Source organism: Castanea sativa, chromosome 12, assembly GCF_040712315.1.
Source record: "Castanea sativa cultivar Marrone di Chiusa Pesio chromosome 12, ASM4071231v1".
NCBI classification, from domain to species: Eukaryota; Viridiplantae; Streptophyta; class Magnoliopsida; order Fagales; family Fagaceae; genus Castanea; species Castanea sativa.
Window position 1 is genome coordinate 40,769,948 of NC_134024.1, and position 140,121 is coordinate 40,910,068.

Here is a 140,121-nt window from a genome sequence, read left to right on the forward strand (position 1 = left end):
CACTCTTTGTTAAGTTTAGATTAAACAAAAATAATTTTTTTTAAATGATAATGATGAGTTTGAGTTTAAGATGGACTTGTTAGAGAGATAGAGTTTTACTCCTTGTTAAGTTTGGACTAAACAAAAATAATTTTATTTAAAAAATTGATAATGATGAGTTTGAGTTTAAGATGGACTTGTTAGAGAGATAGAGTTTTAATCCTTGTTAAATTTATATTAAAAATATAATTTTGTTTGAAAAATAATTTTATTTAAATATTGTGCTGAGGTGAAAAATTGTGAGAGCTTTAGAGGCTTCGGTAGAGTTTTACTCCTTATTAAATTTAGATTAAACAAAAATAATTTTGTTTTAAAAAAATGATAATGAAGAGTTTGAGTTTAAGAAAAACTTGTTAGAGAGATAGAGTTTTACTCTTTGTTAAATTTGGACTAAACAAAAATAATTTTATTTAAAAATTGATAGTGACAAGTTTGAGTTTAAGATCGACTTGTTCAAGAGATAGAGTTTTACTCATTGTTAAGTTTGGACTAAAAAAAATAATTTTATTTAAATATTGTGCTAATGTGAAAAATTGTGGGAGTTTCAAAGGCTTCGATTTTATATATATATATATATATATATATATATATATATATATATATATAAATTAGTTAGCAACATCATAGTTAGAAATAAGTCAAATAACCATTGGACATCATTGAAACCATAACAATTCTAAACCAATCAATTAAATAGCTATACAAATTCATTAGGGAAAAAAACCATATACAAATTGTGAGCAGAAAAAGAAAAGATGAATCAAAGAGCACTAACAAAGCATTAATTAAGATACTTCTCAAATTCCATCCCTAACTCTTTGTTTAATAATTAACAGCGGCTAAATTTCAGAAAACTAAAAATCAGAACCTAGAGTAGAATCACTCACTCACCAAAATCAAAAGCAAAATTCATTACTCAATCTGTGTGGAGTATGATCAGCGTACGGGTACATGATTCAAGGATGAATTACACAAAGTTTTTGCAGATTTTACTGATAAGCATTTATGTGTGACACATTACGAGGACATCTCTATTTTGAATAGACATAAAGAAAGCAAATGGAATAAAACTTTATAATTTGTCAAAAAACAATATAAACATGAGTTATAGCTGACTACCAAGAAGTTCATCTTTATTTTCTTTTCCTCAATGCAGAATGCGTTAAGTGTGTAATTGTTATCAAACTTCCACTAAAGTACTTATCCACAAAGTAATAAAAAGTTTTTTAAAGAGGAACTTAGAGCAACCACAGTCCGTTAAAAATTTCGTCTATTTTACACTAAAAACTTATGCTTTCTTCCCTTTCCATTTCTTGCGTAAGTTCATCTCATGTGCCACTTTGGTGGGCCTATTCGGTGTTGACCCAGTGACACATATCCAGCCCACCTGCTATGATCTGAGGAAAATGTTAGAAACTTTACATGGGTTTGACGTTTTGTGGTTATGCGTGACAGATCATGATGACTTGTTTCTATTATTTTTTTTTTTTTTTTTTTTTTTTTTTTTGAGAAATTGACTTGCCTCTATTCTGAAAAAACATAAAGAAAGCAATATGAATACAACTTTTAAGTCGGTCAAAAAGCAATATAAACGGAACTTTATTGCAGGCCACCAACAGGAAGTAATCTTTCTTTCTCTTTTCCTGATGAACGCAGAATGTGTAAAGTGTTATTTGATTTCCATCTAATTTCCACCAAAGTACTATTCCAGTACCCCCCCCCCCCCCCCCCCAAAAAAAATAAAAAAGTTTTCAAAAAAGCAAAATGAAGTGTATACAAAAAAAAAAAAAAAAACTTTATACCGGTTACTAGGAACTTTCTCTTTTTTCCTTTAGTAAATTACTTGGGTATTACACTAATTAAGTTAGATAATACTTTATATGTATTGTAAAAGTTGGGCAAAAATTAGGATTCAAGTCTCTAAAATGAAGTTTTATACACATATACACTTAGATTATGTTATAGTAGAATTTCTATCTTATATAAAAAAAAAAAAATTTACCTAACAAACTTATTTATATTCTAAAACTGCAACTTCCCTCAATATTTTTTTATTGGATGTAAATTTTAATAAAAAAAACTTTATACCAGTTACCAGGAACTTTCTCTTTTTTCTTTTTCTTTTATATTTTAGTAAATTACTTGGCTATAAGGCGTTACCATTTAAAAATAATTGTTGTCGTTGTTTTGCTTTTGCTAGGACAATTCCTGGAAGAAAAGGGAGACTTGCACACCTACTTTTGTTTAAAGGAAAATAAAAAGGGGTTCTATTGTTAGTGGAAAAATAAATAGTTAGTCTAGTAAGAGAAAAATAACAGATTAAAATGCACCGTTGTTTCAAGTTGCTTTTGAGTAATTATGTACTGCTTGTACCCTTTCTTTTGCTAATTTGCACACTGCCTAAACAAAATTAATTAAAGGATGAATTACTCATAAAGTTTGCATATTCCACTAATAAGAATTTATGCATGACACATCTGACATCTTTATTTTGAATAGACAAAAAAGAAAGCAATATAAAGTTGTATTTTTTAGCCTGTCAAAAAGCAATATAAACATGCATTAAAAAAAAAAAAAGCAATATAAACAGGACCTGTAGCTGGTCACCAAAAAGTTAATCTTTATTTTCTTTTCCTCAACGCTGAATGTGTAAAGTATAATTGTCATCAAACTTTAACTAAAGTACTTATTCTCAAAGAAATAAAAAGTTTTTTAAAAAGGAAAATTACTCTTTCTTCTCTTTTATTTTCTTAATGAGGAGTAAATTACTTGCGTACGTTCATCCCATGTGCCACGTTAAAGAACCTAAAACAGCAAAGTAAGAGGAAAGGCATTCAAAAATAACTAGTCTAGCTAGGTCCTCTCAGCCAAGGGTTTATAACTAAGTATTTGGTATTTTATGGTGTTTTCAATGAAAATTTCAATGATTTCAATATTGATCAATTACAGTACCCAACACACATTACCCTTTACATTTAATTATTTATGATTGTTTTCTTGATATCAATTTTGTATAGACCGGATTTTTGATTTGTTATGTTGGCCTTTTGGTTTGTTTAAAGCCCCAAGAATTAGAGAATCCTTTAGACAAACCAAAACAATAAACAAACAAAAATCACAAATCCAGAAAGCAAAAGGGATATCATAATTTTGTTTTGGTGTTTCTCAGGTCAATTTATAAATTTTTTGGAGAGGAGGGGTCCAGAATAAAATTTTCTGCTCAATTGCAAAACTTTTGTGTTTGTATTTATATATAGTAGTGATTTTTTTTTTTTTATAAAAATTGGGAGTGAGGAGGAATGGGGACAAGGTTCACCCTAGTCTACACACGTCTCTGGTTAGGGTCGAATTATGTATTAAAATACCCTTACCTCAACGCATCACAAACAAGACCCACTAACATAAATTGCCACCCTACTTTGACTTCAAAGGACAAAGAATGGGTATTAAAAAAAAAAAAGGTTTTGTTGGTGTTTTAAAAAGCAGAAGAAATCATCTGCCTGAAAGCAAGTAAACTATTCAAAATTTCATAATTTTCCTTTAGATGTCCTTCCCATATAATTTGGTATGGTTTAATTTAAAGCATGCAAAGGGGTTTCATTTGTTAGGAACTATTAAATGACTTCTTTGTTTTTTCATTGGCTACAAGTTATTTCTTTTACATTGCGCATCTACCAAAGTTCTTCCATGATTAAAGATCCGAATCCAATTTATACAATCCTATCCGTTAAAAATCTAGAAGCTTAGCTCTAAAGATTGGGAAATCAACAAACGATAACAGGTGAAGAATCGGAACCCATAAACTTATTAATTCTTGAGAAGGCAAGACAACAACTAAGTTGGAATTACAAAGAGTCAATTTGCTGGGCACACTTAATTAAGTTGACATATTCAAATGTTTAAAAAACAAAAGTGGGTTTGGAAACTGATCCCCTCTCATGCTTCATCTGATACCTACAGTTAAAAGAGAGGAATGGCCGCTTGCATACCCTATTTTGCCAAAAGAAAAGAAGTCTTCGTGGGTCTTTTTTTATTTATTTATTTTTAATCAATTTGAGAACTTCCAGTCATCCTTTTGACTGGAAGATGCCTAGAGGAAAGAGAGAGCATCTTGACAAAGGAAAAAGAAAAAGAAAGATTAAAAATAATTGTTGTCGTTGTTGTTTTGCAAGGACAATTCCTGGAAAGAAAGCGTCACTTGCACAACTACTCTGTTTAAAGCTACTTTTGAGCATAAGTAAAGATAAAAGAAAAGGTTGGAATTATTTTTTTGAGAGCATTGCCTAAGAACAAAAACAAATTCTAGTATAAAGCAAAAAGTTGTTCTATAAATTCGAATTGTATCCAGAAGCGTTGTTTCAAGAGGTTATTATAGAACTTCACAACAACCAATTTCTGCAATTCTCCAAATTTGTAAGTTATTACTTTTCTTGCACACATCCATGTCTTCTACTTCCCTCCTAGAAAAAAAAATTATTCACAACGAAGGTTTTTTTTTTTTTTTTTTTGCTCTTTTAATTTATTTTACTTCAATTTGAAATTGCAATGGAACTACTTAGTGGTTCAAGATTTATCAACATATGCTACGATTTATTCCTTTCAAACAGATGGTAGCCACTAGGGTCATTAGGATATTGAACTTCTTGCATTCTTGTACTAAGAGTAAGGGAGTAGCAACACTAATTAAGAGTCTATTTGCTGAACACACTTAAGTTCTTCACATATTAAAGTTCAAAAAACAAAAGGGGTTTTGAGACTGATCCCCTCATGCTTGATCTGGTAACTCCTACAGTTAAAAGAGACATGGTAGATAGTTTGAATTGGCAAAAACATTTTATTAATTGATGTCAAAGCTTCTTTTTATAAATGTTCTTTTCTCTCAACTCTCATTTTTAGGGAAGCAAATGCTTTTGCTAAATTTGCTGCCTCTCTCAGATCCTTTAATTTGTTTGTTGAAATAAGAACTCCCTACCTGATTCTATTCAGGATGTGTGGAGGAAGGATGTAGTCTTATCATTTCAGTTAAAAATAATTGAGTTTATCCTGTGTGTATATATTTATATTACAAATAATCATTACATTTAAAAATATTTTTTGGTCATTGTTTTGCCAGGAAGATTTCTCGAAGAAAGACCAAGGTAAATAAGAAGGGGTTCAAACTTGTTAGTGGGAAATAAATACTTGCTTTCAAGAATAATCAATTTAGTTAGTAAGAGAAAAAGAAAAGGTTAGAGAAGGCCGCTTTATTTCAAGCTAGCTTTTGAGCTTTATAACCACTGCTGCAACTCCTTAAATTTGTAAATTTTCACTTTTCAGACGCATCTATCTCTTTTATTTTTCTTTTCTCAAAAAATTCACGTTAAATCATATTCTTCTTTCCTAGCTAGTTATTTTACTTTCCACACACGTCCTTCAAATTATTTTTTTACTAATTTATTTTTTATCCTTATTGTGGTTCAAGATTTACCAACATATTTCCATTGGATTCAATGAGTACTCAAGGAGCCTCACTGTTGTCATCATCATCTTCTTCTTCAAGACGGTGGATATATGACGTTTTCCTTAGTTTCAGAGGCGACACACGCAATAGTTTTACTGATCATCTATATGTTGCTTTGCAACGTTCGGGTATTTCTACCTTTAGAGACAATGAAAAACTAGAGAGAGGAAAATCTATTGCACCAGAACTATTGAAAGCAATAAAAGAATCGAGATTTGCTATTGTTATTCTCTCAAGAAACTATGCATCTTCGACATGGTGCTTGGATGAACTTGTAGAGATCATTCGATGCATGAAAGAAATGGAAATGACCGTTTTACCTATATTTTATAAAGTGAACCCATCTGATGTACGAAATTTGAAGGGTACTTTTGCACAAGCTTTTGCTAAGCATGTAGAATGTTTGAAGAACATAGAGAAGGTGAAAACTTGGCGAGATGCTTTAAGTGAAGTGGCCAATCTCGCCGGGTGGCATTCACAAGATAGGTAAAGTAATTTGACTTTTTAAAAATGTTTCAAGTAGCTCTTCTTTTATATATATATATATACCATGAATTACATCATACAATACGATATTTAGACTATAATATATGTTATGTTTAATCCGCCCACATTATACATGATAGGTAATTTATATTACTTTAAACAGAGTAAGATTTGATGATTTTTTTTTTTTGAGGAAATAAGATTTGATGATTTGATCCTTTAATTTATCAAGAAATATCTCATTAAATAGTTATAAATAAAATGAAAGAATTTAAAGTATATAATATGATAAGGTTAAAATTGTTAAATAAGAATATTCAGAATAAATCTCAACCTTTGGAAAGTGGGAGAAAAAAATAAGAATGATAAAATAGTTTTTTTTTTTTTTTTTAAATTATAGAATAATACCAAACATATTTACTAAATAATATGATTTTAGAATCCAATAGCGCAAACAATGGATTAACATGTTGACCGTGATCAAATTTCATATAAGTTTCGAGTTAAAAAATTGATATATTGTAAAGCCGGTTGTGGAGGGCAAGAGTGTATTATTTTTGATATGTCAAAACTTACTTTTTCTTTTCTTTTCTTTTCTTTTTTGCAAAGATGCAAAACGTAAAAATACTTATTTGATGTAAATATTTTTATTAATGTAAGAGAATATCATATATTAAATCAAAATTACAAACATTTCATGTATAAGCAATAAATAAATATGCGTGTACATTATTTTTTGGATATATATATATATATATATATATATATATAGCTTAACCCCCCCCCCCCCTCCCCACTAAAAAAAATTTCTGACTCTGCCATGGTGTACAACCACTACAAGTATCACCAAAATCTAAAAGCAATGAAAATGGTAAAAATCACACAGATTTGATGATGAAGTAAAAAATTAAATTAAATTAAAAAAAAAAAAAGCCAACTCACCTTCCATTGTCGTTGCCACAAAACTCTAGAATTCCTCTAAAAAATCTCCCCAATGAACGAACTTGTTTTCAATTATCAGAACTTTGATGCTCTAAAGAACCTTTTGGATGGAAAAACTAATGAACACACTAGTATGCTTAACAACTTTTGTGGTTTTGTCAAATTAGGCTAAAGGTTGTAAAATCATGGGGAAGGATTTTTTGTATAGGCTTAGTGAAAGAAGGCTCCCTTTAAATAGTTTTCTAGGTCAAGGAGTAACATTATATTGAAAAATTAGGTTAAGTTGTTAGACTAGAAAAGATAGTTAACTTCTTCCTAAAATCACAATTGAGAAAACTTGTTTAAGTTTGGGTCAATAGAATGTCAAGCTGAGGGTTTGTAAACTTTGTATGAAGTTTACTCGAACGAGTCTTCTCATGCTTGATTTCTTCAATGTTACTCCTTCACTTGATACTAAGCAAACTATTTAAATACAACTCTCTCTAACACTTATTTAACTTAACACGGGAATTAGCCAACACAAATGTAAAACCTAACCATTACAAATAAAGTAGCAATAGAATTAAACACCATTATTATAATTAGTCAAAATAAAATTCTATTTAAAAAAGAGCTTTAAATTTGAATTGATTAAAATTATAAACATAGTTGTGAGGGCCTTAATTTAGCCAAATAAATTTTTTTTAATAAAATAGCCACATTATGAATAATAAAATAGCCACAGATTTTTTTTTTTAATTTTAAAGTTGTGTTAATTATTATACGCATTGTATATGTTCCTTGTGGCTCACTACATAAGAGCCTAATATGTCGCACAAAGTGCTTATGTTATATGACTTTCTATAATAAGTATATTAAAGTTATTCATAAATATTGGTTTAAAATAAACTTTATTATCAAATCTTCAACACGTTTAAATACTATTTTAAATTATACTATTAAAAGTTCAAAGAATTTCAAGTTACTTTAATCATCTATATATCATAGTTTTTAAGTTTACGTCGTAAACTTTCTCTCAAAAAAAAAGTTTGTGTCGTTAAGGCCTCGTTTGGGAGGAGAGAATAAAATGGAAAAGAATGAAAAGAATAATTTTAGAATATTCTTTCATTCCCTTATTTGGGAGTTTTAATTTAATAGAGGGAATGAACTTCCATTCCCTTGTTTGGGAGTTTAAGTAGGAGGGAATACAATAAGTAGGAGGGAACACTCATTCTTCTCTAGTTCCTTAAAACCTCAAATTTTCATTCCCCTCGAAATTGGGAGGAATGTGAGGGAATATAATTAGATTTAATAAATTTTTTACTAAAACTCCCAAAATACCCCTATATATTCAACCCTTTATTTTAAAATTGGAGGTCTAATAGTAATATTGTCATAAAATGATTCCATTCCATTCCCTCCATATTACTCCCAAACAAGATTACTTACATTCTATTCATTTTCATTCTTTTCCATTTCTTTATTTTAAAACATCCAATCAAGGTTATTTAATTCCATTCTATTCCATTCCTTTCTCTTACTTAAATACATTCAATTTTCATAATGTAATTTAAATTTCTTTTATCTTATTTTTGTTACCTATGTATTATTCAATTTAATGATAAAAGTGAAATGTTTATGTTTTCATAGTTCAAAAGTTATTGTGGTAGAGAGGAGATTTGAACCCTAAATATTTTTATTGGAAACATCAACAGTTGTTGATTGAGCTACAAAACTCTTTTAACATATAAGTGAAATATTTTCCTCCATAACATTTATAACTTTTAATGAACTTCTGCTAGTGCGCACCAATAGTATATGTAAAACTGAACATATTTTATTTATCAATAATTTGAGATGCACTTGGACTTGTGGAGCCCTGAAAAGATGAACCATGAAAAGATTAACCAAAATGCTTGCTTCATGTACAATTTTTTATTGCATGAATAATTTGAAATGTACAGTTGCTCAAGCAATTACAAATTCTTGTGGCTACTCTACTTAATATCATATTCTCAGAGAGAGAGAGAGAGAGAGAGAGAGAGAGAGAGAGAGAGAGAGAGAGAGAGAGAGAGAGAGAGAGAGAGAGAGAGAGAGAGAATTGTCAAACTTATATGTGGAAACAGAGCTGTCAAAAAAAAATCTGGGTAAACTCATTATAAGTTACTTGTTGTAATAGTAGAAGTTCTACTTCGAATAATAATTTGTTGTGAAAAACATGTAAATAAAAAGGTAAGCAATACTAGACACAAATGTTAACATAATTTGATAAAATCTATGCCTACATTCAAGGGCAATACTAACCAAAAGAAAATGAAATGTTACATTCACAACAACAATTTCACAATATATCCTAGGCAACAAGTTGCAACTAGTTGCCTTTATTTTAGTGGTGGGCTTAGATTAGAACGAGTAATAACTTCCCACCTAAAATTTGTTATGAAATATTGTGAACATAGCATTATTCACAAAAAATTCCACTAACAATTATGAGAAAAAAATAACTACACTCCCAAGTCCCAATTGTCATAAAGATAAAGAAATACAAGTTATTATTTCAGCCAAAGTTGTTCTTCACCTTTTCAACATTTTATAAGACATTTATTATTTCCATATGGGCAATATTTAACTCAATTAAATGCAATGGAACACAAAGAGACCTTTGTTTTTATTTGTTTATTTATTTCTATATATTTTTAATATATGACATTTGCTCCTAATGATTTTTTTTTATCATCATACTAAGACACTATTTGGTTTTGGGGGTAAACAGTGACCGAACCCAAGATATCTTATTCAATGATAATAAACTTTACCAATTAAACTAAGTAGAACCCTATGTAACTTTTGTTTTAAGAGAACACATTGTGTTATAAAAGCAAATCTTACATTCAAAATATCTTTCTTTCTTCTTTTTTTTCTTTTTTTTTTTTTTTTCTTGACAAAGGGGAAAAATTCCTGGTGTTGCTTATACTATCCTAGGTCAAAAACTTATTAGATTCAAAACCCATCCGAACATGGAAACATAAGTAGCATGAAATAAGGTTTTTTTTTTTTTTAAAATCCAGCTAATATTCATATTTATAATATAGAGTATATAGTGCATATGTCTCAAATTAAACCTAGGTTTCTTAAGGAATGAAAGTAAACTAAAATGATACATTCAGATTTTACATTATAAGTTGTATATACATGTACTTGTTGGAATTTCAGTTTTAATCAACTATACTAAATGCTATATATTTGCAAAATTTTCTAATTTGGATCCTGTCATGGGAGGTTCAAACTCACTGTTTATTATTCCCTCCTTATTGCAGGCCCGAAGCAGAAGTTATTGACAATATTGTGAAAGTGATAATAGATAAACCGAGTTATACATTCTTTGTAGCTACCGAGGGACTAGTAGGAACAAGTTCCAAAGTTGAGAAATTGATGTCACATTTAGCTCTAGAGTCAAATGGTGTTCGCATTATAGGAATTAGGGGAACAGGAGGAATGGGTAAAACAACTCTAGCAAGAGTTGTTTACAGTATGATTTCTAATCAATTTGAAGCATGTAGCTTTGTTACTGATGTCAGGGAAGTTTGCGAAAAATATGGCATACTTCAGTTACAACAAAAACTTTTAAATGATCTTTTGATTCTAAGAGACGTGAATGTAAAAGATGTTGATAATGGAGTTTACATGATCAAGAATAGGTTACGTCACAAAAAGATTCTTCTCATTATTGATGATGTAAATGAATTAGACCAGTTGAACAAATTAGGTGCGAAGCATGATTGGTTAGGTCCAGGTAGTAGAGTTATCATAACAACAAGAGATGTGAAGTTGCTAAAGACACAAAACGTAGATGGTATATATGAGGCTGAAGTATTGAGTAATGATGAAGCTTTTCATCTTTTTAATTTAAAAGCTTTTGACAAAGAGCATCCTACTAAAGATTATCTAGAGCTGTCTCAAGCCTTTGTACATTATGCTAGTGGCCTTCCTTTAGCCATTGAGGTTTTGGGTTCCCTTATGAACGGAAGAAGTACTTTTGAATGGAAAAGTGAATTAGATAGGCTTAGAGAATTTCCTGAAAGAAAAATTCTCAATGTACTTCAAATAAGTTATGATGGACTACATGAAACAGAGAAGAAAAATTTCTTGAATATTGCATGCTTCTTTAATCATAAAAATCAAGAAACTGTTATTTCAATATTAGAATGTCTTGAGCTTCACCCTAAAATTGGATTAAGTTCTCTTATTGAAAAATCCTTCATCAAGTTGCGAGGCAATCGATTGTGGATGCATGATTTACTCCAACAAATGGGTCGAGATATAGTCTGTAAAGAGTGTCCGGAAGACCAACCTGAGAAGCGTAGTAGATTGTGGTTGTTTGAAGATATTGACAATGTGTTCACAAATAATACGGTAAGAGCTTATTGAAAGAACCCAAGAATATACCTAACTAATTCAACATAGTTTAACATAAAGTAGTTATGGTAATTATACATTTTACAATTCACTAATCCACTTTGTTCATGATTATTAGGGAACGGAAGCAATTCAAGGCATCGTCTTAACGTTTCTAGGAACAAAAGGGGCACATTGGAATCGTGAATCATTTTCAAAGATGAATCATTTGAAACTCCTCATAATTAAAGATTCTCACCTCATGTATGATCCCAAATATCTTCCTAATGACTTAAGATTTCTTAAGTGGCGTGGATACCCTTCAAAGAATTTGCCAACAAGTTTCCTACCAAATAAGTTGATTGAACTTCACCTGTGTTTTAGCAACATTGAACGACTTTGGACAGACACAAAGGTAATAATTACCCTTCTACAATTTTTCTTTCAATAGTTTCATTAAACTATAAGGTTTTTGAAGCTAAAAATTATTTTGTTTATGGCTTTTTACAGTCTTGGGAGATGTTGAAAAAGCTTACTGTTCTTAATCTAAAAGGTTGTAAAAATCTCAAAACTCTTCCAAGAAAATTTGAGATGGAATCTCTAAAGATTCTTATTCTTTCTGATTGCTCAAAGATAAAAACAATATCAGAATTTGGGGAGAACATGGGATGTGTAACAAAGCTTTACGTGGATGGCACATCTATTACAAAACTACCCACATCAATTGCAAATTTGAGAGGCCTTGCTTCATTGAACGCAAAGGATTGCAAAAATCTTATGTCTCTTCCCAGCACATTTTTTAATATGACGTGGCTTAAAGATCTCAATCTTTGTGGATGCTCAAAACTACTAAAGAACTTGGGGATTGCTGTGAACGGACAGGTGGCTTCTTCTAATGCTATTTTTGAAACTTTTAAAAAAATAGCTTTTGGTGGATTTCAGCTTCTCCCTTTTTATCCAATGTCGAGAGGTTCTGATTTCAAGGGCTTGCTATCGTCTTCTCTATTTGGTTTGTCTTCTTTGACCAAATTGAATTTAAGTAATTGCAATCTCAAGGAAATCCCCAATGATATTGGATGCTTATTCTCTTTAAAACATTTATCTCTAAGTGAAAATAGTTTTGGTTGCCCTCCGGATAGCATGGCTGAACTATCTAATCTAAAACATTTGAACGTGGATAATTGCACAAGTCTTCAATCCTTTCCAAAGCTTCCTTTAAATATAGGTTTTATTAAGGGATGTGGTTGCTCCTCATTGGAAAGGTTACCGGATCAATTGAAACTAAATTCTTCATTTGTGCCAATCCTCGCACTTCCAGATTGCAGCAAACTAAGTGACAATCAAGGCTTCTTTGACTTGTCTTTTGCAGTGATAAAAAAGTCCGCTCAGGTCTCTCTCTCTCTCTCTCTGTGTGTGTGTGCGCGCGCGCGCGCGTGTTCTAATCAGCATGCTTTGTATGTTTCAGGGACTTTTTCCTAAGAATCAATGTCTGAAGGAATTTTCATATGCAATGGCTTTTCCTGGAAGTGAAATTCCAGAGTGGTTTAGCCATCAATGTATGGGGGATGAAGTGAATATAATGGAACCTTTTTCTCCTTTGTGTAATGACTGGATTGGGATTGCTGGTTGCGTTGTTTGTTCTCTTCCACGTCACCAAACTCAGAGACACTATCACGCTTACTGCACATTGACGGTCAATGGAAAAGATTTTGAATTAGGCGTTCACAATCTTGCTTTATCAAATCATAGTGCCCTATTTTATTTGCTTCCTCAACTCTGCGAGGAGGAGGACAGAAAATCACTATGGGAATGTAATGCAAATGGATTCCATGAGATTGGAATTATAATTGATGGAGACTCAAGCTTGGTGAAGAAATGCGGGTTGTGTGTGGTATATAGGAAAGACATTGAAGATCTCAATCGTACTGTGGTTCAGTGTAGCAACAACAGCATCATTCCTTACGAGGGCTTGAAAGAGTTTATGGTAAATATTGTGAGGAGTCAAGTCAGTACAAGGAATGTGGTGAAAAAAAGCTAAGCAATTGGCAAGAATTTACATGTGAGTCACTGTCATTTTCTTTCTTCTTAATTCAAGTTCCGTTGGTAGTTGCATTATCTTTGTCTATTCAGTGTACATTTATAAAAGGATTGCCCACCATATGTTTGATTAGAGTTGTCAATGAGACTCCTAGTAGTTTGACTAGAATGAACAAAGAATGGCAAGAAATAACTTTTTGTTGGATTTCCAATTTTATTAAGATGTTCATAAACATCTAAGTATATGCATGTGGTTCCAATTTTGTTGGATTTCCCCAAAGGGGTGTTCAATGAAATTGCTTGGGTTCTTTGAAAGTTGTGGCCGCTATCCTAGTTAAAGATACTTTTGGAGCGAATTTTGAATTCTTTTCAAAACTCTATGGCCAAAATAATGCTCAGAGAATTTTCCTAATTCTTGTTTATGTTGCTCACAAGCTCATAATGCCTCATTCCAAATCTAGGTCTTATTTTGTTGAAAAAGGAAAATGGCTAGTGCATACCAGGAATTGTAGAAACCAAGCTGGTAGGTCTTTTATTGATCTTACTGGCACAACCTTAAGTGAGGACCCTGGGCATTGCACCCAGTTATGTATATTACAGTTACCTTCTAAAATGATTATAGATATCTAATTTATTTATTTATTTTTTTGAGTTTTCTTCATGTGAGGGTTGAATTGAGAAGACAACTGGGGACATATGTCCTTTGTGTCCAAGATACTGAAAGCTTAGACCATATTTTCCCCCCTTGTCATGTAGAGAAATTTGGCTTGTTTGATTTGTCCATTAAAATGGATTTCATTCAGCCTTACTTGATTGGCTTATAGGAACAAGGGAGCAGTGAATAAAAAACCTTTATCTGCCACTAATGTGGTCAAAGTATTGTAAAAGTTTGATTTCAATGTGCAGGGTAACTAACAGTGCAAAAACATAGAAAAGCCTAGACAGCAATAGGATAAGCAAGTCCACTCCATTTGGATGACAGCTGCAAGGGTAAGAGAAGGAAAGGGGATCCATTTTCATTTTTTGTAAAAATAGAGGTCCTTGTCCGTGGCTGGTTGTTTCAATTGGGCTGTTGAAGATTCTATGACAGCAGCTTTATTGGCTTTTTTATGAAGGTTTGTTGAAGATTCTAGCTTTGGGATTTCTCTCTGTCATTTAGCAATTTACAAAAGTTTGGGATTGACAGATGGACGAACGTTTTGGCAGAGCCTTGATCTCTAACAACTATTGCCCTAAGTCTTTATGAACATTAGCTTGGATAACAGACAGAGAACTCCTAATATTCTAATCTTTTCTTCTTGTGTTGTGTAGGTTCCTTTGTTTCAATGTACCAAAAAATGAATGGCAAGAAAAGGTTTTTATTGGTAGTTTAAAGGCAGTAGAAATCATGTGTTGGAAAGCAAGTAAAGATCAAAACTGGAAAGCTTTTACTATTAATTTATTGTTTTATCCCATGTTTCCATTCAAAATTATGCATATGGGTTGTCCTGAGTTTAGAAGTCCATAAGCACAAGCTGATCGGTAAGAATAGGCATGACAAATCAAAATGAATAAACTAGAATTCTAATTCTTATATTTTTCTTTGTTTTCCCTTACGTATAGTTTGGTTTGCTTTAATTTAAAGTATGAAAATGGGTTTTAGTTGTTTGGAACTATTAAAAGGCTTTCTTGTTTCTGCTTGTCATATAGATATCTGGTTTAATTAGATCTATCCGTTAGAACTGATTTCTTTTAGCCTTACTCAATTCAGGCATGGATCAAGAGCTGGCTGAAGGGCATCAGCGGCAATTTAAAAAATTTAAAGTACTTCTAAGTGTAGTGTGTCTCTATTTTTTGGTTTATTTGGACTAATAGTAGGAACATGGCAACTTTGAAGGGAGATCCTTTCCCTGCCACTAATGTGGTCATCAATGGTAAAACATTGATTTTCTATGTGCAGGGTAACTGACAGTTCAGAATAAAGGAAAGCCTCCACAGCCGAAAAATAAGTCCAAACCTGTATAGAATACTTAGAAGTAACAAGAGATAATAGAGCTGATGAAGGACATTCAGCAATTAGATTAGTGGACTCCTAATCTTGTACTCTTTTATTCTAGTGCTTTTTTCTTTTTCTTTTTTTTTTTGTTCCTTTCTATCGATCTACCAATAAAAATAATATAAAAATTCATATGAATTGAGTGCTTTTGATGGAGAAAGAATCCGACCAAAAAATGTTTATTTGTTAACTATGTAAAACAGTACGTTTTTGTTAACGTCAGAAAACAAATGAGTTTTTTTTTTCTCAATAATTTCTTTCACATAAATTATATTACACAAAAAAAATTAGTTGTCATGTTCAAATTGGTATAAATTTTATTTTATTTTATTTTTTAAATCAAGCAGTTTGGAGAGAGCTAGTCCCATGTAGCAACTAGCAGTTAGTCCCATGTATCTTTTAAAACTTTGCTCCCAGCTGTCATTTTAGTCTCTTAAGATTGTCTTCCTCTCTTTTTTTTTCTTTTTTTTTTAAAAAATTTAAAATTACTATGTAGTTGAATAATTTCCGGTCGTTGTTTACACATTTGCACCTCTACTTTGTTTAAATAATTGAGTTGTTGACTTTACTGGAAACACTAGTAATATGAACAACTGAATACTTGGCTCTAACATGATCATGATTACAGGGAACAATGAAACGAAATGATCCATGAAAATCCTTAGAAATACTAGATTATCTTTTGTTTACCATTAAGGGTTCTTCTTGATAAATCACTCATAGAGGTTAGTGACAATAGTTTGTGGATGCATAATTTACTACGAGAAATGGGCAAGAACATAGTCTATCAATAGTGTGCTAAAGAGTGTGGAAAGCATAAAAGATTGTTCTTATTTGAGGACATTAACAATATTCTTACAAAAAAACCTATTTTGAAAACATGAGCAGATACCCTTTTATATTATTCGATAGAGAATGGTTTTAGTAATCTTACATTTTGCAACCCACTAATCCTTTATGTTCAAGATTATGAACAAAAGCAATTCAAGGCACATACTTAAATTTGCTTGAACCAAAACTTATGAGTGGAACTACTACAAGACCGATGCCTTCTTCCAATGCCCTCTTCAAAACTCTTAAAAAACTATCCTTCGGTGGATTCAAGCTGAGAATTGCCAATTCCATGGGCTTGTTATCAACTTCTCTATCAAATTTGTGTTCTTTGACCAAATTGGATCTAAGTTGTTGCAATCTTAATGCACCCTCGATCATATTGTTTACTAATTCTCTTTAGAGCTACATCTTCCAAACATGTTTGTTGCTACATTTCCCAACTCATTAGTCATTACGTGGAAATTACAAGATGGGATTTATAGACTTATGCCTTTAGGGTATACATTAGTAAACCATTTTAAGAAATTTTTTATGGTAAAATGAAAAAGTAACTCACTTTTTTTTTACCGATATTTCAATTTTTCATAAAAAAAGTTTCCTAAAACAAATAATTAATGTATATGCCCTTAGGGCATTCATTAACCAAACCCTTATGAGATTATCCATATGTATCATTAAAAGTTTTAAACAAGTCATATAAATCATTAAAAAAATTATGTGACTAAAACTATATATATGCGGTCTCTACTCTTTGCAATTTTCACACAGTAGGTAAACATAATGTTATGAGTCAAACCTTTTTCCATTTATAATTGTATTGCTTCAAATTGTGTAGCTAATCAATTATCTTTGATTTTTAAGACCCACAAAGGAGTCTCGTTTTGGTTGGAGGATATCCCTTCGCACAAATGTATTGGTTGTAATTTGTAAACTCATGATATTATCATAATAAAATTTCTAACTTTTCACTATAAAAAAAAAAAATCTAATGACTAAAATTATTTAGTCTCACTCACCTCTCCAAGTCTTCAACAAATATTATCCCTAACCATCCCAAACGAAAACAAAACCAAACACCCCCTAAACTGTTGCCATTTGAGAGAGAGTATCACATCCTCCCAGTCACGTGCTTGAACCAAAATTTCCAAACACTCTCATCCATTCTCTCACTCTCTTTAGGGCTTTTTTATCTATACTATTATTTAAGGGGCTTCCCTTTAGATTCCATATTTTTTAGTTCAAAAATGTCCATACACCCTTATGTTTAAGTAGAGATAAAAACTAAAGGACAATTAAGTAAAAGTGCAACTCTAACTCCCACTAAAACATTACCTAAAAATTAGGACCACTCTCTTATTAAATTTTAAATTGATTTATTCACTTTTAAATTAGATTTTCAAAATAAAAATTATATATATATATATAAAAAATAAAAAAATACAGTTTTTTTTTTCTGAAAAATAGGACCACTTAAAAAATAAAAAAAAACCCTCATCGCACGCGCGAAGCACATGTGATGAGGCTAGTTTAAAGTACCCTTATCATATCCACTTACAAGTTTTCAACTAACGAGAATAAATATGTAAATTAAAACTCCTACACTTAAAACTCACAAACTCACATACGCTTTGCAGTTTCTATCTCACTTTCTATCTTTCGTTCTTTTTTAGATTGAAGACATTTAGTTTAGCTCTACATCCTCCTTTCTTTCTTTTTTTCAGATTAAAGACATTTATTGTCAAAGGTTCCAACAAATTTTCAGGTTTTATTTTTTGCAAGTTTTTCTTTGTTTTATTTTTTTTGGTTTATAATTGATTGTCTTTGAGCTCTACTTTTTCTTTTTCTTTTTTATATGTATCACGTTAACTCTCTTTTTTCTTTTTTCTTTTAAATTTAATTTTGAAATGAATAGTTCCTTCATATACTCTACCACAATACTTCTTAATGAATTGTCATTTCATGTTGTAGGTATTATGATCCAAAGACAGGATTGTCTTATGCCACAAAAGAAGCATTCAACCAACAAATTTTCAGGTTCTATCTTTTACAAGTTCCTCTTTATTTTCTTTTCTTTAGTTTATGAATGACTTTCTTTGAGTTCTACTTTTTCTTTTTCTTTTTTATGTATCACGTCAACTCTTTTTTTTTTCTTTTTTTTTAAATGTAATTTTGAAAATTTGAATTGAAATAAAAATAGTTACTACAATACTCCCTGATTAAGATCAATTACTATTTCCTTCTAATTCCTCACTTCTTCTTCTTTTTTTCCTTCTTCCTATTTTTTTTCTTTTTAAGAATTTTTTTTTTAACCATTATTGTACATGTTTTTGGAGTTAAAGTTTTTCAGTTTTTTTTTTTTTTTTTTACCATCATTATATATGTTTTTGGCGTTAAAGTTTTTTTTTTTTATTTAGTTATTTATTTAAATAGTTAATGATGTGGTGATTAAATTTTAAAAAGTCCATGATAGAGTTAAATTCTAAAAAATCTTTATCTTCTATTTTCTCACTTTTTTTTTATTTTCCTTCTTTGAATTTTTTTTCTTTTTAAATTTTTTTTTTTTTTTACCATCATTTAATATGTTTTTGGCGTCAAAAAGGCCTGGGACCATCTCTTCAGAATTGTGGATTGAGTAACTGGACAACCTGCGCCCACAAAAATACACAGTTAATTAAGTTTACTTTAGTTTTGTCACATCAAAATTGTTACAACTTTTTTTTTTCTTTTTAGCATTGCTGATACACGTCTCAGTCAAAAAACAGGGAGAGAGTGATAAATAAATTTCTTGTATGTGAATTAGATCACTATTCACTAACCACTAAAGCTTTGATCAAGAAACATTTATCATTTCATGGAAAAGAAAAAATCACAGTATTTCCTGTACCTCGTAAAATTAAATTTCCCAATAATCAAGCTGAAAACTGGGCTCGCTCTTTTATTAATTTGAAACAGGTAACAATCAAATGAATGAGATGTGGATGCCATACCACAACAACGGCACCGTGGAGTTCGGAGCTCCGATTTCTGCATTCCAAATCCAACATCCCAACCAACAAAAGGTTTTTCTCCTAATTTTTTTTTTTTTTCTATTTGTTTCAACAAATTACCTTTCATTTATAATCCTTTTGGTTCAAACTTGTTCCATAAAGGAAAAAAATAATAATACTTATAATAATGGCAAATCAGTTAACAGGTTCTAAGTTTCAAATGGCACCGTGCCTCTTTTTTTTTATTTCTTTTTTTTTTGTTTAGGAAAAACTTTTGCCACGTTTAATCTTTGGAATCGGAAAATGGATTTTTTTTTTTCTTTTTTGGGATTTTATTGCATGTATGAATTTTATGGATGTGTTATAGTCTTCCCTTGTACAATTTATTTGTTTGAAAGAAGTATTTTACTCTTATTAAAAAAAAAAAGTAATAAATAAAATCGTAGTGGTAATTATTAGGCAAATGTTCAGAAATGCATCTCAACTGCAATTTGGGTTTATTCGTAATTTTTTTTTTCTCCTTGTCTTAAAAGGCTGGTATGAATTTCTTTTTTTAAAGATAAGTTCTTCGGATATGAATTGCACTGGTCTGGACATGATTATTTATGTGCTTTCTCTGTACTATGCAAAATTCCCCAACAGTGTCGAATTTAGCTGTAAGGACTTCGGTTTCTCATTGCTTGCTGAAAACGTTACACCTAATAACTTTAGCTCACTCCTCTCACCTCTTGGTGGCGCATCAATGAACACAGGTGTGTGCTGTGAAGTGGAATTTTTTTTTCTTTTACATGGTATGCTTCTGATTAATCTTTTCTTGGTTATTCTATCAATAAAAAGGGAAGAGAATCTTGACAACAAATTATTGCGCCTAATTTAGTAATAATGTCACGGTAATCTGGCTTGTAGATAAATGGAATGTTCACTCTAATTTGAATATGCAATCCTTTTTGTGATTTTAATGTAACCTTATAAGTTATTGTGTGAAATAACTCCTCATCTGATGTCCAGAATGCACTGACCAGTCAATTTTAATTTCTTTGAAAGTGTCAGATATAAATGCAATTATACTGAATTATTAGACCTTTTTTTTTTATTAAAAAAAGTGATATTGTAGACCACCTTTAAAGATATCCCTTGGTATTCTGAATCCCTAGCAAAAATTCTTCCAATGCTTTGCAAGAGGTGAACTATGCTTCCTTAATTGCTGACAACTTGTTTCTTGGTAATTGAATCCTGGTGCTGCCATGCACTATGACACGTTTGGGGGGCTATTTGACAACATGGATAGAATTAGAAAGCCATCTAGGAATGGTTTTTTAGGTGGCTAGGATTAGACTAAATTGAATTTTTTTTTTTTTGGTCAATCATAGAAATTGCATAAAACTAGGAATTAACTAGTTTGTTACATCGCAAGTTAGCTTTATTAGAAGCTATAATGTTTTCCACCATAGGCGGTGGGTTCAAAAATACAACAAAATATGATAAACTACTTGCACCTAATTTAGCCAACGCATCAGCGCATTGATTAGCCTCCCTGTAGACATGAGTTATCTGCTTGTTGGGAATCTCTCTCACCAGGTTCCTGCAATCAGTCAACAAAGGTTCCATTAACAGATTGGTGGTATCATTGTTCATGAGCAGAACTACACTTAATGCATCCAATTCAATGATAAGATTATTCAGCCCCATTTCCTTGGCCAATAGCAGACCATCTCTGAGTGCCCACGTCTCTGCCATGCAGCTGTTGGTGAACCTAATAGGCCTAGCATACCCTTTCAGCCACTGACCTTCATGGTTCCTGATCACACCACCCCCTCCTGCACTACCCGGATTTCCAAGGGTGACCCGTCTGAATTAAGCTTAGCCCAACCCGCTGGAGGCTTCTCCCAACCCACAGCAACTATTGTTTTGGCTTTAGGCAGCTTAGAATTCATGCCTATGGAGAAGAACTCAATACTTTCTTTGATGCATCTCTTGAAACTTGACCGATCCACCTTGCCAGTTCTAAAAACAAAATTATTCCTGTGCAGCCATAGTTGCCACACTCCCATGGGAAATAAAACCTTCCAGGGAATGCCCATAAATTTGGATTTGATGTCTGTCTTACAATTGGCTTCAAGCCATTCTCCAAGGGGTAAATTGAAGATCTCTCTCATGCAAACCGGGTACTGAAGTTGTTGCCAAAACCCATGAGCAAACACATAGCCCCTTAATAGGTGGTCAATAGATTCATTGTTTTGGTGGCATAAGCTACACATGGGGTCAAGATTTAAACCCCTTGAACCCAAAACTTCCCCGGTAGGCACACTATTATGCAGACAAAGCCATAGAAAAAATTGAATCTTAGGATAAGTTTCAGCTCTCCACACCCATGCTACCGACACAGCAACAAGGTTCAAAGGGTTTAAACCCCTCGCCAATAAATTAGCTGATTTGAGGGATAAAAAACCATTCTTGGAAAAAGCCCATTGAAGAGAGTCCACTGCTTCACAGTTACAAGACAGTGGAGTAGCTTTAATGGCATTGAGAATATGCTCAGGCAAATCAAATGATAGACATTGCGCTTTCCAAACATGGATTAGATCAAAGCATTGCTTAACTGACATGAGCTCTTCTTCTCGGTACAAAGGTCCTTCAATTAAACTTCTTAAAGTGCCCATAGGTAACCAAAAATCATTCCATACCTTAATTGACTCACCATTCCTCACGGACCATTTCAGTCCTTTTACATAAATAGGTCCTTCCTTCTTGCAAGCAGACCAAATGCTAGAGCAGGGCATCTTTTTTCCTTCTTCAGACACTCTATTGGGGGATAGGTACTTAGCCACTAGCATTTTTGCCCAAGGAGCCTCCTGTTCACTAGCTAGCCCCCAACAGAGCTTAGCTAGCAAAGGACTAAATTGAATTTAAGCATTCCAAAAGGTGAGAGAGAGTTATTTGGTTTCAATATTCTTAAGTAGAATATTCACCACCACTTTATTTATGGGGTTCTGTTCATAATTTAATGTTAGATGATTCATACTATATTTAATTACAATATGTCACTATCCACATTAATGTTCTCATCTTGTAAATTATGATGCTGAATTAGAACTGCTAATGAAATTTCTCAGTTTGCTATATATCCCCTGGAATTGGAATTGGAATCCAGAACTTGATTTGATTCTTGCAAGTAACCCATTTTGACTTTTAGCTTTTGGTTGGGAGAGATAACTCCACTACAAGCTTGTACAACCTCAGCAGGTATATGCAGCATACATGAAAATATTGAGAAATATAGCAATGTGTTAAATCCTGGGGTTATGTATACTTCATTTGGTAGCGAAAATCATGGAAGGAAAGGAGGAAAAGAATATAGATTTTTACAAGTTATTAAGCATTTTCAAAATCTATTCTCTCCCTAGCAACCTCATGGATTAATTTTGCTTGTTTAAGTTAGATTATAACAATCTTTTACTACTTCCAAACCTCACAACTATAGATGCTGGTGGAATGCTTTGCAGAATAGTCTTAAGTGCTTGCAAGTATGCCTTTATGTTTAGGGGCCCAGAGCAGTCATGGAGACAATTTTTTTTAAAATAGAGACTGAAATTACGCGAATGGGTTGTGGAGACCTAGTATCCACATATTGAAGAACTCTGTTCAAAGGGGTTAGACACATGACCATTAAAAAGTTCTCTCTATTTTTTTTTAGCCTCGTTTCATGGACTTGTAGAAATCATTTTTTTCTAAAAAGAGACAGAAATTATGTGAATGCATTGTGGAGACCTCGTATCCTCATATTGAAGAACTCTGTTCAAAGGGGTTAGACACATGACCATTAATAAGTTCTCTCTTTTTTCTTTTAGCCTCATATCGACTAGTAGAAATTTTCTCAGGTTTGACTATGTTCGTTTGCTTCTCAGTCGCCTGTTCCCTGAGAGCAACAAAAACAGTGTATGCTCCTTTTGCTTTCCATATGGATGTGAATTATTCTGTTGGTGTTGGTGATTAAGATGAAATTACATCTCCGGCTGGTTTTAACTTTTAAGGGAAGTAGATATTGAGACCAAATCCCAGTTTCTTGCTTCTTTAGAGTTGCATAGTCAGCTCATAATATTAAGTTACAATGTCATATGCCTGCAAGGAACTATATGGAACTTGACTATGGTTCACACGTGGATGATCCTTCATCTTGTTGGTTGAATAGATCGCCAGAGGTGGATCTCTCAAATTTTTTAAGTCCCCCAAATAATGCTAGTATAGCATGTCTTAAGTATGAAATGAGGGAACCCAGATTTGAAGTAGGAGGAAGAAGTCCTATTTTATGTACTCAGTGTGATTCCACTTATGGCTTTCAATCTAAAAGATATGGATCCCTTGCATATAATCATCTCAAAGAACTGGATGACTGACATTATCCAAAAATAAATAAATTTGATTGAAAGTGAGTCACATCCTCTTCTTCTGGTTGGGACTTTGACAGGAATACAGAGGAAAGAACCTTGTCTGTCAAAATACAGAGCTGAGTGTGTATTCACTTTCATGAAGTTCCTGGGAAGCACACTCTAGATGATAGGATAGGTACAAAAGACTTGAGTGAATCATCCTTCCTGTCCACATATTCTCCAAATGTTATGTCACTACCATGGTCCCTATCACCCAGCTATATAATGGCCTTGATTTTGGAAGACAAGTTGACGTCAACGTCAAGGAAGATACAAACGCTGATTTTAACCATTTTCCTTTAGCTCTAACACTTGCACCAGACTACTTACTCTGGCTGAAGATTGCAGAAATGATACTAAATGCAAAGATAGCAGCATGTTCCTTTCTCATAATCTCCATATAATGAGCAAGGTTTTTTGTGAGAGATATCATCATCCTGGTTTAGAAGGTTTCCTCCTTCGCTCTGGACTTGATATTGATTTAGAATGGGATTGTCCATCATTAAGTGGTCCCTCAAGGAAGCATCATTCACCTTTCAATTATGCTCTTCAATCTCCTGGAGATGAAGGAACATCTTCATGCTTTCTACTTAAAGACAAGAATGAAAGTTGCCTGGATGGTTCAAGTCATACAGGAAACTTAGCCTTGCCAGTGATATTGTTAACATCGAAGACTTGTCATCATTTTCTTCCCAAGTTCCTCTATACAAAGGCAAGTCCTGCCCTTTGTTGCTTGATAAATCAAGCTGGGTTGGAATTTGAAGAAAATGTATCATGATGATAGTGAAGATGCTTCCAAGCACTTTGGACATGCTCTTCATGATTTCATTATGCTTATCTGTGGCTGCACATTATTGTTAATGTGGCTACTTTGTTTGCTGGAATTTTCCAATGTTTTAAAAGTTTTAGGTATAAGGAATACTTGGATGTATGGCGGTAAGTTAGATGGTGTATACGGTCAATCAATAGATCGCTTTTGAAATTGACTGTTTATACTCATGGGACAATATGTTATTTCTTACCGTTTAAAGGGGGAAAAAGTAAAAACTAAGGAAAACTCAAATTTTGACTCTGCTACCGCCACTGCATTGAAGCAAGGGCAAGGTTAAAGAATTTAGTAAACAAAAAATTATTAGTAACATACTAACATGCAAATTGAAAAAGGGTCTTGTTTTATCTATTTTTAGACGATGTACTGCTACTTGACATTGTTTGCAATTCAACGCATCCACTAAAAAGACATTGGAGACAACTGAACTGATAGAAGTGGACCGGAAATCCGAAACCGTTTTCTTTCTTAAGTCAAATAGGATACTCAAATACTTTCTCGTATCTTGAGTTGAAATTAAAAAAATAAAAATAAAAAAGCTTATAATATATTCCACTAAGTAAAAAAAAAGTAATAAAGCAAAAGAAAAGATGATTAAATACGTAGGTCACCAGGATGGATTTATTTTTCGGGTGTGTTTTCTCCTGTTTTGGGCTTTTTGACTCTAGCGTTTTTCTTTTTTTACCACCAAGAAAAGAGAAAAAGTTACAAACCAAGACATTTATAATGGTTTAGAAAAATTCTTGGTGCGTGTTTAGTTCAATTCAAAATCAAACTTGACAGTTAACACCCTATGATCAGCTACCATACAAGAAAAATGAACCCCTCTTCCCTCGTGTAGTCTAGGTCTGCTATTATTAGTGATGAGCAAGTCTATGGGGTTGTTAGAGCATTATTTTTTGTGGTGCTAAAAAGTAATATTGCTATTTTTAGCACTTTCAACTACAAAATCGGGGCTCCATTGGTGGAGCCAAAGCCAAAAATTACGACTTCTCACCTACAGATGGCTGTGCACTCTAGCTCAAAGGTAATGGCTTTGACATGCTTCTTGTTGCTTAGGATTACTGTTCTGTCAAATCCCAGGCTTCTAGCTTGGCGTAAAGCTTCTCTGACAGCAGTCAGTGTGGCATTTATTTGGTAGAGATCTGAGAGTGTAGTGATAGTATAGTACACAATATCATCACTCACAAAGATCAAAAATCAACAAACAATGCCGTTACATACATACTCTGCAGAGAATCACTCAATATTATCCCATCTAGTAACATTTTTACTTGCTTCGTCTATATATAAAAGTTGAAGCGTAGCATTTATTGTTGCTACACTCCGATTAAGCCACATTAGCGGCAACATCATTCACTCATTTCTAACATTCTCTCATTTATTTTGAACTCTTTTTTTCTTATTAATTTCATAAATTAATATTATACTTTCTCCAACTTTTCCCTTTCCTTTTACCTTTTTGTCACCCCACTACTATCTATCTTAATATCACTTTTTCTATATCCCGTTATCTTCCTTTATTTTTGGCTTTTCTAATTCCCCTCCTCTTACTATAAATTTACAATTCTCTATTTCATTCTATATATAGTTTTCCCACACACAAAAAATTATATTTCTCTCTCTCAATCTCTTTTAAAAAGATTTCAATTTTTGACTTTTTTTTTCTTGCATCTCTACTTTAGGTTGATGAGATTTTTTTTAATTATTTGAAACTTTACTTTGGTTTGATGAATCTCTACAAAACTGATTATTCTCTCTCTCTCTCTCTCTCTTCATTTTTTTTATTCTTTCTTGCAACTCTACTTTATATTGATGAATTATTGTGATTTTTGAAACTCTATTTTGGGTACATACGTTTTAGTGTTGTATTTATTAGTTCCTCATTACAAGTAGTATATCTTTCTCTCTTATAGATTTGGTTGGTTTGATTTTGTTTGAATTAATACTTGATTATTTTGGAAGTAAGAATTTGAGTTTATATCAAAACACAATCTTCGCTATGCTAATCACATATTGACATTCAGTCCATTCCATTTTAGTCCACTTCATCGATTTGGTCCGATTCGGTCTACTTCAGTCCACTTCAGTCTACTTCAATTCAATTAGGTCCATTCGTCCTATTGCGGTCCAATTTGGCCCACTCAATCAATTCAATCCACCTTGATCTATTCAGTCCAATTTGATCCATACGGTACACTTAGATCTATTCAGTCCAATTCGGACCATTCAGTCCACTTCGATCTATTTGGTCTATTTCAGATCACTTCAGTCCAATTTGATGGCAAAATACAAGTTTGAGTTGAGAGTACTATTAATTATTTGAGTACTATTAATTGTAATTATATGATAAATTTTGGTTATCATAATATTCTCCTTGAGAGAATGAGAATTTGAACAATAACTTTGAAACTTAAAAATTTTAATTGTACCAAAAGAAATTAGCAAAATAGAATGCATAATAAAAATAGTTAGAAGAATATGACTATTTCATAAAAGAATAATATCAATCAAAAACATCAAAAATGATTAAATTATATATTTGTAAAAATGATGGAAATTATTTTTTGAAATTTTTTAATATTTAGAGAGAACAAATTATCTACAATAAAATTTAAAGTATAAATTATACATATTCAGTATAAGTTTGTTTTGAGTCTTGATTAGCATAATAATCTCTTATAAGAGAATGGAGAATTTGAATAATTTATTTAAATAAAAATTACACACACACACACACACACATCAATTTAAGGTCCAATTAGTCTAAAATGGGCCGAAGGGGACTAAAATTGAATGAGTGGATCAAAGTGGACCTAATTGGACCGAATGAGAACAAAGTAGACTTAATTGGACCGAATAACAATTGTTTAATTTTTAGGGGAGAACAAATTATGTTCAACAAATTATACATTATATTACAATTATAAAATAATTATTTTATTTCCACACATTGCATAAGTCCGCGACTAGTAAAAATGTAAAAGCTTTGCTCTAAAATTGGGAAAATCAACAAACAATTCAATGAGAAGGATTGGAACCAATGAAAACCAAAGTCATTATTATGTATTGCTTCTAGCTAATTCACCCACTGCTTCTACAAAATTAATTAGAGGATGAATTACTCATAAAGTTCGCAGATTCCACTAAGCATTTATACGTGATAAATCATGATGACATATCGATTCTGAATAGACATAAAAATTAAAAAAAAAAATAAAAAGCAATACAAAGACAACTTTATAGTTTTGTCGAAAAGAAATACAAACAGGACTTTATTTTAGAGATGGCCACTAAGAAGTTATAAGACTACATTTAAAGTTGGCCACCAAGAAGTTACCTTGACAAAAGAAAATGAAGAAGAGAATGGAGAATTTGAATAATTTATTTAAATAAAAATAACACACACACACACATCAATTTAAGGTCCAATTAGTCTAAAATGGGCCGAAGGGGATTGAAATCGACTGAGTGGACGAAGTTGGACCAAAGTGGACTGAAGTAGACCAAATGAGAACGAAGTGGACGTAATTGGACCAAAGAACAATTGTTTAATTTTTAGGGGAGAAGAAATGATGTTCAACAAATTATACATTATATTACAATTATAAAATAATTATTTATTTCCACACATTGCATAAGTCTACGACTAGTAAAAGTGTAAAAGCTTTTCTCTAAAAATTGGAAAATCAACCAACAATTCAATGAGAAGGATTGGAACCAATAAAACTAAAGTAATTATTATGTACTGCTTCTAGTTAATTCACGCACTATTTCTACAAAATTATTTAGAAGATGAATTACTCATAAAGTTTGCATATTTCACTAAGCATTTATGCGTGATATATCACGATGACATATCGATTCTAAATAGAATTTGAACCTACCACTGAAATTATTTTTTTACCCAACCAATAATAACCTTTAACAACTTACTACTTAAAATTTATTGTTAAAATATTGTGAAATTATTATAGAAATAGTATTTCTCTCCATTTTTCTCTTCCTGAACGCAGAGTGTGTAAAGAAGTCTTCATGGGTCTTTATTTATTTATTTTATTATTATTAATTTTTTTTTTATCAATTTGATGACCTCCGGTCATCCTTTTGACTGGAAGATGGCTGGAAGAAAAAGATGGTATCTTGACAAAAGAAAATGATAAAGAAAGATTTGTTGACTTGACCCACAACAATTTTGATTCGTGAATCCTTAACCCTTTAATCAATCAATTACATAGGGATGGGTTTATCTTTTTAGTTATAAATAATTTCCTCTATGTATATTAAAATAAAATCGTTACCATTTAAAAATAATTGTTGTCGTTGTTTTGCTTTTGCTAGGACGATTCCTGGAAGAAAAGGGTGACTTGCACACCTACTTCTTTTTAAAGGAAAATAAAAAGGGGTTCTGTTGTTAGTGGGAAAATAAATAGTTAGTCTAGTAAGAGAAACATAACAGATTGGAATGCCGCATTGTTTCAAGCACTTTTGAGTAAATATGTACTGCTTGTACCCTTTCTTCAGCTAATTTACACACTGCTTAAACAAAATTAATTAAAGGATGAATTACTTATAAAGTTTGCATATTCCACTAATAAGCATTTATGCATAACACATTATGGTGACATCTCTATTTTGAATAGACATAAAAGGAAAGCAATACAGATAGAACTTTATAGTTTGTTAAAAAGCAATATAAACAGGACTTATAGTTGGGCACCAAGAAGTTAATCTTTATTTTCTTTTCCTCAAGTCAACGCATAATGTGTAAAGTATAATTGTCAACAAACTTTCACTAAAGTACTTATTCTCAAGAAATAAAAAAAATTTTAAAAAGGAACTTTACTCTTTCTTCTCTTTTCTTTTCTTAATGAGGAGTAAATTAGAGCATCCACATCAGTTCTTTCATTTCACACATCCACTTTTACACTAAAAACCCACTTTTTCTATTTTACACATCCATTTTTACAATACACCAACATCAGTTAATCTATCCTACCCTCTCTTTTAATTAAATAATCAATTTTCTCACTTTTTTTATTATTTCCCTCAACTGCTGCATATAATTCGCGCGTGCTCTCTCTCTCTCCCCATTTCTCATTTCTGATTTCTCTCTCTCTCTCTCTCTCTCTCTCTCTCTCTGTCTACACCCATCTCTCCCTCTCCAATCCACATCTCAAATCCCTCTCCGATCCACATCTCAGTTCAACCCTCCCTCTCCGATCGATCCTCCCTCTCCGATCCACATCTCAGATCGACCCTCCCTCTCTGATCCACCTCTCAGATCGACCCTCCCTCTCCGATCCACATCTCAGATCGACCCTCCCTCTCCGATCCACATCTCAGATCGACCCTCCCTCTCTGATCCACCTCTCAGATCGACCTTCCCTCTCTGATCCACATCTCAGATCGACTCTCCCTCTCCGATCCTCCATCTCAGATCAACTCTCCCTCTCCGATCCACGAGCTCCGAGTTCCGATCCACGATCAGCGGCTCTGATCCACGATCCACAGCTCCGATCAACGATCCGCGAGCTCCGATCACGATCCGCGGCTCTGTGTTTGTGTATCTCTGTTTCTTTTTTTTCTTTTCTTTTTTTGAGCAAGTGTATCTCTGTGTGGGTGTGTTTGTATGTGGGTGAGTTTGTGTTTGTGTGTATCTGAGGAAAAAGAAGAAGATGAGGAGTTGAGTTTTAGCTGGGTTTGTTGAGCACGGAAAGGAGAGAGAAAAAAAAGGAGCGAACAGAAATGATAAAATAATGGGATAAACGAGCTACAGTAACCGTGTTAATATACAAGGTTACTGTAGCTCGGGGATGGATTTACCAAATTTTAGACATTTTTAAACCCACTGATGTGGGTGTTTTTTTGTTCAAAATGTGTAAAATTGGTAGTTATGTTTATTTTAGAAACTTTTACATCCATTGATGTGGATGCTCTTACTTGCGTAAGTTCATCCCATGTGCCACGTTAAAGAACCTAAAACAGCAAAGTCAGAGGAAAGGCATTCAAAAATAACTAGTCTAGGTCCTCTCTTAGCCAAGGGCTTATAGTTCAAGTAGTTGGTATTTTCTGGTATTTTCAATGAAAATATCACTGATTTCAATATTGATCAATTACAGTACCCAACACACATTACCCTTTACATTTAATTATTTATGATTTATGATTGCTTTCTTGGTATCAATTTTCTTTAGACCGGATTTTTTGATTTGTTATGTTAGCATTTTTGTTTGTTTAAAACCCCAAGAATTAAAGAATCCTTTAGACAAACCATAAAATAAACAAACAAAAATCACAAATCCAGAAATCAAAAAGGGATATCATAATTTTGTTTTGGTGTTTCTCGGCTCAATTTATAAATTTTTTGGAGAGGTGGGGTCCAGAATAAAATTTTCTGCTCAATTGCAAAACTGTTCTGTTTGTATTTATATATAGTAGTGATTTTTTTTATAAAAATTGGGAGTGAGGAGGAATGGGGACAAGGTTCACCCTAGTCCACACACGATTCCGTCTCTAGTTAGGGTTGAATTATGTATTAAAATACCCTTACCTCGACACAACACAAACGAAACCCACTAACATAAATTTCCACCCTACTTTGACTTGAAAGGACAAAGAATGGGTATAAAAAAAAAAAAAAAAAAAAAAGTTTTGTTGGTGTTTTAAAAAGCAGAAGAAATAATCTCCTTGAAAGCAAGTAAACTATTCAAAATTTCATATTTTTCCTTTAGATGTCCTTCCCATATAATTTGGTATGGTTTAATTTAAAGCATGCAAAGGGGTTTCATTTGTTTGGAACTATTAAATGACTTCCTTGTTTTTCCATTGGCTACAAGTTATTTCTTTTACCTTGCGCATCTACCAAAGTTCTTCCATGATTAAAGATCCGAAACCAATAAACACAATCCTATCCGTTAAAAATCTAGAAGCTTAGCTCTAAAGATTGGGAAATCAACAAACGATAACAGGTGAAGAATCGGAACCCATAAACTTATTAATTCTTGAGAAGGCAAGACAACAACTAAGTTGGAATTACAAAGAGTCAATTTGCTGGGCACACTTAATTAAGTTGACATATTCAAATGTTTAAAAAACAAAAGTGGGTTTGGAAACTGATCCCCTCTCATGCTTCATCTGATACCTACAGTTAAAAAAGAGGAATGGCCGCTTGCATACCCTATTTTGCCAAAAGAAAAGAAGTCTTCGTGGGTCTTTTTTTATTTATTTATTTTTAATCAATTTGAGAACTTCCAGTCATCCTTTTGACTGGAAGATGCCTAGAGGAAAGAGAGAGCATCTTGACAAAGGAAAAAGAAAAAGAAATATTAAAAATAATTGTTGTCGTTGTTGGAAAGAAAGGGCCACTTGCACACATACTTTGTTTAAAGCTGCTTTTGAGCATAAGTTAAGATAAAAGAAAAGGTTGGAATTATTTTTTTGAGAGCATCGCCTAAGAACAAAAACAAATTCTAGTATAAAGCAAAAAGTTGTTCTATAAATTAGAACTGTATCCAGAAGCGTTGTTTCCAGAGGTTATTATAGAACTTCACAACAACCAATTTCTGCAATTCTCCAAATTTGTAAGTTATTACTTTTCTTGCACACATCCATGTCTTCTACTTCCCTCCTAGAAAAAAAAAATTATTCACAACGAAGGTTTTTTTTTTTTTTTGTGCTCTTTTAATTTATTTTACTTCAATTTGAAATTGCAATGGAACTACTTAGTGGTTCAAGATTTATCAACATATGCTACGATTTATTCCTTTCAAACTGATGGTAGCCACTAGGGTCATTAGGATATTGAACTTCCTGCATTCTTGTACTAAGAGTAAGGGAGTAGCAACACTAATTAAGAGTCTATTTGCTGAACACACTTAAGTTCTTCACATATTAAAGTTCAAAAAACAAAAGGGGTTTTGAGACTGATCCCCTCATGCTTGATCTGGTAACTCCTACAGTTAAAAGAGACATGGTAGATAGTTTGAATTGGTAAAAACATTTTATAATTGATGTCAAAGCTTCTTTTTATAAAATGTTCTTTTCTCCCAACTCTCATTTTTATGGAGGCGAATGCTTTAGCTAAATTTGCTGCCTCTCTCAGATCCTTTAATTTGTTTGTTGTAATAAGAACTCCCTACCTGATTCTATTCAGGATGTGTGGAGGAAGGATGTAGTCTTATCATTTCAGTTAAAAATAATTGAGTTTATCCTGTGTGTATATATTTATATTACGAATAATCATTACATTTAAAAATATTTTTTGGTCATTGTTTTGCCAGGAAGATTTCTCGAAGAAAAGACCAAGGTAAAAAAAAAAGGGGTTCAAACTTGTTAGTGGGAAATAAATACTTGCTTTCAAGAATAATCAATTTAGTTAGTAAGAGAAAAAGAAAAGGTTAGAGAAGGCCGCTTTATTTCAAGCTAGCTTTTGAGCTTTATAACCACTGCTGCAACTCCTTAAATTTGTAAATTTTCACTTTTCAGACACATCTATCTCTTTTATTTTTCTTTTCTCAAAAAATCCACGTTAAATCATATTCTTCTTTCCTAGCTAGTTATTTTACTTTCCACTCACATCCTTCAAATTGTTTTTTTACTAATTTATTTTTTATCCTTATTGTGGTTCAAGATTTACCAACATATTTCCATTGGATTCAATGAGTACTCAAGGAGCCTCACTGTTGTCATCATCATCTTCCTCTTCAAGACGGTGGATATATGATGTTTTCCTTAGTTTCAGAGGTGAGGACACGCGCAATAGTTTTACTGACCATCTATATGCTTCTTTGCAACGTTCGGGTATTTCTACCTTTAGAGACAATGAAAAACTAGAGAGAGGAAAATCTATTGCACCAAAACTATTGAAAGCAATAAAAGAATCGAGATTTGCTATTGTTATTCTCTCAAGAAACTATGCATCTTCGACATGGTGCTTGGATGAACTTGTAGAGATCATTCGATGCATGAAAGAGATGAAAATGACCGTTTTACCTATATTTTATAAAGTGAACCCATCTGATGTACGAAATCAGAAGGGAACTTTTGCACAAGCTTTTGCTAAGCATGAAAAACGTTTGAAGGGGAACACAGAGAAGGTGCAAACTTGGCGAGCCGCTTTGAGTGAAGTGGCCAATCTCTCCGGGTGGCATTCACAAGATAGGTAAAGTAGTTTGACTTTTTAAAAAATGTTTCAAATAGCTCTTCCTATATATATATACCATGAATTACATCATACAATATGATGTTTTGACTATAATATATTTTATGTTAAATCCGCCCACATTATACATGATAGGTAATTTATATTACTTTGAACAGAGTAAGATTTGATTTTTTTTTTTTTTAGGAAATAAGATTTGATGATTTGATCCTTTAATTTATCAAGAAATATCTCATTAAATAGTTTTAAATTTAAAGTATAGAATATGATAAGGTTAAAATTGTTAAATAAGAAGATTCAAAATAAATCTCAATCTTTGGAAGGTGGGAGAAAAAAAATAAGAATAATAAAAGAGTTTTTTTTTTTTTAAATTTATATAATAATACTAAACATAATTACTAAACAATATGATTTTAGAAACCAATAGCGTAAACAATGGACAATGGATTAACATGTTGACCGTGATCAAATTTCATATAAGTTCAGAGTTAAAAAATTGATCTGTTGCAAAGATGTAAAAAGTAAAAACACTTGTTTGATGTGAATATTTTTATTAATGTAAGAAAATATCATATGTTAAATCAAAATTACAAACATTTCATGTATAAGCAATAAATAAATAAATATGTGCGTGTATGTTATTATTTGGATTTTTATTATTATTATTATTATTTTATATATATATATATATATATATATATATATATATTTAGCTTAGCCCCCTTGAAAAAATTTTCTGACTCTGCTACTGTGTACAACCGCTACAAGTATCACCAAAATCTAAAAGCAATGAAAATGGTAAAAATCACACAAATTTGATGATGAAGTAAAAATAAAATAAAATAAATAAAAAGCCAATTCACCTCCCATTGTCGTTGCTGCAAAACTCTAGAATTCCTCTAAAAAACTTCTCAACGAATGAACTTGTTTTCAATTATCAGAACTTTGATGCTCTAAAGAAGCATTTGGATGGAAAAACTAATGAACACACTAGTATGCTTAACAACTTTTGTGGTTTTGCAATAAATCAAATTAGGCTAAAGGTTGTAAAAGAATGGGGAAGGATTTTTTGTATAGGCTTTAGTGAAAGAAGGCTCCCTTTAAATAGTTTTCTAGGTCAAGGAGTAACATTATATTGAAAAATTAGGTTAAGTTGTTAGACTAGAAAAGATAGTTAACTTCTTACTAAAATCACAATTGAGAAAACTTGTTTAAGTTTGGGTCAATAGAATGTCAAGCTGAGGGTTTGTAAACTTTTTGTATGAAGTTTACTCGAACGAGTCTTCTCATGCTTGATTTCTTCAATGTTACTCCTTCACTTGATACTAAGCAAACTATTTAAATACAACTCTCTCTAACACTTATTAAACTTAACACGGGAATTAGCCAACACAAATGTAAAACCTAACCATTACAAATAAAGTAGCAATAGAATTAAACACCGTTATTATAATTAGTCAAAATAAAATTCTATTTAAAAAAGAGCTTTAAATTTGAATTGATTAAAATTATAGACATAGTTGTGAGGGCCTTAATTTAGCCAAATAAAATTTCTTTAATAAAATAGCCACATTATGAAAAAATAAAATAGCCACATTTTTTTTTTTTTTTAAGTTGTGTTAATTATTATACGCATTGTATATGTTCCTTGTGGCTCACTACATAAGAGCCTAATATGTCGCACAAAGTGCTTATGTTACATGACTTTCTATAATAAGTATATTAAAGTTATTCATAAATATTGGTTTAAAATAAACTTTATTATCAAATCTTCAACACGTTTAAATACTATTTTAAATTACACTATTAAAAGTTCAAAGAATTTCAAGTTACTTTAATCATCTATATATCATAGTTTTTAAGTTTATGTCGTAAACTTTCTCTCAAAAAAAAAGTTTGTGTCGTTAAGGCCTTGGGAGGAGGGAATAAAATGGAAAGGAATGAAAAAGAATAATTTTAGAATATTCTTTACTTTCCTTATTTGGGAGTTTTAATTTAATAAAGGGAACGAACTTCCATTCCCTTGTTTGAAAGTTTAAGTAGGAGGGAATAGAATAAGTAGAAGAGAACACTCATTCTTCTCTAGTTCCTTAAAACCTCAAATTTTCATTCCCCTCGAAATTGGGAGAATGAGAGGGAATAAAATTAGATTTAATAAATTTTTTACTAAAACTCCCAAAATACCCCTATATATTCAACTCTTTATTTTAAAATTGGAGGTCTAATAGTAATATTGTCATAAAATGATTTCATTCCATTCCCTTCATGTTACCCCTAAACAAGATTACTTACATTCCATTCATTTTCATTCTTTTCCATTTCTTTATTTTAAAACATCCAATTAAGGTTACTTAATTCCATTCCATTCCATTCTTTTCCATTCCTTTCTCTTACTTAAATACATTCAATTTTCACAATGTAATTTAAATTTCTTTTATCTTATTTTTGTTGCCTATTTATTATTCAATTTAATGATAAAAGTGAAATGTTTATGTTTTCATAGTTCAAAAGTTACTGTAGTAGAGAGGAGATTTGAACGCTAAATGTTTTTATTGGAAACATCAAGAGTTGTTGATTGAGCTACAAAACTCTTTTAACATATAAGTGAAATATTTTCCTCCATAACATTTCTAACTTTTAATGAACTTCTGCTAGTGCGCACCAATAGTATATGTAAAACTGAACATATTTTATGCATCAATAATTTGAGATGCACTTGGACTTTGTGGAGCCCTGAAAAGATGAACCATGAAAAGATTAACCAAAATACTTGCTTCATGTACAATTTTTTATTGCATGAATAATTTGAAATGTACAGTTGCTCAAGCAATTACAAATTCTTGTGGCTGCTCTACTTAATATCATATTCTCAGAGAGAGAGAGAGAAAAAAAATTGTCAAACTTATATGTGGAAACAGAGCTGTCAAAAAAAAATCTGGGTAAACTCATTATAAGTTACTTGTTGTAATAGTAGAAGTTCTACTTTGAATACTAATTTGTTGTGAAAAACGTGTAAATAAAAAGGTAAGCAATACTAGACACAAATGTCAACATAATTTGATAAAATCTATGCCTACGTTCAAGGGCAATACTAACCAAAAAAAAATGAAATGTTACATTCACAACAACAATTTCACAATATATCCTAGGCAACAAGTTGCAACTAGTTGCCTTTATTTTAGTGGTGGGCTTAGATTAGAACGAGTAATAACTTCCCACCTAAAATTTGTTATGAAATATTGTGAACATAGCATTACTCACAAAAAATCCCACTAACAATTATGAGAAAAAAATAACTACACTCCCAAGTCCCAATTGTCATAAAGATAAAGAAATACAAGTTATCGTTTCAGCCAAAGTTGTTCTTCACCTTTTCAACATTTTATAAGACATTTATTATTTCCATATGGGCAATATTTAACTCAATTAAATGCAATGGAACACAAAGAGACCTTTGTTTTTATTTATTTATTTGTATATATTTTTAATATATGACATTTGCTCCTAATGATTTTTTTTTATCATCATACTAAGACACCATTTGGTTTTAGGGCTAAACAGGGAGCAAACTCAAGATCTCTTATTTGACGATAATAAACTTTACCAATTAAACTAAGTAGAACCCTAAGTAACTTTTGTTTTAAGAGAACACATTGTGTTATAAAAGCAAATCTTACATTCAAAATTTCTTTCTTTCTTTCTTCTTTTTTTTTTTTTTTCTTTTTTTTCTTTTTGTTGACAATGGGGAAAAATTCCTGGTGTTGCTTATACTATCCTAGGTCAAAAACTTATCAGATTCCAAACCCATCCGAACATGGAAACATAGGTAGCATGAAATAAGATTTTTTTTTTTTTAATCCAGCTAATATTCAGATTTATAATATTGAGTATATAGTGCATATGTCTCAAATTAAACCTAGGTTTCTTAAGGACTGAAACTAAATTAAAATGATACATTCTGATTTTGCATTATAAGTTGTATATACATTTATTTGTTGGGATTTCAGTCTTAATCAACTATACTAAATGCTATATATCTGCAAAATATTCTAATTTGGGTCTTTTCATGGGAGGTTCAAACTCACTATTTATTATTCCCTCCTCATTGTAGGCCCGAAGCAGAAGTTATTGACAATATTGTCAAAGAGATAATAAATAAACCGAGTTATACATTCTTTGTAGCTACCGAGGGACTAGTAGGAACAAGTTCCAGAGTTGAGAAATTGATGTCACATTTAGCTCTAGAGTCAAATGGTGTTCGCATTATAGGAATTAGGGGAACAGGAGGAATGGGTAAAACAACTCTAGCAAGAGTTGTTTACAGTATGATTTCTAATCAATTTGAAGCATGTAGTTTTGTTGCTGATGTCAGGGAAGTTTGCGAAAAATATGGCATACTTCAGTTACAACAAAAACTTTTGGATGATCTTTTGATTCTAAGAGACGTGAATGTAAAAGATGTTGATAATGGAGTTTACATGATCAAGAATAGGTTACGTCACAAAAAGATTCTTCTCATTATTGATGATGTAAATGAATTAGACCAGTTGAACAAATTAGGTGCAAAACATGATTGGTTAGGTCCAGGTAGTAGAGTTATCATAACAACAAGAGATGTGAAGTTGCTAAAGACACAAAAAGTAGATGGAATATATGAGGCTGAAGTATTGAGTAATGATGAAGCTTTTCATCTTTTTAATTCAAAAGCTTTTGACAAAGAGCATCCTACTAAAGATTATCTAGAGCTATCTCAAGCCTTTGTACATTATGCTAATGGCCTTCCTTTAGCCATTGAGGTTTTGGGTTCCCTCATGAACGGAAGAAGTACTTCTGAATGGAAAAGTGAATTAGATAGGCTTAGAGAATTTCCTGAAAGAAAAATTCTCAATGTACTTCAAATAAGTTATGATGGACTACATGAAATAGAGAAGAAAATTTTCTTGAATATTGCATGCTTCTTTAATCATAAAAATCAAGAAACTGTTATTCGAATATTAGATTGTCTTGAGATTCACCGTAAAATTGGATTAAGTACTCTTATTGAAAAATCTCTCATCAAGTTGCGAGACAATCAATTGTGGATGCATGATTTACTCCAAGAAATGGGTCGAGATATAGTCCGTAAAGAGTGTCCGGAAGACCAACCTGAGAAGCGTAGTAGATTGTGGTTGTCTGAAGATATTGACAATGTGTTCACAAATAATACGGTAAGAGCTTATTGAAAGAACCCAAGAATATACCTAACTAATTCAACATAGTTTAACATAAAGTAGTTTTGGTAATTATACATTTTACAATTCACTAATCCACTTTGTTCATGATTATTAGGGAACAGAAGCAATTCAAGGCATCGTCTTAACGTTTCTAGGAACAGGAGGGGCACACTGGAATCGTGAATCATTTTCAAAGATGAATCGTTTGAAACTCCTCATAATTGAAGATTCTCACCTCATGTATGATCCCAAATATCTTCCTAATGACTTAAGATTTCTTAATTGGCATGGATACCCTTCAAAAAATTTGCCAACAAGTTTCCTACCAAATAAGTTGATTGAACTTCACCTGTGTTTTAGCAACATTGAACGACTTTGGACAGACACAAAGGTAATAATTACCCTTCTACAATTTTTCTTTCAATAGTTTCATTAAACTATAAGATTTTTGAAGCTAAAAATTATTTTGTTTATGGCTTTTTACAGTACTGGGAGATGTTGAAAAAGCTTACTATTCTTAATCTAGAAGGTTGTAAAAATCTCAAAAGTCTTCCAAGAAAATTTGAGATAGAGTCTCTAAAGATCCTTATTCTTTCTGATTGCTCAAAAATAAAAACAATTCCAGAATTTGGGGAGAATATGGGACGTGTAACAGAGCTTCACTTTGATGGCACTGCTATTACAAAACTACCCACATCAATTGGGAATTTGAGTGGCCTTGCTTCATTGAATGTAAGGGATTGTAAAAATCTTATGTCTCTTCCTAGCACATTTTTTTATATGACGTGGCTTAAAGATCTCAATCTTTGCGGCTGCTCAAAACTACTAGAGAACTTGGGGCGTGGTGAAAGTGTTGATGTGAACGGACAGATGCCTTCTTCTGGTGCTATTTTTGAAACTTTGAAAAAAATAGCTTTTGGTGGATTTCAGCTTCTCCCTTTTAATCCAATGTCGAGAAGTTCCGAATCCATGGGCTTGCTATTGTCTTCTCTATTTGGTTTGTCTTCTTTGAGGAAATTGAATTTAAGTAATTGCAATCTCAAGGAAATCCCCAATGATATTGCCTGCTTATTCTCTTTACAACAGTTAGATCTAAGTGGAAATAATTTTGGTTGCCTTCCGGAAAGCTTCGCTCAACTATCTAGTCTGAATGATTTGAAGGTGGATAATTGCGCGAGTCTTCAATCCTTTCCAAAGCTTCCTTTAAATATAGGTTTTATTTCTAGATTTGGTTGCTCCTCATTGGAAACGGTACCAGATCTGTTGAGACCAAATTCTTCATTTGAGCCAAAACTCGGACTTTCAAATTGCAGCAAACTGACTGGCAATCAACGATTCATTGACTTGTTTTTTTCAGTGATTAAAAAGTCCACTCAGGTCTCTCTCTCTCTCTCTCTCTCTCTCTCTCTCTCTCTCTCTCTCTCTCTCTCTCTCTCTCTCTCTCTCTCTCTCTCTCTCTCTCTCTCTCTCTCTCTCTCTCTCTCTCTCTCATAGTTCTAAGGGTCATGCTTTGTATGTTTCAGGGACTCTCTCCTAACTATCGTGGGGAAAGATATGATGTTGTTTTTCCTGGAAGTGAAATTCCAGAGTGGTTTAGCCATCAATGTATGGGGAATGAAGTGAATATAATGGAACCTTTTTCTCATTTGTGTAATGATTGGATTGGGATTGCTGTTTGCATTGTATTTTGTCCTCTTCCACATCATCAAATTTGTCACGACCCTTGCTACAACTTGAGTGCCAATGGAAAAGATATGCCTTTTGATCTAACCATTTGTAATAGATTTGTTGCTGTATCAGATCATATTTGGCTGTCGTATGTGCTTCCTCAATACTTATTGGAGAAGGGTGAAAAATCATTGTGGGAATATGATGCTAATGGATTCCGTGAGATTGGAATTAAAATTAGAAACAGGGGTTCAAGCTTGGTGAAGAAATGCGGGTTGCGTGTGGTATACAAGAAAGACATTGAAGATCTCAACCATAATGTAGTTCAGTGTAGCAACAACAGCATCATTCCTTATGAGGGCTTGAAAGAGTCCCTGAATTTATGGCCCACGTTAAATATTGTGAGGAGTGAAGTCAGTACAAGGAATGTGGTGAAGAGCTAAGCAATTACATGTAAGTCATTGCATTATCATTTTCTCTTCAGTGTACATTTATTAATGGATTGCCCACCTTATGTTTGATTAGAGTTGTCAATGAGACTCCTAGCTGTTTGACTATAATGAACAAAGAATGGCAAGAAATTCCTTTTAAATGCAGAAGAATATATCTGCTTAAAACAAGTAAACATCAAAATTGGTAGGTTTTGGTTGCCAAACATACTACTTTATTGTTCTATCTCATGTTGTTTTCTTCCAAAAAACAAATACTGAATAATAGATAGTATTGAATAGTAATATTTCTAAATGACCTTAGAAAAAACATCTTACACCTGATCATCCCATGTGACGCTTCTGCAAAGGCATGGGTGAGACCTGCATATTATCTGAATCTCATCTAAATTTGACAAATCTTTTTCCTCTGTATTTTGTTGGTTATATTTTTCTTTCTTTTCTTTTGTGTTTCCCCTTGTTACATTTTTATTTAATTGATGCTACACCTTTATAAATATCCAATTATATGCATATGGTTCCAATTTTATTGGATTTCCCCAAAGGGATGTTCAATGAAATTGCTTAGGTTCTCTGAAAGTTGTGGCAATTGTCCTAGTCAAAGATACTTTCGGAGGGAATTCTATATTTGTTTGAAAACTCTATAGCCATAATGATGCTGAGAGAATTTTCCTAATTCCTGTTTGTGTTGGTCACAAGCTCATAAAGCCTCATTCCAAGTATGGGTCTTATTTTGTTGAAAAAGGAAAATGGATGTTGCATACCAGGAATTGTAGAAGCCAAGCTGGTAGGTCTTTTATTGATCTTACTGGCACAACCTTAATTGAGAAGGCATCCGAGGACTTATGTCCTTTGTGTCCAAGAAGCTGAAAGCTTAGACCAGATTTTTCCCCCCCTTGTCATGTAGAGAAATCTAGCTTGTTTGATCTGTCCATGAGAACGGATTTCATTCAGCATTACTTGATTCAGGCTTGGATGAAGAGCTGTATGAAGGGCATCAGGGGCCATTGTTAGAACTTAAAGTACTTTTTTTTGTCTTTTGTCTCTAATTTATGGTCTATTCGGACTTATAGGAGCAAGGCAACAGTGAATAAAGAACCTTTGTCTATCACTATTGTGGTCAAAGTATTGTAAAATTACTTTTTGTTGTCATTGGTAACTAACAGTTCAAAAACAAAGAAAAGCCTCCACAGCAGCAGGATAAGCAAGTCCACACCTTTAGAGAGTGTTCCAACTGGCAACCAACCATGTTGGATGAGAGCTACAAGGGTAAGAGAAGGAAAGGCAATCCAGTTTCTTTTTGTAAAAATAGAGGTCCATATCTGTGGCTGGTTGTTTTAGCTGGGTTGTTAAAGATTCTATTGTGACAACAGCTTTATTGGCTTTTTTTATGAAGGATTGTTGAAGATTCAGCTTTGGGATTTCTCTTTGTTAGTATTCTTAGAAGCAACAAAGAGGTGGCAGAGTTACCTGATAGAGAGGCTGTGGTGATGGACATTCAGCAATTTGCAAATGTTTGGGATTGACAGGTAGACGGACGTTTTGGCAGAGCCTTGATCTCTGGCAACCATTGCCCCTAAGTCTTTATGAACATTAGTTTGGATAACAAACAGAGAACTCCTACTCTTTTCTTATTGTGCTATTTTGACACCTTTGTTTCAATTTACCAAAAAAGGAATGGCAAGAAAAGGTTTTTGTTGGTGTTTTAAAGGCAGTAGAAATCATGTGCTGGAAAGCAAGTAAAGATCAAAAATGGAAAGCTTTTACTGCCTAAGGTATTATTAATTTATTGTTTTGTCCCATGTTTTCCATTCAAAATTATGCATATGGGTTGTCCTCAATTTAGAATTCCATAAGCACAAGCTGATTGGTAAGAAAAGGTATGACAAATTGACAGGTAATTCAAAATGAATAAACTAGAATTCTAATTCTTATATTTTTCCTTGTTGTCCTTTACGTATAATTTGGCTTGCTTTAATTTGAAGTATGAAAAAGGGGTATTATTTGTTTGGAACTATTAAAATGCTTTCTTATTTCTTCTTGTCATCTAGAAATCTAGTTTGGTTAGATCTGTCCATAACTAATGTGGTCGTGTATAGTAATAGTTTGATTTCTGTTAATGTCACATATAAATGCTTGTTGATGTTGATGGTCCTCTTCATTCATTGGTGGAGCTCCTCCGTCAACGAGTGGTCTCATATTCCATTGCCTTGTGGAGCAGCATTGCTGCCTTTATTTATCAAAAAAAAAAAAAAAAAGAAGTAATCGTTTGATTTCTATGTGCAGGTTAGCTAACAGTTCAGATTAAAGCCTTGACAGTGGAAAAATAAGTCCAGACGTTTATAGAGGAGTCTTCCAAATGGCAACCAATCCTGAAATGGAGAGGGGATTCAATTTTTTTTTTTTTTTGTAAAAATAGAGATAGATGTATGGTCATGGCTATTGTTTCAGCTGGGCCGTTAAGGATTCTATATTTCTATGAAAGCAGCTGTTTTGTATTTGTGTGAAGGAGCAAGGATTATTGAAGCTGCAAGACAAGCCTGCAAGCCTTGGGATTTCTCTCTGTTAGTATTCTTAGAAGTAATGTCTTCTCATAAACTATATTACACTACAAAAATTAGTTGTCATGTTCAAATTGATATAAAAATAAAAATAAAAAAATCGAAGTTTTTTGGAGAGAATTAGTTCCATGTATCTTTTAGAACTTTGCTTGCAGATGTCATATTAGTCAATCAAGATTATCTACCTTTCTAAAAAAATTAAAAATTCTTATCTAGTTGAATAATTTTCGGTCAAAATTTGAACACTTGAACTCCTACTTTATTTATATAATAATTGAGTTATTAACTTTATTGAAAACACTAAGTTATAATGAACAACTGAATGCTTGCCTCTAACATGATCATGATTATAGAAAACAATGGAAGATTACATGAAAATCATGTAGAAATATTGGATTATCTTGGCCCTTACCATTAGGGGTTCTTATTGATAAATCTCTTGTAAAAGTTAATGACGATGGTTAGTGGATGCATGATTTACAACATGAAATGGCAAGAACATAGTTTATCAAGAGTTCCCTAAAGAGTTTTTTTTTTTTTTTTTGATCCTACCCTAAAGAATTTGGAAAGCATAGTAGATTGTGGTTATATATTTGTAGACATTAATAATGTCCTTACAAAAAATATACTTACAGGTTATCTTCAAAACTTGAGCAACGTACCATTTTATATAGTTCAATAGACTTGGAACGGTTTTGGTAATCTTAAATTTTGCAATTCATTAATCCTTTTATTCACGACTATGAACAAAAGAAATTAAAGATATAGCCTTAAAGTTGCTTGAACTTAAATAGGCATATTAGAATCCCGAGAGTCCTTTTAAAAAAAATATCATCTTAAATTGCTCATAATTGGTAATGTTCACTTATGTGGCGTTTGGTACGGAATAATGTTTTAGGATTCTTAGAAATGTTTAAAAATTCTCATGTTTGGTTGCAAATCACACTAGGGAATCCGAAATCTGGATTCTCCCCTTAAACTTCTCTCAATAGGAATGTGGATTCTCTTTAAAACAGGCGAGAATCCAAATTCTCAAGTTTAAAGAAAATTGTATTTTTTATAAATTGACAATTTTAACCATTTTTCCTTATTATTTAAGCAATTAAGATACAATATAAAGCAAATTATTATGGATTAAACTCTTTTAAAAATTATTATTAAGAATAAAAACATTTGAGAATTTAAATAGTTATTTTTGTATTATACTTGTCATTTTGAAATGTTATACTATAATTTTAATGAATTTGTCATAATTAATAGTTTATATTTGGTTTTTCATTATTTATTTAGAGGAATTTTTTTTTTTTTAAAGACTTGGTAGTTAACATTCAAATCTAAAGATAGAATAGGAAAAATAAATAATTCATTTAAGATTCTTCGGAATAAACAAAATATTATCATCTCATATTCCTATGAATTTTAAGAGATTTTCATTAAAATCAAATATAAAAATAGCTACATTCCTAGTAATCTGGATGTCAAAAGTAATGTGAATTTTTTCATACCAAACACCACATTATTGTATAATCTTGAAACATCTTCCTAATGGCTTGAGCTTTCTCAATTAGTGTGGATACCCTTCAAAAAAATTTTAAAAACAAGTTTCCATCTGATTAAGCAATTTTGAAAAACTTAATGAAATTCGAAACTTCATTGGAATCCTAGTCCTAAGAAATTAGTCCTTAAAGATTGTATAAATTTACCCAGGTGCACACATCAATTGGAGCTCATAAAAAATACAAAAATATATATATATATATAATTAAAAAAAAAAACTTAAATTTCCTAGTTGTAAACTCTCCATATTATCACAATAAAATTTCTAAACTCTTCACACAAAAAATTCTAATAACAAAAAGGCAAAAATGTAAAATTGATCTTCTAATTTTTACATTTTTTTTTATTTCAGTCCTTTAACTTTGAGTTTTGTCGTTTCAGTCCTCTAACTTTCAATTTTTGTCAATGCAAAACTCTGTTACAACTCAGTTAGTAGCTGCCGTTAGAGCTCCTAAAACAACCTCTCTTTTTTTTTAATTCAAAAAAAGAAAAAAGAAAAAAAGGGAAAACATTAAGGGGAATAGTGACCGAAACAGAGCAACATCCAAAACAAGCAAAACCGAAGAAAGAGAGAGAGAGATCTGAAGAACACCCAACATCCAAAACAAGCAAAACCCAAGAAATTAAACCATGAAATTAAAGTCTCTGATCCATTTTAGTTCAGCTGAGACAGAGAGAGAGATCACGAGATAGAGAGGTCCAAAACTGACCGGAACAGAGCTGGACCTCGCCGTCGGACCTTGCCATTGCTCCTTGCCACAGAAACCTCATAGCCTCATCCTTTCTTTCTGGACCAAGTGCTAGCTGCTCAGATTTTAGGGATTTTAATCCCAAATAGACAACAACTAATCTTTACCTAACAAAAATGATCTAGTAGTCTCTCACGAGTCACGCCTCCTAGTCACGTGCCATTTTGGCGCCCAAATTTCCCCTCAAATTCCAATCACTTTCCTCCTTGCTTGCTCTCATTCACTCTTTCATAAACATCCAGACTGTACAACCAAAAATCATCAATTCCTCAAAGAAAATCCCCAAACCCGTCTATATATATATAGTCTTAGGGCTTTTTTCATTTACGTATCTGAAACACAATGAAGCGACGCATTTCCAAAACTACTCGTAAAGATCCATCACCAATCATCGGAGCAGCTTTACCACAACAACCGCGTCGTCTCCGTGGAGTTCGGAGCTCCGATTTCTGCATTCCAAGTCCAACTTCCCAATCAACCAAAGGTTCTTCTCCTAAATCATTCATTTTTCTATTTCTTTTTTTTCTTCGTGTAATTGGTTCAAATTTGTTCCAGTTGAGATTAATTAACAAGTTCTAAGTTTCAATTAGGAAAGTTTTTTAGCACGGAAAATGGATTTATATATAAATAGGGTTTAGAAATTTCATAGAGAAAAATTAGGAAACTAGTGTAGAATGAGGTGCACTAAGAAACAAAGACAAAAATGCGTATCACTAACTGGCCCATTTCATGTTCTTGCTTGCATTGATATTGATGCATGGCTTAAATGACTCACCAAAATGAAGATTGTTGTTGTTCATGCCCTAGAATACTAGTTTAAATAAATAAATAAAAAAGGTGTATCCCGAGGTAGATTCCTAAACTTGAAACTGTGACTTGTCGATTTTGGTGGAAAGCATGTATGCACCAAGGCTTGACTTTTATGCCTGAAAAAATCTAGTACCACACCCTTTTGTGCTAGAACTTTGCCATAATTCTAATGTAGCAGGATGTGAGTAGTGAAAAAGTGATGGATCCATATGAAAGTGATAGATAATCAATCACAGTCTTAGAATTACTCTTTGTGCCTTGAATACTTATGCATAGTATTATTTTCATATTAGTTATTGAAATGCATTCTCTTACGCTAATCAACAGATTTGACATGGGCTCTTTGGCATATACATCATGATTCTTTTTTTGGATTTTATTTCTTGTATGAATTTTTATGGATGTGTTATAGTTATCCCTTGTACAATTTATTTGTTTGAATGTTATTAGGCAAATGCTTGGGCCTATTTCTCTAATTTTTTTCCACTGCTCTTACCATTATGCACTATGGCATACTGCTTCACGACAAAATCATTTAAATTAAATTGTTGTTTCCTACTAATTTGTTTCATTTTTCATTTCCATGTAGATATCAGCTGCAGGAAAAGAGTAAAGCTTACAGATCTTGTTGTCAATATTCCCTTAAGTTGCAGAAGAAATGCTTCTTCTACTCCATTGGAAGGAAGACTGAGTTCGAGATGTAAGTTTCTACCGCTGCCCATACATTGCTTTGCTTTTCTGGAGCTGCATATTCCTTGGGTTCTTGGTATAACTTGTTGTTTTCCTTTTCTTGAAGTAAAAATGTTGTTTCTCTTTGTGCTAAATGTTTAAATATATACAGGCTCTATTTTCATAATTCTGTTGTATTTCTAGTGGTACCAATCAAAAGTAATTGGAACTCGTGTTTTGAAAATATTAACCATTCCATTTGAATGTGACATGCAGCCGATGACCCCAAAACTTCCGAATTTGCATTTTTTAAGAAATTGAAGGAAAATGCAGGCCACAAATACCAATCCCATACATTACATAAAGAAGAAAACCAGTCAAAGAAGTTCAAAATTAGTGACTGTTCTGGAGGTAAATTTTCAGAAATGCATCTCAACTGCAATTTGGGTTTATTCGTTTTTTTATTTTTTATTTATTTTTTATCCCATTCTTAAAGGCACTTGTCTGGACATGATTATTTACTTGCTTTCTCTGTACTATGCAGGAATCCCAAACTGTGTCAAATTTAGCTGTAAGGACTTCAATTCCTCATTGCTTGCTTCACACCTAGTAACTTTAGCTCACACCTGTCACCTCTTGGTGGGGCATCAAAGAAATCAGGTGTGTGCTGTAAAGTGGTATGCTTCTGATTGGTGTTTCTTTCTTGTTTATTCTATCAATAAAAAGGGAAGAAAATTATGACAACAAATTATTGCTCCTAATTTTTGAATAATGTTACAGTAATCTTCCTTGTAAATAAATGGAGATTGTTCTCTCTTATTTGAACGTGAAATCTAAACTTTACACCCTTGTTGTGATTTTATTATAACCTCTTAGTGTGGTGTGAAATAGCTCCTCTTTTGATGTCCAAAATGCACTGGCTTATCGTTTCTAACATCTTTAAAAATGGCAGATATAAATGCAGTTATACTGACTTATAAACTGAAAAAAAAAAAAAAAAAAAAAAAAGGTTATATTGTACTGTCCTGAGACCACTTTTAGGGAAATCACTTGGTATTCTGAAACCCTAGCAAAAATATTAAAATAATGCTAATGCTTTGTAGGAGTTGAATGCTGCTTCCTTCATTGTTGACCACTTGCTTCTTGGTAGTTGATTCCTGGTGATTCATATCTATTGCTGTCCATGCACTATGACAATTATGGGGGGCTATTTGACATGGATAGAATTAGAAAGCCATCTAGGAATGCTATTTTAGTAGGCTTGGGTTAGACGAATTTGTGATTTTAGTATTTTAAAAGGTGAGAGAACACTATTAGGCTTCAACATTCTTAAGTAAAATATTCACCACCGCTTTATAGTGTTCTGCTTCATAATCTAATGTTACATGATTCGTAGTATCTTTAATCATGATTTTTTGTACATTGTCATAATATCCTCATTAATGTTCTCATTTTGTAAATGACGATGCCAAATTAGAACCACTAATAAACTTGCTCAGTTTGCAATATATCCCGTGGATTTGGAATCCGGAACTTTGAAATGATATTTTGACTTTTTTATTGGTTGGCAGAGGGAAATTCACCGGAAGCTTATACAACCTCAGCAGGTATATGCTGCCTGCATACATGAAAATATTGAGAAATATAGCAATGTGTTGAATACTGGGGTTATGTATGCTTTATTTGTTAGCTAATATCATGGAAGGAAAGGATGAAAAAAATATAGATTTTTTCAACTTATTAAGCTTTTTTTTTTTAAATTCCAAAATTTATTTTATCCTTGGCAATCCCATGGAGTTCTATTGCTTGTTTAAGGTAGATTATAACAATCTTTTTCCACTTCCAAATCTCACAACTAGAGATGCTGGTGCAATGCTTTGCTGTATAGTCTTAAATGCTTGCGAGTCTTTATTTTTAGGGGGCTAGCATGGGCATGGAGAAATCTTTTCTAAAAAGAGACATAAATTACGCAAATGGGTTGTAGAGACATCATATCCTCATATTGAAGAACTCTGTTCCAAGGGGTTAGACACATGACCATTTAATAAGTTTTCTCATTTTATTTTAGCCTCATTTCATGGACTTGTAGAAATTTTCTCAGGTATGATTTTGTTTCTTTGCTTCTCAGTCGCCTGTTCCCTGAGAGCAACAAAAAAAGCGTATGTTCCTTTTGCTTTCCATATGGATGTCACTTCTTCTGTTGGTGTTGGTGTTGGCGTTAGTGTTGGGTGTGGGTGTTGGTGTTGGTGATTAAGCTGAATAATTATTTCTCTGGCAGGGTTTTAAGAAATCAAAATCAAGGGAAGTTGATATTGATACCAAATCTCAATTTCTCACTTCTTTGGAATTGCATAGTCAGCTCAAAAAATTAAGTCATATGCCTGTGAAGAACTATATGGAACTTGACCATGTTTCACACTTGGATGATGGTCCTTCGTCTTGTTGGTTGAATAGATCACCAGAGTGGGTTCTCTCAAATTTTTACACTCCCCCAATCGATGCCAGTATAGCATGTCTCGAGTATGAAATGAGAGAAACCGATTATGAAGTAGGAGGAAGAAGTCCAGTTCTATGCACTCAGTGTGATTCCACTTATGGCTTTCAATCTAAAAGATATGGATCTCTTGCATATAATCATCTCAAAGAACTGGATGACTTACATTATCCAAAAAAATGTTTGATTAAAAGTGGGTCAAATCCTCTTCTTCTGGGTTGGGACTTTGGCAGGAGTACAGAGGAAAGAAACTCTTCTAATACTTGTCAAAATACAGAGCTGAGTGTGTATTCACCTTCATCAAGTTCCTTGGGTGATTATCATCAGCACATTCTGGATGATAGGATAGGCACAAAAGAGTTGAGTGAATCATCCTTCCTGTCAACATATTCTCCAAAAGTTATTTCATTCCCATGGTCCTATTCGGCCAACTATAATGACCTTGATTTTGGAAAACAAGTTAAAGACAAGGAAGATATAAATGCTGACTTTAACCATTTTCCTCTAGCTCTAACACTTGCACCAGACTATCTTACTCTGGCTGAAGATCCCAAGAATGACACTAAATGCAAAGATAGCAGCATCTTCTTTTCTCCTCATAATCTCAATATAATGAGCAAGGTTTTTGGTGAGAGATATTATCATACTGGTTTTGAAGGTGTCCTCCTTTCCTCTGGACTTGATTTTGATTTAGAATGGGATTGCCCATCATTAAGTGGTTCCTCAAGGAGGCATCATCCACCTGTCAATCATGCTTTTCAGTCTCCCAGAAATGAAGGAACGTATTCATGCTTTTTAGTCAAAGACAAGAGTGAAGGTTTCCTAGATGGTTCAAGCTATAGAGGAACCCTGAGTCATGTCAATGATATTGTTAACATCCAAGACTTGTCATCATTTTATTTCCAAATGCCGCTAGAAAAAGACAGGTCATGCCCTTTGCTGCTCGATAAATCAAGCTGGGATGGAACTTGAGGACAAATTTATTATGATGATAGTAAAGATACTTCCAAGCATTTTGGACATGCTCTTCATGCTTTCAATATACTTAGTTGTAGCTGCACATTATTGTTAATGTAGCTACTTTGTTTACTGGAATTTTCCAATGTTTTAAAGATTTTAAGTATACGGGTCTAGTAAGAGATTACTTGTGAATTTGACACTGCCTTGTCTATTGTCATATGTTGGGGGCAAGTTCAATCTCTCTTGTCATCTCTCAAAAGTTGTTTCTTGAGCCACACCCTGGCACAAGAAGCTACACTTGCCACACAATCTCAAAGAGTCCCACCCCTTAAATTGCAGTGACGTGGCAGTTTGTACACTGTTAAATAAAATCTGTACTGTGAGATGGACAAGACTAGGTATGAAGAGGATATCAAAGAGGGTGGTGAAGCTTTTGAAGTAACCTTTAGAATCTTAACTTAGGGGGCAGGTGGACTATAGCTCACATTTTTTTTTCTTTGAACTACCAAGAAAAGATAAAAAAAAAAAGTTATAAAACATGCTCACAATGGTTTACAAAAGTTCCTGATGCATGTTTAGTCATATAGTTACAAAAAAGGAAGCCCTCTACTCTCTTGAAGTCCATGTCTGCTATTATTAGTGCTAAGCCAGTCCATGGGGTTGTGTGTAGTCTAGTCTACTATTGCTTTGGCATGCTTCTTGTTTGCTAGGATTACTACTCTATCAAATCCCCGGCTTCTAGCTTGGTTATAGAGCTTCTCTGACAGCAGCCAGTTTGGCATTTATTTGTTGGAGATCTGAGAGTATAGCGATAGTACACATGGTTTTTGTTATGTGAAGTTTAAGCTACCAACTAATGTCAGAATAAAACTGTTTAAAACTTCAATTTTATACTCCTACAAAATGTTTGCAGTTTAGAAGGGTTAACTAATCTTCACAATAGCAACACAGGGTTTGAGTTGATTTAGTGCACAAGGATGATATTGCATAAGAAGCTGCTCTCTCTAGACCTCTACCTTGAAAAATTATATTGTTTTAAGATGTATGCAACAAGCTTCTCACAGTCTATGGTTTGTTCATGTTTGGGATCTTGTGTTGATTCACCATGTGTCCAAATTCGATTAGAAATGGGCTCACCGGCAGCTCTATAACAAAAATGAATTGACACCTTGGTTTTTCTGGTTTGTCCTTTGCAGTACCACTAAAATTAAGCCGCTAAAAACGAAGTCAATACCACAAAATAAATAAATACAGAAGACAATTGCATGGTTTATATGGACTTAGACTACGACCCTAATAATAATAATATACTATAAATTTAAAAGTAACATTATTATGATTCCCTAACTATCAACAAACCCTAATACTTGAGTGTGGAAACTGGGAAATCTAATGGTGAATCCGGTAGCCTCAACAACCAAGAAAGCTAGCGTTAAGGCTTGTGAGAATTGTGTGAAGGGAGTTTGTAAAGCAAGAAAGTGACATGGGTTGTGGGTATTTAGTCCCTACGAGGTAAGTAGCTCATAAACCCAATGATAACACGTTTGAAAACTCGTGAGGACCTACTCAAGTTTGGGCTAGACAATGGTCAAGATAAGAAAATTCCAACTCCAAGTAGACCAAGCCTAAAGAAAGAGGGTGGCAAGAACAAAGAGTCCACTGACATGATAGAAGGTGGCGGAGATGATGGGTTTGTTAATGGAAATGAAAATGCGGTGATTTTTTTTTTTGGAATTTTTGCATAAAAAAGTGGGAGAGGCCTCTGAAATTTGGTAAGGGAGACCGGTCCTAAAGGCTAAAAGCACATAATAGAAATTTGGTTTGCCTAAAAATTCAATTGCCCAATTCCATATGCTTAAAAAACTAGTAATTGCGTCAATTACATTTGCGGTTCGAACAACATAATAGATCAAATAAAACAGTGTCCCAATCAGAAATCCTACAACACACTTGCAGTTCGAACAATATAATGGGCGGTGCACTGGTGCCCATGCTAAGGCTTGTTATAAGAACTTTCAGTGTACTCATACTAAACTCATTGCCATGCCTCTATTTTTTATTTTTGAAATTCACAATTTTTCATTCATCCCAATTTAATGTTTATACATTTATCTGATGAATTTTCTGCTTTTGACAATCATGAAAATAGTAAGAAGTGAGATGAGACCTAACACAAGAAAATGAACACCTAAATAATATTGAAGTCATTATTAAGTATGGGTATGTTGCAATCATTGTTCAGGAAATTATTCATTCTATGGCCAAGAAGAAAGGAAGAGGGGGGGGGGGGGGGGTAATGGCAATCAAGTTGGACCTTGAAAAGGCTTACGACCGTCTTGAGTGGAGCTTCATTAGAGACACTCTTATGACCGACTCGCCTTATATTTTCATCCTTTGCATGGAGGTTTTGGGAGCTCTTATTGAGGATAAATGCCATGAGAAGCTTTGGAACCCGGTTAAATCATCTCAGGGAGGCCCCGCCTTTTCACACTTATTTTTTGCGGACGACTTTATGCTCTTTGCTAAGGCTGACCGGAAAAATTGTGTTGCAATAAGAGAGGTTCTTGACTCCTTTTGTACCTTATCAGGGCAAAAAATTAGCGAGGAGAAATCTCGGGTCTATTTTTCTCCAAATGTAGATCAGAACATGAGGGAAGAGCTTTGTGAGGTGTTGGGTTTCCGGTCCACCCCCTCCCTCGGAAAGTACTTGGGTTTTCCCATTGAACACAAGGGTACCCCTCAAGATTTTAGTTTTCTAATTGATCGCATTTAGAGCAAACTAGCTGGTTAGAAGGCAAACTTGCTATCTTTTGCGGGCAGAGTTGTTTTGACCAAAACAGTGACCTCTACCATTCCTAATTACACGATGCAATGTGTGGCCTTTCCTCCTAAAATTCTTGAAGGTGTGGACAGATTGAATAGAAACTTTTTGTGAGGCTTATCGGATAGGAAGAAAAAGCTTCACCTTATAAGATGGTAGAAAGTCACGAGAGAAAGGAGGCTGGAGGCCTAAGTATTCAAGCAGCTAAACCAAAGAATGATGCATTGTTGGCTAAGCTATATTGGAGGTTCAAAACTAAAAAAATCTTCTTTATGGGTTCGTGTCCTATCCCATAAATACCGAGGATTGAGGAGAAGAACCACCAATCTTCTCAAACCCACTTCCTGCTCTTCCACCTGGTCTGGTATCAAAAAGGGAGAAATCATTGTTAGTAAGGGTGCTAAGTGGGTAGCTGGGAAAGACAGTGAACTATCGCTTTGGTTTGACAAATGGCTGAGCATGGGTACCCTTAGAAGCCGCATCCATGGCCCGCTTAATAGAGGAGAGGAAGAATTCAGATTGAAGGATATAGCTAGCTTCCATGGATGGAATTTGGATGGGATCTCCGTCTCCTTCCCTAAGGATATTCTTATGGACATGAAAGCCACTCCTATTCCCTATTCTAAGTCAAGAGAGGATAGTTTATCATGGAGCTTATCTCCCAGCGGTGAATTCCAAATTAAGGATGCATATCGGTTAGCCAATGCCTGTGATAATTATCCAATGGATCGTCCATTCAATGGAGTGTGGGTGTGAAAAATTCCAAGTATTCCTAAAATCGAGTGCTTCCTTTGGCAATGTTGTCATAAAAGTATTCCAGTGTGGCCTCCTTGCCGAAAGAGGTATGAATATCTCTCTGTTGTGCCCCCTATGTAATTTAGCCCTTGAGACGGTCAGCCATGCTCTTAGGGACTGCTCAAAGGTACAAATTTTCTAGAATTATTTCTCTCCCCCGTTTTCTAGTTCTAGTTTTTATGGCACCCATTTTCTGGACTAGTTGAGGATAAATTGTAAGTCTAAGGAGCAGTGTGGTGTTTATGAGATAGATTGGGCCATTGTTTTCCCCGTAGCTGTCTGGTGTTTATTGTTGCATCGGAACAGTGTTGTTTTTGGGAAACCAAACATTTGCAAAGACTTAAAGGCTGAGACCTTAGCCAAACCTACTGAGATGGCCTACCTGGGCATCACCGAGAAGTATAATCAAACAAAAACAAAGATTCAAGTTAGGTGGCTGCCTCCACCCCTCAATTGGTTTAAGTTAAATTCTGATGGTTCGTCCATAGGCAATCCCGGCCTGGCTGGAGGAGGTGGTTTGCTTAGAAATGAAGATAAAGGATATGCAAGAGCTATAGGTTGTGCCACTAGTGTTGCAGCTGAATTATGGGCTTTAAGAGATGGAATTCGCCTATGTATCTCCCTTAAAATCCCAGCGGTGGTTTTTGAGCTTGATGCAAAGTTGGTTGTTGATCTTCTGAAGAAAGACTTGGAGAAAACTAATGGCATTGATGTGCTGGTAGCTAATTGCAGAGAAGAGCTTAAACAAATTCCTTTGGTACGAATCCAACATTGCTATAGGGAGGCAAATACGTGTGCTGATGCTCTAGTGCGTAGGGGAGCGATTATGGCTCAAGATTTTACTATTTTTATGGAACCCCCATCTGATGTTGTTTTTTTGCTTAGCTTAGATTCTGCTGGAACTTTGTATGATCGTTTTGTTTCCTCTGTTGCAGAGGGCTTTTAGTTGTTAATGCAATATCCTCTTTACCTAAAAAAAAAAAAGTTCTTTTCTTTTCTTTTTCCTTCTTCTTTTTTGGGCACGAAGTCTCACTACACTCCCAGATCTTTTGATAATTGCCGTATGTATAAACCTCATAGTTTTGATAAATGAAAATTTGTGAAATTTAAATTAAAATACCAAAAAAAACCCCCCTTGAGAATGCATGTAACATGTGTGATGAGGTTAGTATTAAGTATATTTTATATTATTCCAATTGAAATATATTTGAAAATTATCCTTAAAGACTGAAATCATTACGAAAAACTATATTAATAGTAAACCCTTGTGTCAATATTCAAGTGGTGAGTTAATTGTTCTAAACTTGAAGGCTATAGGTTCAATTCATTATACTATTTTTCCATAGGGTTTTAGGAATATCTCATGAGAATGAAGTGAAATAGTCAGATAAAAAAATAGGTCACCAGTTCCTTAATAAAAAATAAAAATAAAAATAAAAAACAATAATTATAATATAAAGGATAGCTAGCTAGTAGGAGGCATGAGCTCTGCTCGTGACCCACTCCTCATTCGGAGAAAGTATTTGGTATCAAATAATATTATGTCAACAATATCAAAATCCAATAATAGCTCTATTATATATTTGCTATCAACGAGAAGATAGGTAATGTAATTTGACTCTTTCTTTTTTTATTAATGTTTCGAATAGCTCCTATATATACCATGAATTACATTATCAACAATACAATGTTTTGACAATAACATATGTTGTGTTAAACCCGCCCACATCATAAATTACCCCTATAATGATAGGTAATTTATGATACTATAAACAGAGTAAGATTCCATGGTTTCATCTTTAATTTATTAAGGAATACCTTATTAAATGGGTTAAAATAAAATTATAGAATTTAAAGTAGAGAATATGATGATAAGGTTAAAATTGTTAAAATAAGAAGATTAAAAAGAAATCTCAAGTGCTGCAAAGTAGGAGAAAAAAAGGGATGATAGATGTTTTTTTAAAAAAGAATAATACCAAACATAATTACAATAAGTTTATTTTGGAGAGATAAACATCTTAGGGAGACTACTTGAATAATTAATATAACATATAAGACACACTTTAACCCAAAATGCCTAAGCCCAAATAAGTATGTGCTTATTATATTATATTAAGCACTCATTTTTCTCATCATTATTCAATGTGAGACTTTACTCACACTTGTATACCCAACAATCCCCCCCTCATGTGTGAGTCTCTACCTCTCTGTAGGCTTCAAGACCTCTCCATGGGTCATGAAAAAGTCCTACTCGCTCCCCCTTACCTAATGAGCTTTTTCGTTCACTAGTGCATCATCCATGGGCCTTCATGTGTCAACGCCACATGTTTTTTATCCTTCATAGGAACCTCGCACCTTATTGTTGTGTAGCACAATTGGAAATAATACTCATTTGTTGGGTTTTTTTAAAGATCGTTTGTGTGGTCTTTATGAGCTTGCTTGGTGCAATATACCCGGCCTAGTCCATTTGCGAAAGGACTTCAAGTACACACACCTCGTTCCCACTCTAAATTAGGATCAAGGTTGTAAAAGCATAGGGAAGGGTTTTTTGTATAGGCTCAATCAAATAAGTCTCTCTTTAAATAGTTTGCTTAGTATTAGGTCAAGAAGTAACATTAGAGAAATCAAGCTTGAGAAGACTCACTCGAGCGAAATTCTTACAGGCAAACCCTCACTTGACATTCTTTTGACCCAATTGTAAACAAGTTTGCTCAATTGTGATTTCAATAAGAAGTTAACTATATTTGCTAGTCTTTGATCTCTTTGATGCTCTAGGTATGGGATCTAGTTTCTTTTTGTAAAAATAGAGGTCCATGTCCGTGGCTGGTTGTTTCAGCTGGGCTATTAAAGATTATAAAGTTATAATTTACAACTATTTTGTGTTGACTTTAATTTCGTGCCAAATTTGATTGTAATTTTACTCAATCTTTTGTACCCTGTATTTTTTGTGGGATTTATTTGTAAGGGTTGTGTGTGAGAGAGAGAGTGTGAAGACTCAAGGCATTTATTAAAGACAAAAGGAGTTTTCGCGGGTAACTCGCGACTAGCCATCCCACGAAGTGATGCATGTATCCAGCACATAACTGGAATGTGAAGGGTCATGACAGATGGTGACAGCTGGTTTTCGCGAGTGTCTCGCGGGTAAGGCCTTCCCGCGAGATACCTGCGAAACAGTCTGTTTTGCTATTTTATTCTATCTGCTCCACTACATCCTCATACACACTATATATACCATCATTAACCACATATTGCGTAGAGAGCTTTTCAAAGAGAAAACCCTAGCCTCAAACCCTTGAGAGTGTGAGATTGTTATACCCACAATTCTCTACACCATCCATTGTGGTTTTCCTCTACTCCTACCTCTCTATTTCCAAATTCTTGAGAGGTTGATAGCCCAAATACTTACCACACCCATACTGAGTGTCTAGTGAGGTTTTGGTGCTGCTAGGAAGTATTGGAAGAAGCCAACTTTGGTGGATGCAGTCGGGCGCATTGCGGGATCCGGAAAGCTAGACAAGACATGGTTCCGAGAAGCCTTGTTGGAGTAGGAGCTTGGAGGGCTTAGGTGCACTGGGTAGACTAGGCTTGGAGGGTTTCATGCTATTCGTATATTCTAACTTATTGTCTAGTGGATTGATTTACCACTTGGAGGGCGGCAGAGAGGTTTTTCGTCGAGTTCTTCGGTTTCCTCTTTGATAACATATCGACGTGTTATCTTCTGTTTGCATCTCTCTTCCCTACTCTTTTAGCTTTCATTTTACTGTTATGATTTGTTGAATATGGCTTAGAGTAGTTGTTTTGTTTGTTCGCTCGCATTTACTCTATTCCGCACTTAGTTTAAGTTAGAGTAAAATCAATCGAGCCATAATTTATTAATTTGGGGTCTAAATAGCTCTTGTGTTTTTAACACAAATCCGAGTGTTCAAAGATTCTTTGACAACAACTTTATTGGCTTTCTATGAAGGATTGTTGAAGATTCTAGCTTTGGGGTTTCTCTCTGTCAGTATTCTTAGAAGCAACAAAGAGGTGGCAGAGTTACCTAATAGAGAGACGATGGTGAAGGACATTCAGCAGTTTACAATTTTTTGGGATTGACAGGTAGACGCACTTTTTGGCAAAGCCTTGATCTCTAGTAACCATTGCCCCTAAGTCTTTATGAACATTAGCTTGGATAATAGACATAACTCCTAATCTTGTAATCTTTTCTTCTTCCGCTGTTTTGGTTCCTTTGTTTCAATGTACCAAAAAAAGAAAGGCAAAAAAATTTATTGTCTTTTCCTATGTTTCCATTTAAAATTGTGCTTCTGGTTTGTCCTCATTTTAGAAGTCCATAAGCGCAAGCTGATTAGTTAAGGCATGACAGATTGACAGGTAATTTAAAATGAATAAACTATAATTCTAGTTCTTATATTTTTCCTTCTTGTCTCGTTTACATATATTTTGATTTTCTTTAATTTAAAGTATGAAAATGGGGTTTTACTTGTTTGGAACTATTAAATTGGCTTTCTTGTTTCTTCTTGGCATCTAGAAATCTAGTTTGATTAGATCTGTCCGTTAGAATTGATTTCATTCAGCCTTACTCGATTCAGGCATGAATCAAGAGCTGGCGGAAGGGTATCAGTGGCAATTTATAAAACCTAAATGTACTTCTCACTGATGCAAGTCTCTATTTTATGGTCTATTTGGACTTGTAGGAACATGGCAACAATGAAGGGAGATCCTTTCCCTACCACTAATGTGGTAATTTATAGTAAAAGTTTGATTTCTGTGTGCAAGGTAGCTAACAGTTCAGAATAAAGGAAAGCCTCAACAGCAGAAAAATAAGTCCAAACCTGTGTAGGATTCTTAGAAGTAACAAAGACATGTAGAGCTGATGAAGGACATTCAGCAATTTATAAATGTTTGGATTCGGATAGGTAGACAGATCTCTTCTGGCAGAGCCTCAATCTCTAGCAACCATTGCTCCTAACTTCTTTATGAACATTAGCTTGGATAGCAGACAGTGGACTCCTAACCTTGTACTCTTTTATTCTAGTGTTGTTTCTTGTTCCTTTTTATCAATATACCCAAAAAAAAAAGTGTAATCATATGAATTGAGTGCTTTTGATGGAGAAAAAATCCGACTTACATAAACTATATTGCACAATGAAAATTAGTTGTCATGTTCAAATTGGTATTAAAATTTAAAAAAAAAAAAAAAAAAAAAATCAAGCTGTTTGGAGAGAGCTAGTCCCATGTAGCAACTAGCAGTTAGTCCCATGTATCCTTTAGAACTTTGCTCCCAGCTGTCATTTTAGTCCCTCAAGGTTGTCTTCCTCTTTTTTTCTTTTTTCTCTTTTCTTCTTTTTAGATTCTTATGTAGTTGAATAACTTTCTGTCGTTGTTTACACTTTACACACTTTGTACCCCTACTTTGTTTAAATAATTGAGTTGTTGACTTTACTGGAAACACTATGCTAATATTAACAACTGAATGCTTGGCTCTAACATGATCATGATTATCGGGATCAATGAAAATATTCATTAAAATCATGTAGAAATACTAGATTATCTTGGTCTTTATCATTCAGGGTTCTTATTGAGAAAACTCTCATAGAAGTTAGTGACAATAGTTTGTGGATGCATGATTTACTACAAAAAATGAGCAAAAACATAATATATCAAGAGTGCGCTATAAGAACCTAGAAAGCATAGTTTACTGTTGTTTGAGGACATTAACAAAATTCTTACAAAAAAATATGGTAAGATGTTATTTTGAAAACTTGAGCACATGCCCTTTTATATTATTCAATAGACTTGGAATGATTTTGGTAATCCTACACTTTGCAACCCGCCAATCCCTTTTGTTCATGATTATGAACATAAGCAGTTCAAGGATAGTCTTAAAGCTGCTTGAACCATAACAGTCTTATTGGAATCCTAAATCCTTTAGAAATATGCATCATCTTAAATTGCTCAAAATTGATAACATTCACCTTTTGCATGATCCCCAAACATATTCCAAATATCGTAAGATTTCTCAATTGGAGTGGATACTCTTCAAAATCTTTTCCATCAAGTTTCCAACCAAAGTAGTTTAGGTAGCCTTATACGACTTTATTCTTAAGTTTCCTTAAACTACGAGGTTTTGTAGTAGGTAATTGTTTTTTTTTTTTTTGGGTTGCTTTTAACAGTCATTTGATAGGCTAAAATCCATTCGATTAAGCAAGTCTCAAAAACTTATTGAAACTCCCAAACTTCACTGGAATCCTAGTTCTTGAGAAATTGGTTTTTGGAGAATGTATAAAATTTCTAGGTGCACCCATCAATCGGATCGAGTTCATAAAAATCTTAAATTTCTTAGTTTAAAAGGCTAGAAAAACCTTATAACTCTTCCAAGCAAGTTTGAAATGTTTCTCTTGAAATTCATAATTTTTCTACTTGCTTGAAAGTTAATAAATAAATAAAAAAAAATTCCAAAGTTGTAAGGAAAACATGGAACGTGTATCAAAGTTTTTATTGGATGACACTACTATTACAAAAATGCTCACATCAATTGCATGCTTGACTTGCCTTGTTTCATTGAGCTTAAGAGATTGTGAAAATCTCATGTCTCTTCCTATGACTTTTTTTAGTGTCTGTTTGGCTTCAACTTTTTTGTTCAACTTTTAACTTTTAACTTTTATGTATAATTTTTAAGCCCTGATTATTATTATTTTTTTCTAAGTATAAATATACTTTGACACATTTTCAGCAAAAAGCATTCAATAACAAGCCAAATAAGCGATTGCAAAATGCACACTTAATATAAAATCACTTAAAAATCTCAATCTTTTGGGATGCTCAAAACTACTAGAGAACATTGGGACGGTTGAAAAGTATATATAGAGTGTTTGGGAGATAAACATCTTGGAGAGCTTTTTTGAATAATTAATATAATATATAGAGACACACTTTAACCCAAAATACCTAAACTTAATGACTATGTGCTCAGTTTTTCTCATTATTATTCAATGTGAGACTTTACTCACATGTGTAACCCAACGTAGAAGAACTTGATATGAGTGGAACTATTAGACTGATACCTTCTTCCAATACCCTCTTCAAGACTCTTAAAAAACTAGCTTTCATGCGTCTCATTTAAAGTTTTAAATAAGTCACATTACCCATTAAAAAAATTATATGATTGAAACTATATATATATGATTTTTTTCAATTGTCACATGGTAGGTAAACATGTTTAGGACCAAACTTTTTCGCTTTCATAATTGTTGTTTTTAAGTTGGTTGTATTGCTTCAAATTGCATAGCTAATCAATTAGCTTTGTTTTTTGAGACCCATGAAGGAGTTTCGGTTTGGTTGGAGGATCTCCTTTCAAATAAATGTATCAGATGTAAACTCATGATATTATCTTAATCACGTGCCATTTTAGAGAGAAAGAGTAGTACATCCTCTCAGCCATGTGCCATTTTGGCGCCCAAAATTTCCCCCTCATACCAAATTTCCAGACCAAAAAAAAATCTTCAATTTCACGGAAAGAAAAACCCCAAACCCATCTATATATATAAAGGGCGTCTTCATTTACGTATCAATGAAACGACGAATTTCCAAAACTACCCATAAAGATCCATCAACGATCATCGGAGCAACTCTACCATAAACAACGGCACCGTGGAGTTCGGAGCTCCGATTTCCGCATTCCAAATCCAACTTCCTAACCAACCATAGGTTTTTCTCCTATTTCATTCATTTTTCTGTTTGTTTCAACTAACTCAAATTGGTTTTTCATTTATGTTCCTTTTGCTTCAAATTTGTTCCAATAAGAAAAGGTACTAATAATAATGGCAATCGTATTATCAATTGTAGTAGATTAATTAACAGGTTCTAATCCTTTTGTTTTTTTCTTTTTTACGAAAAACTTTTGACACGTTTAATCTTTGGAATCGGAAAATGGATTTTTATATATTTAGGGATTAGAAATTTCGTAGAGAAAAATTAGGAAACTAGAATGTTGGTACGTTAAGAAACAAAGACAAATGCCGATCACTAAGACACTAACTACTAGGTACTAACTAGGCCATTTCATGTTCTTGCTTGCATGTGATACTGATGCATAGCCAATATGACTCACCAAAATAATAGTTGTTGTTATTCATACCTTAGTTAGAATACTAATTTAAACTAGAATTACTCTTTTCGCCTTGAAATACTGATGCATACTTTACAGATTTGACATGGGCATTTTGGCATATACATCGTGATTCTTTTTCTTTTTTCGATTTTATTGCTTGTATGAATTTTTTTTATGGATGTGTTATAGTCATCCCTTGTACAATTTATTTGTTTGAATAAAATATATTACTCTTATAAAATAATAAATAAATAAAATCCTAGTAGTCATTATTACTAGGCAAATGACTGTTCTGGAGGTAAATGTTCAGAAATGCATCTCAACTGCAATTTGGGTTTATTCGTTTTTTTATTATTATTTTTTTTTTCTAGAAAAGTTCTATGGATATGAGTCAGCCATACTCAAAATATTTAAAGGAAATGCACTTTCCTGGACATGATTATTTACATGCTTTCTCTGTACTATGCAGAAAACACCAGCAGTGTCAAATTTAGCTGTAAGGACTTTGGTTCCTTATTGCTTGCTGAAAATGTTACACCTAGTAACTTCACCTCACTCCTGTCACCTCTTGGTAAAGCATCAAAGAAATCAGGCGTGTGCTATAAAGTGGGGTTTTTTTTTTTATATTTCTTTCTTTTAAGGGTATGTTTCTGATTCTTAGTTGTTTATTCTATCAATAAAAAGGGAAGAAAATCATGACGACAAATTATTGCTCACTCTAATTTGTTCACTCTAATTTGCACGTGCAATCTAGTTTTTCCTTTTTGTGATTTTATTATAACCTTTTAATATTGTGTGCAAGCTGCTCTTCTGTTCTCCAAAATGCACTCGCTTATCATTTCTAACATCTTTAAAAATGGTGGATATAAATGCAGTTTATACTGAAGGGAAAAAAATATGAGATTGTGCTGTCCTGAGACCACTTTTAGGGATATCACTTGGTATTCTGAATCCCTAGCAAAAATTATGCTAATGCTGTGTAGGAGATGAATGCTGCTTCCTTCATTGTTGACCACTTGTTTCTTGATAGTTGATTCCTTGTGATACATATCTGTTGCTGCCCATGCACTATGACAGTTGTTGGGGGCATTTGACACGGATAGAATTAGAAAGGCATCTAGGAATGCTCTTTTTGTAGGCTTGGGTTAGACTAATATGTGATTTTAGTATTCCAAAAGGTGATAGAGTTTTCAGGCTTCAACATTCTTAAGTAATGTATTCACCACCACTTTATTTAACCTTATTCTCAGTATGGTGTTCTGCTTCATAATCTAATGTTACTTGAAACCGTGACCTATCGGTTTTGGTGGAAGGCATGTGCTACGAACCAAGGCTTGACTTTTATGCCTGAAAAAATCTAGCACCACACATTTTTGCGCCACAACTTTGTCACAACTTTGATGTGGCAGACTGTGAGCAGAGAAGAAAAGGTGGTGAGTTCATAGGACTGTAAAAAGCAATCAGTCACAGTCTATCACAAAGAACAGTTATGGAAAGGGTGTCATTGAAACGCATTCTCTTGCTACTTAACAGATTTGACATGGGCTCTTTGGCATATATATCATGATTCCTTTTCTTTTTCTTTTTCTTTTTTGGATTTTATTGCTTGTATGAATTTTTATGGATGTGTTATAGTCATCCCTTGTACAATTTATTTGTTTGAATAAAATATAGTACTCCTATAAAATAAAAACTATAGTAGCGGTTGTTATTAGGCAAATAGTTGGGTCTATTTCCCTAAAATTTTCCTGTGCACTTACTAAATTGTCATTATAGTCATCCCTTGTACAATTTACTATGGCATACTGCTACAGAACAAAATCATTTAAATTAAATTTCCATTTCCTACTAATTTGTTTCATTTTTCATTTCCATATAGATACCAGTTGCAGGAAAAAATAAAGCTTACAGATCTTCATGTCAATATTCCCTTAAGTTGCAGAATAAATGCTTCTTCCACAGCTTTAGAAGGAAGACAGAGTCCAAGATGTAAGTTTCTATTGCTGCCCATACATTGCTTTGCTCTTCTGGAGCTGCATATTCTTTGGGTTGTCAGTTTAACTTCTTATTTTCCTTTTCATAAAGTAAAAATATTGTTTCTCTTTGTGCTAAATGTTTAATTATATGCAAGCTCTATTATCATAATTATGTTGTATTTCTAGTGGGAACAATCATAAGTAATTACAACTTGTGTTTGAAAATTTTAATCATTCCATTTGAATGTAAATGCAGCCGATGACTACAAAACTTCCAAATTTGCATTTTTAAGAAATTGAAGGAAAATGTAGACTGCAAATACAAATCCTAGACATTGCATAAGCAAGAAAACCAGTCAAAAATTCAAAATTAGTGACTGTTCCGTAGGTAAGTGTTCAGAAATGCATCTCAACTACAATGTGGGTCTATTTGTATATTTTTTTCTCTAGGTCCTAAAGGCTGGTATAATTTTTTTTTTTTTTTTTTTAAAGTCAAGTTTTATGGATATGAATTAGCCATACTCAAAATATTTAAAAGCAATGCACTGGTCTGGACATGATTATTTGTGTGCTTTCTCTGTACTATGTGAATGGGTTTTGGAGACCTCTTATCCTCATATTGAAGAACTCTGTTCAAAGGGGTTAGACACATAACATTAATAAGTTCTCTTTCTTTTTTTTAGCCTCGTATCATGGACCTTTAGAAATTTCTCAGGTATGACTTTGTTTCTTTGCTTCTCAGTCGCCTGTTCCCCGAGACCAAAAAAAAACAGTGTAGGCTCCTTTTGCTTTCCATATGGATGTGACTTATTCTGTTGGTGTTGGTGATTAAGCTGAAATTACATGTCTCTGGCAGGATTTAAGGGAAGTAGATATTGATACCAAATCTCAGTTTCTTGCTTTTTTGGACTAGCATAGTCAGCTCAAAAAATTAATTCATATGCCTGCAAGGAACTATATGGAACTTGATTATGGTTCACACTTGGATGATGGTCCTTTATCTTGTTGGTTGAATAGATAGCCAGAGGTGGTTCTCTCGAAATTTTACACTCCCCCAAGCAATACTAGTATAGCATGTCTCAAGTATGAAATGATGAAACCCAGATTTGAAGTAGGAGGAAGAAGTCCTATATCAGTACTTAGTGTGATTCCACTTATGTTTTCAATCTAAAAGATATGGGATCTCTTGAATATAATCATCTCAAAGAACTGGATGACTTGCATCCAAAAAAATAATTGATTGAAAGTGAGTCACATCCTCTTCTTCTGGGTTGGGACTTTGACAGGAATACAGAGGAAAGAACCTTGTCTATTACTTGTCAAAATATAGAGCTGAGTGTGTATTCACCTTCATTAAGTTCCTGGGATGATTATTAACAGCACACTCTGGATGACAGGATAGGTGGAAAAGACTTGAGTGAATTTTCCTTCCCGTCCACATATTCTCCAAATGTTTGTTCATTACCATGGTCCCATTTAGCCAGCTATAATGACCTTGATTTTGGAAACCAAGTTGAAGTCAAGAAAGATATAAATGCTGATTTTAACCATTTTCCTTTAGCTCTAACACTTGCACCAGCGTACTTACTCTGGCTGAAGATTGCAGAAATGACACTAAATGCAAAGATAGCAGCATGTTCCTTTCTCCTCATAATCTCCTATAATGAGCAAGGTTTTCTGTGAGAGATATCATCATCCTGGTTTAGAAGGTTCCCTCCTTCACTCTGGACTCAATATTGATTTAGAATGGGATTGTCCCAAGGTTGTCAAAATCGGGATCTTACGTAGGATCATGGGAGGTAGGTAGGATCGGAGATCGTAGGATCGGATCGTGAATCGTAAGATCCTACCTATTTTCAGATTTTAAGCAAAAAACCTATTGATAGTGACTTTGTATGTTATATAATTACTTAAAATATAAATCCATCCATTAAAAAAAAAATTGCATCATAAAATGTAATTTGCACGCACTACATCGTTCTTATGTCATTCTAATGAAGCAAAATATATTTAACTTTTGACATAATGTATCTAAAAAGTTCAGTACATGTTTAATTAGCAACTAAGTACCAAAATATTATCTACACATATGAAAAATGTTTTCCAAATTCTAAGTTCCAAATCCAAAATAAGTTAGGCTAGTTAGCATATAAAAACTAGCTAACTACAATTTTACAATATGTAATCTAAAAGAAAATTCTCAATCTAAGGTAAACTAGCTAATTAAATAATGAAGATCCTGTTTCATAATTTTTCAAATTTGACTTAATTTAGTTAACAAGATAGAAAAATAAAAACCTTAAAAGCTTTGTCAAAATCATATACACAACACAACAATATGGAATTAAGCTAACAAAGTACAAATAAATGATAAACTACTAAGTACTAACTACCAAAACAAATTACCAGAAACCTTAAAGGCAGCAATGACTCATGGCAACATTATTGAGAGGGTTGAGAGGTGCTGGGTTTTTGACTGAGTTTTTTTTTTAAAAAAAAACGTTAAAATTAAGTTAAGAAAGCTTAAAGGAAGTAATGACTCACCATTAACAAGGCTGAAAGATGCTGTGTTTTTGACAAAGGGCTAGTTATGGCATTTTTCACGTTTTATATTTTTGATAATATCGCAATCTCGATTGATCGAATTAGATGTCAAGCTTGAAATCGAAAATCTTATACGGTCTAGCCAGGAATCAAGCTAGCAGTCAAACTGATAGAAACTTTAGTTTTCTTGCTCTAAACTTGATTCTTTCTTGATCTAAACTTGGGTCTTTGTCTTGGACTATAAAATACATCTTTAACCCACTTAAGACACACCAAAAACACTATGAATTGATTACATTTATCGTATTTGCCAACTACAAAAATATGGACTCTACAAAATGCATTTTCTTTTCTATGAAGTTAGAAACACCACTGTTGTGAGTACTAAAACTGTTATTTCTAAGGTAAAGTTCCTAAATCTAATGCTTTAATGACATTGGTTTCAATTGTGTGGTTTTATTTTTTATTTTTGGTCCTAAAATTGATATTTACTTTTTTAGGTCTAATTATTCTATGAAAAAAAAATAGTTCTTCTTAACTCAATAAAAATAATCACTTCAAAATTATATAAAACATGGTTGCCTACAGATAGTGAAACACAAGTACATCATTAGATTTTATGTAACAACATTTGTGAAGGCGATACAAATAGATGATTAATTTAGCATAAGTATGTTAATATTAAAAGTGAATTGGCTTCTACAACAGTTTAAAAAAACAGGAACGGTTAAAGAAAGAAAAGGTTTTGTTTTTGAAAACATTAAACTTATACCATAGGTTTTTTTGAGATTTTATGTTGACATAGGGGTAAATTTGGGACTTCAATTCATTATTGGGCTTCTAAAACCTGTTGGGCTTGTGGGTTTAGGTTTACCCAAATGAATCCCACTTAAAAAAAAAAAAAAAAAAATTCAAGCCAAATGGTAGGATCGGTAGGATCGGTAGAATCTCATACGATCCTACAATCCTATACGATTCTACACGATCCTACCTACGATCCTAACATTTTTGCGATCCTGCTACGATTTAAAACTTTTTGGTGAGGTGGGATCGTAAAATCGTGCGATTCTACGATCTGGATCGCGATTTTGACAACCATGGATTGTCCATCATTAAGTGGTTCCTCCAGGAAGCATCATTCACCTTTCAATTATGCTCTTCAATCTCCCGGAAATGAACGAACATCTTCATGCTTTCTACTTAAAGACAAAAATGGAAGTTGCCTGGATGGTTCAGGTCATAGAAGAACCTTTAGTCTTGCCAATGATATTGTTAACATCCAAGACCTGCCCTTTGCTGCTCGATAAATCAAGCTGGGTTGGAACTTGAGGAAAATGTATTATGATGATAGTGAAGATGCTTCCAAGCACTTTGGACATGCTCTTCATGATTTCATTATGCTTATCTGTGGCTGCACGTTATTGTTAATGTGGCTACTTTGTTTGCTGGAATTTTTCTATGTCTTAAAAGTTTTAGGTATAAGGAATACTTGGATGTATGGTGGCGAGTTAGATGGTGTATATGGTCAATCAATAGATCACTTTTCAAATTGACTGTTTATACTCGTGGGAGATATGATATTTCTTACTGTTTAAAGGGGGAAAAACTAAGGAAGGAAAACTCAGATTTTGATTCTGCTACAGCCCCTGCATTGAAGCAAGGGCAAGGTGAAAGAATTTAGTAAACAAAAAATTATTAGTAACATACTAACATGCAAATTGAAAAAGGGTCTTGATTTTTCTACTTTTAGACTATGTACCGCTACTTGACATTGTTTGCAATTCAACATGTTCACTAAAAAGACATTGGAGACAACTGAACTGAGAAAAGTGGACCTGAACCCGATAACCTGTTCAAATCCAAAACCGTTTCCCTATCTTATGAGATAAATGACAAGAGGCTGAAAATAAATTGAAAGCTTTATCTTTTTTATTTAAATAAATAAATAAAAACTTCACCGATGAAAACAATATAAAATAAAAATTACTACATAAGTCAAATAAGATACTTAGATACTTTCTCGTATCTTGAGTTGAAAAAAAAAAGCTTATATTCGTGCTGGGTGTTTTTTCTCCTGTTTTGGGCTTTTTGGCTCTAGTGTTTTTCTTTTTTTACCACCAAGAAAAGAGAAAAAGTTACAAAACAACACGTTCATAATGGTTTAGAAAATTTTCAAAATCAAATTTGACAGTTAACACCCTATGATCAGCTAACAGACAAGAAAAAAGGAACCCCTCTTCTCTCTTGTAGTCTAGGTCTGCTGTTATTAGTGCTGAGCAAGTCTTGGGGTTGTTAGTAGTCTTGTCTTTAATGGCTTTGGCATGCTTCTAGCTTGGTGTAAACTTCTCTGACAGCAGCCAGTGTGGCATTTATTTGGCGGAGATCTGAGAGTGTAGTGACAGTATAGTACATATGGTTTTTATTTTGTGAAGCACACAGATACACAAGGGGATTAAACGGTTCAAAACTTCAATTTTATACTCCCACCCATTGTTTCATGGTATCAATGCCAAATACTTGTTGAAGAAACTGCATACACAAAAGAAGTACTTGTACTACACTAAAAAACAGTGAAGCAAAGCTCTAGGAGTTAATTTTAGCACTCTAGATAACAGAGCCAATACTTTTACTTACTTCCAGCAATAACTGTTCATGTTTAGTAGATATTCACCGCATGTTCATAGAGACAGATTTGCACATGAGCTGTGTAGCCCAAATGGCATTTTTCAAATCACAAGGCTTGCCCTGCTCACGAGCCTCTGAGAATTGGCTTGGAACGTCAATTAACAAGGCTAGGCAAATTTGGTTAACATATACAGGAGAAAAATGTAAGGTGATTTTTAACGAATCTAGAACATTGCCTTGCACATAAAGCGGAGAAAAAAATATCTTCATCATGCTCTGTCATAGTGAAAGGCCCTACCTTTGTTCAAAAGGGCAAAGATTAATGAAAACATCACTCACAAAGGTCAAAAATCAACAAACAATGCCGTTACATACATACTCTGCAGAGAATCGCCCAATATTATCCCATCTGGTAACATTTTTACTTGTTTCGTCTATATATAAAAGTTGAAGCGTATCGTTTATTATTGCTATGCTCAAGTTAGGCCACATTAGCAACAATATCATCCACTCTTTTTCAACATTCACTCTCTTTTTTTAACTCTCATTTTTCTTATTAATTGCCCAACTTAATATTATACTTTCTTCAACTTTTCCCTTTCATTTTACCTTTTCATCTCCTTACTACTATCTATCTTGATATCACTTCCTCCAACCCTTTATCTTCCTTTATTTTTGGCTTTTCTAATTCCCCTCCTCTTACTATAAATTTACAATTCTCTATTTCATTCTATACATAGTTTTCCTACACACAAAAAATTATTTTTCTCTCTCTCAATCTCTCTAAAAAGAATTTCCATTTTTAGTGGATTTTTTTTCTTGCATCTCTACTTTAAGTCGATGAGATTTATTATTATTATTATTATTATTATTTGGAACTTTACTTTGGGTTAATGAATCTCTACAAAATTGGTTATTCTCTCTCTCTCTCTCTCTCTCTCTTCTTTTTTTACTGTTTCTTGCAGCTCTACTTTATATTGATAATCATTGTGATTTTTAAAACTTTATTTTGGGTTCATACGTTTTAGTGTTGTATTTTTTAGTTCCTCATTACAAGTAGTATATATCTCTCTCTTATAGTTTTGGTTGGTTTTATTTTGTTTGAATTAATACTTGATTATTTTGGAAGTGAGAATTTGAGTTTATATCAAAACACAATCTTCGCTATACTAATCACAAAATGACATTCAGTCCATTCTATTTCAATCCACTTCATCAATTTGGTCTAGTTCGGTTTGCTTTAGTCCACTTCGGTCAATTTTGGTCCAATTCGGTCCACTTCAATTCAATTAGGTCCATTCATTCTACTGTGGTCCAATTTGGTTCATTCAGTCAATTCAGTCCACTTCGATCTATTCTGCCTAATTTGATCCATACAGTACACTTAGGTATATTCAGTCTGATTTGGTCCACTTCGATCTTGGTCCATTTGGTCCATTTCAGATCACTTCAGTTCAATTTGATGTATCTGCTTAAGAATGGAAAAATACAAGTTGGATTGAGAGTACTATTAATTATTTGAGTAATATTAATTGTAATTATAGAGAGGGAAAATTTCCGACCTATCACAAGCTGACACATTATACTACTAAGTCCACAAAGTACAGCCAATTACAAAACGCCACGTACTACTACTAGGTTTTGCTATCACTATTCAGAAACCAACAGAAATTTGCCAAGTGTCATTGAAATAGAGACATAAAAAGCATGCAAAAACCAATCACGCATCAGTGCAAGTAAGCAATGACATAAGCAGTCTGGTGCGCGTAAGCAATGACACAGGCAGTCCAATCGGGTGCTGACATGTGTCACCTTGAAAATCAAAACATTTCGGCCAATCAAAAGATGCCACATGTCTTGGAGAAAAAATCTTAAAGCTCCTCCAATCAGACTGTGACACATGTCACCAATTAAACTTCGCCACATGTCACTCACCCACCCCCAAACTCCTATAAATATAAGTCTTTCTAAGGCATTTGTACACACCAAGACATCTAGAGCACGAGCAGCATCAAAGAAGATTCAGAATCACTCAGAAGTACATAAGGTCTACAGGAATCAAGCATTTAAAGCCTTCAAAAACTTCAACTTCAAAATCGAAGAACATTAAAAGCAGAACCATCAAACTACCTTCCTAGATCTTAAAGTTTGCTAGAATCAAGCTCAAAAGCCTCCAAAAACTTTAAGAAACTGTAAATCAATGAAGTTTTACGGATTCAAGCCTCAAAAGCCCAGAAAAACTTCCACCACAAAACCTTTGAAGACGAAGAACATGGGAAGAACATGAAGAACATATGAAGAACACGAAGAACAAAGAATTTCTAACAAGCTCATAGCCAAAGATTCATTGTAATTCTATTTCAAGGGTGTTTAATCCACCCTTCAGCCAAATTGAAAGATATTTGGTGTTGAAGTCAAAATCACATTATTACAATTCCAATCAACAAGTCTTTCAAGGAGATCGAATCAAAAGATCACTCTTTTGTAATTTCAAAGAATTGTACCACATATTCATCAATACAAATCCATATTTGTAAAATTATTTTACTTGTTTGATTTATTTCAAACTAAAAATTTAGTCGTCTACAATAATTATACTATAAGTTTTGGTTATCATAATAAACTTCTTAAGAGAACGAGATTTGAATAATAACTTTGAAAATTACAAATCTTAAGTGTACCAAAAGATATTAGGAAAATATAATGCATAATAAAAATAGTTAGAAGAATATGACCATTTCATAAAAGAATAATATCAATGAAAAACATCAAAAATGATAAAATTATATATTTGTAAAAATGATGGAGATTATCTTTTGAAATTTTTTAATTTTTAGGGAGAACAAATTATCTACAATAAAATTTAGAGAATAAATTATACATATTCAATATAAGTTTGTTATAAATTTTGATTAACATAATAATCTCTTTTAAGAGAGTGGAGAATTTGAATGATTTATTTAAATAAAAATACACACACACACACACACAAATATATATATATATATATATATATATATCCCTTTTGCTTGAAGGTATAACCAATCTCATGCAATTCATTTAAAAGTAATGACGTTAAAATAAATGAGTAACTACCCTAAAGATTAAATTTGTACATTTATTGCCTTAAGGTTTAGAGAGACTTTTACTTAAATTTAATTGGACCGGAGTGAACTAAAATGTTATGTTAATGTGGCTCAACAAAAATATAACAACAATAGATCTTATGCTTAAGATTTTAGATATTACGAGTTTGAGATATATATATATATATATATATATATATATATATATATATATATATATATATATATATATATATCCCTTTTGCTTGAAAGTATAACCAATCTCATGCAATTCATTTAAAAGTAATGACGTTAAAATAAATGAATAACTACCCTAAAGATTAAATTTGTACATTTATTGCCTTAAGGTTTAGAGAGACTTTTACTTAAATTTAATTGGACCGGAGTGAACTAAAATGTTATGTTAATGTGGCTCAACAAAAATATAACAACAATAAATCTTATGCTTAAGATATTAGATATTACGAGTTTGAGATATATATATATATATATATATATATATATATATATATATATATAAATAAATTTATAATAGGTAGTTTCAACCCAAACATATCTTTTTCCTTATATGTAAGTGCATAAAATGGACGGAAGTGGACACAAATGGACCAAATAGACTGAATGGATAGAATATGACCGAATGGGGACAAGGTGGACCGAATAAGAACAAATGGACAGATTAGGACGAAAGTGGACATATGGACCGTATAGGAACAAATAGGACTGAATATGACCAAAGTGGGCTGAATAGGACCATAATGGACAGATTAGACCAATGTTGATTGAATAGGACCTGAGTTGACAGAGTAGACCGAATAGGACAAATTTGAACTGAATAAAACCGAAGTGGAATGGACTGAATATGACCAATGTGAACCATATAGGACTAAAGTAGATAGAATATGACCAATGTGAACGAATGGACCCAATAGGACCAATGTAAACCAAATAGAACCCAAGTGGACCAAAGAGGACAAAATAGACTAATTAGGACCGAAGTAGACCAAATAGGACTTTTGAATATTTATCATAGGGCTCATATTTCTAATTTATAATGTCTATTTTTTTTTAAACCCAAAACTAAATAGTTTAACCCAAATATAATAAAATTTCATACTTTTCAACCCAAAAATTAAAAAAAAAAAAAAGAATTTTTGAGCTAAACCTGAAAAGTTAACCTATAAAAAGAATCAATTTAAGGTCCAATTTATCCAAAATAGGCCGAAGGGGACTGAAATTGACTGAGTGGACCAAAGTAGACTGAAGTAGACCTAATTGGACTGTATGGGAACAAAGTAGACCTAATTAGACCGAATAGCAGTTGTTTAATTTTTAGGGGAGAACAAATTATGTTTGACAAATTATACATTATATTACAATTATAAAATAATTAGTTATTTCCACATGTTGCATAAGTTTGCGACTAGTAAAAATGTAAAAGCTTTGCTCTAAAAATTGGAAAATCAACCAACAATTCAATGAGAAGGATTGGAACCGATGAAAGCTAAAGTAATTATTATGTATTGCTTTTAGCTAATTCACTCACTGCTTATACAAAATTAATTAGAGGATGGATTACTCATAAAGTTTGCAGATTCCACGAAGCATTTATGCGTGATACATTACGATGATATCTCGATTTTAAATAGACATAAAGAAAACAATACGAAGAGAACTTTATAATTTTTTCAAAAAGCAATATAAATAAGACTTTAATTTATAGCTAGCCACCAAGAAGCTATATTTTATGAGAAGTGCTACGTCTATAATATTTTCATTATTTCATAGTATTTTAACAACAAATTATAGGCAATTAGTTGTTGTTGGTTGTAATTTAAACTTACCACTTTTTGTTGACTTGACTCACAACAGTTAGAGCCTAGAGGGTGTGATTCTTGAATAAATTTTGTGAATTCAATAAATTATTACATCCCCACCAATAAGTAATGTAAGATCACCCCATTTAAAAAGGTGATATAATTATGGTGATACGATATATTTTGTAATCTTAGATTACGATAATGTTAGAAAAAATTAAATAAACCAAACACCTTAACATTAAGGTAATATGTACCAGATTCTCAAAAAAAAAAAAAAAAAAAAAAAAAAAAAAAGTAATATGTATCACATCAAGGGCATATCACAGCGAACTATACATTCCTAAAAATCTTTGTGGGTCTCTTTTATTTAGTATTACTATTATTATTTTTAAATCAATTTGATAAATTTCTGTTTTATTTAGAATTATTATTATTATTTTTAATCAATTTGATAACTTTCGGTCTTCCTTTGGACTGGTAGATTCCTAGAAGGAGAGGCAACATGGATGAAAATTGATTTCTTTCTAATATTTCTTTTTATAAATCAATAATTGGCGGAGGAAGGATTTTAATCCTCAATATTTTAATTAAAAAAAAAATGTCAGTCCATTAACTTCGAGTTAAAAGAGTTTATTGCCATATATAAGTAGACAGAGTCCTTGTTTTTAGGTTTGGTTCATACCCTTTTGCAGATGGGACATTATTGCTGCGTGGGTGACTTTGGTTGTACATGCTAGGATTATTTTTTATGCTTAGATGAATTGACACGCTTAAAGATGATGAACAATATATTTTATAAACTAGTAATGGCAGTTGGAGGTCTGTCCAATGCAACTAGGACACCTCAAGGTGATAGTTATTGAATATTAAAAAAACAGATATATAATTTAACTACTTGCTTACATTATTGAATCTAATTTATTTTATAAACTGATTGAAAATGATCTGCAAAGAAAGCGAATGGCAAAAATAAAAGTATATATAATTGCAAGTGGATGCTCATTCCAACCCAGAAGTTATTTTTATTTTATGAGAAGTATTATGTTTATAATATTTTCACTATTTCTTAGTATTTCAATTAACAATAAATTATAGGTGGTTAATTGTTATTAGTTCCAATTTAAATCTACTACTAAAATTATTTTTTTACCCAACCAATTACCAACCCTTAACAACTTACCACTTAAAATTTATTATTAAAATATTGTGAAATTATTATAAAAATGGTTTTTTTTTTTTTTCTCTTCGTGTACGCAAAATGTGTAAAGAAGTTTTGTCTTTATTTATTACTAGTCACTAACCCGTGCTATGCACGGGAACCTATCTATTTGTGAGGTAGACTAAAATAATTTTATAAAATTTTAAATTGATTAAGAAACTACACCATTGCATGATCTGCTCTTGTATGACTTCAATTTGTTTTACAATTTGATGAAGAAGTCATTGCTTGAACGTGCAATAGCTTACAAAAAAATTATCAGACAGTTTTAGATATTGCAAAAAAATAACTTGAAAATTCAAATATTAAAACTTCTGAAAAACAAAAAAATATTAAATAATTAGATAATTCATTACTTAGAAATTATTGAAATAAAACAAAATATATATATAACTAAACAATAGAGAAATATAAGAAAAATATGAGTTACATTCAAAAGAATAATCCATGGTTATAACTATTGAAAGGAATCAAAAGATTTAAAGCCTACAAATTATGGATAATATATATATATATATACACACACACACACAACAAAGAAATATAAGAGAAATATGTGCTACCATCAAAAGAATAATTCAGATGTTAAAACTTTTAAAAGACCAAAAAATATTAAAGAATCATAAGATTTACTTTCCTATAAATTTTTGAAACAAAACAAAATGTATATGATTACACAGTAGAGAAATATAAAAGAAAAATTGATTACCTTCAAAAGAATTATACATGGTATAGTCATTGAAATCTGCTAAAGATGTTCAAATATACACAAATTCAGAACTTTCAAAATACCAAAAAAGATATATAATTAAAGAATAAGTTATTGAAACAATTCAAAAAAATATAGGACTATTCAAAAGAGAAATATAAGAAAAAGAAAAAAGTACACAAACCCATAAAGGAATAAGTTTTAGATTTTAACGGGTCTAAACTTTAAACAATGAAAGAAAAATTATATACAGTCATAGGCGTAGGGTTTGGTGGTTCATGTACGAAAATAACTTTTTAAAAATATATGAAAAACAATAAAATAAATCTTTTTTAACAAAGTAAAGGAGAAGAAAATAACAGAAGAAGAGTTCATACTTCTACTCGGCTTAAAAAAAAAAAAAAAAAATTAGGGTTTGCACTGCTTTTATAGTGTTCATGATTAACCTATGTATTTGTGTGTAAACAAATACACAAATTTGTATAATTCAGGGAAATGATGTAAATTACAAATGAAGTATCAAAATATTCTCACAAAACCCAAACTCCAAATACACACCCAAAAGAGCTCTCTCACCACAAGGAGAAACCTTAATTTCCTCGAAGTAAATTGCCTCAACTTGAACTCTATTACAAAACCAATGTTGAGGCACAAAACATGCATGTATATATATATATATATATATATATATATATATATATATATATATATATATAGCAAAGGCTAGTTTGTGCTGTGGAGCATAAGTAGGACTCTTTTGATAAGCATCCAAGTAGGAGTTGGATTGCTTAAGTCGGCAAAAGTATTTTATGAGGTTTTCTTGTAACTTTGTTTCAAAAGGATTTTAGTAAGTAATGAAATTTCACTTCTTGTTAAATATATATTTTTTAAATTATGGTTATATATATATATGTGTGTGTGTGATAATAATAAGTTTGAGTTGAATTTGGACTTGTTAAAGAGATAGAGTTTCACTCCTTGTTAAATTTGGACTAAACAAAAATAATTTTATTTAAATTAAATAATAATTTTATTTAAATATTGTGCTGATGTAGAAAATTGTGAGAGTTTTAGAGGTTTCGGTTTTATATATATTACTAGTCACTAACTCGTGCTATGCATGGGAACTTACTTATTTGTGAGATTAACTAAAATAATTTTATAAAATCTTAAATTGATTAGAAAACTGCACCATTACATAATTTGCTCTTGTATGACTTCCATTTGTGTTACAATTTGATGAAGAAGTCATTGCTTGAACTTGCAATTGCTTACAAAAAATTTGTTAGACAATTTCAGATACTGCAAAAAAATAACTTAAATTGAGTTTAAGTTGAATTTGTTTGAGAGACAAAGTTTCACTCCTTGTTAAGTTTAGATTAAACAAAAATAGTTTTTTTTTTTTTAAATGATAATGATGAGTTTGAGTTTAAGATGGACTTGTTAAAGAGATGAAGTTTTACTCCTTCTTAAGTTTGGACTAAACAAAAATAATTTTATTTAAAAAATTGATAATGATGAGTTTGAGTTTAAGATGGATTTGTTAGAGAGATAGAGTTTTAATCCTTGTTAAATTTATATTTAAAAAAATGTTGTTTAAAAAAATAATTTTATTTAAATAAAATGATAATTTTATTTAAATATTGTGCTGAGATGAAAAATTGTGAGAGTTTTAGAGGCTTCGGTAGAGTTTTACTTCTTATTAAATTTAGATTAAACAAAAATAATTTTGTTTAAAAAAATGATAATGAAGAGTTTGAGTTTAAGAAAAAGTTGTTAGAGAGATAGAGTTTTACTCTTTGTTAAGTTTGGACTAAACAAAAATAATTTTATTTAAAAATTGATAATGATAAGTTTGAGTTTAAGATCGACTTGTTCAAGAGATAGAGTTTTACTCCTTGTTAAGTTTGGACTAAAAAAAATAGTTTTATTTAAATAAATTGATAATTTTATTTAAATATTGTGCTAACGTGAAAAATCGTGGGAGTTTCAAAGGCTTCAATTTTATATATATATATATATATATATATATATATATATATATATATATATATATAAATTAGTTAGCAACATCATAGTTAGAAATAAGTCAAATAACCATTGGACATCATTGAAACCATAACAATTCTAAACCAATCAATTAAATAGCTATACAAATTCATTAGGGAAAAAAACCATATACAAATTGTGAGCAGAAAAAGAAAAGATGAATCAAAGAGCACTAACAAACCATTAATTAAGATACTTCTCAAATTCCATCTCCAACTCTTTGTTTAATAATTAACAGCGGCTAAATTTCAGAAAACTAAAAATCAGAACCTAGAGTAGAATCACTCACTCACCAAAATCAAAAGCAAAATTCATTACTCAATCTGTGTGGAGTATGATCAGCGTACGGGTACATGATTCAAGGATACAATTTCTCTATTTATACAGAAATGCATAATGTGCTATTTGAATTTGATTACTTATTTACTTGTAAGCTCTAGACGTTGTTAAGATAAATGTCTTTGATAATTGATCTACAGCTCACGTTGCCTCTACAGATCATGTTGCAAATCAAAATTCCAATTCAAATGCTTCTACAACTTTCAGATAAACTTGCAATGGATTTGGTTCCAACTATTGTATTTTATTTAAATTCAAATGTCTCATCATTATGTTTTATCCTTAGCTTCTATCTAATAATTTAATAGTTTTCTTTTGTTTGTTTATATATAATTTCAATACAACTCATGGGTTGGTAATTTAGCCAACACCAATTATTTGGATTTTGATTCAACCAACTATTCTTTGAAAGTAAACAGGAGTACAAATCATCTCCGCCACTACCAGCCCAAATTTGGTTGGTTTTATTTTATTAACAGTCTCTTAGATGTTGAGTCGCTCCACCATAATTATGTGGTGCCTTGCTTGACTACATATGACCCCATATTCACGTGTCCACAATTCTTTTCCATATACATTCAAAAACACTAACAACAGTAGCACTACCTATAAATCCCAACTTTCCAATAAAAAACTTCCTAATAGGCCAAAAAATAAAAAATAAAAACGCTTAACAACAGTAGCACTAACAATACCAATTATATGCCAACAACACCGGTTAAAGAACTGACAGAAATTGGATACAGAGCATCTCACCTGTGTAAACTGGGGCTAGAGTTTGAAACATTGGTAACTGCTGCTTGTTATGACAATTAATGGAGATCTTGTGATGGCTTTGATGGGTAACAGCAGCTATGGCTCCGTCATGGGTGTCTGTCCTCTCTCTGTGCCTTTGAGTAGACTTTCGCATTTGGAATGTATTTTCAGAAACTATCGGGGATATAGAGAGAAGAAGAGCTTAGAGAGGTAGAGAGAATTATTAGTTTTAGAGAGTCTGTCACGTTAGTTTTAGAGCAGTAGGGTTTTGTTTTTGAGTGAAATAGAGTTTTTAATTTTTATTTGAGTCTATCACATTAGTTTTAGAGAGGTAGGGTTTTGTTTTTAACTGAAATAGAGTTTTTAATTTTTAATTTTATTTTGAATCTATCACGTTAGTTTTAGAGAGGTAGGGTTTTGTTTTTGAGTGAAATAGAGTTTTTGATTTTAATTTTAATTTTTTAAATATTGTGCTGACGTAGAAAATTGTGATAGCTTCAAAGACTTTGATTTTATTTTAAATATTGTGCTGACATGAAAAATTGTGAGAGTGTCAAAAGGTTCGGTTTTATATATATATATATAAATTATTATTATTATTATCAATTTGATAACCTCTGGTCATCCTTTTGACTGGAAGATGCTTAGAAGAAAGAAATGGTATGGTCACAAAAAAAAAAAAAATGAAAAAGAAAGATTTGTTGACTTGACCCAGAACAGTTAGAGGGTGTGATTCGTGAATCCTTAACCCATAAATCAACCAATTACATGGGGATGGGTTTATCTTTTCAGTTATAAATAATTTCCTCTATGTATATTAAAGTAAAATTGTTACCATTTAAAAATAATTGTTGTCGTTGTTTTGTTAGGACGATTCCTGGAAGAAAAGGGAGAATTGCACCCCTACTTCTGTTTGAAGGAAAATAAAAAGGGGTTCTATTATAAGAGAAAAAAACAAAAACAAAAACAGATTGGAATGCCGCGTTATTTCAAGCTGCTTTTGAGTAATTAATTATGTACAGTTTGCACCCTTTCTTTAGCTAATTTACACACTGCTTAAACAAAATTAATTAGAGGATGAATTACACCAAGTTTTTGCAAATTTCATTGATAAGCATTTATGTGTGACACATTATGATGACATCTCTATTTTGAATAGACATAAAGAAAGTAATTGAAATAAAACTTTATAATTTGTCAAAAAACAATATAAACAAGAGTTATAGCTGACTACCAAGAAGTTCATCTTTATTTTCTTTTCCTCAATGCAGAATGCATTAAGTGTGTAATTGTTATCAAACTCCCACTAAAGTACTTATCCACAAAGTAATAAAAAGCTTTTTAAAAAGGAACTTAGAGCAACCACACCGGTTGGTTTAATTACACTAAGAACTCCCTCTTTCTTCTCTTTTCATTTCTTGCGTAAGTTCATCTCATGTGCCACTTTGGTGGGCCTATTCGGTGTTGACCCAGTGACACATATCCAGCCCACCTGCTATGATCTGAGGAAAATGTTAGAAACTTTACATGGGTTTGACGTTTTGTGGTTATGCGTGACAGATCACGATGACTTGTTTCTATTCTTTTTTTTTTTTTTTTTTTTTTTTTTTTTTTTTTTTTTGAGAAATTGACCTGTCTCTATTCTGAAAAAACATAAATAAAGCAATATGAATACAACTTTTAAGTCGGTCAAAAAGCAATATAAACGGAACTTTATTGCAGGCCACCAACAGGAAGTAATCTTTCTTTCTCTTTTTCTGATGAACGCAGAATGTGTAAAGTGTTATTTGATTTCCATCTAATTTCCACCAAAGTACTTCTCCAGTTCCTTCCCCCCCCCCCCCCCCCCCCCCCCCCAAATAAAAAATAAAAAAGTTTTCAAAAAAGCAAAATGAAGTGTATATAAATAAAAAAATAAAATAAAAACTTTATACCAGTTACTAGGAACTCTCTTTTTTCTTTTTCTTTTTCTTTTATATTTTAGTAAATTACTTGAGTATTGCACTAATTAAGTTAGATAATACTTTATACGTATTGTAAAAGTTAGGCAAAAGTTAAGATTCAAGTCTCTAAAAGGAAGTTTTACATACATATACACTTAGATTAGGTTAGAGTAGAATTTATATCTTATATAAAACAAAATTTACCTAACAAACTTATTTATATTCTAAAACTGCAACTTCACTCAATATTTTTTTATTTGATGTAAATTTTAATAAAAAAAACTTTATACCAGTTACCAGGAACTTTCTCTTTTTTCTTTTTCTTTTATATTTTAGTAAATTACTAGGCTATAAGACGTTACCATTTAAAAATAATTGTTGTCGTTGTTTTGCTTTTGCTAGGACAATTCCTGGAAGAAAAGGGTGACTTGCACACCTACTTCTGTTTAAAGGAAAATAAAAAGGGGTTCTATTGTTAGTGGGAAAATAAATAGTTAGTCTAGTAAGAGAAAAATAACAGATTAGAATGCACCGTTGTTTCAAGTTGTTTTTGAGTAATTATGTACTGCTTGTACCCTTTCTTCAGCTAATTTGCACACTGCCTAAACAAAATTAATTAAAGGATGAATTACTCAGAAAGTTTGCATATTCCACTAATAAGAATTTATGCATGACACATCAGGGTGACATCTCTATTTTGAATAGACAAAAAAGAAAGCAATATAAAGTTGTATTTTTTAGTCTGTCAAAAAGCAATATAAACATGTATTAAAAAAAAAAGCAATATAAACAGGACCTATAGCTGGTCACCAAGAAGTTAATCTTTATTTTCTTTTCCTCAACACTGAATGTGTAAAGTATAATTGTCATCAAACTTTAACTAAAGTACTTATTCTCAAAGAAATAAAAAGTTTTTTAAAAAGGAACATTACTCTTTCTTCTCTTTTCTTTTCTTAATGAGGAGTAAATTACTTGCGTGAGTTCATCCCATGTGCCACGTTAAAGAACCTAAAACAGCAAAGTAAGAGGAAAGGCATTCAAAAATAACTAGTCTAGCTAGGTCCTCTCAGCCAAGGGTTTATAACTAAGTATTTGGTATTTTACAGTGTTTTCAATGAAAATTTCAATGATTTCAATATTGATCAATTACAGTACCCAACACACATTACCCTTTACATTTAATTATTTATGATTGTTTTCTTGATATCAATTTTGTATAGACCGGATTTTTGATTTGTTATGTTGGCCTTTTGGTTTGTTTAAAGCCCCAAGAATTAGAGAATCCTTTAGACAAACCAAAAAAATAAACAAACAAAAATCACAAATCCAGAAAGCAAAAGGGATATCATAATTTTGTTTTGGTGTTTCTCAGGTCAATTTATAAATTTTTTGGAGAGGAGGGGTCCAGAATAAAATTCTCTGCTCAATTGCAAAACTTTTGTGTTTGTATTTATATATAGTAGTGATTTTTTTTTTTTATAAAAATTGGGAGTGAGGAGGAATGGGGACAAGGTTCACCCTAGTCCACACATGGTTCCGTCTCTAGGTAGGGGTTGTTAGAAATACTGAATTGAATAGTATTGTATTTCTCACTAAAAGAATATACATGAGTGCCTTTATATAGGAGGCATATGAGTGCAGTACAAGTAAATATGAGTGTAGTACAAGTAAGAGTGCTATACAAGTAAGAGTGCTAAACAAGTAAACTAGTTGGGCCTAAAGCCAACAACACTATATATGTTAACAACCCCCCTCAAACTCAAGATGGATGTGAGACCAACTTGAGGTTGTCAACCAAAGTACGAAGGCGTCCCTTAGGATGTGACTTGGTGAAGATATCTGCAAGTTGATCTGTAGAGGAGACTGAGATTAGCTTGAGAGCACCATGGACAAGATGATAACGGATAAAATGACAATCGATCTCGATGTGTTTAGTCCGTTCATGGAAGACATCATTGTGAGCAATATGAATGGCACTTTTGTTGTCACAATAAAGAGGAGTAGCAGAGGATGTCGACACACCTAAGTCTTTGAGAAGCCATCGTAGCCAAAGAAGCTTAGATGTGGTATCAGCAAGGGCACGATATTCTGCTTCAGTACTAGAACGGGCCACATGAGTTTGTTTCTTGCTTCGCCAAGAAATCAGAGAAGAACCAAGAAGAAAGCAATAACCAGTGGTGGACCTGCGATCAGTGGGATCTCCTGCCCAATCAGCATCAGAAAATGCACGAAGAACAAGAGGAGACCGAGCAGAGTAGAAAAGACCATGGAAGAGAGTGCACTTTAGGTACCGAAGAATGCGCAGAATAGCAGCATAGTGAGTCGATCGTGGAGCAGACAGATATTGGCTCACCTGGTGAACAGCATAGGACATGTCTGGACGAGTAACAGTGAGATAAACTAGGCTGCCAAATAAGCGTCTGTAAAGAGAGGGATTAGACAATGGTTTCCCCCCTGAGGGAGTCAGATGCGCATTAAGCTCGACTGGATTGTCAACAGTCTTGCTATCAGTGAGTCCAGCTCTAGACAAGAGTTCAGAGGCATACTTGGCTTGAGTAATGTAAAGTCCATCTGTAGAATGAGTGATTCAAGACCCAAGAAGTAGCTGAGATGTCCAAGATCTTTCATCTCAAACTGCTGACTGAGAAAATTTTTGAGTTCTTGAATGCCACTGAGGTCATCACCAGTTATGATCATATCATCCACATACAAGAGAAGTAAAATAGTGCCTTTGTCAGTGCGACGAAGAAATAAGGCAGAATCATAATGACTGGCCATGTAACCCAAACGAGGGATGGTAGAGCTGAACTTGGCAAACCAAGCACGTGGAGCTTGTTTAAGGCCATAAAGTGCACGTCGAAGGTGACAAACCTTGTTTGATTCAACAGAGAGACCAGGAGGAGGTTGCATATAAACTTCTTCACTCAAATCCCCATTAAGGAATGCATTTTTGACATCCATCTGGAAAAGATCCCATTTACTGGCAGCAGCAACAGCTAAGAGGGCACGAACAGATGAGATACGAGCAACCGGAGCAAAGGTCTCTTCATAATTAATCCCATACTCCTGTGTAAAACCTTTTGCAACAAGACGAGCTTTGTAGCGCTCAATAGACCCATCAGAGCGAGTTTTAATCTTGTAGATCCACTTACAACCAACCACAGATTTTCCAAGGGGGAGAGTGACCAAGTCCCAAGTATGGTTTTTAGATAATGCATCAAGTTCCTCTTTCATTGCAATCTGCCATAAAGGGTCAGTGGAAGCCTCACGATAGGTGTGAGGCTCGTGCAATGTAGCAAGGGCAGTGTAACAATGATAGTCAAGTAAATGTGCAGGAATGGACCTTACCCGAGTTGAGTGACGAGGTAGAATGTCTTGTACATGATCTTCAGGCGGAGCAGGAGCAGGGGAACCAGGATCAAGGTTGGGTAGCTCGTCTTCGACCTGTTCATCTTCCACCTGTTCATTAAAAGGGGAACTAGGAAAGAGATCAAGGATTTCTGGTGGTTGGACAGATAAGTTAATAGGAGAATCAGGAGCAGCTACAAGAGGATCAGGATTAGCTATAGGAGGGTCAGGAGCAGCTACAGAAGGAATTTGCGTCTCATCTGGAAATAGATCTAAGACAGAAGAGGAAGATAAAGAAGCACGAAAGTGAGAGAGCTCGACAAAGAGGCGATGTTCCCAAAAGACAACATTGCGGGAGACACGAAGACGATGAGAAATAGGATCATAACACCGATACCCCTTTTGAGTTTCGCCATAACCAAGAAAACAACAAAGTCTTGACCTAGGCTCAAGTTTGTTATGCTCATGTGGCTGAAGAAGAACGAAACAAGCAGAGTCAAATGAGCGTAGGTGGTGATAGTCTGGAGGTGACCCAAAAAGGCGCTCATATGGAGTTTGATTTTGGATGACAGGACTGGGAATGCGATTAATAGTATGAACAGCATGAAGAGCAGCTTCGCCCCAAAAAGGAGCAGGAACTTTGGCAGAGAGAAGAAGAGCACGAATAGTGTGTCAAGAATATGACGAAGTTTTCGTTCGGCTCTACCATTTTGCTGAGAGGTACCTGGACAAGTTAGTTGATGAACAGTGCCATAGGAATGCAAAACAGCTTGGAAAGCATATTGAGTGTACTCAAGAGCATTATCAGATCGAAAAATTTTGATACGTTTAGAAAATTAAGTTTCAACCATTTTTGCAAAATTAGAATACACTTGCAATAATTCAGAACGATGTTTCATATTAAAGATCCAGCTATAGCGAGAGTAATCATCAACAAAGACAACAAAATATCGAGATCCACCAATACTAGAGACAGAGGAAGGTCCCCAAACATCAGAATGAATAAGGTCAAAGATATCAGTGGATATAGATTCACTAGAATTGAAAGGCAAAGCTGGTTGTTTTCCTAATTGACATGAGACACAATCAAAATTTTCTGTAGACACTGAACCTAGCAAACTCTAGAAGCCAATTGTTGTACACGGGAAGAAGATGCGTGACCAAGTCGAGCATGCCAAAGAGCAAGAGAAGGAATAGAGGGAACTGCAGCAGCTGCGGCAATAGAAACAGGAGCAACAAGTGGAAGACGAAGGTTGTCCACGGGAAACATACGCCCAACTCTGGGACCGGTCCCTAGCTCTTGTCCCGTCCTTGGATCCTGCACAATACACCCAGAATAATCAAATATGATTCGATAACCCAACTCAGCTAATTGTCCCACAGAAAACAAATTGTAAGAAAGGTCAGGAACATTAAAAACCCCAGAAACGGAGAAGTTGGAGGTTGAAACGGAACCTATATTATGACCAGACATTGTGGAACCATTTGCTGTGCGAATAGTAAGAGGGTGTGGTGCAGGTTTAAGTTCAGAAAATAAGGACGAGTGAGGTGTCATGTGATTGCAACAAGCGAGAATCCATAAGCCAAGAGGAAGGAGACATACCGAGACAAAGCTGAGAGAGAAGAGGAATAAGATGCATTACCAACCATACGAATGACATTGACGATGATGTTTTTAAGGTCATCTGTGGTCATGGTGAAAGTGCGACCTGAAGACTTAAACTGTGCAAAGACGGGAGCCATTGGTTGGACACTCTCAATGTTAGCAATAGTGGCAGAAGAACCTGAAACAGCTGATTTATTGCGCTGAAAGCAAGTCTCAATATTATGGCCAAAACGTTTGCAAAAATTGCAAAAGCGTTTACTAAATTGTCTGCGATGATTGTTGCAAAAGGAAGAAGACCTGTCCTTATTCTTCATTTAGAAGCAAAATATGCAAAAATGGATTGCAAAAATGAAATCTACGCGAAAAACTGAGTAAGGAGAACCTGGACTGCAAAAAGTCAACTCTAGAAAAGTCAACGGTCAACGGTCAACGGTCAACAGTCAACGATCAAAGTCAACGGTCAAAGTCAACGATAGCTGACGTGGCAGGCTGACGTGGCTTGCTGACGTGGCATGATGACGTGGCAGATGACGCGGCTTGGGCTGACGTCAGCAGGATCAGTATGGCGCGTGGAGGCGCGTGAGCAACGCGTGGCGGCTCGGTTCAGCGCGTGGAGGCGCGTGGGCGCGTGAACTGAAGTGCAGAAACTTCTGGCGGCGCGTGGAGATTCCGATGACTGTGAGGTTTTCACGAAAAGATAGATCAGAGCAAGACGATCTTCGTGGTACCTTCAGAAAATTTTTCGGAGCAATATTCACGGCGGTGCCGAAAAAGGCAGTGGTCTTTGCAGTGTTCGGACTCCTCAACGGCGGCTGCTGCAGGTCCGGAACCTGAGGACGATGTCTGGAAGACTCGAAGGCTCAATGGCGAAAGGCTGCGGCAGTTGTCGTGACAGCGGAAGCAATATTGAGAACGGAGTTACACCAATAAAGACAAGACTGCTAAGAAAAGGTCAGAGCAGTGGCTCTGATACCATGTTAGAAATACTGAATTGAATAGTATTGTATTTCTCACTAAAAGAATATACATGAGTGCCTCTATATAGGAGGCATATGAGTGCAGTACAAATAAATATGAGTATAGTACAAGTAAGAGTGCTAAACAAGTAAACTAGTTGGGCCTAAAGCCAACAACACTATATATGTTAACAGGGGTGAATTATGTATTAAAATACCCTTACCTCGACGCATCACAAACAAGACCCACTAACGTAAATTGCCACCCTACTTTGACTTGAAAGGACAAAGAATGGGTATTAAAAAAAAAAAAGGTTTTGTTGGTGTTTTAAAAAGCAGAAGAAATCATCTGCTTGAAAGCAAGTAAACTATTCAAAATTTCATATTTTTCCTTTAGATGTCCTTCCCATATAATTTGGTATGGTTTAATTTAAAGCATGCAAAGGGGTTTCATTTGTTTGGAACTATTAAATGATCACTTCCTTGTTTTTCCATTGGCTACAAGTTATTTCTTTTACCTTGCGCATCTACCAAAGTTCTTCCATGATTACAGATCCGAATCCAATATATACAATCCTATCCGTTAAAAATCTAGAAGCTTAGCTCTAAAGATTGGGAAATCAACAAACGATAACAGGTGAAGAATCGGAACCCATAAACCTTACGAGTGAATTCTTGAGAAGGCAAGACAACAACTAAGTTGGAATTACAAAGAGTCAATTTGCTGGGCACACTTAATTAAGTTGACATATTCAAATGTTTAAAAAACAAAAGTGGGTTTGGAAACTGATCCCCTCTCATGCTTCATCTGATACCTACAGTTAAAAGAGAGGAATGGCCGCTTGCATACCCTATTTTGCCAAAAGAAAAGAAGTCTTCGTGGGTCTTTTTTTATTTATTTATTTTTAATCAATTTGAGAACTTCCAGTCATCCTTTTGACTGGAGGATGCCTAGAGGAAAGAGAGAGCATCTTGACAAGGGAAAAAGAAAAAGAAAGATTAAAAATAATTGTTGTCGTTGTTGTTTTGCAAGGACAATTCCTGGAAAGAAAGGGTCACTCACAACTACTCTGTTTAAAGCTACTTTTGAGCAGAAGTAAAGATAAAAGAAAAGGTTGGAATTATTTTTTTGAGAGCATTGCCTAAGAACAAAAACAAATTCTAGTATAAAGCAAAAAGTTGTTCTATAAATTCGAACTGTATCAAGAAGCGTTGTTTCAAGAGGTTATTATAGAACTTCACAACAACCAATTTCTGCAATTCTCCAAATTTGTAAGTTATTACTTTTCTTGCACACATCCATGTCTTCTACTTCCCTCCTAGAAAAAAAAAATTATTCACAACGAAGGTTTTTTTTTTTTTTTGTTCTTTTAATTTATTTTACTTCAATTTGAAATTGCAATGGAACTACTTAGTGGTTCAAGATTTATCAACATATGCTACGATTTATTCCTTTCAAACAGATGGTAGCCACTAGGGTCATTAGGATATTGAACTTCTTGCATTCTTGTACTAAGAGTAAGGGAGTAGCAACACTAATTAAGAGTCTATTTGCTGAACACACTTAAGTTCTTCACATATTAAAGTTCAAAAAACAAAAGGGGTTTTGATACTGATCCCCTCATGCTTGATCTGGTAACTCCTACAGTTAAAAGAGACATGGTAGATAGTTTGAATTGGTAAAAACATTTTATAATTGATGTCAAAACTTCTTTTTATAAATGTTCTTTTCTCCCAACTCTCATTTTTAGGGATGCAAATGCTTTAGCTAAATTTGTTGCCTCTCTCAGAACCTTTAATTTGTTTGTTGTAATAAGAACTCCCTACCTGATTCTATTCAGGATGTGTGGAGGAAGGATGTAGTCTTATCATTTCAGTTAAAAATAATTGAGTTTATCCTGTGTGTATATATTTATATTACAAATAATCATTACATTTAAAAATATTTTTTGGTCATTGTTTTGCTAGGAAGATTTCTCGAAGATAAGACCAAGGTAAATAAAAAGGGGTTCAAACTTGTTAGTGGGAAATAAATACTTGCTTTCAAGAATAATCAATTTAGTTAGAGGACGTTTGGATAGCACGTCCACGTCCACGTCCAGCCCCCTTTTTTTTTTTCCAAGCGCATCTGTCACTGTTCATTGGCCATGAACAGTGATTTTAGGCCAATGAACAGTACTTTTGGCATGAACAGTACTTTTTACACGTTAAAAAATTATTTTAGTACAGTGTTTTCAGTTTTCAGTTTTCAGCAATAAGTTCTATCCAAACAGACCCTTAGTAAGAGAAAAAGAAAAGGTTCGAGAAGGCTGCTTTATTTCAAGCTAGCTTTTGAGCTTTATAACCACTACTGCAACTCCTTAAATTTGTAAATTTTCACTTTTCAGACACATCTATCTCTTTTATTTTTCTTTTCTCAAAAAATCCACGTTAAATCATATTCTTCTTTCCTAGCTAGTTATTTTACTTTCCACACACATCCTTCAAATTGTTTTTTTACTAATTTATTTTTTATCCTTATTGTGGTTCAAGATTTACCAACATATTTCCATTGGATTCAATGAGTACTCAAGGAGCCTCACTGTTGTCATCATCATCTTCTTCTTCAAGACGGTGGATATATGATGTTTTCCTTAGTTTCAGAGGTGAGGACACGCGCAATAGTTTTACTGACCATCTATATGCTTCTTTGCAACGTTCGGGTATTTCTACCTTCAGAGACAATGAAAAACTAGAGAGAGGAAAATCTATTGCACCAGAACTATTGAAAGCAATAAAAGAATCGAGATTTGCTATTGTTATTCTCTCAAGGAACTATGCATCTTCGACATGGTGCTTAGATGAACTTGTAGAGATCATTCGATGCATGAAAGAGATGGAAATGACCGTTTTACCTATATTTTATAAAGTGAACCCATCTGATGTACGAAATCAGAAGGGAACTTTTGCACAAGCTTTTGCTAAGCATGAAAAACGTTTGAAGGGGAACACAGAGAAGGTGCAAACTTGGCGAGCCGCTTTGAGTGAAGTGGCCAATCTCTCCGGGTGGCATTCACAAGATAGGTAAAGTAGTTTGACTTTTTAAAAAATGTTTCAAATAGCTCTTCCTATATATATATACCATGAATTACATCATACAATATGATGTTTTGACTATAATATATTTTATGTTAAATCCACCCACATTATACATGATAGGTAATTTATATTACTTTGAACAGAGTAAGATTTGATTTTTTTTTTTTTTAGGAAATAAGATTTGATGATTTGATCCTTTAATTTATCAAGAAATATCTCATTAAATAGTTTTAAATTTAAAGTATAGAATATGATAAGGTTAAAATTGTTAAATAAGAAGATTCAAAATAAATCTCAATCTTTGGAAGGTGGGAGAAAAAAAAAATAAGAATAATAAAAGAGTTTTTTTTAAAAAAAATTTATAGAATAATACTAAACATAATTACTAAACAATATGATTTTAGAACCCAATAGCGTAAACAATGGACAATGGATTAACATGTTGACCGTGATCAAATTTCATATAAGTTCAGAGTTAAAAAATTGATCTGTTGCAAAGATGTAAAAAGTAAAAACACTTATTTGATGTGAATATTTTTATTAATGTAAGAAAATATCATATGTTAAATCAAAATTACAAACATTTCATGTATAAGCAATAAATAAATAAATATGTGTGTGTATGTCATTATTTGGATTTTTTATTATTATTATTATTATTATTATTATTACTATTATATATATATAGCTTAGCCCCCTTGAAAAAATTTCTGACTCTGCTACTGTGTACAACCGCTACAAGTATCACCAAAATCTAAAAGCAATGAAAATGGTAAAAATCACACAAATTTGATGATGAAGTAAAAATAAAATAAAATAAATAAAAAGCCAATTCACCTCCCATTGTCGTTGCTGCAAAACTCTAGAATTCCTCTAAAAAACTTCTCAACGAATGAACTTGTTTTCAATTATCAGAACTTTGATGCTCTAAAGAAGCATTTGGATGGAAAAACTAATGAACACACTAGTATGCTTAACACCTTTTGTGGTTTTGCAATAAATCAAATTAGGCTAAAGGTTGTAAAAGCATGGGGAAGGATTTTTTGTATAGGCTTAGTGAAAGAAGGCTCCCTTTAAATAGTTTTCTAGGTCAAGGAGTAACATTATATTGAAAAATTAGGTTAAGTTGTTGGACTAGAAAAGATAGTTAACTTCTTACTAAAATCACAATTGAGAAAACTTGTTTAAGTTTGGGTCAATAGAATGTCAAGCTGAGGGTTTGTAAACTTTTTGTATGAAGTTTACTCGAACGAGTCTTCTCATGCTTGATTTCTTCAATGTTACTCCTTCACTTGATACTAAGCAAACTATTTAAATTCAACTCTCTCTAACACTTATTAAACTTAACACGGGAATTAGCCAACACAAATGTAAAACCTAACCATTACAAATAAAGTAGCAATAGAATTAAACACCGTTATTATAATTAGTCAAAATAAAATTCTATTTAAAAAAGAGCTTTAAATTTGAATTGATTAGAATTATAAACATAGTTGTGAGGGCCTTAATTTAGCCAAATAAAATTTCTTTAATAAAATAGCCACATTATGAAAAATAAAATAGCCACAGATTTTTTTTTTTTTTAAGTTGTGTTAATTATTATACGCATTGTATATGTTCCTTGTGGCTCACTACATAAGAGCCTAATATGTCGCACAAAGTGCTTATGTTATATGACTTTCTATAATAAGTATATTAAAGTTATTCATAAATATTGGTTTAAAATAAACTTTATTATCAAATCTTCAACACGTTTAAATACTATTTTAAATTATACTATTAAAGGTTCAAAGAATTTCAAGTTACTTTAATCATCTATATATCATAGTTTTTAAGTTTATGTCGTAAACTTTCTCTCAAAAAAAAAGTTTGTGTCGTTAAGGCCTTGTCTGGGAGGAGGGAATAAAATGGAAAGGAATAAAAAGAATAATTTTAGAATATTCTTTCATTCCCTTATTTGGGAGTTTTAATTTAATAGAGGGAATGAACTTCCATTCCCTTGTTTGAAAGTTTAAGTAGGAGGGAATATAATAAGTAGGAGGGAACACTCATTATTCTCTAGTTCCTTAAAACCTCAAATTTTCATTCCCCTCGAAATTGGGAGAAATAGGAGGGAATAAAATTAGATTTAATAAATTTTTTACTAAACTCCCAAAATACCCCTATATATTCAACCCTTTATTTTAAAATTGGAGATCTAATAGTAATATTGTCATAAAATGATTTCATTCCATTCCCTTCATGTTACCCCCAAACAAGATTACTTACGTTCCATTCATTTTCATTCTTTTCCATTTCTTTATTTTAAAACATCTAATTAAGGTTACTTAATTCCATTCCATTCCTTTCTTTTACTTAAATACATTCAATTTTCCCAATGTAATTTAAATTTCTCTTATCTTATTTTTGTTACCTATTTATTATTCAATTTAATGATAAAAGTGAAATGTTTATGTTTTCATAGTTAAAAAGTTACTGTGGTAGAGAGGAGATTTGAACCCTAAATGTTTTTATTGGAAACATCAAGAGTTGTTGATTGAGCTACAAAACTCTTTTAACATATAAGTGAAATATTTTCCTCCATAACATTTATAACTTTTAATGAACTTCTGCTAGTGCGCACCAATAGTATATGTAAAACTGAACATATTTTATGCATCAATAATTTGAGATGCACTTGGACTTTGTGGAGCCCTGAAAAGATGAACCATGAAAAGATTAACTAAAATTCTTGCTTCATGTACAATTTTTTATTGCATGAATAATTTGAAATGTACAGTTGCTCAAGCAATTACAAATTCTTGTGGCTGCTCTACTTAATATCATATTCTGAGAGAGAGAGAGAGAGAGAAAAAAAAAATTGTCAAACTTATATGTGGAAACAGAGCTGTCAAAAAAAAAATCTGGGTAAACTCATTATAAGTTACTTGTTGTAATAGTAGAAGTTCTACTTCGAATACTAATTTGTTGTGAAAAACATGTAAATAAAAAGGTAAGCAATACTAGACACAAATGTTAACATAATTTGATAAAATCTATGCCTACATTCAAGGGCAATACTAACCAAAAGAAAATGAAATGTTACATTCACAACAACAATTTCACAATATATCCTAGGCAATAAGTTGCAACTAGTTGCCTTTATTTTAGTGGTGGGCTTAGATTAGAACGAGTAACAACTTCCCACCTAAAATTTGTTATGAAATATTTTGAACATAGCATTACTCACAAAAAATCCCACTAACAATTATGAGAAAAAAATAACTACATTCCCAAGTCCCAATTGTCATAAAGATAAAGAAATACAAGTTATCATTTCAGCCAAAGTTGTTCTTCACCTTTTCAACATTTTATAAGACATTTATTATTTCCATATGGGCAATATTTAACTCAATTAAATGCAATGGAACACAAAGAGACCTTTGTTTTTATTTGTATATATTTTTAATATATGACATTTGCTCCTAATGATTTTTTTTTATCATCATACTAAGACACCATTTGGTTTTGGGGGTAAACAGGGAGCAAACCCAAGATCTCTTATTTGACGATAATAAACTTTACCAATTAAACTAAGTAGAACCCTAAGTAACTTTTGTTTTAAGAGAACACATTGTGTTATAAAAGCAAATCTTACATTCAAAATTTCTTTCTTTCTTTCTTTCTTCTTCTTTTTTTTTTTTTTTGGTTGACAATGGGGAAAAATTCCTGGTGTTGCTTATACTATCCTAGGTCAAAAACTTATCAGATTCCAAACCCATCCGAACATGGAAACATAGGTAGCATGAAATAAGATTTTTTTTTTTTTTTAATCCAGCTAATATTCAGATTTATAATATTGAGTATATAGTGCATATGTCTCAAATTAAACCTAGGTTTCTTAAGGAATGAAACTAAACTAAAATGATACATTCAGATTTTGCATTATAAGTTGTATATACATTTATTTGTTGGGATTTCAGTCTTAATCAACTATACTAAATGCTATATATCTGCAAAATTTTCTAATTTGGGTCTTTTCATGGGAGGTTCAAACTCACTATTTGTTATTCCCTCCTCATTGTAGGCCTGAAGTAGAAGTTATTGACAATATTGTGAAAGAGATAATAAATAAACCGAGTTATACATTCTTTGTAGCTACCGAGGGACTAGTAGGAACAAGTTCCAGAGTTGAGAAATTGATGTCACATTTAGCTCTAGAGTCAAATGGTGTTCGCATTATAGGAATTTGGGGAACAGGAGGAATGGGTAAAACAACTCTAGCAAGAGTTGTTTACAGTATGATTTCTAATCAATTTGAAGCATGTAGTTTTGTTGCTGATGTCAGGGAAGTTTGCGAAAAATATGGCATACTTCAGTTACAACAAAAACTTTTGAATGATCTTTTGATTCTAAGAGACGTGAATGTAAAAGATGTTGATAATGGAGTTTACATGATCAAGAATAGGTTACGTCACAAAAAGATTCTTCTCATTATTGATGATGTAAATGAATTAGACCAGTTGAACAAATTAGTTGCAAAGCATGATTGGTTAGGTCCAGGTAGTAGAGTTATCATAACAACAAGAGATGTGAAATTGCTAAAGACACAAAAAGTAGATGGAATATATGAGGCTGAAGTATTGACTAATGATGAAGCTTTTCATCTTTTTAATTCAAAAGCTTTTGACAAAGAGCATCCTGCTAAAGATTATCTAGAGCTATCTCAAGCCTTTGTACATTATGCTAATGGACTTCCTTTAGCCATTGAGATGTTGGGTTCCCTTCTGAACGGAAAAAGTACTTCTGAATGGAAAAGTGTATTAGATAGGCTTAGAGAATTTCCTGAAAGAAAAATTCTCAATGTACTTCAAATAAGTTTTGATGGACTACATGAAACAGAGCAGGAAATTTTCTTGAATATTGCATGCTTCTTTAATCATAAAAATCAAGAAACTGTTATTCCAATATTAGATTGTCTTGAGCTTTACCCTAAAATTGGATTAAGTACTCTTATTGAAAAATCCCTCATCAAGTTGGAAGACAATCAATTGTGGATGCATGATTTACTCCAAGAAATGGGTCAAGATATAGTCCGTCAAAAGTGCCCAAAAGACCAACCTGAGAAGCGTAGTAGATTGTGGTTGTATAAAGATATTGACAATGTGTTGACAAATAATACGGTAAGCGCTTATTGATAGAACCCAAGAATATACCTAATTAATTCAACATAGTTTAACATAAAGTAGTTTTGGTAATTATACATTTTACAATTCACTAATCCACTTTGTTCATGATTATTAGGGAACAGAAGCAATTCAAGGCATCGTCTTAACATTTCTAAGAACAGAAGGGGCACACTGGAATCGTGAATCATTTTCAAAGATGAATCGTTTGAAACTCCTTATAATTGAAGATTCTCACCTCATGTATGATCCCAAATATCTTCCTAATGACTTAAGATTTCTTAATTGGCGTGGATACCCTTCAAAAAATTTGCCAACAAGTTTCCTACCAAATAAGTTGATTGAACTTCACCTGTGTTTTAGCAACATTGAACGACTTTGGACAGACACAAAGGTAATAATTACCCTTCTACAATTTTTCTTTCAATAGTTTCATTAAACTATAAGATTTTTTAAGCTAAAAATTATTTTGTCTATGGCTTTTTGCAGTCTTCGGAGATGTTGAAAAAGCTTACTGTTCTTAATCTAAAAGGTTGTAAAAATCTCAAAAGTCTTCCAAGAAAATTTGAGATAGAGTCTCTAAAGATCCTTATTCTTTCTGATTGCTCAAAAATAAATACAATTCCAGAATTTGGGGAGAATATGGGACGTGTAACAGAGCTTCACTTTGATGGCACTGCTATTACAAAACTACCCACATCAATTGGGAATTTGAGTGGCCTTGCTTCATTGAATGTAAGGGATTGTAAAAATCTTATGTCTCTTCCTAGCACATTTTTTAATATGACGTGGCTTAAAGATCTCAATCTTTGCGGCTGCTCAAAACTACTAGAGAACTTGGGGCGTGGTGAAAGTGTTGATGTGAACGGACAGATGCCTTCTTCTAGTGCTATTTTTGAAACTTTAAAAAAAATAGCTTTTGGTGGATTTCAGCTTCTCCCTTTTAATCCAATGTCGAGAAGTTCCGAATCCATGGGCTTGCAATTGTCTTCTCTATTTGGTTTGTCTTCTTTGAGGGAATTGAATTTAAGTAATTGCAATCTCAAGGAAATCCCCAATGATATTGCCTGCTTATTCTCTTTACAAAAATTAAATCTAAGTGGAAATAATTTTGGTTGCCTTCCGGAAAGCATTGCTCAACTATCTATTCTGGAAAGATTGACCGTGAATAATTGCACAAGTCTTCAATCCTTTCCAAAGCTTCCTTTAAATATAGGTTATATTGTTGGATATGGTTGCTCCTTATTGGAAACGGTACCAGATCTGTTGAGACCAAATTCTTCATTTGAGCCAAATCTCTTCCTTTCAAATTGCAGCAAACTGACTGGCAATCAACAATTCATTGACTTGTTTTTTTCAGTAATTAAAAAGTCCACTCAGGTCTCTCTCTCTCTCTCTCTCTCTCTCTCTCTCTCTCTCTCTCTCTCTCTCTCTCTCTCAAAGTTCTAAGCGTCATGCTTTGTATGTTTCAGGGACTCTCTCCTAACTATCATGGGGAAAGATATGATGTTGTTTTTCCTGGAAGTGAAATTCCAGAGTGGTTTAGCCATCAATGTATGGGGAATGACGTGAATATAATGGAACCTTTTTCTCATTTGTGTAATGATTGGATTGGGATTGCTGTTTGCATTGTAGTTTTTCCTCTTCCACATCATCAAATTCGTAACGAACGAGTTTTCTACAAATTGAGTGCCAATGGAAAAGATATGCCTTTTGGTCTAGGCATAAGCATTATCGATAGACTTGTTGCTGTATCGGATCATATTTGGCTGTCGTATGTGCTTCCTCAACACTTCTTGGGGAAGGGTGAAAAATCATTGTGGGAATATGATGCTAATGGATTCCGTGAGATTGGAATTGAAATTAGAAACAGTGCTTCATGCTTGGTGAAGAAATGCGGGTTGCGTGTGGTATACAAGAAAGACATTGAAGATCTCAACCGTAATGTAGTTCAGTGTAGCAACAACAGCATCATTCCTTATGAGGGCTTGAAAGAGTCCCTGAATTTATGGCCCATGTTAAATATTGTGAGGAGTGAAGTCAGTACAAGGAATGTGGTGAAGAGCTAAGCAATTACATGTAAGTCATTGCATTATCATTTTCTCTTCAGTGTACATTTATTAATGGATTGCCCACCTTATGTTTGATTAGAGTTGTCAATGAGACTCCTAGCTGTTTGACTATAATGAATAAAGAATGGCAAGAAATTCCTTTTAAATGCAGAAGAATATATCTGCTTAAAACAAGTAAACATCAAAATTGGTAGGTTTTGGTTGCCAAACATACTACTTTATTGTTCTATCTCTTGTTGTTTTCTTCCAAAAAACAAATACTGAATAATAGATAGTATTGAATAGTAATATTTTTAAATGACCTTAGAAAATTCATCTTACACCTGATCATCCCATGTGACGCTTCTGCGAAGGCATGGGTGAGACCTGCATATTATCTGAATCTCATCTAAATTTGACAAATCTTTTTCCTCTGTATTTTGTTGGTTATATTTTTCTTTCTTTTCTTTTGTGTTTCCCCCTGTTACATTTTTATTGAATTGATGCTACACCTTTATAAATATCCAATTATATGCATATGGTTCCAATTTTATTAGATTTCCCCAAAGGGATGTTCAATGAAATTGCTTAGGTTCTCTGAAAGTTGTGGCAATTGTCCTAGTCAAAGATACTTTCGGAGGGAATTCTATATTCGTTTGAAAACTCTATAGCCATAATGATGCTGAGAGAATTTTCCTAATTCCTGTTTGTGTTGCTCACAAGCTCATAAAGCTTCATTCCAAGTAAGTATGGGTCTTATTTTGTTGAAAAAGGAAAATGGATGTTGCATACCAGGAATTGTAGAAACCAAGCTGGTAGGTCTTCTATTGATCTTACCGGCACAACCTTAATTGAAAAGGCATCCGAGGACTTATGTCCTTTGTGTCCTAGAAGCTGAAAGCTTAGACCAGATTTCCCCCCCCCCCCCCCCCCTTGTCATGTAGAGAAATCTAGCTGGTTTGATCTGTCCATTAGAACGGATTTCATTCAGCATTACTTGATTCAGGCTTGGATGAAGAGCTGTATGAAGGGCATCAGGGGCCATTGTTAGAACTTCAAAGTACTTTTTTTTGTCTTTTGTCTCTAATTTATGGTCTATTTGGACTTATAGGAGCAAGGCAACAGTGAATAAAGAACCTTTGTCTGCCACTATTGTGGTCAAAGTATTGTAAAATTACTTTTTGTTGTCATTGGTAACTAACAGTTCAAAAACAAAGAAAAGCCTCCACAGCAGCATAATAAGCAAGTCCACACCTTTAGAGAGTGTTCCAACTGGCAACCAACCATGTTGGATGAGAGCTACAAGGGTAAGAGAAGGAAAGGCAATCCAGTTTCTTTTTGTAAAAATAGAGGTCCATATCTGTGGCTGGTTGTTTTAGCTGGGTTGTTAAAGATCCTATTGTGAGAACAGCTTTATTGGCTTTTTTTTATGAAGGATTGTTGAAGATTCAGCTTTGGGATTTCTCTTTGTTAGTATTCTTGGAAGCAACAAAGACGTGGCAGAGTTACCTGATAGAGAGGCTGTGGTGATGGACATTCAGCAATTTGCAAATGTTTGGGATTGACAGGTAGACGGACGTTTTAGCAGAGCTTTGATCTCTAGCAACCATTGCCCCTAAGTCTTTATGAACATTAGTTTGGATAACAAACAGAGAACTCCTACTCTTTTTATATTGTGCTATTTTGACACCTTTGTTTCAATTTACCAAAAAAGGAATGGCAAGAAAAGGTTTTTGTTGGTGTTTTAAAGGCAGTAGAAATCATGTGCTGTAAAGCAAGTAAAGATCAAAACTGGAAAGCTTTTACTGCCTAAGGTATTATTAATTTATTGTTTTGTCCCATGTTTTCCATTCAAAATTATGCATATGGGTTGTCCTCAATTTAGAATTCCATAAGCACAAGCTGATTGGTAAGAAAAGGTATGACAAATTGACAGGTAATTCAAAATGAATAAACTAGAATTCTAATTCTTATATTTTTCCTTGTTGTCCATTACGTATAACTTGGCTTGCTTTAATTTGAAGTATGAAAAAGGGGTATTATTTGTTTGGAACTATTAAAATGCTTTCTTATTTCTTCTTGTCATCTAGAAATCTAGTTTGGTTAGATCTGTCCATAACTAATGTGGTCGTGTATAGTAATAGTTTGATTTCTGTTAATGTCACATATAAATGCTTGTTGATGTTGATGGTCCTCTTCCTTCATTGGTGGAGCTCCTCCGTCGACGAGTGGTCTCATATTCCATTGCCTTGTGGAGCAGCATTGCTGCCTTTATTTATCAAAAAAAAAACGAAGTAATCGTTTGATTTCTATGTGCAGGTTAGCTAACAGTTCAGATTAAAGCCTTGACAGTGGAAAATAAGTCCAGACGTTTATAGAGGAGTCTTCCAAATGGCAACCAATCCTGAAATGGAGAGGGGATTCAATTTTTTTTTTTTTTTTTTTTTGTAAAAATAGAGATAGATGTATGGTCATGGCTGTTGTTTCAGCTGGGCCGTTAAGGATTCTATATTTCTATGAAAGCAGCTGTTTTGTATTTGTGTGAAGGAGCAAGGATTGTTGAAGCTGCAAGACAAGCCTGCAAGCCTTGGGATTTCTCTCTGTTAGTATTCTTAGAAGTAATGTCTTCTCATAAACTATATTACACTACAAAAATTAGTTGTCATGTTCAAATTGATATAAAAAAAAAAAATCGAAGTTTTTTGGAGAGAATTAGTTCCATGTATCTTTTAGAACTTTGCTTGCAGATGTCATATTAGTCAATCAAGATTATCTACCTTTCTAAAAAAAATTAAAAATTCTTATCTAGTTGAATAATTTTCGGTCAAAATTTGAACACTTGAACTCCTACTTTATTTATATAATTGAGTTATTAACTTTATTGAAAACACTAAGTTGTAATGAACAACTGAATGCTTGCCTCTAACATGATCATGATTATAGAAAACAATGGAAGAATACATGAAAATCATGTAGAAATACTGGATTATCTTGGCCCTTACCATTAGGGGTTCTTATTGATAAATCTCTTGTAAAAGTTAATGACGATGGTTAGTGGATGCATGATTTACAACATGAAATGACAAGAACATAGTTTATCAAGAGTTCCCTAAAGAGTTTTTTTTTTTTTTTTTTTTTTATCCTACCCTAAAGAGTTTGGAAAGCATAGTAGATTGTGGTTATATATTTGTAGACATTAATAATGTTCTTACAAAAAATATACTTAGAGGTTATCTTCAAAACTTGAGCAACGTACCATTTTATATAGTTCAATAGACTTGGAACGGTTTTGGTAATCTTAAAATTTGCAATTCATTAATCCTTTTATTCACGACTATGAACAAAAGAAATTAAAGATATAGCCTTAAAGTTGCTTGAACTAAAATAGGCATATTAGAATCCTGAGAGTCCTTTTAAAAAAAATATCATCTTAAATTGCTCATAATTGGTAATGTTCACTTATGTGGCGTTTGGTACGGAATAATGTTTTAGGATTCTTAGAAATGTTTAAAGATTCTCATATTTGGTTGCAAATCACGCTTGGAAATCAGATACCAACGGAATCTGGATTCCCCCCTTAAACCCCTCTCAATAGGAATGTGGATTCTCTTTAAAACAGGTGGGAATCCAGATTCTTAAGTTTAAAGAAAATTGTATTTTTTATAAATTGACAATTCTAACCATTTTTCTCTGTTATTTAAGCAATTAAGATACAATATAAAGCAAATTATTATGGATTAAACTCTTTTAAAAATTATTATTAAGAATAAAAACATTTGAGAATTTAAATAGTTATTTTTGTATTATACTTGTCATTTTGAAATGTTAGACTATAATTTTAATGAATTTGTCATAATTAATAGTTTATATTTGGTTTTTCATTATTTATTTAGAGGATTTTTTTTTTTAAAGACTTGGTAGTTAACATTCAAATCTAAGGATAGAATGAGAAAAATAAATAATTTATTTAAGATTCCTTGGAATAAACAAAATATTATTGTAGGGGTATTGGGCCCAGTAATTTATGAAGGACGGCCCAACGAGGTCTTTTGGGCTAGAAACCCAAATCCGAAAACATCAAAATGATCGTGGAGTATTTAAGTGTCCCATACCGTCCGAGGAGTAGATTTGTCCTCGGAATGTTAAGCCGAGGATACACAGTATACGTGGAGGACAGTAGAAAGAGCGGTGGAATGTCTGAAGTAAAGCTGCTACCACCGCCCATATATTAAAGACTCTGTAATTGATACGCTGACAGAATAGATGGAAGGATGGGACCTAAGCATAGAGCTTGGAACTTGGTCCCAAAATCCCAGCGGGCTTTAGGGAAGAATGGATGGGACAAGTATCCAAAAATCAGGGTTGCAACCATAAAGTGGAAGATGATGAAGAGAAGAGGAGGAGTATAAATAGGAGGGAAGGCATACGAAGCAAGGGGAGGACTTTGGGAGTAGAAGAGATAGAGTCAATAGTAAATGATAATCAACACTTGTATCCAAACTTGAGAAATATTATTATAAACCATCCTCGGAAACAATCCGAGGACGATTTCTCAGTCTTACTCTTTGCAAACGATTCTTTGTTTTGTTCCATTGGGCCCAAAGCCCGTTCTTTTTGTAATTGTCTAAACCATCCTTGAAATCTAAATTACAAACCCATCATCTACAAATTCATTGTGAAGAAAGGCCTTTCAAGCCCATTTCCTCCCAGTCGTGGTTTGGGAATTTGAATTGTGTCCTTACAATTGGCGCCGTCTGTGGGGATTTAGTCTTTAGGGAAGTTTAGGACATCATGGTAGGATCAGAACCACAACGCAGCGCGGAGTCCGTGGGCTCCCAGCGTGAGGATCACTCCTTACATCCTGATCATGGAGAGAACCGAGAAGGAAGTGTACATACTACACACACCATCAGAAGTGCAAGTCATTCGCAAGGAGGAAGCAGAGTTCCTTACGAAAGAAATGCCAGGGCCATGCAGAAGGAGATTGACGGCCTAAGGAGGAGATTGCGTCACGAAAGGAGAAGGAGAACTCCTCCAGTCTCTGACCCCTCTTCGGAGGGATCCGAGGATGACAATTACGGGCGGAGATCCAGAACTCCCCCAGGTGAATATGTCTCTTCCGAGGAAGACAATCTGCATGGGAGGCGTGGCAGAGACTACCCCCCTAGGGGCTTAGGAAATGACGCAATGGGAAGAGCGTTACACCAAATCTCCAGGTCATCCTTCGCGCGCAGATTGGAAGAGGGGAGGTTACCTCGGCGCTTCACACAACCGGCCTTCACTCTTTACAATGGTCGGACGGATCCTGTGGAGCACGTAAGCCATTTCAGCCAGAGAATGGCAGTGCATTCCAGGAATGAAACTTTGTTATGCAAGATTTTTCCTTCTAGCCTAGGGCCCGTAGCCATGAGATGGTTTGACGGCTTAAGGGCAGGCTCCATTGATTCTTTCAAAGAGCTTACTAGGGCATTTGGTTCTCGCTTCATCACGTGCAGTAGAGTTCCTCGTCCATTGGATTCTTTATTATCCATGGCCATGAGGGAAGGGGAAACCCTGAAAACATATTCGGACCGGTATTGGGAAATGTTCAACGAAATTGACGGAGACTTTGACGATGTAGCAATAAGGACCTTCAAGGTCGGCCTACCAACGGAGCATGACTTGAGGAAATCCTTAACGAAGAAACCTGTCAGAAGCGTACGTCGACTGATGGATCGCATCGACGAGTATAAAAGGGTTGAGGAGGATCAGCAGCAAGGAAAGGGCAAGGCGAAGGTTATCCCACAAGAAAGGAGGGATTTCAGGTCGGACCGATACAACAACAATAGGCCTGCGCGGGATTTTTCCAGGCAGGCTGGTCACATACCCCCACAAGTGGTCAACACCGTCTTCAGGGAGCCGGTGCAGCAGCTGTTGGAGAAAATAAGGCATGAGCCTTTTTTCAAATGGCCAAATAAAATGGCAGGGGACCCTTTGAGACGCAACCAAAATCTCCACTGCCATTATCACCAGGAGAGAGGTCATACCACCGAGGACTGTCGCACTTTGTGGAATCATCTGGAACAATTGGTTAAAGAGGGAAAGCTGAAGCAGTTTCTGTACCAACCCAACGGGCGAGGAAACCAATCAGGAGTGGCAAACCACGACGGTCCTTTATCCAGACCTCCTCTAGGTACTATCAATGTCATTTTTGCAGCACCTGGTAGGACTGGCTCAGCTCCTTTCAGGGTAATGTCAGTTGCTCAAACATTGGCCGAGGAGTCACGGGATCAGCCGAAGAGGATTAAGGCAAGTATCCTGCCAGTCCTAAGTTTCTCTGAAGAGGACAAGATGGGGACCATCCAGCCTCATGATGACGCCTTAGTGGTAACCCTCAGAATAGGGAACTATGATGTAAGGAGGGTAATGGTTGATCAAGGTAGTGGTGCAGATATCATGTACCCTGACCTATTTAGAGGCTTGAAGTTAAGAGTTGAAGATCTTATGCCATATAACTCACCCTTGATAAGCTTCGAAGGGAGAGCTGTCGTTCCAAAGGGACAGATTAGACTGCCGGTGCAATCAGGTCCGGAGGTGGTAGACGTAGATTTCATCGTGGTCGATGCTTATTCTCCCTATACAGCTATTGTGGCAAGACCTTGGCTGCATGCGTTAGGGGCTGTTTCCTCAACCTTGCATGTCAAAGTCAAATTTCATTCTGGAGACCAGGTGGTGGAGTTACTTGGGAGTCAGTCTGTGGCTCGACAGTGTGTCACGGCTGCAATTCTGCGTCGACCAGAACCAGACTCCTCGGCCTCGGCTAACGGAGAGACATAGCAATCAAAGTCTCTTCACACAGCCGAGGTAGATGAAGCGGTATGTGAAGAATTGGAAAAAATTCTCATAGACAATGATCCTGAGAAATTCTTCCAGGTTGGAGTTCAAATGCCGCAGGAAGAGAAGACAGAGCTGATTTTACTTTTAAAGAAAAATATGGATGTATTTGCTTGGAACGCGTATGAGGCCCCTGGAGTTGATCCGAACTTCATATGTCATCATTTAAAGGTCAATCCAACTGTAGTGCCGAGGAGGCAACCACCTCGGAGGTCCTCCAAAGAACATTCCGAGGCCGTAAAAGAGGAAGTGCTCAAACTCAAAGAGGCAGGGGCTATCAAAGAAGTGTTTTATCCTGAATGGTTAGCCCATACTGTGGTGGTGAAAAAGAAGAATGGGAAGTGGAGAGTTTGTGTAGATTTCACAGATTTAAACAAAGCTTGCCCAAAGGACTCATTCCCGATGCCTCGGATTGATCAATTGGTTGACGCTACTGTTGGACATCCTCGGATGAGTTTTCTTGACGCTTTCCAAGGTTACCACCAGATACCTTTAGCCGTTGAGGACCAGGAGAAGACTGCATTCGTCACTCCGACAGGGAATTATCACTATAAGGTAATGCCCTTTGGTTTGAAAAACGCAAGGGCTACCTACCAAAGGATGATGACGAGAATGTTTGAGGCACAGCTAGGGAAAACTATTGAGGTTTACGTGGATGACATGGTGGTAAAGAGTAAAGAAGTTTCTGCACATCTAGAAGATCTGAGCAACACTTTTCAGAAGCTGAGAGAATATAAATTGCGGCTCAATGCCTCTAAATGCTCTTTCGGTGTAGGATCGGGCAAGTTTCTAGGATATATGGTGACTCACCGGGGAATTGAAGTGAATCCTGCTCAGGTTAAGGCAATAAACAGCTTACACCCACCTCGGAATCCTAAAGAAGTGCAAAGACTAACAGGTATGACTGCTGCTCTCAACCGATTTATATCCCGGTCCGCGGACAGATGCAGACCTTTCTTTCAATTATTAAATAAATGGAAAGGTTTTGAATGGACCGAGGAGTGCGCAGTGGCTTTCCAACAGCTAAAAGAATATCTCTCGCGACCACCGGTTATGTCTCGACCAGAAGTGGATGAAATTCTGTTTGCATATATTGCGGTGGCCAACCATGCAGTTAGTTTGGTTCTTATCCGAGATGACAATAACATCCAGAGACCGGTTTATTATGTAAGTAAATCTCTGCACGAGGCCGAGCTGAGTTATTTACCACTGGAGAAAGCTATCTTGGCGGTGGTACATGCTACACGAAGACTTCCCCATTACTTCCAGTCTCATACAGTTGTTGTTCTTACACAACTCCCTCTTAAATCAATTCTGCGAAGTGCAGATTATATGGGAAGAATTGCCAAATGGGGAACTGTCCTAGGAGCTTTCGATATCAAGTATATGCCTCGCACCTCTATAAAGGGACAGGTCATCGCGGACCTTGTGGCAGAATTTGCTGAGCCTTCGTTAGAAGACTATCAAGAAGGCATGGGTAAAAAATCAGTAGGCATGATTTCGTGTGAAGGGCCTCCATTATGGAAAGTCCATGTTGATGGAGCAGCAAATCAGAGGGGGTCGGGTATAGGACTAGTTTTGATATCCCCAGAGGGAATTACTTTTGAGAAATCTTTGAGATTAGGATTCTCGGCCACCAACAACGAAGCAGAGTATGAGGCCGTCCTCGCAGGGATGAGCATGGTTCAAAAAATGGGAGGAAAGACGGTGCAAATGTTCTCGGATTCACTATTGGTGGTAGGCCAAGTAGAAGGGAAGCTAGAAGCAAGGGATTCCAGAATGCGAGAGTACCTAACCCAGGTCAGGTATATGCAATCTAAATTTGAGTCTTTTTTACTATTGCATGTATCCAGATGTGGCAATACCCATGCCGACTCATTAGCCACGCTCGCAACGTCCTCGGCCCAAAGTCTACCACGAATTATCCTTGTTGAAGATCTGCTGAAACCCACTGGGACGGACGGTAACTCCACTCAAATTCTCCAAATTAGGACTGGGCCTAGTTGGATGGATCAAATAGTAACATTTCTCAGAAATGACATCCTGCCTGGAGAAAAGACTGAAGCAGATAAAGTTCGCAGGAAAGCCACTCGTTTTTGGTTATCCGAGGACCAGAAATTGTACAAACGTTCCTTTTCCGGACCATATTTGTTATGTATACACCCCGAGGCAACGGAGCTACTTTTGGAAGAGTTACACGAAGGGATTTGTGGAAGTCACACAGGGGGAAGGTCTTTGGCTCACAGAGCCCTCACTCAGGGCTATTGGTGGCCAAATATGCAGAGAGAAGCGCAAGATTATGCAAAGAAGTGCGACCAATGTCAAAGGTTCGCTCCAAATATACATCAACCAGGGGGAGTCCTGAATCCTCTATCTAGCCCATGGCCTTTTGCTCAATGGGGCTTGGACATTGTTGGACCCTTCCCCAAAGCAACAGGAAACAGGCGGTGGCTTCTCGTGGGAACAGATTATTTCACCAAATGGGTTGAAGCTGAGCCATTATCAAATATCAGGGACATGGAAGCAAAAAAGTTTGTATGGAAGAATATCGTTACTAGGTTCGGCATCCCTCATACTCTCATTTCAGATAACGGTTTACAATTTGATAGCAAAGCCTTTCGGAAATACTGCTGTGATCTGGGCATTACGAACAGATATTCCACTCCGGCTTATCCCCAAGGAAATGGGCAGGCCGAGGCTGTCAACAAAGTAATAGTGAGCGGACTCAAAAAGAGGTTGGGTGACGCCAAGGGGAAGTGGGTGGAAGAACTGCCACATGTCTTGTGGACGTATCGAACTACACCACGAAGATCCACAGGTGAAACACCTTTCGCCATGACTTATGGAGCCGAGGCAGTAATACCATTAGAAACTGGGTTCCCAACCCTGAAGAAAAGCTCTTTCATTTCAGATAGCAATGATGATCTATTAATGAGAAACTTGGACTTAGTTGAGGAACGACGAGAAAACGCCATGGTTCAACTAGCTTATTATCAACATAAGCTCAAGCAGGGATATGATTCTCATGTGAAACTTCGACCTCTTGGACCTGGTGACTTAGTGTTAAGGAAAGTTTTGGGTACGACGAAGAATCCTGCGTGGGGAAAATTGGGGCCCAACTGGGAAGGACCCTATCGTATTACTTCGGTCGCAGGAATAGGGGCCTACAATCTGGAAGATTTGGACGAACGTGTTGTACAACGTCCCTGGAATGTAAATAATCTACGAAGGTACTATTATTAAATAAAAGGCACTTCGGCCGTTCTTTGTTGTAAACTACATTATATTCGTTATCTTCGTTCGTCTAAGTATCAAGCTGAAACTTGGTATGCCTGGATCCTCGGACCACATACCTCGTCTAAATTGATATTCTTTACTAAGTGTTAAACAGAACCTAAGTTACGTCTGGTCCTCGGATCATCTACTTTGGGAAAATTAACATTTTAAATTTATTCGTCTAAGTATCAAGCTGAAACTTGGTATGCCTGGATCCTCGGACCACATACCTCGTCTAAATTGATATTCTTTACTAAGTGTTAAACAGAACCCAAGTTACGTCTGGTCCTCAGATCATCTACTTTGGGAAAATTAACATTTTAAATTTATTCGTCTAAGTATCAAGCTGAAACTTGGTATGCCTGGATCCTCGGACCACATACCTCGTCTAAATTGATATTCTTTACTAAGTGTTAAACAGAACCTAAGTTACGTCTGGTCCTCGGATCATCTACTTTGGGAAAATTAACATTTTAAATTTATTCCTCTAAGTATCAAGCTGAAACTTGGTATGCCTGGATCCTCGGACCACATACCTCGTCTAAATTGATACTTTTTACTAAGTGTTAAACAGAACCTAAGTTACGTCTGGTCCTCGGATCATCTACTTTGGGAAAATTAACATTTTAAATTTACTCGTCTAAATTGATACTCTTTACTAAGTGTTAAACAGATCCTAAGTTACGTCTGGTCCTCGGATCATCTACTTTGGGAAAATTAACATTTCGAATTTATTTATCTAAGTACCAAGCTGAAGCTTGGTGTGCCTGGATCCTCGGATCATCTACTTTGGGAAAATTAACATTTTAAATTTATTCGTCTAAGTATCAAGCTGAAACTTGGTATGCCTGGATCCTCGGACCACATACCTCGTCTAAATTGATATTCTTTACTAAGTGTTAAACAGAACCTAAGTTACGTCTGGTCCTCGGATCATCTACTTTAGGAAAATTAACATTTTAAATTTATTCGTCTAAGTATCAAGCTGAAACTTGGTATGCCTGGATCCTCGGACCACATACCTCGTCTAAATTGATACTCTTTACTAAGTGTTAAACAGAACCTAAGTTACGTCTGGTCCTCGGATCATCTACTTTGGGAAAATTAACATTTCGAATTTATTTATCTAAGTACCAAGCTGAAGCTTGGTGTGCCTGGATCCTCGGATCATTTACTTGGGAAAAATTAACACTTCTTTTCTTTTTTTGTCAAAAAACATCAGATATTTGCATGTCTAAACCAAAAGACCATATGCCTTATTTTTACATAGTTCAAACTAGAGATCCAAAATGAAGAATCAAATACTTAAAATACATCACTTAATGCAGTTCCCAGCATAATTAAACCTTCCTGGAGTATCAATTTCAATTCAAGTTGTTGCTAATAACTTTGGTAAAAGACAAAGAGATGATGTTTATGGAATGATATGATCAAAAAAGAGCAAAAAGTAAGAGTCATCTAAACAAGTAAAACAACATTCGCGCTTATATTAAATTCAAAATAAAGTACTTTTTCAATCACATTTAGAAATTACACTTAAAGATTAAAAAAAAAAAAAAGAGGAAGGCAGCAGGCATTCATTGTTTCAACTTGATCTTCAGAGGGCCTTTGGGGTCTTTAGGAGATGGAAGCTGGACCGAGGACTCAACGGCAATTCCTTTGCCTTTGGGATCATCTATCAAGGATATTGGATTAGCTTGATCACCCAACTCATCCTTCGAAGGTTCCTGAAGGTCACTTGAGGGCTGTACGTCTTCAAGCGCATTTTCTTGTACTGGATCAGCTTGCTTAGGAGCATCTTTAGGAAGAGTTGAATCCTCAACCAAATCACCCCCCTTATCCTCAGATGATCCCTGGGCAGCTTCTTGGGCAACTTCAGGAATGGAAGAAGCGCGAATTGCGGGAGGATAGTAGACACTCTCTGCTTTCCAAAGAGTGGAAGAGGCATCAACCCCAGCTTGGTAAAGTGCCTCATTCCACACTTGGAGGCAGTAATGCCTACATACCTCGGGAACCTGAGCCTTGAAGGTTTCGGTGACCTCCTTCACGCCTATATCATAACCGTCTTGTTCGGCTTGGTCCCTTGAGATCTCGGCCTCTTCTTTTGCTTTCTCGGCCTTTTTCTTCTCCTCAATGGCTTCCTCTTTGCCCTTGATGGCTTCCTCTTTGGCCTTCTCAGACTCGTTCAGATCTTTCTTGAGATCCTCTACGAGCCTTCGTGCTGCTAAGAGGTTGTTGTCGGCTTCACGGAGCTTTAGGCGCTAATCCTCGGCTTGATTAGTCGTTGTCTTCAGATCAGCCTCCAAGCCTGCCTTATCACTCTCTGCCTTGGCCAACTTTGCTGTGACCTCCTGCAGTTTCTTCTTGTGAAGGTCCGAGATCTTTTGGGCGGTTTCACGCCTGGATTCCTCGGCCCTCAGAGATTTGTAGGAGTTGATGGCAATCTCCTCTGCCCTATGGGCAGATTGAACGGCCTACGAACAAAACATATAAAAATTAGACATATGTATATAGGAAATAAAAACAAAAGCCAAGGTTTTAGAGAAACTTACTATTGCAAGCTCCTTCTTCAAAGTCATGAAGACGGTATGGTCCCTTTTCTTTCTCAGCTCAACCATATCCTCGGGGAGTAACAGCGCCTGCTCCAATGCATCCGCGACGCATGCAGCTGTCCCTTCATCGGAATTTCTAATGGACGCATCCACGGTAATGACCTCGTCGTCCATAGACATGTCAGGGAGCCATGCAGGGGCGCGCACGGCCACCTGTTGGTCAGTTCTTCTTTCCGACCTAGTTTGCATGGTGCGGGCCTGCTTTCCACCCTTTTCCACCTCGGGCTCCTTGGAAACAAAGCCCTTTCCTGCCTTCACCACTTCCTTTCCTTTCGGCTGATCCCTTTTTCTTTTGAGATCAGCTATGTTGGTGCGTTGGGTTTGGGAGGATGGGGGAGGAGGAGGAAGCCTAGCTTCAGGGCCTTTGTCAGCACCCTTTTCTTGAGTCCGAGGGCGCACCTCTTTTGGTGGTTCTTGGACTCGAGGGGCCTTATCAGTGCCCTCAAGGACATCCTTTAGACTGGGCTTAGTCTTTCGTTGAATGCCCATATTGTCAAATTCTTCAGTAGTAGCCTTTAAGATATGGGTAGAGGTGCCGAGGATGGAAGTTGAATCTTCAGGAGAGTAGGGTTGATTAAAAACCTCAAATTCGTCCTCGGAATCTGATACCTCAACTATTTCTTCTTCTTCTTCCTTTACAGTGGAGTGGGAAGGCGCGGCTTCACCAAATGTTAATTTTGTGGAGAAAGGAACTGTGGGAATCCCAACCGGAACGAATTGTGGTGGTTGGATTGGTTGGGTGACCAAGGTGCCTTGAGGAATGGCAGTCCCCTCCGGTAGCAAGAAACCTTCAACAGCAACACTGATCCGAGGAAGACGAGGATCGTGGGCTTTGATCACGCACTTCGGCGCCTGAAAAGCTTTGGATATTGGAGTGTAGCCGAGGATCAGATGAGCTGCTCGGAGTTGGCTGTCAGTATGCACAAAAACCTCAGCTTGCAGGATCCTATCCAACCGTCCGAAATCAACGAGATTGGGATGACGATCCGCGGCGTGTGGATATGTAGAGTTATCCAAGTAAAAGAGGGTAAGAATAAGTAAAAAGACAGAGGATAATAGTATGTAAAAGAAATTTCACCTGGAGTCCCTTCCCTTGTCGGACAGGGGAGGCCGTCGTGCCAATTTCCTGATATGATCAGGAAGTCGTTTTTTAGGCCCTTATTTGATTCAGGCAGACATTGAATTAGCCTAACTTCCGGGTATCTAGATTTTAGGTAATACTCGTCCTTTTTGCTTAGGTAATGGAGGTTGTAAACCCAGTTCACGTCGTGGTGAGTGAGCCCTAAGTTCATCTTCTCATTTAAGGCATCTATGGAACCTAGGATCCTAAAGACATTTGGGGCGCACTGAGTGGGAGCTAATCTAAAAGCCCTAAGATAATCCCTAGTCACGGTTCCCATGGGGATTTTCATTCCCCCTTCGATGAACGCAATCATCGGGATTACGACTTCCCCCGTTTTTCTTTTTGTATAATACTCTTCCTCGTTACAGTACCTAATGGATACATCCGAGGGAATTTTGTACTTAACCTTAAACTGCTCTATTTTTTCGTTTGAATCTACCAGGGACGCAAACCTACCCATTCTTTTTTTTTTGAAAAAAGGGGGGGGGGTGTGAAGAAAACTAACTACGCCGAGGATGAAAGACACAGTGAAAAAGAGAAGACGGGAAGGAAAAGAAACAAAAGAAACAAAAAGCTGATAAGGAGGGGAAAGAGTATTGAAGAACTTACTTTTAAAAAAGAAGAAAGCACGTCACCTCGGACAGAGTACTTGATAGAAAGAGAGAGTACGGGGAGATGGAAAGTGTGGCAGGTACGTTATGAGGTTTCTGTAGTGTGAAGAAGTTTGAAGAAAATTAGTATTTATATGTCAAAAGGTGTTTTGAAGCGGGCGAATTCCCGCCTCAACACAGGAATCGCTCTCGACCATTGGATATGTGTCATATCAATGAAACGTGGGGGACATAGAAGCGCCAATAATAAATTCGGGGGCGTTTCGCATACCGAAGCATCGGGAACACGCGATGGGTAATTCAGAAGTTATTTCCGTTAGTAATATTCCAGGATTCTGCAGGGTAAAAAGGTCTTTTAATTCGAGATCCTATTTTCCTCCCGAGGTGAAAGAAAAATAAAGAATCTCGAGGGGCTATTGTAGGGGTATTGGGCCCAGTAATTTATGAAGGACGGCCCAACGAGGTCTTTTGGGCTAGAAACCCAAATCCGAAAACATCAAAATGATCGTGGAGTATTTAAGTGTCCCATACCGTCCGAGGAGTAGATTTGTCCTCGGAATGTTAAGCCGAGGATACACAGTATACGTGGAGGACAGTAGAAAGAGCGGTGGAATGTACGAAGTAAAGGCCGCTACCACCGCCCATATATTAAAGACTACGTAATTGATACGCCGACGAGAATAGATGGAAGGATGGGACCTAAGCATAGAGCTTGGAACTTGGTCCCAAAATCCCTGCGGTCTTTAGGGAAGAATGGATGGGACAAGTATCCAAAAATCAGGGTTGCAACCATAAAGTGGAAGATGATGAAGAGAAGAGGAGGAGTATAAATAGGAGGGAAGGCATACGAAGCAAGGGGAGGACTTTGGGAGTAGAAGAGATAGAGTCAATAGTAAATGATAATCAACACTTGTATCCAAACTTGAGAAATATTATTATAAACCATCCTCGGAAACAATCCGAGGACGATTTCTCAGTCTTACTCTTTGCAAACGATTCTTTGTTTTGTTCCATTGGGCCCAAAGCCCGTTCTTTTTGTAATTGTCTAAACCATCCTTGAAATCTAAATTACAAACCCATCATCTACAAATTCATTGTGAAGAAAGGCCTTTCAAGCCCATTTCCTCCCAGTCGTGGTTTGGGAATTTGAATTGTGTCCTTACAATTATCATCTCATATTCCTATGAATTTTAAGAGATTTCCAATGAAATTAAATATAGGAATAGCTACATTCTTAGTAATCTGGATGCCAAGAGTAATATGAATTTTCCCGTACCAAACACCACATTATTGTATAATCTTGAAACATCTACCTAATGGCTTGAGCTTTCTCAATTAGTGTGGATACCCTTCAAAAAAAAAAAATTTAAAACAAGTTTCCATCCGATTAAGCAATTTTGAAAAACTTATTGAAATTCCAAACTTCATTGGAATCCTAGTCCTAAGAAATTAGTCCTTAAAGATTGTATAAATTTACCCAGGTGCACACATCAACTGGAGCTCATAAAAAATACAAAAAGAAATAATTAAAAAAAAAAACTTAAATTACCTAGTTGTAAACTCTCGATATTATCACAATAAAATTTCTAAACTCTTCACAAAAAAAATTCTAATAATAAAAAGGTAAAAATACAAAATTGACCTTCTAACTTTCATATTTTTTTCATTTCAGTCCTCTAACTTTGAGTTTTGTCATTTCAGTCCTCTAACTTTCAGTTTTTGTCAATGCAGAACTTTGTTATAACTCAGTTAGTAGCTGCCGTTAGAGCTCCTAAAATGACCTCGTTTTTTTATTTAATTTTTTTAAATTCGGAATTAAAAGAAAATAAGAAAAATTGGGAAAAAAAAAAGAAAAAGAAAAAAAAAGAAGAAGGAAAACATTAAAGGGAATAGTGACCGGAACAGAGCAACATCCAAAACAAGCAAAACCGAAGAAAGAGAGAGAGATCTGAAGAACACCCAACATCCTAAACAAGCAAAACCCAATAAATTAAACCATGAAATTAAAGTCTCTGATCCATTTTAGTTTCAGCTGAGACAGAGAGAGAGGTCCAAAACTGACCGGAACAGAGCTGGACCTCGCCGTCGGACCTTGTCATTGCTCCTTGCCACAGAAACCTCATAGCCTCATCCTTTCTTTCTGGACCAAGTGCTAGCTGCTCAGATTTTAGGGATTTTAATCCCAAATAGACAACAACTAATCTTTACCTAACAAAAATGATCTAGTAGTCTCTCACGAGTCACGCCTCCTAGTCACGTGCCATTTTGGCGCCCAAATTAGACAACAACTAATCTTTACGCCAGCGCCGATGCCTATCCCAATGTCGATGACAGAGACTTCATTCTCAGCCAAAATTTCTTCTGGTAAAAACATCAGAAGTCAACGTATCTTTTATCGCATTTTACATTTTTAAGAAATGGGTTGATAAAAAGTTTGGATTTTTAGGGTTTTAGTGTGAAATTAGGAGGTTGTTTGATGCTCCTAGTCACGTGCCATTTTGGCGCCCAAATTTCCCCTCAAATTCCAATCACTTTCCTCCTTGCTCTCATTCACTCTTTCATAAACATCCAGACTGTACAACCAAAAATCATCAATTCCTCAAAGAAAATCCCCAAACCCGTCTATATATATATAGTCTTAGGGCTTTTTTCATTTACGTATCTGAAACACAATGAAGCGACGCATTTCCAAAACTACTCGTAAAGATCCATCACCAATCATCGGAGCAGCTTTACCACAACAACCGCGTCGTCTCCATGGAGTTCGGAGCTCCGATTTCCGCATTCCAAGTCCAACTTCCCAATCAACCAAAGGTTCTTCTCCTAAATCATTCATTTTTCTATTTCTTTTTTTTTCTTCGTGTAATTGGTCCAAATTTGTTCCAGTTGAGATTAATTAACAAGTTCTAAGTTTCAATTAGGAAAGTTTTTTAGCACGGAAAATGGATTTATATATAAATAGGGTTTAGAAATTTCATAGAGAAAAATTAGGAAACTAGTGTAGAATGAGGTGCACTAAGAAACAAAGACAAAAATGCGTATCACTAACTGGCCCATTTCATGTTCTTGCTTGCATTGATATTGATGCATGGCTTAAATGACTCACCAAAATGAAGATTGTTGTTGTTCATGCCCTAGAATACTAGTTTAAATAAATAAATAAATAAGGTGTATCCCGAGGTAGATTCCTAAACTTGAAACTGTGACTTGTCGATTTTGGTGGAAAGCATGTATGCACCAAGGCTTGACTTTTATGCCTGAAAAAATCTAGTACCACACCCTTTTGTGCTAGAACTTTGCCATAATTCTAATGTAGCAGGATGTGAGTAGTGAAAAAGTGATGGATCCATATGAAAGTGATAGGTAATCAATCACAGTCTTAGAATTACTCTTTATGCCTTGAATACTTATGCATAGTATTATTTTTGTATTAGTTATTGAAATGCATTCTCTTACGCTAATCAACAGATTTGACATGGGCTCTTTGGCATATACATCATGATTCTTTTTTTGGATTTTATTTCTTGTATGAATTTTTATGGGTGTGTTATAGTTATTCCTTGTACAATTTATTTGTTTGAATGTTATTAGGCAAATGCTTGGGCCTATTTCTCTAATTTTTTTCCACTGCTCTTACCATTATGCACTATGGCATACTGCTTCACGACAAAATCATTTAAATTAAATTGTTGTTTCCTAATAATTTGTTTCATTTTTCATTTCCATGTAGATATCAGCTGCAGGAAAAGAGTAAAGCTTACAGATCTTGATGTCAATATTCCCTTAAGTTGCAGAAGAAATGCTTCTTCTACTCCATTGGAAGGAAGACTGAGTCCGAGATGTAAGTTTCTACTGCTGCCCATACATTGCTTTGCTTTTCTGGAGCTGCATATTCCTTGGGTTCTTGGTATAACTTGTTGTTTTCCTTTTCTTGAAGTAAAAATGTTGTTTCTCTTTGTGCTAAATGTTTAAATATATACAGGCTCTATTTTCATAATTCTGTTGTATTCTAGTGGTACCAATCAAAAGTAATTGGAACTCGTGTTATGAAAATATTAACCATTCCATTTGAATGTGACATGCAGCCGATGACCCCAAAACTTCCGAATTTGCATTTTTTAAGAAATTGAAGGAAAATGCAGGCCACAAATACCAATCCCATACGTTACATAAAGAAGAAAACCAGTCAAAGAAGTTCAAAATTAGTGACTGTTCTGGAGGTAAATGTTCAGAAATGCATCTCAACTGCAATTTGGGTTTATTCGTTTTTTTATTTTTTATTTATTTTTTATCCCATTCTTAAAGGCACTTGTCTGGACATGATTATTTACTTGCTTTCTCTATACTATGCAGGAATCCCAAACAGTGTCAAATTTAGCTGTAAGGACTTCAATTCCTCATTGCTTGCTGAAAATGTCACACCTAGTAACTTTAGCTCACACCTGTCACCTCTTGGTGGGGCATCAAAGAAAGCAGGTGTGTCTTTGTAAAGTGGCTTTTTATTTTCTTTTTTCTTTTTTCTTTCAATGGTATGCTTCTGATTGGTATTTCTTTCTTGTTTATTCTATCAATAAAAAGGGAAGAAAATTATGACAACAAATTATTGCTCCTAATTTTTGAATAATATTACAGTAATCTTCCTTGTAAATAAATGGAGATTGTGCTCTCTTATTTGAACGTGAAATCTAAACTTTACACCCTTGTTGTGATTTTATTATAACCTCTTAGTGTTGTGTGAAATAGCTCCTCTTCTGATGTCCAAAATGCACTAGCTTATCATTTCTAACATCTTTAAAAATGGCAGATATAAATGCAGTTATACTGACTTATAAACTGAAAAAAAAAAAAAAAAAAAAAAAAAGAAGAAGAAGAAGAAGAAGAAAGAGGTTATATTGTACTATCCTGAGACCACTTTTAGGGAAATCACTTGGTATTCTGAAACCCTAGCAAAAATATTAAAATAATGCTAATGCTTTGTAGGAGTTGAATGCTGCTTCCTTCATTGTTGACCACATGCTTCTTGGTAGTTGATTCCTGGTGATTCATATCCGTTGCCGCCCATGCACTATGACACTTTTGGGGGGCTATTTGACATGGATAGAATTAGAAAGCCATCTAGGAAGCTCTTTTAGTAGGCTTGGGTTAGAATAATTTGTGATTTTAGTATTCCAAAAGGTGAGAGAGCGCTATTAGGCTTCAACATTATTAAGTAAAATATTCACCACCACTTTGTTTAACCTCATTCCCAGTATTGTATTATGCTTCATGATCTAATGTTACCTGATTCGTGGTATCTTTAATCATGATTTTTTGGACATTGTCTTAATATCCTCATTAATGTTCTCATTTTGTAAATGACGATGCCAAATTAGAACCACTAATGAACTTGCTCAGTTTGCAATATATCCCGTGGATTTGGAATCCAGAACTTTGATATGATATTTTGACTTTTTTATTGGTTGGCAGAGGAAAATTCACCAGAAGCTTGTACAACCTCAGCAGGTATATGCTGCCTGCATACATGAAAATATTGAGAAATATAGCAATGTGTTAAATCCTGGGGTTATTTATGCTTTGTTTGGTAGCTAATATCATGGAAGGAAAGGATGAAAAAAATATAGATTTTTACAAGTTATTAAGCATTTTGTTTTTAAATTCCCAAATTTATTTTATCCTTGGCAATCCCATGGAGTTCTATTGCTTGTTTAAGATTTTAACAATCTTTTTCCACTTCCAAATCTTACAACCATAGATGCTGGTGGAATGCTTTGCTGAATAGTCTTAAATGCTTGCAAGTCTTTATGTTTAGGGGGCCAGCACAGCCATGGAGAAATTTTTTCTAGGAAGAGACAGAAATTACGCAAATGGGTTGTAGAGACATCGTATCCTCATATTGAAGAACTCTGTTCAAAGGGGTTAGACACACGACCTTTTAATAAGTTTTCTCATTTTATTTTAGCCTCGTGTCATGGACTTGTAGAAATTTTCTCAGGTATGATTTTGTTTCTTTGCTTCTTAGTCGCCTGTTCCCCAAGAGCAACAAAAACAGCGTATGTTCCTTTTGCTTTCCATATGGATGTCACTTATTCTGTTGGTGTTGGTGATTAAGCTGAAAAATCATTTCTCTGGCAGGGTTTTAAGAAATCAAAATCAAGGGACATTGATATTGATACCAAATCTCAGTTTCTCAATTCTTTGGAGTCGCATAGTCAGCTCAAAAAATTAAGTCATTTACCTGCAAGTAACCATATGGAACTTGACCATGCTTCACACTTGGATGATGGTCCTTCATCTTGTTGGTTGAATAGATCACCAGAGGGGGTTCTCTCAAATTTTTACACTCCCCCAAGCAATGCTTGTATAGCATGTCCCAAGTATAAAATGAGAGAAACCGGTTATGAAGTAGGAAGAAGTCCAGTTGTATGCACTCAGTGTGATTCCACTTATGGCTTTCAATCTAAAAGATATGGATCTCTTGCATATAATCATCTCAAAGAACTGGATGACTTACATTATCCAAAAAAATGTTTGATTAAAAGTGGGTCACATCCTCTTCTTCTGGGTTGGGACTTTGACAGGGGTACAGAGGAAAGAAACTCGTCTATTACATGTCTAAATACAGAGCTGAGTGTGTATTCACCTTCATCAAGTTCCTTGGGTGATTATTATCAGCACATTCTGGATGATAGGATAGGTGCAAAAGAGTTGAGTGAATCATCCTTCCTGTCCACATATTCTCCAAATGTTATTTCATTCCCATGGTCCTATTCAGCCAGCTATAATGACCTTGATTTTGGAAAACAAGTTGAAGACAAGGAAGATATAAATGCTGACTTTAACCATTTTCCTCTAGCTCTAACACTTGCACCAGACTATCTTACTCTGGCCGAAGATCACAAGAATGACACTAAATGCAAAGATAGCAGCATCTTCTTTTCTCCTCATAATCTCGATATAATGAGCAAGGTTTTCGGTGAGAGATATCATCATCCTGGTTTCGAAGGTGTCCTTTCGGACCTTTCCTCTGGACTTGATTTTGATTTAGAATGGGATTGCCCATCATTAAGTTGTTCCTCAAGGAAGCATCATTCACCTTTCAATTATGCTTTTCAGTCTCCCAGAAATGAAGGAACATATTCATGCTTTTTACTCAAAGACAAGAGTGAAGGTTTGCTAGATGGTTCAAGTCATAGAGGAACCCTGAATCATGTCAATGATATTGTTAACATCCAAGACTGGTCATCATTTTATTTCCAAAGGCCACTAGAAAAAGACAAGTCATGCCCATTGCTGCTCGATAAATCAAGCTGGGATGGAACATGAGGACAAATGTATTAGAATGATAGTAAAGCTGCTTCGAAGCATTTTGGACATCCTCTTCACGCTTTCATTATGCTTAGCTGTGGCTGCTTTGTTAATGTAGCTACTTTGTTTACTGGAATTTTCCAATGTTTTAAAGATTTTAGGTATACGGGTCTATCAAGAGATTACTTACGAATTTGACACTGCCTTGTCTATTGTCATCTGTCGAGGATATGTTCAATCTCTCTTGTCATCTCTCAAAATTTGTTTCTTGAGCCACACCCGAGCACAAGAATCTACAGTTACCACACAATCTCAAATCCCACCCCTTAAATTACAGTGACGTGGCAATTTGTACACTATTAGATCCTAAAAATAAAATCTGAACTGTGAGATGGACAAGACTAAGAACGAAGAGGATATCAAAGAGGGTGGTGAAGCTTTGGAAGTAACCTTCAGAATTTTAACTTAGAGGGCAGGTGGACTCTAGCTCACTTTTTTTTTTTTTCTTTTAACCACCAAGAATAGATAAAAAGTTATAAAACATGCTCACAATGGTTTACAAAAGTGCTTGATGCATGTTTAGTCATATACGATATTACTTGCGAAAAATGAACCCCTCTACTCTCTTGTAGTCCAGGTCTGCTATTATTAGTGCTAAGGAAGTCCATGGGCTTAGTAGTCTATCATTGCTTTGGCATGCTTCTTGTTTGCTAGGATTACTACTCTATCAAATCCCCGGCTTCTAGCTTGGTTATAGAGCTTCTCTGACAGCGGCCAGTTTGGCATTTATTTGTTGGAGATCTGAGAGTATAGCGATAGTACACATGATTTTTGTTATGTGAAGTTTAAGCTACCAACTCATGTCAGAATATAACTGTTTAAAACTTCAATTTTATAGTTTATACTCCTACCAAATGTTTGAAGTTTAGAAGGGTTAACTAATCTTCACAATAGCAACACAGGATTTGAGTTGATTTAGTCCACAAGGATGATATTGCATAAGAAGCTGCTCTCTCTAGACCTTTACCTTGAAAAATTATAGTGTTCAGATGTATGCAACAAGCTTCTCTCAGTCTATGGTTTGTTCATGTTTGGGATCTTGTGTTGATTCACCATGTGTCCAAATTCGATTAGAAATGGGCTCACCGGCAGCTCTATAACAAAAATGAAATGACACCTTAGTTTTTCTGGTTTGCCCTTTTCAGTACCACTAAAACTAAGCCCGCTAAAAACGAAGTCAATACCACAAAATAAATAAATACAGAAGACAATTGCATGGTTCATATAGAATTTAGACTACGACCCTAATAATAATAATAATAATAATAATAATAATAATATACTAGAAATTTAAAAGTAACATTATAATGAATCCCTAACTGTCAAAGGCCACTATCAACAAACCCTAATACTTGGGAGTGTGGAAATTGGGAAATCTAATGGTGAATCTGGTAGCCTCTACAACCAAGAAAGCTAGCATTAAGGCTTGTGCGAATTGTCTGGAGGGAGTTTGTAAAGCAAGAAATTGAGGTAAGTAGGTATTTATAGTCCCTACGAGGTAAGTAGCTCATAAACCCATTGATAACACGTTTGAAGACTCGTGAGTACCTACTCAAGTTTGGACTAGACAATGATCAAGATAAGAAAATCCCAAATCCAAGTAGACCAAGCCCAAAGAAGGAGGGTGGCAAGAACAAAGAGTCCACTGACATGATAGAAGGTAGCGGAAATGATGGGTTTGTGAATTGAAATGAAAATGCGGTGTTTTTTTTTTTTTTTTGCATAAAAAAAAAGTGGGAGAGGCCTCTGAAATTTGGTAAGGGAGACCAATCCTAAAAGCACGTCAAATGGTTTGCCTAAAAATTCAATTGCCCAATTCCATATGCCTAAAAAGCTAGTAATTGCGCCAGTTACATTTGCGGTTCGAACAACATAATAGATCAAATAAAACAGTGTCCCAATCAGAAATCCTACAACACGCTTGCAGTTCCAACAAGATAATGGGCGGTGCACTGGTAACCATGCTAAGGCTTGTTATAAGAATTTTTAGTGTACTTATACTGAACTCATTGCCAGCCTCTATTATTTAATTTTGAAATTCAAAATTTTTCATTTGTTCCAATTTAATGTTTATATATTTGTCTGATGAATTTTCTGCTTTTATCAATTACGAAAATTGTCAGAAGTGAGATGTGTCCTAACACAAGAAAATGAACACCAAAATAATATTAAAGTCATTATCAAGTATGGGTATGTTCTTTTTTTCTTTCTTCTTTTGAGCACGGAGTCTCATCATATTCCCAGTTCTTTTGATGATTGGTGAACGTATAATCTCATAGTTGTAATAAATAAAAATTCTTGAAATTTAAATTAAGATACAAAAAAAAAAAAAAAACCCTTGAGAATGCATGTAACTTGTGTGATGTGGTTAGTATTAAGTATATTTTACATTATTCCAATTGAAATATATTTGAAAATTATTCCTTAAAGAATGAAATCATTATGAAAAACTATACTAATAGTAAACCCTTGTGTCAATATCCAAATGGTGAGTTAATTGTTTTGAAATAGCGTAAAATGACTTGAAGGCTATAGGTTCAATTCATTATACTATTTTTCCATACGGTTTTAGGGATATCTCATGAGAATGAAGTGAAATAGTCAGATAATAAAATAGAACACCAATTCCTTAAGAAAAAATTAAAAATAAAACTATAAACAATAATTATAATATAAAGGATAGCTAGCTAGTAGAAGGCATGAGCTCTACTTGTGACCCACTTGTCATTCCAAGAAAGTATTTGGTATCAAATAATATTATTAGAGTGATACCAAAATTCAATAAATAAAAGACATGTCTGCAAAAAATAATTATCCTACTAACAAATAAAATACATGTATTAATGGATAATTATTTTTGCACACATGTCTTTTGTTTATTGAATTTTATTATAAATGATGTGATATCATTTAATACAAAAGATTCCCCCGACTTTGTAGGTATAGGGCAGGGAACACTGAGTTTATGGACGAACTTCGCCACGTCATTTGTTCCCACTTTGTCTGTCTACGTCATTTGTGTGTGTGTGTATTCCTCAAAAAAAGAAGGTGCTGAATAAAAATTATAAAATAAAAAAAATTTAAGGTCTATTTGTTTCTTTTTCTTTTCTTTTTTAACCTTTTTATTTATTTTCTTTTAAAGTTGCACTTTTCAAAGTACAAAATAAAACTGGATTCTTATATTTCATTTAAAAAGATATAATTTTTTATAATATTTATGTTAAATGTGTGATAAAACACTAAAAGTTAGTTTATTTTTAAAAAGTAAAAAAACTAAGACAAAAGCACAAAAAAAAAAAAATTACTAACAATATATTTTCTAATAGTAATACACAGAAGGATGGCATTAACAATTAAAGATAGCAAACTCAAAGGACTAAATTAGCAAAACCACAATTTAAATAATTGAAATGACAATTAATCCAAGGTTTAAGAATGTAAAATGAGTTTTAGTCCTATTTTTATTATTTTGTAAAATACAATTTATTCCTTGTATTTTGGTTAATCCATTTTACCTTTAGTGCTTTTTTCAACATTATAGTTTAGCCCTTGTGCTTTAGGGTCAAGTAAAAAAATTTAATATTTTTGTTGTTATTCTTGTAATTACTCACATGAGACATAAGAATGTTCTTTCTCTTTCTTTTTGAGAGATGTTTGTATCTTATGAGGTGGATAAGTGGATTTATACAACACCTCCTCATAATATGTGGATACCACAAGTGTGAACTCACCCAATGTGAGAGAACGGTTGCACAAATCCGTGTTATAAGATATTGACTCTTGTTTGGACTAGGGAGCAAGGAAGTCAATACCGTACCGGAGGCTGTACCGGTTTGGCCACCGGTACGATATATTTCAGGTATCGGTCAATACCGGTGTACCGTTTCGGGTTTACTGTTATTTTATATGTATATACACACACACACACACACCAAAATCTCTAAAACCATGTTTATAAGCATATAATATTTCACTTATATTATAGTAAATATAAAAGTTTATCATAAAACATTACCTCAATTCAGAACAAATTATTCATAGTTTTAGACTTTAGTATCAATTAAAAGGAAAAAAAAAAAAAAAACACAATATAAAAAATAGAAAGCTTAGTTGTTCATTGCATACTAAGAAAACAAATAATACTAATAAGTTAATGTAAATAAGTTACCATTATGCTCTTACAAAAATTCAAAAATTACAAAACTAAAAAAACAAAAACAAAAAAAAAAGCTTTTTTTTTGTACCGGCCGGTACGTCCGGTACCGGCCAGTATTGCCCGAAATTGGCTGGTATGGCCGGTACGCGGCCGGTATTTTTTCCAGTACAAAATAGAAGTGTATCGGTACCGGTGTACTGGCCGGTACATACCGGTATGGCTGGTACCGGTACGGTATCGACCACCCTGCTAGGGAGTCCCAAGCAAGAACACATTCAACCAATATGATGAAACAGTGAATGCTGTAGCTTCAATACTTCCAAACTTTAATTTAGAAACTATAGCCCAACAAAGGGGAATATGGAAACAAAGAGTTGCACATGAACTAAAGAGCCTTGGAAGGATCAGACTCTTGAGTTTGGAAGTAGTGATTAGTGAATTAGTGATGGAAGTATAGCGTATGAAAACACGTTAGGGATGAGGCATATGGAGTACATGTGTGCTATAAGTGAGATTGAAGGATCTTGGCCTATGAGTATTAGTAGCTTATTTATGAACATTAATAGGATAGATATTGGGATTCAAACTAGAATAAGAGAAAATGTCAGTGCAAATATAAATTCCTAGCTTTTGATATTGCTCTGCCCCATAGGCTTGTCCGCATAATGTCTCTAAAGCACCAGTCATCCCACCCTGATTTGCAATCTCAAAAATTCACTTGTCAATTAGAGATTATCTGTTAGCTTAAGCTTTTATGTTAAGTAGTTTCTCCATATATTGTATTAACTACTTAATTCGAGGCTACCTAAAGTGTTATCTCACCAACAAAATAAAAGGAAAACGAATTAGGGAAGAAGAAAATGAGTTGATGGTGATTTTTTTTAAGGAGTGAGTGAAAAGGAGAAGAAATAAAAGATATTTATGTGAGCATGAAAATGAGAAGAAATAAATTTTATAGATAGATTTGACAGTATACACAGTGTCATGTTATATAAAATTTTAAATGATATAACACTAGATATATTTTTAAATATATAACTCTTTATATGAATCATAAAATGGATTCATTTCAAATTAAGTGCACTATAATGCAAACAAGATAAGCAACTAAGATCAATGATAAATCTTCAACAACAACAAAAAAAAGTCCTAAGAATGATGAATTTTAAGGCTTTAAAAGATTATTGTGAAGACAAATATTTAATCCATTTTCAATCCAACAATAATACAAACAGAACAAAAAAAAAATTCATAAGATTTGAGGTGAGAGATTATAATTGGTATAACATCGCATTCACAAATGAACACTTTTAGCCTCAATTTTATTATACGTGAATTATAACTTGTTAACTCATTAGTTGTGAATAAAATTGTAAAATTTGACTTGTATTTAAACTTAATCTTTAATTTCAGTCAACTCAAAGCCCAAGTAGTCAACAAATAAGCAAGTAAGCGAAACAACAGCATGCTTATATTTCTCTCAAAGAAAAAGCAGCATGCTTATATAAACGCACACTTTTTTTTTTATTCCATAAAAATGCGCACTTTTAGAATACAATATTTTGTTTTTATGAGAAAAAGAATACAATGTTTAGAATTGAAATGTCCTGATTCAAAAAAAAATAAAAAGAATTGATATGTCCCACAAGAATGTAAAGTACTTATTACTACTTATATTTAGAGATGGTAAAATCTGACACAACTTGTGAATTCAACATAGCTAACCTTTTTATAAATAGGTCATGGATTGAGACTAAACATGTTTAGACCATATTCGGGTCGACACAGCTAACCTGTATAATAAACGGGTCGTGTTCGTGTTCAATATGTGAACTCGTATGATCTGTTTAACCCGTTTAGGTTATAAAGGTATTAAATTTTATTATTATTATTTTGTTATTATTGCTTAATTTTTTGTTGTAATTATATGTTTATTACTATATTTATGGTTGTAGTTGTATTTTAATTTTAGATATATAGAAATTGATTATAGGTTATTCAGGTCGAGTATGACCTATTAATCAAATAGGTTATTAAACGAGTCATTTGCATAGACATTTACATAACTTGTTAATTAAATGAGCTAAACGTATCATATCGAGTTGACCCGTCTAATAAACAAATCGGGTTAGGATTAAGAATTCTTAACACGTTTACTAAACAAATCAAGTTCTGGTCAACTCATATAGCTAAGTACTTATAACTCGATACGACACGACACGACACAAACTTAACTTGCGAACACAAATTGCCATGCTTACTTATATCTTTCTTTATGTACTGTTGGCCTTTTTTTCATTTATATTTTTCCCCCCGAATTAAAGGGTTAGACCTTTTAAACTTTAAATAGAAATCAATAGTTATGTTAATCATTATTTTTTTGGCCACTTTAGACCACGTTGCATTGCATGTAGCTAATGGTGGGTGGTGACAAAGAACAAAGGAAAGTGACTTTTTCTTCGTTTGCCACTCAAATTTGGGATTAAGTGTGACCTGCTCTTTATGTCTAACTTTCAAATTTCAACAAAATTACATCATTTTTCTGAGTATTTTATGTTGATAAGAGAGTTAAAAGGTCAAAATGGCCAGTGTCTATTGAAAACAACATTGGGAGTCATTTTCACTTGCATGTGCAATCGTACACTCGACATGACCCAATTGGTATAGATAAAGGATTTGTGGCCCCAACCCAGGGGGTTGGCTGAGTTGGTAGAGCTCTCAGCCTCAGGGTGCTTGTACTGGGCTCGACTGGGTGTGCTCCCCAGTTCGAGTCTTGCTACCTGCACTTTGAAACGAATTTCCTGGGCCAGTGCTTTACCCCTTCGCAGGGCTCTCCCGGCACGAACAGTGATTAGTCTCTGGTTGAAAGCCTTGAGGATACACTGTGGGCAACCAAAAAAAAAAAAAAAAAAAAAACCAAAAAAAAAAAAGGATTTGTGGCCCCTTGCAGATTTTTTGCCGTGATTGAGTTAGAAAGCTCAACTGTTCATTTGCTATGAGAATCACGGTTTTAATAGGAGATTTGGTCCATGATCATGGTAAGCGTAAATGGATTAACAAGTCAATAAAAACTCAGGAAAAAGATAATAATAATAATAATAATAATAATAAAGTAAAAGGACCTGATTTTCTCTCCACAGTATAGTTTTGTTTGACCTAAGCCCAAAAAAAGAAAAAGAAAAAGAAAAAAACAGGGAAGAAGAAGAGAAGGTTCAACATAATTCTAATTGTACGTGAGAATTAAAGCATAAAGTTTTAGAGGATTTGTGCCAAAGCTCATAGAAAATTTAATTAGGATCTAAATTAGATTTTAATTGTAGGCTAATTTTGTGTCATGTGTCCACTTAAGTTTTTTAATTTATGTGTCAGGTGAGGTAATAAGTGCAAAATACTAATAGTCTAATATTAATGAACTATAAAAATAAAAATAAAAAACAATTATATATCTATTCAACAAAAATCACCATATATTCTATCTTATTAAAAATTAGAATAAAAATAATCATACGTAGTATTAAATTTAGATATGAATTTTAATATGCATCTAATTACATTTATTTTTTCTAATAATTTGATTAATTATGTATATTTTTATGATAAAAAATGTGTTTATTTTTAAATGCATTCATGCGTATACATGAATTATAAGCTAGTTTTTTTTTTTTTTGATCCATAAGCTAATTTTTTTAATGATTAGGAAAAGAGAGATTTTTTTCCTAAATATCATTTTGCAGCAAAAGGATACTCCCATGAGTCATGACAGGAAAATAAAAATAAAAATGGTGGATAGTGTCAATTAGGTGTCCAAGAATTGTTTGCAAGTATCGGAACAATCAATCATGGCTTTTGAGTAGAGTTTATGGTATGTCCTTGTGTTAGAACCTATTTTCTTCCCTCTTGTATGTGTGTTTGTTTCTCCCAAAAAAAAAAACCATAATTAATTGTCTATCAAAAAACTACTTGTCCTCTCTTGCTTCATTTCTCTATTTATTTTTATTTTTATTATTATTTTATTAAGTAATAACCAAGAAGAACTCAACCCTAAGAGAAAATGGGCTTTTATCCCTTTCGCCCAAAACAAGTAGCAAAATGCCCATATTCTGAAATTATTTAGCAAAATGCCCATGTTTTAAAACTTGATTTTTAGAAAATCGAGTTTCAATGAAAAACTCAATTTGGCGAAAATCAAGTTACTTGAAAAAAACTACATTGAACTTGAGTTCCATGTAGTTTTTTTTTTTTTTTTTTTTTTTAAGTTTGATTTCCTATAACTCGATTTTTGCCAAATCGAGTTTTTCATTGAAACTCGATTTTTAGAAAATCGAGTTTAAAACAGGAGCATTTTGCTAGATAGTTTCAGAACATGGGCATTTCACTACATGTTTTGCACGAAAGGGGTATATCCCCATTTTGTTCCTCAACCCTCTATAGACTATTACAAGTAGAATTGATGTCCAAGATTATTATTGAAGAAAAATAACAAAATTGATGTGCTAGACGTTGTAAACAATACTAGTCTCTTCATACCCAACAGGTACTTGTTTAGAGACTTTATTTTTTAAATAAAATTATAATATTTTTATATTCTTATATTATATTTCAAGTAATTATATTTTAATTACAAAATATATGTCATATATTTTAAGAAATTTCAAATTTAAAAATTTTGAATTTACCTTTATACCCTTAGTTTGTCTTATCATTAAATCATTTTTACTTAGATAATAAAATTATTTTTGGAAGTATAGAAAAAGGACATTAAAAATTGTATTCCAAAAAATATATATAAATATATCATGAAATATGTAGATCAAAAGATCATTTTATAAGTTAAAACTATCTCCACTCTATCTCCTATCTCCTAAGTCTAGTTTTCTTTTTTTTTTTCCTCAAAAAAAAAAAAAAGGTATAGTTTTTGATGATACTGAAATCGTCAATCGAGATGATCATCCAATAGGAGAGCAGACCAGGATCGTCCAAAGCCCTGCAAGAACGAATGAATAAAGGAAAAGGAAGGAACACCGGTCTGGTGTTTGCCACAGAACCTCCAATAGTAAAGTCAAATAATTGAGAGAGAAAAAAGATCCTTAATACCAAAATATCAGAGTGTCTAGATTAGAATTTTGTACCCCCTTAGGTCCTGAGGTGATTGTATATATACACCTATTTCCTTTTCCTAGCCGTTGGAGGTGCTTTAATGGTGGCTTCAATGTGGTATCTGTAACGCCTCTGTGAGGTGTTAATGAGAGGATCTTTGCCTCTCCAACAGTAAAGGGACTTATTGCAGTTGTATAATGCCTTGCCATTATTTGTGAATTGATGGCTTTTCCTTCGTCCAATGGATATGGATAAGGAGATTGATGGGATGGTTCCTTCGTCCACTGACCCTCTTTTGGACGAGGAGGTTGCTTGAAGGAGTTGTGCCGGATCCATCAGTTTTCATTAATCTTATAAATACTAGTCAAGCTTTTAATCTTATATATAAAACTTGACTTAATATTTTGTTTGATTTAAGTTTGCTTCTGATTAAAAAAAAGATTTAAGTTATTTGCTATTTTTCTTATTATGAAATGAGTTATTCTTTTCTTGGTTGTTTGACTAAGAAATCAAAGTACTAAATATATAGAATAAAGAAGGAGCTAGAGCCTATCGAAAAAAAAAAAAAAAAAAAAAACAAGGAGCTAGAGACCCGGTTTGGTTTTGAATATCTAGACCCAACGTACCATATAATAAACTGACTATAAATGAAAATTAAAGCCCCACCCATCTCCCACCTTAATTTTGAAAATAATAAGATCTTGATACGCAAAGTCGTCATACTGGTTGGTGATTAGTCTCATGCACCCATCTCCCAACTTATTAAACAATGTCATGAGTTTAATGTGATTTCATTGATCAAGCCTCAACCTTCATATGCATTTCTATAATTTAGAACTACTCAGGGAAAAAATAAATACAAATTTAACTATGATACTTATAATATAATATTGAAGTCAGTTCTTTATTTTAAGGGTAATTCTAAACTTCTCAAAAAATATAAAAACTTTGACAAACTTTTTTTATTTAATTAGCAACTCATTGTGGATTCTAGTAACTCAACTAGTAAAACTTCAATTTCTATCTATACCAATTAATTTTTGGTGCCTATCTCATGATAAAGAACAATTATCATGGAATGAATGTAATAAAATTTGAAATATCATCCTATCAAAAAATTAAAAAGTTTCTCTAATTTGTCTTGTCCTACTTTATCCCATATGAGATTTCCTTATCCCGAAAAATTGATAAAGTAACAAAGTAAGGATAAGTTTTGCTCACTTTATCTTGTCATGTCTTGCTTGCCCTAAATTTGTATATTTATTTTTATATATTTATATGATATATATAACTTAATCTCTTTTTACACATGTAAGTGCACAATTGCGCCTAAACCCAAAAACAAACGTGGGCTCAGGCCCAATGAGCCTTAAACAATAAAATTTGTAGAGTGTGGATTCGAAATCTAGTTTAGTGGTGTGGGAAGCTTGATAAACAAACTAGAGTGTTACAGTATTCGCAAATAATAAACAAATATGACAAAGGAACCTCCTCGGACGTAAGCCGAGGACGATTTATGTATTATCGTTCTTTCTCTTTCAAAGATTACAGTTCTTGGTCCTTCTCTAGCTAACTGACCGATCCCCTATTCTTTACTCTCTTCTCTTCTTAAATACTTCTCCTTCTTCCCTCTTTATCCACGTGTCACACAAATCTTATCCTTAGATCTTCTCCCCCTTTCCACCACCTTCCTGAAGTCCTTAAATAATGGCAGGAAGGTTGAATTCTACTGTTCAGGGGTCACTTCCCCATTAATGCGGCCAGGGAGGTAGGTGCTGGGTCTTTAATGTGGAGGTAGCAGCCTTTTTCTGAGATATTTCTCTCACACCGTCGCATCTAGAGGGTACTTGGATCCACCTCTTAACTAACAGTTTTTCCAGAATTCTGCCTCTAATCTTCTTGGCTAATCCCAGGGTCATCGCGGGTCTGTCCGAGGGGAGATTCGTCCTCGGACGGATCCTCGGACCTTCGCCCTGTGGGCCGACTTGCAGTCCTAGAGGCCTTTAGTCAAAAACGAATTGGCGTCCATCAATAAAGCCCAAGGCCCAAATACTTGGTCAGGTCCTTTTACCCCCCACAACACATATTCTATTATTTTAATTTTTTTTTTTATACATGATGGGTAACGGTCGCTTACCTTTGCTCAGTTAAAGTTCTCCAAATGTCTAGTATTAGTCATCCATTAAAAGTGGGTGAAGTAAAAGAGGATAAGGTCTCATTATTCGGAATGGCACAATCTCTGATCAAGAGCACGAGATCCTCACCCCATTAACTCATGATCAAAGAATGTTAGCATAAACCCCAAGATTCCCACCTATGATTGAAGTCATTGCTTGTTTCACTCCCCATTATGGAAAATGAAGACAATTGTGGAGATGATGGTCAAATCGGATCTTTATATAACAAATCACACCATTTCAAGGCATGAGAGAAAAACCCTAATTGTTATATACTTTATATTTTGAGCATGTGAGTTTAAACTTAAGCAACAAAGAAACTTTGACAAACATCACACACAAGTGCTACTCCGATTGAGTGTTCTTGTATATTACATCTCTTCCAATACTCTTCTTGGATGAGTGGCCCACTGAAATCCTTTGCATCATCAATACATATTTTATTATCTTCCTCCGCAATGCTTCTCTCTCTCTCTCTCTCTCTCTCTCTCTCTCTCTCTCTCATAGTTGTCCTTATGCTTATTTTCCGTTAATTTTTATCTCATCAAAGGACAAAATATTTCTAATTTGTCATGCTCCTAACCTGCCCCACTCCTACTCTGCATAAGTTTCCTTTGTTCCATTTCATTGCCATCCCTACAATTTTAATTGCCATTTACAAATTCTCATCTGGTATCCTTAAGAGACAGAGAGAGCGAGGAAAAAGAGTGTTAAAATTTGTCAATTTTATTATGAGTAAGATTATAGATATAACAATTTTCACAATAGTTGAGTTGGTGACTTTTTTTCCCCTCATTTTGGTGTTCTTGTGGCTCCTATCTTCCAATAGTTTATTTATGCTTAAGAATTGTGAAATATTTTGTCAAAAATATTATAATTATAGGATTATTGTTTTGGAAAATTAAGGGCCCGTTAGATAATATTGTTTTAATAACGTTGTTTGTATTTTTTGGAAATATATGTGGATGAAAAAATATGTGAAAATATGTGTAATGTTGTTTAAAAATCGATAACATGTGTTTAAACACATGTCCCAACCCTAAAAATCTTGTAAGAGCAGGGACAGAGCTAGGAATTTTTGTTTAGGGAGGGCCAAGTTGCGATACTAATATATTTATCAAGACACCCCCCCCCACACACACATATATATATACACAGACAATTTTTTATTATATACACACACTTTTTTATTTGGTAAGTTATATATATACACACACCCAACAAAAAAAAAAGCTTAGTATTTTCAATCAAAATTATTTTTGATGGCGATCTTTCATAAAAAAATAAAATTCATTTTTCCATTTTCATAATAAAATTCTTTAAAAGTTTCATTTTAAATACAAATTATCAAATTTTATACTAAAGTAAGTAAAAAATCTTTCAATTGAACTAATGAAATTTTCAAAAACATGAATGATCCAAAACTTGGAGGAATAAGTTAAGCTCCTTGCTCTAACCCATTATGTGGCAACTAAGAGCAACCGCATTAGTTAGTGTAAAACTTTTCTTCTATTTTACACCAAAAGCCTACTTTTTCTATTTCACACACCTATTTTTACAAAACACCCAAATCATTTTGTCTATTCTACCATCTATTTTATTTAAATAATCATTTTTCTCACTTTTTTATTATTTTATCTCAAACTTTCTCTCTCCACTCACAAGACTCTCTCTGTATTCCAAACTCCTCTCTGAAACTCCGATCCAAGCACGACACTGATCTATTCCATCTGAAACTTCGATCCAAGCATGGTGAGAAGAACTCTGATCCAAGCACGACGAGAAGAACGCTAATCCAAGCACGGTGAGAAACTCTTCTCTCTAAAACTCTAATTCGAGCACAGCGAGAAGAACTTCGATTCAAGCACCGATACTTACCAATCCACGAGCGCCGATCCGCCACGAGCACCGATCTGTCACAAGCGCCGATCCACTCTCTCTATTTCTGTTGGTGTGTCCGTGTGTGGGTGTGTTTGGTTTTGTGGTGTTTGTGGTTGATTTTTGGTTTTTGTGGTTGATTTTTTATTTTGTGTCTGTGGGAGTGTCTGTATCAGAGGAAGAAGCAGATGATGAAGGCGTTGAATTGGCAGATGGAGAAGAGAGAGAAAAAAATAAGCAAAATTAGAAATTATTAAAATAATGTACAGAAGAGCTACAGTAATCGTGCATATATGCACGGTTATTGTAGCTCTTGTGCATTTATGCACAATTTTAAACCCACTGATATGAATTTTTTTTTGTCAAAATGTGTAAAATGAGCTGCTTTTTGTATTTTGCAAGATTATCCATGGACTGATGGGGTTGCTCTAAAGACACATTTCATGCGTAGTTTTAGTGACAATTTTTTTTAATGAGTCAATGACTTGTTAATTGCCACATAACAGGTTAAAAAAGATAGATTCAAACATATTTGATACCAAATTTTATCAAATATTTAACAGATATAAGTTCATATTTTACAATAAAAAATAGAATTGCGAAAAATAAAGTCATATTTCTATAACTATTCGACCAATTATTTTTTTTAAGAGCATTATTAGACTAATTCAAATATTTGGAAGGGGCCAATTTTTATTTTTGTAGACTAAATTTTAAAAATATTAAAATAATTGTATATATATTTTTAAAAATTTTCAAAATTTTGGCCCTTTATACGTACCTCCGCCCCTGGTAAGAGGGCTCTTTGTGTCCTAAAAAACTCGGTAAACATTTGCACCGTCCAAGTCGCGTGGTTGAGTTTTCACAGACAATGACGAAACTTCGAGTGAAGTAATTACACCTAAAAGGCTGATTTTAAGCCGAAAGCTAATGCCTAAATAAGCTAATCATATAACGCAAGTCATACTCATATGACCTCACCAAGTTTCCGTATTTTTTTTTGGGTGTGTGTATGTGTAGACGTACTTATAATATATTACAAGTTTTATTATCATAAAATATATATATATATATTAGTTTTGCATATATTATGAAATTATTATATTAGTTTTGCATTGATTATTCGGTGTTGTTCTACGTACCTTAATATATTACAAGTTTTATTATCAATAAAAAAAATATTACAAGTTTGTTTTTATTATCAAAAAATATGACAAGTTTATTTTAACTTGCAATATTAATATAAATGGGGTGCTTCTGTTTTGTCTTAGCCAATAGCCATCGCTTAAAATAAGAACATGGAGAATCTTCCCGACCTGACGTACAGATTTATTAGCTAAAAAATGTCCTGAGTTTCTAACTTATTATTAAGAAAAAGAAAATGAGCAACTTGAAAATGTGTGGCAATAAAAAATTCTATCCATGAGGGGTTGGTGGGTGCAGTTGAAATAAAATAAATAAATCCTCCATGATGGGTAGGTGTGACTGTCTGATTGGCCTACACAAATATTTATTTAACAATCTCCTGCGAATCCTTGTGGGTTGGGTCAGGACTCAGGGTGGTGTACTAATTTAAAGAAAGAAAGAAAAAAAAAAAACATAAAAATTTATGAAATAAGTGTCGTGCATAAATATGATATTACAAAAATATTGAAGATAGATATAGAGGGGACATTTTTCCACTTCTCCGGTGAGTGTTGACGTTGCTGCCTGTTCGGTTTTACTGGGAGCCATTCTATTTTCTATAATTTTATTATGTCATGAAGAATCAGGGAATTGCAATATATAATAATAATAATAATAATAATAATAATAATAAATAATGAAGCTGAAAAAAACTCAAATTAAAGTTTCAATTTGCACTATGTGCCATAAATTATTTATTCTTAAAGAATTTTATTTTTTAATTTTAGAATCAAATATAGGACCACATCATAAATATTATCCAAATGAGTTATTAAGTACAAAAACCAAAGAATCTAGAATAAATGAATCGTAATAAAAAAAATCTTTCACAATAATTAAAAAAAATAACATTAATAATTTACATTTTATACCTAATAATATCATAATAAAATTTTTTGAAGAGTTAACAAAATATAAAAATGACTATTAATAGTATTTAAATTATATATATAGTAATTATATTATACATCTTATTGCATATTTTTAAGTGTATCCACGCATATATATGGGGTTACAAACTAATAACTACAATTATAGTAGTTTTCATAGGAAAAAAAAGGGTATGAATAGTTTTAACAGTAATTATAATTTAATTGCAAGTTGACTTGTTGCCTTTACTTTCGCCACAATTTTGACGTCATACATTGTGACTAGTTGTCTATCACTTTTATATAAATCCACAATTTTTTATACATTACTCAATGCTCAAAATCAGCAATATAGAATAATGTTTCTATTAAAAAAAAGCTATATAGGATAATAATGAAAAATTGTGTGGCAAAAGTTGTGGTTGTAAGATTATTGGGACAAAAATAATTTAAGGTTATGAATTTCATGAGCATGGTGCAACCAAGATAATATCATATTTTTACTTAGTTAAGCAAAACAATACCCTTCTAAATAAAATAAAAAAGCATAACTATTACCCAGTAGTAAGAGAAAAGTTAACTCCCATAAAAATAAAAATTAAAACAGAGAAAAAAAAAGTTAACTAAGAAATATTTTTTTAAATATTTTTATGAAAAAAAAAAAATCAAATTTTGACAATCTTTAAATATTTTTCATAAAAGTAAATTCAAAATTTTTCTAAAAATAGTTCAAAAACAAATGCCATATGTGATAAAAGAAAATTAAAAAAAAAAAAAAAAAAAACTTAGGAGGTGTAGTGGACATATATGATACATCTCTTCCTATTTTCTCTTCCTCTTAGTCTCATTCTCTTACCGGTATCATTTCAACATTATTCTAAACATCATTACGACGTTTTCGTACTGGAAACTCCAAAGAGTATTAATTGCCTAATTGGCATATATGATATATGGTCCCAATTCCCAAACGACATTATACTATAGTTGGACAAATCCTGATGTTAGATCCACCTTAAAGGAATATATTATATATTTTAGATCTTTAACTTAGTTTAAAATTTTCCATAAAAGAATAAATAATTTTTTAAGTTACTTAAAAGGATGTATTATGTGTAGTATAGTTTACTCCACACTTTTTTAGAAATGACTAAAAAGAGTGTAGTGCGTATAGTATATTTTGTTCCACATTCTCTTAAAACGTACCATAATTTATGAGTGGAGTTTGTGATATGCATTCATATTAAAGTCCTTTTCACTTTCCTTTGTATGAAAATTTACTTTTCAAAAAAAAAAAATTTAGTGTAAATTAAAATCCAAAATATGCCAAAAAATAATTGTAAAATAAATACTACTTATCAAAGCTCAAATTCTAAAGGCGAAAGATAAGTTTTAATGGCCCAATCCAAATTCAAGTTCAAGAAAAATCCTCATCTCAAGTCTCAACATAGTTAATAATAAGGTTAAATTTGAATTGGTTCATTTTTTATTGATAAGGTCAAAATTGAATTTGTTCATTTTTTATTATTCTATCCCTTAAAGTTTAGAGGAATGACACTGCACCCTAAATCTGAAGAGAACAAACACTTCACTCCCTTAAATTTTGAAATAAATAATACTCCCCTTTTCATTAACTAGTAACATAATATTCCAATTTTTTTTAAAAGATTCTATTTGCCAAAATCTAATTATGGTTAGTAAAATATAATGGATAATTTTAGAAAATAAATAAATGCAAAGTTTATTAAGCACCAAATGACTTGCAACGACAAATTTCTCCACCGCTTATTAGAAAAAAAAAAAGGATAAAATAAAAATTCATCCAATTTTTTTAAATACTCATTTATTAAAACAATTGATTTTAGAATTAGGGAATAAGAAATAAAGAAAGGCAATTCTTCATCCTTCATAGGAGTTCTTTTAGGACAACGAATCTAATTTTTTAATGCCACACTTTAACAAAATTTGGTCAAAAGGGTGTCTAGGGAAAAGTATTTTGTCCCTTCCGATTTGAGGCGGAGTATCCTTTTCTCAAACTTCAATAGAGAAGAATGCAATTACCCATTTTATTATTAACGAAATTCTTATAAGCTATAACATTCATTTTTAATAAATTACCGGATATTGATTATATATACATAGATAAAACTAAATTCAAGTTTGACTTTATTGAGTTTGAAAAAACCCAAATCCAATTAATCTAACTACTTTTTTTGTTATGAGTTTGGATAACACTAGGTAAATAATGATAGAGGTATTTCCTATTAATTCAAATAAATTAGTTTGGGCAAGGATGAGTTAGGTTAGTTTGAATTATGATAGGTCATGAATTTTTGTGTGTTAAATTCTAAGGAAATAAAATATTTATCTTTATCTCATAAAAAATCCATGTACAGTTTAAATTTTGATATAGTGAACGAACGAATGAAGAGAATGTAAGAACTCATCTGGTTAGAAGTGTGCTCAACATTTCTCCTTCCTACTGTACAAAAAGACATTATGGAATAAAGTTAGCTAACATCTCTCTCTCTCTCTCTCACTCTCTCTTCATGATTTTTCGTAATCTCGTCATGATTTTTTGAGTTGCATTTAAAATTAAAAAAAAAGAAGAAGATATGATAGAATTCGAATTGGTGACTTAATTGATGACAAGGGACTTTTATAGTTTTTTAAAAAAAATAATTGTTGCTTCCTAATACAAATAATCATCAAGTGCTCGTACTTTCTAGATAAGTGAACCAAAACCCATAAGTTACAAATTGTTTTTTAGTATAATTTGAAGATTTGAACTCCTTAATCCATTTTAGTAAACTTGGAGACCCTGGTTGCTGGTTCCTCGAAAAAAAATGTACATAAAATTTTTTTTGAATTAATTTAATTATTTTTTGATATAAAAAGGAAATCCAACTAAAAAAATATTTCCTTCTAAACCAAACTAAAAATTATTTAATCTAAAATAGTTAAAGCCAAAATTGACACAAATTTTGGATCCCAACCTTGAATCACCAAAACAAAAGAAGGCCAAACCAAAAATGCCCTAGGCTAGGAGTACAATATTGCAAATACCTTAAGATTTTTTATTTTTTAAAATAACAATAGAAAAATTCCCACCATTTTCCCCCTAAACATGATCATATGATAGTATTTAAATCTATAGTTTTCAACTCTATGATAATTGGTATAGATCATACCAAAATGCGCGCGCGCACACACACACACACACACACATATATATATAGACGGGATTAAGATACTAGGTTTCTTGGTCAATAAAAGATTTTAATGGTTGAATTAATTAAAAATCATAAAAACTCCCAAAACATTGATATATATTTATTGTTTTTAATCACAAAAGCAAAATTATTATGGAAAAATATTAACAAATAATAATAATTATACTAAAAGAAATTTATAAATTAATCATAATAATAATAATGCGATAGTTGCGACATCAACAACATAATTAATTAAATTTTTATAATTTATTTGTCTACTGTTTAAAATTTGACAATGCTAATTAAATTTAAGTCTATGTAGTATGTAGTAATCTCTCTCTTCTCTTATTTATTTATTTAAGTATATGCAATAATCTCTTAAAAAAAAAAAAACTCATAAATATAAGCACAACCGAAGAAACGGGAAGACTTAAGGATCTGTTTGGGATCCGCTTATTTTGCTAAAACTGAAAACTTTTTGCTGAAAATACTGTAGATAAATGTAAAAGTTAGCTGAAATAGTACAGTGAGACCCATAAATAGTACCAAAGAGTGCAATGAGGCCCATGAATAGTAATAAAATAAGATGAATAGTAAAATAAGCTGATTTTTTAAGTTTGAGCCAAATGCACATTTAGGGTGTGTTTGGTTGGACTGAAAACAGGGAATATGAAAAATAGGGAGAGGAAAATAGGGTGGAAAATGTTATTTTCCATCGTTTGGTTGAGGAAGGAAAATAAGAGGACAGAAAATAAGGGAGAAAGTTTTCTCTCCTGGGCCAACTTTTTTTTATCCTCCCAAATTGGGAGGAAAATGAAGAGGGAAAAGTGCTCAAAAATTCATTTTACACAAAATACCCTCTCACCTACTCCTCACTTTATTCATGACCTAATGACTTGCCTCTTCTCATCCTTATCACTTTCTTCTGTCTACAAATGATAAATTTTCTTGCTTTAATGGTCTTGATCAGTGTACGTATCAATTGTTGTTCTCCTACTTGTCTAATATGTTACTTAGTATATAAAATACCTCATTGTTCTATCTAAAAAAGAACAAGGGTTTGGTTGTATATTCAATGATTTTCCTATTACACATATTATGTGTTTGTTGTTTTGTCCGAGCGATGAATGAGTAGAGTTGTTCTTCATAAGTCAATTAATAGTTGGTGGGTGGTGTACATAGTTAGTTTTTTTTTTTTTTTTTCTCTGAAGTGACAGATTGAAATTTTTATTGGTGTCAAACTACAAAAATTGTTATATAATAGATCACGTATTATAACCGTTGGGTTACAAAAATTTGACTCTATTATTTGCTGACCACGTTTTTTGGGTTGAATAATGTAAATTTGCTGATCACGTTTTTTCCTAATTACAAAATTTTTTATCCAATTAAATTTATATGTACACTATTATAATTTTTACATTATAATAATAAAAATAATAATAAAAATTTATATGTATGATGTGATAAATTTTATATTATTTAATGAGTACAAATAAATCTATTGGGCAAATTACAACTTACCTACCTGTGGTTTGGTTGAAATTTAAGTTGCCTACTTGTGGTTTCAAATTTGATACTTTACCTACTTGAGGTTTGATCAAAATTTAAGTTGCCTACCTGTGGTTTGAAATTCCATAATGAAAGTGTTCCGATGGATAGTTTTTGATCTTATTTAATCTTGTATTTTTATGTTTATTGTGTTTTTGGAGAAGAGAGATATAAAAGTTGAGCAAAATTACATATTTAGCTCTGTTTTTAACATAAGTGGGTTATAAAAATCTAACTAAGCTAACCTCAGGTGGATAAAGTGTCAAATTTCAAACTACAGGTAGGCAACTTAAATTTCAACCAAACCACAGGTAGGTAAATTGTATTTGCCCAAATCTATTTCTTACATATTACGTA

General features: G+C 33.6%; 5 protein-coding genes and 1 long non-coding RNA gene across 16 annotated transcripts; all 6 read left to right on the plus strand.

The window, feature by feature from the left end:
- The first annotated feature begins 4,256 nt into the window (after positions 1-4,256).
- On the plus strand, positions 4,257-15,276 carry LOC142618870 (TMV resistance protein N-like). The gene is made up of 8 exons (XM_075791909.1): positions 4,257-4,452; positions 5,153-5,177; positions 5,501-6,025; positions 10,264-11,359; positions 11,481-11,756; positions 11,852-12,730; positions 12,807-13,400; positions 14,285-15,276. The coding sequence occupies exons 3-7, from the start codon at positions 5,529-5,531 to the stop codon at positions 13,377-13,379; spliced, it is 3,321 nt and encodes a 1,106-aa protein (XP_075648024.1). The 5' UTR covers positions 4,257-4,452; positions 5,153-5,177; positions 5,501-5,528; the 3' UTR covers positions 13,380-13,400; positions 14,285-15,276.
- A 3,797-nt stretch (positions 15,277-19,073) lies between these two features.
- Positions 19,074-119,774, plus strand: LOC142619924 (uncharacterized). 8 transcript variants are annotated; one of them, XM_075793304.1, is made up of 9 exons: positions 19,074-19,306; positions 19,877-19,986; positions 116,005-116,115; positions 116,360-116,494; positions 116,628-116,750; positions 117,741-117,776; positions 118,084-118,189; positions 118,267-118,324; positions 118,407-119,774. In XM_075793304.1, exons 1-9 carry the CDS (start codon positions 19,215-19,217, stop codon positions 119,595-119,597), a joined length of 1,962 nt encoding a protein of 653 aa, XP_075649419.1. In that variant the 5' UTR covers positions 19,074-19,214; the 3' UTR covers positions 119,598-119,774. The 8 variants fall into 8 exon arrangements, with proteins under 8 accessions (XP_075649419.1, XP_075649420.1, XP_075649421.1 ...); XM_075793305.1 differs by having other exon boundaries at positions 118,294-118,324; XM_075793310.1 differs by lacking the exons at positions 19,074-19,306; positions 19,877-19,986 and adding exons at positions 114,346-114,482; positions 114,574-114,638.
- Positions 31,948-43,667, plus strand: LOC142621129 (TMV resistance protein N-like). Of its 2 annotated transcripts, none has more exons than XM_075794441.1 (10): positions 31,948-32,073; positions 32,773-32,798; positions 33,123-33,653; positions 37,765-38,860; positions 38,982-39,257; positions 39,353-40,244; positions 40,331-40,987; positions 42,057-42,252; positions 42,380-42,758; positions 43,270-43,667. In XM_075794441.1, exons 3-7 carry the CDS (start codon positions 33,151-33,153, stop codon positions 40,975-40,977), a joined length of 3,414 nt encoding a protein of 1,137 aa, XP_075650556.1. In that variant the 5' UTR covers positions 31,948-32,073; positions 32,773-32,798; positions 33,123-33,150; the 3' UTR covers positions 40,978-40,987; positions 42,057-42,252; positions 42,380-42,758; positions 43,270-43,667. The 2 variants fall into 2 exon arrangements, with proteins under 2 accessions (XP_075650556.1, XP_075650557.1); XM_075794442.1 differs by having other exon boundaries at positions 31,949-32,073; positions 39,353-40,243; positions 40,390-40,987.
- LOC142619925 (uncharacterized) lies at positions 45,575-50,981 on the plus strand. 3 transcript variants are annotated; one of them, XM_075793312.1, is made up of 6 exons: positions 45,576-46,334; positions 47,250-47,426; positions 47,606-47,740; positions 47,874-47,989; positions 48,901-48,936; positions 49,608-50,981. In XM_075793312.1, exons 1-6 carry the CDS (start codon positions 46,193-46,195, stop codon positions 50,793-50,795), a joined length of 1,794 nt encoding a protein of 597 aa, XP_075649427.1. In that variant the 5' UTR covers positions 45,576-46,192; the 3' UTR covers positions 50,796-50,981. The 3 variants fall into 3 exon arrangements, with proteins under 3 accessions (XP_075649428.1, XP_075649427.1, XP_075649429.1); XM_075793314.1 differs by having other exon boundaries at positions 45,586-46,334; positions 47,250-47,360; XM_075793313.1 differs by lacking the exon at positions 48,901-48,936 and having other exon boundaries at positions 45,575-46,334.
- Positions 61,949-64,635, plus strand: LOC142618904 (uncharacterized). The gene is made up of 3 exons (XR_012841389.1): positions 61,949-62,106; positions 62,979-63,151; positions 64,389-64,635. It is a non-coding gene; the product is annotated as an uncharacterized LOC142618904 (long non-coding RNA).
- LOC142621307 (TMV resistance protein N-like) lies at positions 88,530-100,488 on the plus strand. The gene is made up of 9 exons (XM_075794624.1): positions 88,530-88,757; positions 90,018-90,548; positions 94,630-95,725; positions 95,847-96,122; positions 96,218-97,108; positions 97,201-97,807; positions 98,891-99,086; positions 99,215-99,593; positions 100,099-100,488. The coding sequence occupies exons 2-6, from the start codon at positions 90,046-90,048 to the stop codon at positions 97,795-97,797; spliced, it is 3,363 nt and encodes a 1,120-aa protein (XP_075650739.1). The 5' UTR covers positions 88,530-88,757; positions 90,018-90,045; the 3' UTR covers positions 97,798-97,807; positions 98,891-99,086; positions 99,215-99,593; positions 100,099-100,488.
- Positions 119,775-140,121: the final 20,347 nt, after the last annotated feature.

Bases quoted from the DNA above. Each gene is read 5' to 3' on its own strand.
- LOC142621129 (XM_075794441.1), top strand. From the start codon at position 33,151: ATGAGTACTCAAGGAGCCTCACTGTTGTCATCATCATCTTCCTCTTCA. The intron at 38,861-38,981 runs GTAAGAGCTTAT...CATGATTATTAG, and splicing joins ATGTGTTCACAAATAATACG to GGAACAGAAGCAATTCAAGG. The intron at 40,245-40,330 runs TCTCTCTCTCTC...TCTCTCTCTCTC, and splicing joins GATTAAAAAGTCCACTCAGG to TCTCTCTCTCTCTCTCTCTC.
- LOC142619925 (XM_075793312.1), top strand. From the start codon at position 46,193: ATGAAGCGACGCATTTCCAAAACTACTCGTAAAGATCCATCACCAATC. The intron at 47,427-47,605 runs GTATAACTTGTT...TGTGACATGCAG, and splicing joins GCATATTCCTTGGGTTCTTG to CCGATGACCCCAAAACTTCC. The intron at 48,937-49,607 runs GTATATGCTGCC...TTTCTCTGGCAG, and splicing joins AGCTTATACAACCTCAGCAG to GGTTTTAAGAAATCAAAATC.
- LOC142621307 (XM_075794624.1), top strand. From the start codon at position 90,046: ATGAGTACTCAAGGAGCCTCACTGTTGTCATCATCATCTTCTTCTTCA. The intron at 95,726-95,846 runs GTAAGCGCTTAT...CATGATTATTAG, and splicing joins ATGTGTTGACAAATAATACG to GGAACAGAAGCAATTCAAGG. The intron at 97,109-97,200 runs GTCTCTCTCTCT...TGTATGTTTCAG, and splicing joins TAATTAAAAAGTCCACTCAG to GGACTCTCTCCTAACTATCA.
- LOC142619924 (XM_075793304.1), top strand. From the start codon at position 19,215: ATGAGATGTGGATGCCATACCACAACAACGGCACCGTGGAGTTCGGAG. The intron at 19,307-19,876 runs GTTTTTCTCCTA...ATTCCCCAACAG, and splicing joins AACATCCCAACCAACAAAAG to TGTCGAATTTAGCTGTAAGG. The intron at 116,116-116,359 runs GTAAGTTTCTAC...TGTGACATGCAG, and splicing joins AGGAAGACTGAGTCCGAGAT to CCGATGACCCCAAAACTTCC.
- LOC142618870 (XM_075791909.1), top strand. From the start codon at position 5,529: ATGAGTACTCAAGGAGCCTCACTGTTGTCATCATCATCTTCTTCTTCA. The intron at 11,757-11,851 runs GTAATAATTACC...GGCTTTTTACAG, and splicing joins GACTTTGGACAGACACAAAG to TCTTGGGAGATGTTGAAAAA. The intron at 12,731-12,806 runs GTCTCTCTCTCT...TGTATGTTTCAG, and splicing joins TGATAAAAAAGTCCGCTCAG to GGACTTTTTCCTAAGAATCA.